General features: G+C 41.0%; 10 protein-coding genes across 13 annotated transcripts in view; 3 read left to right on the top strand and 7 right to left on the bottom strand.

Moving 5' to 3' along the window:
• The window catches only part of dlx1a (distal-less homeobox 1a), a gene marked incomplete at both ends in the record, with an annotated part of 1,340 nt that extends 515 nt beyond the window's left edge, over positions 1-825 (bottom strand). The window contains 2 exon segments of the mRNA XM_083996703.1: positions 58-249; positions 511-825. Of these exon segments, the coding sequence (XP_083852829.1) occupies positions 58-249; positions 511-825 (507 nt within the window).
• A 24,434-nt stretch (positions 826-25,259) lies between these two features.
• Positions 25,260-38,627, bottom strand: hat1 (histone acetyltransferase 1). Its single transcript, XM_083997465.1, has 11 exons — positions 38,561-38,627; positions 37,387-37,458; positions 37,205-37,280; positions 35,483-35,603; positions 31,002-31,178; positions 30,716-30,837; positions 30,022-30,126; positions 29,537-29,643; positions 28,784-28,935; positions 27,803-27,919; positions 25,260-25,961 (listed from the first exon to the last, which is right to left on the bottom strand). Exons 1-11 carry the CDS (start codon positions 38,565-38,567, stop codon positions 25,791-25,793), a joined length of 1,227 nt encoding a protein of 408 aa, XP_083853591.1. The 5' UTR covers positions 38,568-38,627; the 3' UTR covers positions 25,260-25,790.
• Positions 38,628-41,006: 2,379 nt separating this feature from the next.
• On the top strand, positions 41,007-60,458 carry LOC311004846 (electrogenic aspartate/glutamate antiporter SLC25A12, mitochondrial-like). 2 transcript variants are annotated; one of them, XM_083997025.1, is made up of 18 exons: positions 41,007-41,175; positions 41,720-41,773; positions 43,694-43,836; positions 45,393-45,508; positions 46,294-46,433; positions 47,702-47,848; positions 48,076-48,214; positions 49,131-49,224; positions 50,895-50,979; positions 52,251-52,332; positions 53,423-53,581; positions 54,590-54,642; positions 54,859-54,939; positions 57,140-57,280; positions 58,924-59,062; positions 59,381-59,539; positions 59,677-59,767; positions 59,867-60,458. In XM_083997025.1, the coding sequence occupies exons 1-18, from the start codon at positions 41,164-41,166 to the stop codon at positions 60,072-60,074; spliced, it is 2,043 nt and encodes a 680-aa protein (XP_083853151.1). In that variant the 5' UTR covers positions 41,007-41,163; the 3' UTR covers positions 60,075-60,458. The 2 variants fall into 2 exon arrangements, with proteins under 2 accessions (XP_083853151.1, XP_083853152.1); XM_083997026.1 differs by having other exon boundaries at positions 41,151-41,279.
• A 53-nt stretch (positions 60,459-60,511) lies between these two features.
• Positions 60,512-81,831, bottom strand: dync1i2a (dynein, cytoplasmic 1, intermediate chain 2a). Of its 2 annotated transcripts, XM_083997027.1 has the most exons (17): positions 81,759-81,831; positions 80,544-80,661; positions 77,117-77,234; positions 75,680-75,767; positions 74,537-74,596; positions 74,056-74,171; positions 69,379-69,465; positions 68,995-69,157; positions 68,788-68,887; positions 67,845-67,970; positions 65,032-65,178; positions 64,820-64,933; positions 64,106-64,239; positions 62,889-63,033; positions 61,875-62,015; positions 61,586-61,711; positions 60,512-61,353 (listed from the first exon to the last, which is right to left on the bottom strand). In XM_083997027.1, the coding sequence occupies exons 2-17, from the start codon at positions 80,649-80,651 to the stop codon at positions 61,240-61,242; spliced, it is 1,887 nt and encodes a 628-aa protein (XP_083853153.1). In that variant the 5' UTR covers positions 80,652-80,661; positions 81,759-81,831; the 3' UTR covers positions 60,512-61,239. The 2 variants fall into 2 exon arrangements, with proteins under 2 accessions (XP_083853153.1, XP_083853154.1); XM_083997028.1 differs by lacking the exon at positions 74,537-74,596 and having other exon boundaries at positions 60,516-61,353.
• A 302-nt stretch (positions 81,832-82,133) lies between these two features.
• Positions 82,134-84,243, bottom strand: cybrd1 (cytochrome b reductase 1). Of its 2 annotated transcripts, none has more exons than XM_083996501.1 (4): positions 84,008-84,243; positions 83,058-83,266; positions 82,750-82,904; positions 82,134-82,643 (listed from the first exon to the last, which is right to left on the bottom strand). In XM_083996501.1, the coding sequence occupies exons 1-4, from the start codon at positions 84,192-84,194 to the stop codon at positions 82,373-82,375; spliced, it is 822 nt and encodes a 273-aa protein (XP_083852627.1). In that variant the 5' UTR covers positions 84,195-84,243; the 3' UTR covers positions 82,134-82,372. The 2 variants fall into 2 exon arrangements, with proteins under 2 accessions (XP_083852627.1, XP_083852628.1); XM_083996502.1 differs by having other exon boundaries at positions 84,012-84,232.
• Positions 84,244-85,485: 1,242 nt separating this feature from the next.
• Positions 85,486-92,063, bottom strand: dcaf17 (ddb1 and cul4 associated factor 17). Its single transcript, XM_083997314.1, has 14 exons — positions 91,912-92,063; positions 91,696-91,799; positions 91,110-91,200; positions 90,889-91,025; positions 90,726-90,804; positions 90,384-90,473; positions 90,189-90,296; positions 89,882-89,984; positions 89,388-89,530; positions 88,286-88,395; positions 88,062-88,149; positions 87,753-87,836; positions 85,842-85,997; positions 85,486-85,754 (listed from the first exon to the last, which is right to left on the bottom strand). Exons 1-14 carry the CDS (start codon positions 92,041-92,043, stop codon positions 85,647-85,649), a joined length of 1,533 nt encoding a protein of 510 aa, XP_083853440.1. The 5' UTR covers positions 92,044-92,063; the 3' UTR covers positions 85,486-85,646.
• Positions 92,035-99,256, top strand: mettl8 (methyltransferase 8, methylcytidine). Its single transcript, XM_083997315.1, has 10 exons — positions 92,035-92,154; positions 94,305-94,452; positions 94,760-94,851; positions 94,949-95,286; positions 95,447-95,496; positions 96,449-96,509; positions 98,172-98,311; positions 98,658-98,764; positions 98,862-98,927; positions 99,031-99,256. The coding sequence occupies exons 2-10, from the start codon at positions 94,310-94,312 to the stop codon at positions 99,183-99,185; spliced, it is 1,152 nt and encodes a 383-aa protein (XP_083853441.1). The 5' UTR covers positions 92,035-92,154; positions 94,305-94,309; the 3' UTR covers positions 99,186-99,256.
• Positions 99,257-100,277: 1,021 nt separating this feature from the next.
• tlk1a (tousled-like kinase 1a) lies at positions 100,278-113,910 on the top strand. The gene is given in 24 exon segments (XM_083997313.1): positions 100,278-100,462; positions 100,464-100,499; positions 100,501-100,540; positions 105,273-105,394; positions 105,509-105,580; positions 106,751-106,789; positions 107,346-107,421; positions 107,523-107,566; positions 107,773-107,868; positions 107,960-108,046; positions 108,165-108,257; positions 108,439-108,549; positions 108,637-108,773; positions 109,413-109,601; positions 109,749-109,815; positions 110,312-110,409; positions 110,634-110,715; positions 110,827-110,918; positions 111,060-111,149; positions 111,257-111,426; positions 111,511-111,646; positions 112,100-112,211; positions 112,298-112,405; positions 112,837-113,910. Coding segments are annotated over 24 exon segments (2,310 nt in total). The 5' UTR covers positions 100,278-100,420; the 3' UTR covers positions 113,008-113,910.
• Positions 113,911-114,118: 208 nt separating this feature from the next.
• On the bottom strand, positions 114,119-119,643 carry LOC311004311 (Golgi reassembly-stacking protein 2-like). The gene is made up of 10 exons (XM_083996308.1): positions 119,501-119,643; positions 117,826-117,906; positions 117,527-117,730; positions 117,191-117,277; positions 116,967-117,097; positions 116,383-116,515; positions 116,138-116,270; positions 115,901-115,984; positions 115,673-115,786; positions 114,119-114,943 (listed from the first exon to the last, which is right to left on the bottom strand). The coding sequence occupies exons 1-10, from the start codon at positions 119,561-119,563 to the stop codon at positions 114,711-114,713; spliced, it is 1,263 nt and encodes a 420-aa protein (XP_083852434.1). The 5' UTR covers positions 119,564-119,643; the 3' UTR covers positions 114,119-114,710.
• A 7,823-nt stretch (positions 119,644-127,466) lies between these two features.
• LOC311004283 (glutamate decarboxylase 1) lies at positions 127,467-139,891 on the bottom strand (the record flags this gene model as incomplete). The annotated part of the gene is made up of 16 exons (XM_083996271.1): positions 127,467-127,640; positions 127,811-127,900; positions 128,229-128,336; positions 128,437-128,586; positions 128,723-128,801; positions 130,123-130,187; positions 130,340-130,456; positions 130,890-130,944; positions 131,031-131,110; positions 131,221-131,336; positions 131,915-132,027; positions 135,761-135,851; positions 136,011-136,253; positions 136,671-136,826; positions 137,983-138,045; positions 139,774-139,891. The coding sequence occupies 16 exons, from the start codon at positions 139,889-139,891 to the stop codon at positions 127,467-127,469; spliced, it is 1,818 nt and encodes a 605-aa protein (XP_083852397.1).
• Between the last annotated feature and the right edge of the window lie 3,138 nt (positions 139,892-143,029).

The following is a 143,029-nucleotide window of genomic DNA, read 5'->3' as shown; positions in this document are numbered from 1 at the left end:
TGTTTCTGGACGTTGCTGCAGAGTGAAGCTATTTGTGAGTCTGTTTCATGGACTTGCCTGTGTCTGAGTGAGACCCAACGACGCTGCCAGTTCAGCCCTCTCCGGTAATGCCAAATACTGAGTTTGTTGAAATCTTCTGTTCAACGCTTGTAGCTGTAAACTGGAATAGATAGTCCTTGGTTTTCTGATCTTTTTCCCTTTCCCGTTGAATCGCACCTCTCCGCCTTCGACCACTGTGTTTTTTTCTGTTTCTGGCGCTGAGGGAGACAGAGGAGAGCAAAGAAGGGGAAAAATGAGGAGGCAGTTGTGGCCAACAGCGTCGCGCAGCAATGAATACTCCAGTGCTGTACTTTAGGTATAATTATCCTTAATTGCATACATTGTTTATAGCGTTACGCAATAAATAATTACCAAGCCTAATTCCAACGTCTGGGTCCTCTTTTTCAAAGCAGCGAGGTTTCTATTAAGCAGACAGTCGTGCCTACAGAGAAAGTTAATATTTGTTGCACACTTACCTGTATCCTCTAACCGCGTCTGTGCGAGTGCCGAGCTGTTTTGGTAGGTCTGTACTGTGCTGAGATATGGACTGGTGGAATGGCTGCCGACAGAGTTTACGTATGGATAACCCAAAGATCTGGGGAACGATGAGCCTGGACTGTAGCTGTCGTGCTGGGTATGACCTGCAGAATGTAAACAGTGCATGGGATAGTGTCCGTGAGACATGGAGGAAGGCGACATTTGTTGACTCGGGGGTCCAAACTCCATGAAAACGGTTTTTCCTGAGGCAGGGCTATTAAGACTTTCTGGAATTGTAGTCATTGTCATCTCTTCTGGCGGTTCCGCTTGTCTTGCTTTTGTTGTTTTCCTTCTATGATCTCAGTGAAGGATGGGTCCCAATTTAAGCCGAACTGATTTTTTCTCTTTCCATTCATAAGAAAATGTAGTTTGTGCCTGTGAAAAGTCCTAGGTATGATGCTGTGGACGAAGACAAACTCGCTCAAAGGTTTGAATCTCGGACTCATGAATATTCATCAAAGACTGTCGCTGATTGGTCCACCCTCTCCAAGAGGGAAGCCGATTGGCGACGCTGGGGCTGGGTCCGAAGAAGCTGATAAAGTCAAGGAAAAACCACAAAACCTCAGTTTTCCTCTTGACATGTCAAGATTCACCATTATTATTATTATTATTATTATTATTATTATTATTATTATTATTATTATTCACCATGGGAAACAAATAATAATAATATTTGATGTTATATTATGTTTATGCATCTAAACTTTGTAATGTTAAATCAAATGTTGTCATTTGCATCAGTGCAGCTCATTAAAATCAAGTCAGTCATATTTTGTGTGCCGCTTGTCTTATATCCGTCTAAATGTCATTTAATAAAGTTAAATAATATTTCCAGCCTCGTTAGAGCTGCTCTGTCTGCTGGCCAGTTCAGTTTGATTAAAGCTTTTTTGATTAAAGCTCCTAATGCCCTATCAGGAGGAAGGTGTATTTGCATAACACTGGCGTTCAATTTTCATAAGTAGGTCTGTAATTAGTCATGTATTTAACACTTACAGTGGCTTGAGGTCTCAGTTACACCTGGCAGCAGTGGGATATTAAAACACTTTGGTCTGATGTCAAATGAGAAGCATTATTGGTTCAGGTAGAGATGTAATGATAACAGCTGAAAACGTAGAGCATCATACCAAAGTAAGAAATACATTCTTTAATTACTGGACATTTAGCTGTGGCGTGTATTAGATTTTTTTTTTAAATTATATAAATCGTGTTAATATTTCAACGGACCTGCCTTCGTATTAAGTTGGAATCATTTAGAAGATGACAGAGCTACGGTATAATCATGGGAAAATAGTTTATTTCCTTGGTCGGATAGATTTTTCCCTCCCAAGCTCTCGCCTGTTTTACAACACAGCCATGCATGGATGCACACAGGCCCATTTTCTTATCACTTTGAAATTATGTCCTAGCGACTTTACGCGCCTTCTATCTCAATCAATTAATGTTCAGAGTTTTGTTAAACACTGGCACCTTTGATTAGCGTGAATCTAAGTGAGGTTGGGGGGGATGCGGCCAGCCTCCCTCAGCCTCACAAGAACAATTATCCATGGACATTTGATTTAATTGAACTGACGACTGACAAAACAGGAGACATTTTTCTTGAGCTGCATTGCTCAGTCAGACCTCCACACCTCAGAGCTCCAACAGGATCACTGCTGCAGCAGTTTAACCAGGCCACATTAAAAACAACAACAACAATATCTTATTGTCAACCAGCAGCTTAAAAAATAGAGAGAGCAATGTTTGTCTACTTACTTAAAAAAAAAAAAATCACGTGATGGAAAAGGAGCAGATAAATCCGGGGTCAGAGAGCGTCCATGGGATGCACACGGTGAAAGAAAAAGAAGAAGGAGCGGAAAAAGAAAGTATCCAGCAGCTCTTCTTCATATTATTAGGATTCATTTGCAGGCTGCAGCTCTTCTTCTGGTGTCTGTGCAGAGCAGGAACACAGCCTCGCTGCTCCATCCGCAATCCCTCCAACTCCACCTGAATAACAAATTAAAGGCAGTTAAATTCCGTCACTGTGATTATCAGTGTAATTACATAATTGATCTCAAAACAGAACTAGCAAGTTGCAAAATGTGTTATCAAAATGCAGGCTCTGACATCACGGCGCGTGTGCCACAGTGTGCCAGGCGGCTGTGGATGCCTGAATTTAAAGATTTCTGTGAAATATTAGGCTATAACGAAAAGCTGGTCCCTTGTCCCCTAAAATAGGCCAATTTGAAGTGATTTCTCTGGAATTACTTTCGAAAAATGCTTCAAGATTTCCTCTATCAACAACGACAGTGATAATGGTAGTACAACCAATAATTATCATCTTCCAGAACAGAGGACAGATTTTTATGGGTACTTGGTGGGTGCGACTGATAACTGTCATTATTTTCCCACGATTATAGTATCTGCAAACTGAAACGCGCCTGCGAGCAAAACCATTAACAGAATAGAGGCAGAATTTGCAGAAAAATGTAAAATAATACCACGAGAACACTGCTAATAATAGCAATAATAATTAGAGCCTTTTTTTTTTTTTTTTTTTTTTTTTGAAGTGAATATAATTTAGGGCTGAAGTGGCACGTGGGATATAGTGCTGCATATATTAGCTATAGTCATTTTTATTGATTTGCAGAACCAATCCATGTGTAAAGTTCCTATTTGCTTGAGGATGAACTCTTTACTTTAAGGGGTTTTCTCAGGGCCATCCTCGGTGTCATTAGGATGAGCATGGCGTGTGGTAATATTAGCACTTTAATTTATAATTTGACTCCTGCGCTGGTTGGCAGGGGGGGCAGCACAGGCCACAGCAGCCCCTTCCTGTGCCATGGCAGCAGCAGCAGCAGCAGCATGGACTCTAACTAGCCACACTAAAAATAAAGTCCTCCATGCATGGATGGAGCACGGAGGCAGGACTCATTAGGAGTGAGTAGCTCTGTGGCTGAGGGTGTTTTAACACCTGCTGCTCTTCACCTGAGGGTTAGTAGTGTAGAGGTGGAGAGACAGAGGGGTGGGAATGGGGGGGTGGGGGTGGTGGTGGGGGGGTAAACGGGCCAAGATGTCACAGACTTCATTTCAGTCCGGTGATAGAAAGCCCTCCTCAACTACCGTGCCAACCCACATTTTAACAGCCACCAAATATTATCCCGACCGCGGTGCATTGGTAAAGTGTGTGTCCATGCTGTGTGGAGGCTCAGCTCCCTGTGCTCCCTGCAGACTCTGCATGTGAGCACTGATTAATTATTGTCATTGGAGGTGCAGACAACTGTGAGCTTTTTTTTCTTTCTTTCTTCTTCTTCTTATTTCCCTTTCTCGCGAAGGAGACTTGAGCGTGTATTTATGTTTTCATATTTGTGTGATCTGTTTTTGTTTTTCCTGGTTCAGTTTAATCATGTCTGAAGGTATTTGGTCATTTCAACCAGTTCCAGTTCAAATAGGCCTACTGTATCTGCAAATTATTATTATATTTTAATAATAACATTGTGATCAATTTGCACACCCTGTATTTGTTGTCACACCTAGTCAATCTCAAATGTACTAATTCATAACCCCAAATAAATTGTTCCCTCACCTGTGTTGCTTTAAAAACATTAATACAGTAGCTCAACCTATCTCCAACTGCCCATTATAGACGTTATTACTACACCACCTCAGCCACAAATGCAAATATAATGCGGTGAGTGACTGGCAGCAGAAATGTCACACTATATGAAGGTTGAATTTCTCATTTTAAAGGCAGTGGATCAAACAAGTGAAATTGCCTTTTGTTCTGCTTCCTGTCTGGTTTTTGCTGCTCGCTGCCATCCTGTAATTTGCGGCATCAATGAACGCAAACTAGATGCACTACAATTAACTCGATTCAGTGTCTATTTTCATGTTCACTGTGGCATCAAAATGTGAATTGATTTTGTTTACTGAGTTATATGTAAACAAAAAATGAATCATAATATCTGAGAAACAAGATTGTTATACCAGTTAATTGATTACATTATCATAAGGGCCAGGGGAGACACAGGGAGAAAATGTAAAGTTTTTTATGTATTGTTTTTTAGAAAAAAAAACAGCTTAGACCAAATTTACTGCCTCGTAATAATTTTATGCATTTTAAAAAACCTTAGCTGCAAGTTTATTTCTGTGTGATTTTCTCTCTTTCTGGTCTCTGAAATTAAATTACTGTTAGAAACAGGTGCATTATTTATTTCTTAGGAGCCCAGTGTGTCTTTTTTCTCCCATATAAATTAAAGTTTATTAGGATAATTAGAATTTTTGAAAGAAAAAAACAACAACAACAAACAATTAAAACATCACCAACCTGTGATTCATTTAATTAGACGACCTGCCAGTTTGGGGGTGAGAAGCAGCTACAAATCTTGTTTTAAATATTTGTATTGAGGCTAATATTTACATTAGATTATGATTATGATGTTTATGAATATTAAAAAGTAGATCAAGTCCTGGTTCAAACAGCCAAATTATGTTTTTCTATAGCTAATAAATAATGAAAAAGAAAAAATCAAATATGCTGATTTGTGCTATGAAGTAATGTCTGTTCTGTTTGTTTGTTTTTAGACGCTGATGACCCGACTGCATCACATCCGTTGAAGATGTAAACGCTCCTGGGACTCCAAACAGGACTTGTTGCTCAGAAGACTCCTCTTTTCTTTCTTTCTTTTTTTTTAAACATTGCCTTTTTCTTCGTGGAGAAACAGAACATTTATGAAAAATCACGATACCTGCAGAAGTACACCTCTCTCATTCTCAGCTGGATCAAAAGAAGGAAACTATAATTAACATGTGTCTAATAGGACTTAAAGCTGGTCATTGCAGAGTTGAAAAGTCACATTTCAACTCCTTTCCCCCTTTCAGTCTTTAGAGCAGCTCTCTCCTCAGAAAGCTGGGGTCACAGTGTGGAAAAGCCCCCAGCGAACTGGTAGAAATGCTGTCCCCATTACAGCAGCAGCAGGGGTCAGGCCATGGCAGCAAGCATCCAACCTGCCCAAAATTGGCTGCAAAATGACCAATTACCTGAGTGAAGGCTGGGGAGAAAGGACTTGGAAAAATATGGCTTTTACTTAATTCAGCTAAACTGTAAAAGAAACTAGTGTCACATTGACGTTTCATACCTGCCACATGTAACAGGATGAAATCGTCAACTTATCAGAAAATCAATTTTAAAGAAAATCTAAATTTAATGAACTCTCGGTTCGATGTGAGATAGCAGGATTTTGGAGGATAAAATCAATATATCGTTGCTATAAGATGGGGGATTATTTCACCAACACTAACAACGATTGATTAAACTTGGGTATAATTGAATTTATTTCCCTGCAAATGGAAAACATGCTAATTTGGAGAGCCGGGCTGCTTGACGTTCAGCTGCCACCGCGCCTTTAGTCTGAAACCCCTTTTTAGTTTTTGTTAAGAGTTAAGTCTCCAACAAAGACAGGAAGGAGGTCAGCACTCAGCCAACACCTGAATGCGCCTCTTTTTTTGTGCTCCCCTTGATCCCCACAGTCTGTGCCTGTCATTAGTCTTAATGATGGAAAATTGTCATGTTGATACAAGTCTTGCTCTCCCCCTCTCTTCTTTGTATAAGTAGAAGGTGGAAGCTCCATTTGTAACAAAGTTCTTTGTGACTAAAAGCCGTGGACATTGCATTTGTGCCGGGGGAGAAAAAAGGCTGTAGATGCTCTTTCCATAGCTGGGATAATTATTCCTACTGTGACCTTAATGATTCGCTCTGCTCATCCTGCATCTCATCCACGCGCCAGGCCCTCAGCAGAGCCCTGTGTCAGGGAATATGAAAAACCCATATAATGAAACCATTTTGGCTGATGGAAAAAAAGGGCTACTGAAGCTGCACTTGCTACAAAGACGGCTCAATTATATGAGTAATTGTGATAATTTTCCCTCCATTCACTGCTTTCTCTGAAAGGTAAAAAACACAGATGCTGAAAGGGAAATTACTTGGACAATATATAATCTGTGAAATGGTCACAACAGAAAAAAAGGTGACTGTAAGAAAGTGTAGGACTATAAATAGGTATGTTAATGCAGGGCACATAAATACACCCTCAGAGGCTCAGAGACATAAACAAACAGCGCTACCCTGTGCAAGCTCATGTGAAAAGAAAGAAAACATGGAACAAATGACCATTGAAAAAAAAACATGATAAAAGTAGATATGCAGCTGCCAGAAAATTAAACCTCCTTCTCTTTCCTATTGACAAAATTCAGCTCCTAAAAATGCACCCCCATAGTTGGCTATCATTTGTTGTTCTCTGACAGGAAAAGGATAATTACCTCTCTCAGAGGCAGGAGGACTGACATGCCCTTTAGACTTTGCCATGAATGCAGAAGCTTGATAGAAAGCTTGAGGAATAATTTTGTTCTTTGCCTTCCCTTTATGTTCAAGAGCATGTTTTGTTCCAAAGAACTTGGAGATGGCAGTATTGTAGAGTGCATTAAACCATGGGTGTTCATACTGTAAATATGACATCCCCGTGTCTATCAGCTTCTCCATTCGAGGGAAAAACTCTGAAATGCATTAAAATTTCAATTTCATCTCGCTGGGAGACAGACGAGATAGTGAGATATGCATTACTTTTTCCTTTCACAGTGGGTGTTGGATTAAACATTTCTTCCCTCTCACTGGGGAAAAAAAAAGAAGCTCCTTTCTGTCAGGCAGGGCCGGTGCCGTAAATTCAAGTTTTGCGGGGGCAGAAATTCATTGTATTTTGGTAGGAGTCCAAAAATATACACATCATGCATGAAAGCAAATACTAAATCAACTCTTAAACATGACCTGCAAGAGAGATATGTGCTCTGATTTCCTGTGTTTTAGCAGAAATATCAGTATCACTTCAACGCTGGTGTATAAACACAGATAGTTAGGATATATACACTGATTGTTCTTTTACATGTTGCTTCTTAATGTCCACAACCTCTTCTGCTAAAAAAAAAAAAAAAGTGCATAAGTGCTCAAACCTCCCACAAGTATGGCCGCTGACCCCTCAGGCGCTGCAATCTGGAATAAATCTTTCCAGACAAGCCGAGCAACATTACAGCCTTGCAGCTCAAATACTTGTATCACACTCAAATGATGAGTCTCTGTCACACACCATGTCATCAGTTTCGCCCCAACCCCCCAATAACGTCCGTCCCATTGAGCAGCCTCGTGTGTTACGGGGGCCAAGGCAGCCGGAGACCCCCTGGTCCTACCTGATTGTGCCTCCTGAAACATGGAGAAGCAGCTTGGTCCCACCAAGCCGTGCCTATACTCACTCAGCATCGCTTTTGTGTAGCACGCAAACACAAATGCACACACACATACACACGCGCGGCGCGCCCACAAACCACCAATCTCAATTCAGTGCACCCCACTGTGCACTTCCTGACAGCCTCAGAAATGTTTTCAAGTTGTCAAGACCCTACAGTAATAGTCCGGGAGCAGGAAATACAACAAAACAATAATCATGTGATCACAAATTTAGGTTATGTAAGCACTGTAAGAACAAAATTGTTTGGGTTGCTTCATACAAGACATTTCATTTACTGTTTTCATTTTGTTTCACGTTGAAATCTGGCACAATATTTAAGCTGTTTGCTCCTTTTGACACAGAACCAAAATAAAAGACTTTCCAGATCTGTCTCTAAGAAGTTGCAGCTGTTTGGATATTTGTGCATGACTTCATTTAATAAACAGGTTTTTGAAATGATTGTATTGCATTTATTCTTATATGTATTGGTGACAATTTAGAGACTTTTGTTTTGAAAGATGATGATGTTCAAGTAACAGGTGACAAAGTCCACCTGACTTGTCAGTGCTGAGAAAGTTGCTGCTCCAGGTTTACACAGAACTAGAGCATCGTTCATTATTTACCTGCTTTTAATTACTAATGGAGAAACAAGTACCAGTTAAATTACGTATTACTTCAAGTTGTTAGAGGGCTGGTGTTGCAAAGTCAAGGTGGAAATACAAAGTAGTGAATCATGCACTGAAGTGCAAAAACAGCGTGTTGATGTGAAAACCCTAAAAGTGTAGCTATGATCATTTATCACAGGCGTTTACCTTTATATGATCCCCTGTTTTGGCTCTAACATTTGAGAAATTCTCTCGCTGGCCCCATGAAACTCATTTAAATCCTTTGGTTAAAGCCAAAATATACAGAGGTCTGTTTTACTTCAGGACATTATGAAAATTATTGGGGGGTAGAAGGGCGGCTGTATAACAAAGAACCACCCAAGCATCATTAAAAATTTTTTTTGACTCAGAACATCTTCCCCTCAATATCTCAAAAACCACCATTACAACTCCCTCTGCCAATAATAACTAAAACTGGACAAAGAGTTTGAGATGGTGTTCTTGAGTTTACACCTAATAATTTTCACACATCAAGCAAATCAAACACTACGAGTGGAATTAGCACTTTGCAGAAATGTTGGCAAACATAACAAAGTGATGGGCCCTGTTTATCGGATATTCTGAGTATTATTCATTTGTGAACCAAGAGTTGTCATTGCCACTTAATAGTGAACATGTTTGACTTTGCCATTGTTCTGTTTTCTGTGATAGATTAAAGTGAAGGTAGTGCCTCCTGTAACATTTCTGTCTCATACTCATTAGAATAGATTCCTGCTTTTGATGAGGCGAGTAAATACACAATATCACAGCTATAGACATAGCTGTACACAAACATCACAAAGATCTAAATATTATCTTTTGCATTTTTATAGAACAAAATTAAATTTAACTTACGCTCCCCTGCTCTCTAGAAACCTAGGAAACATAAACTCTCTGTCTTTTTCAGCTCCCCTGTTCCTTAATTTTCATACAGTCCCTTACCTCACATTCTGAAAAATATGGCAGTGCAAAGACTCAGATGATCATACACATGTGATTTACAGATGCGGGTATAAATGTAGGGTCTATACCATTGCCCCTAGGAGCACACACTACACTGACCCTCAGACAGAGGTGGTCTGACTTTGTTCTTCATAGCCAGCAGTCTGATATAAACCAGTCTGACCTACAGCTGTACCTCACAGATATTACTAGCCGGGGACGGAGAGCCTCATGTTCCAATTACACTGCTGCACCGCTGCCTGAAGCGCAGCCATCTATGGAGAAAGCTAAGACAAGGCTGTCACAGATTTTAATAAATGTAGGGAACGCTGCATGGGAAAAGTGTTGCTGTCTCAATAGAGTGACACAGACAGGCCAAGGCTGTCAATGGAGCCCCTAATGACAGAGTAAGATAATGACAGACCCCAGTTAGAATCAGCAGGAAGAGGAAGATCAATCTGCAGCCAGAGAGGGAGGGATGAAAGGAGGGGGACAAAACTGTGGGCTCTTTCTTTTCTATTTTCTCAGTTTTAGCTCATCTCATACATATATCTTTCTGCTGCAGCTGGCTCGCATTGTGGCGGGGCAGCTCTGCATTAAGCGCACAGTGGATCAATAGCCATTACAACTCCCTCACAGCCTGACACATCGCAGGGCCACAGTTGACATTTCACTCAGGGCCGCATTGATCCCGAGTGCACTATATTCCAGCCCCCAGTTAGTAGCCAAGCCTGGGGTCTGGCTGGAATTGAAAAGCAAGGGAGGGGGGTGTAAAATGGCAGAGGGATGGCTAACCAGCTGCCCGTGCTACAAGTAAACAGCACACCCCTTGATGCATTCCTCGTTTTCAATCTACTGGTTTTCCTGCCACTACTGGCAATCCAAGAGGCTCTATCAGAGGATCAAAGCTTGACCTATGTGAATTATTTATACATGCACCACATCCTTGTATATGTCTGTGTGAGTGTGTGTATAAGAAGGCAGAAATAGCCACAGTGAAATCACTGTTGATTGTATCTGTAGGATTGTGCAGGCCAGTGCAGACTGGTAAAAAATAAATAAATAAATATTTAAAAAAAAGAAAGAATCTAAAATAAGCATTTGGTGCAATTAAAAAGAGGGAGTTTCCAAGAGAGCTTGTTCAAAATAAACACGGAAAAATAGTAGACAACACAAAATTAGCCACAATTTGAGTTAATTTCTTTTTAATTGCCTTCTGAGACCTGAGATGTTATCTCTGCGGTCAGTTTGACTTTGCAGCGTGATCACTAAAGCTGGTACAAAGTGCTGAATTCATACTCAAACAGAAGCTGCAAATGGGTGTAAGCTAAATATGATTTTTTTCCCCTTCAAAATATATAGGCTAACTAACAATAAATAGTGAAGACATTTTGACAGAGTCCTCTTGGATAACATGTATTTCTCATTAGGACACTTTGTATGTAATATAAACCCACATATAACCTGCCTGTCTGTAATTTGTATTGTTTTTCATCGCAGTGTATGAGACACCAATCACCTTTCTTGAAGAGAAAACATCTTCCCTGTGTGTGTGGAAGTGTTCCAGGACTTATCTTGTCGTGCACAGTGTGCTGTGTGTTCACTGTGTGAGTTCTCAAAGCATTTTAGTTAAATGAAGAAAAAGAAAAAGGGAGGGGGAAAAAAAGGATCTTCTTATAACTCCTCTGCCAGCGATCACTGCAGCTGGGTTTGATTTCTAAATTGCTCTTCATATTTGGAAAATAAGGGGGATTCCCAGATAAAATGACTACAAGAGATTAAATACCTGCCAGGTGTCGTGTGACCGCATTGTTCGCTGCAAAGACTGATGGAGGGGAAATTGTGTGGAGGGAAAAGAAGAAAAATGTTTAAATGGAATTTTTTTTTACTGAACATCTCATGTGAAACATCTGAGACTTGAAATAAAGGATGCAGGCTGCTTCCTCCCTGCTGTCTCTAGTGTCTTTAATGTATGAGTAACCATGCACCTGTTGAGAAAATGCATATTGAAACCACATTAGACATTTAATATTGTAATGCCTTCACATGCATTAGAAATGCAGCAACACCTAACATGTCAGAAATGATATAAATAAGTTAAATTACTAGGTAGGTACTCAAATTATGGATATACTTTCATAATGACAATTTCCAGAGTTCCTCTGAACAAAGGAATGCATCAGATTACAGGTCTAATGTCATAATTGAATTCTTGCTCTGGGCAGAAATTTGATTTAATCAATTGTTACCACTTGGCCTGACACAGTGAGTGAGGACATGAAAGGTGATTTGATAAATATTACAACAGACACACACATGCACACACCTCTACCCACACACCTTAAATATCTCTGGAGCCGGTGACACCACGCAGCAGAAAAAAAAAGAAAAAAAAAAGACCCGCAGCTGCCTCTGAATCTTTAATTTCTATGTGGTCGCCCACTCGGATACAATGCCTGTCGTCACATAGTCTGGGGTCATTATGTACTGCGAAAAGGAGAAGAAAAAAGAAAGTGTACATGAAGATGAGAGCAGGTCTGCAGTCACAATGCTCCCATTTAACATGGAGGGGCTGGGGGGGTGGGTTGGGGGACTGGGATTGAGGCACAGCGTCTTGCCCTCTCTGTCCAATTGTGCGACCCAGGACAGCCCAGCGCAGAGACACCAGAGCCCCCGCGGGCTGACAGAGGACTCTCCCCATCAACACTCATATAATGCTGCTCTGGCAGAGACTCACAAGTAAGACAAGACTTTTACTGCAAGAGCTGCTGGCATGGGTCCAAGTGTCTTATGGATGTATGCCAGGGCATGGGATAGATCTAATGTTTATGGTGAGCATATTGTTTGAATTGTTGACTGTCATATAGAATTAAATCCAAATAATAAACCCTAATATTTCCCATGAAAAGCATGTATTTTTAGATTGAAAATCTATCTGCAGTTTCATTGTAAAGGAACATTTTCTACCAGATACACGTTTCAAATCCCCTTTGTTATTGTTTTTTTTCTTTTTTAATTTGCTAAACCTTAAGGCAAGTCCTCATTCTGATTACTGTCTCCTTCACAATCCACCTCTCATCCTGCTGCTAAGTCACTTGTTCCACTAGTCAATAACTATGTTTTCCTCCCTCACAGCCTCACAAAGTCAAATAGATGTTTTGGGAGCTCTATTTTTCGATATTTGTGAAGATAATTCAACTTTTATCAAATAACAATGCCTCAAAATTCCCTAAATGCAGAAATAGCAGGTCAGGGAAATACACAAACTACACACAAAAGACATAAATATATAAAAAAAACTCAAATCAAGCCATTCCCCTTGGTTACTCTTGGTGGATGGAAACACACAAAGCTTTGATATACAGTAGCTCTTGATACTGTAGGTATGTTTTACATTAACAGCTTATGGATTGAGTTTCACATTGAGGATGACGGTCAAGAGTCACCCCTCGGACGGCGATGGCAGAACTCGGCCCTGGGTTAGCTCACAGGAAACACCTGCAGAGCGCAACACATGCTGGTCGGCAGAGAAATCTCTTGCTGTCTGTTTTGCACTGATTAACTTTTTCCAAGTACAGAGGACTGTGACCTTCTTCTGAGCATTTGTAGCTCTGGATATTGTTTAAACAGTCCACTGGGAGGAAAACCTGATGGAAAGGCATGTAGTGTTAGCAGCGTGGCTCTTTTTGTAGTGAGTGGCAGCAGTGGTTGATGGAGGTTTCTGCAGAGGGCAACAAGCTGAAGCCTGGGAGGAGCTTTGCTGTGCAACAGCTCGGCTTCTCCGGGTCTGTGTGAATACGTTTTCTCCCTCCATGCAGCCTGGTTAAATTAGCCCCAGAGCCACAGTGTGGACAGCAGCTGGAGTGCAAGAGTCAGCTCTGGCAGTGGTGATAATCAGCAGGGAGGATGTGGAGAGAGAAACCCTCAGGGAGGAGGGGGTTGGCAGAGATCTTACAGGCCCAATCAGAATCCAAGTGGAGCCGAGGCCTCATGCAGTGTAACAGCACACCATCGCTCTGCGGCACTCAACATCCTGGACACAGAGCAGGTCTCCTCCCTAACCGGCAGCTTAACCCTTTCAGAGTGTGTGTGCGTGGCTCCCCTGGCCCTCATTCGCTCATCACCACACTAATCAGCCTCAGAGACAGCAGCTGCAGGGAGCCCCTCTCCTAACCTGGGCTGGAGAGGCTGTTATCCTCAGCAAGAGGAGCGCAAATACAGACCTTAGTGTTCTCAACAGGGACCACCGAGCATCCACATGCCTGACACTGGCTGCTTCTTCTGTGGTGCCACATTCAGCCCAGAGCGTCACATAAACAAAGTCAGCAGATAATGTGGTTCTTCAGCAGAGAGCTGTGCTGGGACAAGGACTCAGATGCCTCACACGAAGAAGAAAAAGTAGAAATATTTCAACAAGAAAAGACTTTGTTAGTAAAAGTTATGAATCAATCTTATTTCAGTAAAAAAAAGAAGAACGAAACAGCACGAAAATGTACTTAAAGTATAAAACACAGACTACTCTTTATCCAGACTGGGTCATCCATCCTAAAACATGAATTGCAATTTATTGGTAAGTTTTCATTTTTGCATCATGACAAATATTAACATGATCAAAAAAAAAGAAAAAGATTAAATGTTTGTTTCTATGTCTCCTAGGTGTTCTTAAAATATTGTTAATGCTAATCATCCAAACTTTACGGCCATACAAAGTCAAGAAAGAAAACTGGTTCAAACTAGGTTAAAGACCAGAGTCACTATTAAAACATCTACCGTAGCTATTAGCAAGGAAGCTAACTGACCAAGAAGTTATGGTGAGTCCTAGATGGTTAAATGCTGACATAAACTGATTTTTCACTCATTGTTATCTACAAGAAAAACATCCGGCAAACTAACTTCTGGCTTTGGCTAATTCACTTATCCTTCACAACTATATGGTTTTACTAAGTCTGTTGTTAAATCAAGTCAAAAAGAAAAAGAAAAATCAAACTAAACTCCTGCTAGCTATAAAAAAAATCTCCTTGTAGCACTGGCCTACAATTATTGTTGCATTGATGTAATTTCACTTTAATAATTGTTTTTTGTTTTTTTATTATAATTTCCCAATTATTCCTATTGGGTTAGGGTAAGGCTAAATGTAGCCTAACTATTTTATAGGCCTACTTCTGTTGAATCGTAGCTACATCTATGTTTTGTGTTATGTTTGATCCAAATTTATATAAAGTGCGAGTAGCTCTCAGATAAATGTAATGGATAATAACTAGTCAATGGCATACGATGTGAAACCCCTCCAAGAGTTGTATTTATGATGATGTCGTTGTCTGTGTTAAGCTTGAGTGGGCAGAAGTCAACAGCGAATCACTGGGAGTTTAAATAAAGACATAATGGATGTGAGGGGAAAAGAATAACGTACTGTATTCACCAGCACTTCCTACACTGCCGGCAGTTGAATATGTTCACTAAATCACACTGCAGGTCGGAGCAGCTGAGAGGTTGCACGCGACCAGCACCGGTTCATCAGTGACTGCGTGACACGTGAACATGATGGAGGATGCGGAGGAACGTCCGGACAGGTAGGGTCAGAGCCAGGTCTGATTACACAGCTGCTGATCCTCCACCACAAAAACCTAGAGAGACAAACCAGCACCCGAGTCCTGCACCAGCCCCTCGAATCCATCCATCCACTGCCCCACACTGCAAAAACTCAAAATCTTTCCAACAATATTTGTCTTATTTCTCGTCAAAATGTCTCATTTCTAGTCAAAACTAATCTCTTTCCACTTAAAATAAGACTCATCACCTAAAAATGAACTTGTTTTTAGATCATTCTCACTTGTTTCAAACAAATTTTCACTTGAAATAAGCAGAAAAATCTGCCAGTGAAAGTAAGTTTTTTGTGCTTGTAATAAGGAGGAAAAACTTGCTCCACCATCAGATTTTTCTACCTATTTCGAGTGAAAATATGCTTGAAAGAAGTAAAAAGTGTCTAAAAACAAGCTACTTTTTATTTGATGAGTCTTATTTTGAGTATAATGAGATTTGTTTTGACTAGAAATGAGACATTTTGACTAGAAATAAGACAAATATTCTTGGTAAGATATTTGAGTTTTTGCAGTGCACTGATGAAACACAACTGTACCACACACTCCCTTGTGGCATTAAGTCACAAAACTAATTTGAGGTTGACTCTCTGTGGAACAGTTTTTTCTTTTTCTGTATGTGTCACTGTGTAAAGGCAACAAACATATTCTGAGCTCACACAAACGCATTACTCACAGTCAACATCGCCTCACGATGCCTTGTCCAAGAAACATTTCTACCAAAGAATTGAGTGATACTGGAAGAGCCGATGCGATCTCCGAGGCCCAGCTTGACATGACATGAAGCAACGATTTTATGTTGTCTGTCAAATATACAGGGGGAAAAAAATCAATGCAACTTGACAGCATTACATAAAGAGCTTTTGTGCCTTGATATTTCTTTTCTGCCTGTGTACTTTTGTCTGGGGTGTACAGAGACTCGTTCTCAAGGCCCAGGGGGAGCAGAGCTGGCGAGAACAATGTGGGAATCCAGGGAGGAAACTACGCATGTTGTCTTTTCTCTAGTTTCTGCTGCGACTCCGAAAGAGGCTGCATCTTTACAGACCATTTCATACAGCTACATCATCCATCACAGCAGACAGGTTAGATTTCACCCTCTGTGCAAAATCCCCAACTTGACCCCTCAGCACCACAGAGACGAAGACATTCAAAACAAATAGTGTCGTGTATGTGAAATCCAACAAAATACAAAATTAATGTGCAGAATTAAGATCAAATCAATTTATCATGACATTATTTTTGGCTGCGTTTGAATACCGAACATTTATTTTCATAATCTCTGTCTCTCTTCATTGTTTTCAGAGCTGACAAATGTATTTTGCAGCTTCGTAATGAGCCTTTTTCTAAAGTAGGATTGATACATTGTATAAATTGGTAAATTGACATTAAAGGGCAATATTGCATCAAACACTCATCCAGTATAACCAAACTAAGTGCATCCATCTGCATATAATTAACGACAGGAGCAGCCCGTGTTTATAGTTTCATGGGAATATGCATTAAAAGGTTTTTGGGGGAGCTGATCATCCATGTACTGGAGCAGCCTTCGTATAATCAGATTATGGTTTGAAAGCAGAGTTTAGTGCTGGTGCTCTCTTGCAGAGGTGACAAAGCTTACGAGTGCTACTGACTGTCCAGGTGCAAGCAGGCAGCCTGGGGTTGGCCTGTCTGTGTGAGTCTGCAGCACTCCAGGCTTCACCCTGCAGAGCTCAGCCCCGGCTGAATGCAGCAGCCTCCCACTCTCCCTCTCTCTCGTCCAGAAGAGGATCGGCAGCGGCTTAGAGCTGCCCAGGCTGCGAGGTGAACAAGTGGGGCTTTGAGGAGCCCTCTGCCAGTCAGACGGAGAGCTTCGGGCCTCAAGCCCTCAGGGGTTAACCTCTCAGACTGCCAAGCAAAATACTGCAAGAGGCTTGCAATTACACAGACAGTCAAAGGCCACACGCAATTTCCAGAGCTATTTACACAGTTAGAAGGCCCCCCTCCAGAACTGCCAAGAATAGGCAGAATTAAGACGGCAGAGAGAGGTAAGGTAGGCTTTTAAACACCCTTTGCCCTCCTGTGGTTGTAATTCTTTCATAAAGCAACTGAAGTCTGCAACATATGCATCATGGGAGAAACACATGCGTTCACAAATATATCTATAAATTCAGCGTGTTCACACATTGACAGGAGCACCTGTTACTACATGAGATGTCATATGGCACATCTTAAATCTGAAGGTAATTTTAGGGGTTTGGGTTCTCTATAGTGCCATAATTTGCAAGTATTGCATTATATTACAAGCCTCCTGACAATGTGCCTGCTCTCTGTACATTAGACAGTCGGTGTATCCTGTAAACGCGCCTCAGTCCTGCTGTGCAGCCGTGTACCAGAGGGTTGTATAAAAAACAGCTGTACCTCCTGGCGGGCTGGTGCAGCGGTGGTCTCAGGGGACAGCGGGGGCCCCCGCAGCCTCTAACCCACACAGCTGTTCTCCAGGTCCAGAGCCTCTCCAGAGCCCGGCAGTTCCTCCTGCTTTTGGGACCGCCTGCCCGGGGCGGGGGGGCATGGAGTGCTAATAATAACAAAATCCAACATGCAGGCCCGAGGTCAGACACAAACCGTGACCCTCCCATCACAGCACCAGAACCTGGACAGGAGCCAGGACACAGAGCCATGTTGCAGCCTGGGAGAGCAAGGTGAACGGGGGGAGGGGGAGGGGGTCTGTGGGTGGCTGGAGCTCCTTTCACTTCCTGCTTTAGTGCACCACCACCAAGGGGTTTTTTGGGGGGGTGGAGGACTGTTGGCAAAGTGGGTGATGATGCAGGAGGGAGGGACAGTCGTGTGGGTACGGTGTGTAGATTATATATCTGGAGGCTTGTAGGTGGCAACATGGAGTCTAGATGATAAACGATGAATATCACACCTGAAGAAGGATCATGTGTCAGTGGTGAACTGGGAGAAAATAGCAACATGGCTCTCAGCACCTGTGTTTCCCCCCCCCACACACACACGACCAGCTCCGACCCACAAGAATCTCAGTATCTTCAATGACAAAGTCAAGACTCGAAGTAAAACCTGTTATTTAACTTGCAGCTTCTGGGAAACCCTCGGCGATACCAGATGTTAATGCCCACATTCACACTATTTGGATTCCTGATTAACAAAGATCTTAGTCAGAAATGAACATCAAAGAAAACTATGTGCACCTCCTTGTGCAAAAACTGAAACAACAAATTTCTGCTTGGGATAACAATCCTGAGTTTGTTATGAGCCGAGCACAAACAGGGAACTCCGCCCCGCTCAGGTCTTACAGGTCGGCCAGCGGTGCACTTATGGTTTCTCACACACTCTGTACGAGGGGGAATACTTGGCCCTAATTAGCACCAAGCATCTGGCAAATGTCAGTGTGTGTCTGCGTGCAGCATTCCTATTTACTTAGTAAGCTTGGGTTCAGCTGGAAAAAAACACTGTGAGAGCTTTTGCAGTGTTTCAGACCGAGGTCCTGGGAGTGTTTTGTTATCCTATTGTGAGTGACATGTGTGTAATGTAATAGCAGTCTTCTCACTATCCCTTGATTCTTGTGTACAGTTAAGGTTTACTGAGCATTTCTCATTCTGCTCTACATTGCATGCGCCCCCACCGACATATCCGTTTACTGTGTTAGTGTAGTAAAAACACACTTCATATGGACTTGTTTAATTCCACTGAGAGAGGACTTTGCTACTGATTGTGTGAGTTTGTCATCAGTGGACTCAAGAACAAAATCGCTCCTCCTTTGAGGTCTTCATACCACTGTTGTCTACATCTATTACTACTTCAATCATTCAGTATTAAAAGGATTGTGTTTCCTGTCTGTTTGCCCCACAGCCAAATAACAGTTTAATAACGTCTTATGATCCCGGTTTACAGTTGAAATGTGTTTAAAACTGCTACATAATCTGCCAGGACTGGTTTTTTCCCTCCACAAACTCAGCCTGTCTTCACATGTTTAGCTTCTACTGGTGTTATTCTACAAAAACCACCGTTCCCTTGTTGCCCTGAGTTCTTATTTTTGACATGAACTTGTCACCGATCCCCTCTGATACTCAATGTATACACTGATCGGAACACTGTGCTCACTTTGTGTACAAAAGTTGAAAAGGATCCAACGTGTAAACACCCAGGTGAGACTGTGGCTCCTGTGCAAACAGCACAGATAAGCTCAGCTCGCTGCAGCTCAGTGCACTCCCTGTGAAGCTACAGTAACAGCAGCAGACAAGCACAGTTCAGTCCAGTCGGCTTGATCGCAGCTCCGATCTCCAACCTGACAAGATTACACAGAGGCTTCCTGTCTCCTCGGCCCCCCGATACCATCTCAGTCTGACTTCTCGCTCCCCCGCCCTCACCCTCCCCCTTACCCGCAACGGCTCCGTCCCGGCCTCAGATAGCACTAATTACGGCCTAATGGGACGGTTTTAATAAGGAAACTACATCGAGAAAAGCACATGTTCATCCAGCTCCACACAGCATGGCTCATTTAAGAGATTAATACACAGGCAGGCCCTGCACTGCAAGAAACGTCAGTCTTGAGAAATAACAGCTTAGTCAAGAAGGTCATTGATGTGCAGATCAAAACGTAAAGCCCACTGTCAATGTTTTCTGTTGATTTATTTTGCAGAAATAACTTCACAATTAAATCCTCCGTGCTGTGCAGAACATTGACGTATGAATGTTTCCCATTCTTTCCACCCGGTAATTACTCACAACTCATTTTTTATTTAAAGCACACACTAAAAAATTAGTCCTCTAACAGATTTCCAACAAACAGCCGTACTCCCCGGTAGATGTTATGTCATATTTCAGCACTGCATGTGGAATAAATGAAAATCAAACGTCACAGCAGGTTCCCGTCATCGATGATTACATGTAGTATGGTGACTCAAGAGGCACGGGGTCATTTGCATTTGTTCAAATCAATTAAAAGAAAGAAACAAAGAAAGAAAGAAAGAAAGAGGAACGTTTTCCAGTGTGAGCTTCATCATCCTAATCGGGGTTGTAGTGAAGGAAAGGATTATTTCTACAAACATGCATCACTTGTGTTGTGACAAAAATAACACATGTCGTCAAGTGGCTGTTCCCTAACTGTCAATCACAGTAACAAAGTCCAGCGCTTTATGTTCACTAGCTGATCTATTTTCATGCCATCTGAATGGAGATCCTTAAAATACACGCACGATATGAAGTGCACCATCATCCCAAATGATTTAGCCAACAGATGTAATCACAACCACAAGCTCTCATCGTACACAGATGGAAATCAATTACCATGAATATTGGAAGAAAAAAAAGAACTTGCACCAGCAGAACTTATTCATTACATGCACATCTGCCATTTGTCCTAAACCAGAATGATCACTTGTGTGTTTATTGAGGGAGACTAAAGGTTTCCTGTGTGAAAACATATTCTGTGGTAACTGAGACCTTTTCCCATTGTTGCTGCTGTTTTTTTTGTATTTTGTATTTTTATTTTTTTTTATTTTTGCTGATTCCAAAGGTGATTTGTCCAAACAAACCCTGTTTAGATTTATGCACTTCTAGGGAAACCATGTCATGTTCAAGGAGGGAGAGGGGAACCAGCAGACTGGACTCCAGGGACTTCTGCTGCTAAACTATCAACACCAGCACTTTCATCACATCCTTCACTTGAGCAAATTACCATATCAGCAGCATGATCTGAAAGCAGTCCAAGAAACCACAATCTCTGCTTTTCTGACGCACAATTAAAAGATGTCAAACTCGGTTTCTTTTACACTGTTTTGGCTCGGCCTGTCAGCGCATCAAACATTATCTTAAAGAGGAGCCATTTAGCGGAGAAAAAGGGACTGGCCAGGTTCACTGACGGTGAAGAAGGGGGCTCACAAGGGCTCAGCCCCAGGGTATGTGGGTATAACCAAGGAGCACAAAAGAAATGGGAACACGATAAGAAAAGCAGCGGCGGTGGGAGGGTGTGGTGTGGTGGGGACGGGGAGGAGAGGAGAGGGGAGGGTGGGGAGTCCAAGTTTCCTCTGCCTGGCTCTCTCCTGGGAACCTGCAGGCTAAGACGCTGCAGCTCCTCCACACAGGTATCATGTTCATCGGGTCCCTCAGTCCGGCTGGGCTCGCGTCCAAAACCCCCTGACTGTCTGCCTCAGCGGGGAGAGAGGTGGAGGCGCCATAAGGTAACAGTAGCAGAAATGCCAACAGGTGAAACCAAATAGTTCAAGACAAGCTTGATACTGTTGTTGTCATTTCACAGGATAATGGCATTAAGCCTTTCTGCCTGCTTTAATGCACGCTCAATTATTTGCATGATTAAACATGTTAAAACGTGAAGAGGGGAAAGTGAGCATTAATGGATGTTCCTCCCTTCTTCTTCTTCTTTTTTTTTTTTTTTACTCCTTTCTTTAAAATATGAAAAGTGAGAGAGGGGAGACTGAAACCCATGAGAGTTTCAGACATAAATCAACCTCCCACATCTCCACTCTGTGACACAACATAATGGACAGACTGTGTCCCCCTCACAAAAGCACAGCGACCGAGGCCCCACTGCTGGATCCACTGTAATAGCCTCGACTCCGAGAGAAAGTGCCCTGCCTTCTTAAGATTTTCAATTCCCTGCACTCGAATGGCTGATCAACTGCAGAGGGCGAATAAGCTATAAGATAGAAATGTTGAATATTGCACTTCACAGTCTTGATGCAGCTTTGTTTTATGTATAGGCCTAAAAACCTGACATCTTACATAGCTCAGAGTCTTTACATGTACTACTGTGACAGCTTAATTGCGAGAAGAAACCAATTTGAACACAGAGATGGACTCTACGTCACAATCAAGGCCCACGATGCAACAGCTTTGTCATCTGTTCTGATCGAAGGGTTGGCAATAAAAAAAAAGACAAGAAACTTTCTTTCTGCAAGTTAGTTAGATGAGAAGGCTGATACCTTTCACGTGTCTGTAGGTTTCATATGAAGCAGCTTCCAGCATTTGGATAGCAAAGTTTAGCTTAGCACAAATACAGGAAACGGGGGGAGGGCGAGTTAGCCTGACTGTCCATAATGAACTCCACCTACCACACCCTCTACAGCTGATTATTTAACATATCTTGTGTGTTTAATCCCTACAAAAACTTAAGGGTAAAAACACAAAATCAACAACTGAACTTCCAATAGCTAGGGCTGGTTGTTTTGAGACTGGTTTACTTCTTGGCAATTGGCATTTTTCCAAAATGTCAAATTTTTCCTTTAAATAAAAAGGATATCCTTTACACTTGGGAGTTTTTTTTTACCCACAGGTGCATTGGGACTCGAGGGCCCAGGATATACTCAGTGTGTGAACTGTTTGGGGGGATAATTAAGCTTCTGTAAACTCCACTGTGTGGTCTGAAGGAGCAAAAGGACTTCCACAACCTCCTGACAACTGCTCAGAGGCCTGCAGATCGTCCACACGAGCCTCATCCATCCAGATATGGGAAGAGAGGAGTAGCTGCGTCAAGGTTGCTGCATGAAAACCCGTCGATGGCTCCATTTAACAGCCACGTACTGCTGGTGGAATTAATGAGGCAGCACATAAACTCGCGAGCCTACCAAACAATAATGCCACTTCCCACTAACGGGTCAGTCGGCTGAGTCTGTGCAGTGCAAACGCGAAATGTGCTCTCACAGCAGCAAAAACTACAGTGAGATGAGGCCCCTTGTGGCCACGAGTGGATTCAATCAATCTGAATTAGAGATGTGAAGGGTTCCAAGGTTTTGTCTTGTTTCGAGTGGAGAGGGAAAAAATTGAAAATTGACCCGGCAGCCTTCATTTAGTGACGATGTGCTAAAGTATCATAAAGTATGATGGGTATTCATCATAGTGATCTGCACAAGCGGGGGCAATACAGTGGCATAAAGGTTTTCAATTGAAAACCATAATACTCATTAGTCTAACACTCAACATCAGTGGCAATCAGAAGTTGCATTAGCTGCGTAAGAGGGAGCCTGGACAGTATTACAGCCCTATAATGGCTAAAATACATACACCACAATGTGGGGAATGCATAAATGAGGTCAACAGGGCCACTTCAAACATTTTAAATTCTACATCACTATCCGTGTATTGTCTCCCTTACATATAGGCTGCATGTACAGGGACATGCAAGTGATGAAATGTTTAGTTCCTACAGTTTTCTCTGCATTTTCTCATCAAGTTTGAGAGTTAGGTTCAGGGAGGAAATCAAAATAGCCAGAAATGCTAAAGGAAATATACCCCAAGCATTTTGTATAGTGCAATAATTCTGATTTATTGATTTGATTCTGGATCAGAGAGAATAATAAACTGATAAACGTTATAACTTTAGAAAATACAGTTCCCATGATGGTCTGATTTTGGACTTGACAGATAAAGACGACAACGTGGTTCAAGTCTTCAATTCTCCTAGTATGTTGATTTCTTTATCAGCGTTTCATCTATTAAACACAACATCTTTTATTCTCAAACTAGATTATAGAGAGGCCTGGGGTTAATCTGGCATCTAGATAGTGTTTATGGAGGATGGGTTCATAATAACATTATACATAGATAGATTTAAGATGGTTTATAATGGGTTTAAGTTAAGATAAGAAATGTTGGAAAATGTATCAAGAACAATTTAATCTCGTAGGAAATGTCCCTCGGTGCTGGAAGAGAACAGATAAAACGACCACGACCAGAGTCTCCACATACGTGTCTGTTGGTGGGTGAACCCGTCATGTCACCAGGAAGTGCAGGAAATGGTCAACAGACATTTTCTATGGCACTTTTCTAGTCTTATGGACCACTCAAAGTGCTTTACACTACAAGCCTCATTCACCCTCTCTGTCACACTGTCGACACACACATCAGCAATTTGAGCTCAGTTATCTTGACTGAGGACACTTTGACTGGACGAGTCAAGAATCAAACCGACAACCTCCCAATTAGTAGTGGGTCAAACATCCAAGTAAAAGTATTCAAGTATTTCCATCAAAAGATACTTAAAGTAACAATATAGATCTAGTTATAATTACAGATGTACTAATACTGCATTCATATATCATTTGAATGTAAGAAATGAAAGCACTAAAAAGCTCATCTTGAGTCAAGCTTAAAAAAAACCTGTACTACATATATTTTTACATACACAAATATACTTCTCTTGAGGTGCAAAATGTTACAACTGAAATTAAAGCACATGTACATGTACTTACCTCTGGTCGGGTTTTCTTCAAGCTGTTGTGTTGCTGAGGTGTATCATGGGTAATCTAGGTGCCAGGTTTTGAGAAAGAAGAACATGTGGAATAAAAAAACAAAAACATTTGTGTCTGTTTTATTTTGCCGCCCTGGGAAAGACTTTGTAATCTGGATTTTGAAAAGTGCTCTATAAAGACAAAATATGATTCGACTTTTTACTATCATCGTAAAAAAACTGACACGCAGAATAACCTCAGGCGATTATCAATTATCTTCATCATCATTATATTAGGGCTGACAATTACATTAGTGTAGTCAGTCCATAAAATGCCATAAAGAAACAGACAATATGTCCATCATTATTCCCAGAAGAGAATAAAGCACTCTTCACATTTACAATCACACTTAAAATGTTGCCTTTCTATTACTCGAGTTGGAATTTTGCCTTAGACAACTATCCACAAATGATCAATCATTAAAACTGTTGCAATTCATTTTGCCAGCCAACTAACTGCTTTATCAGATAACCGATTGAGCTCCAGAGCACTGAACAGGTTCTAGGGGCCTGAGGGACAAATCAAACTACCAAGTAAAAAGTGGATTCATTTGGGCCCTAAAAGCTAAATTTGGCCCTTATGGTTTAGCTGCACAGCTCTGTTGGTCCGTCCTCTGATATACCCTGATATACCGTACTATAAACTAACATCTCAAAAACTGCTAGATTGTTGTGAGATTTGTTCGGGCATTCAGGCTCCCCAGAGGATAATGCTCTTGGTGATCATCTGATGTCTGGCATGGTGGTTGATCTTTGTGATTATTGAGAAATCTCAACAATTGTTGGATGTTATGTGGTACAAACATTCGTGTTTCCCAAAGAATGAAGTGCAAAAAACTGTGAACACTGATTTTGTTTTTTACTGTTATTTTTTTTTTCTGTTGACCTTGTTTGTGTGTCTCATCTTTTCTGTAAAATCTCAGAATTATTGTCAGTACTGTGTCCAAATTAGAAGAAGGTATGATCTCAAAATATTAAAGTGAATGAAAACCTAAATGTGAAAAAACAAGAATTTCTCAGTTTTATTTTCTTCTCTACAATAAGAATCACTCCAATTGAGCAATATACAAAACCAGTTTTTAATTTTCAATATGAAGTGCTTCAAAACACATTGGGAACTGACAAAAAGATCTTTAAAAAATGTCTATGATGGAGAAGAAGCAGGGTTTCTCTGCAGTGGTAGTGGACCTCCTATCACCTGTGAAATATTACATGTCATTTAATCTCACACAATGTGATTTAAACACGTCGAGACAAACAGGAAGTCTCACCCTCCAGCTGCACTATTCTCCTCCTCTACTGTATCAACATCAGCTGGGAAACAGACAGGCATTTTCCGTTGCAACCTATCACTGCTACACCAGTTACTATACATTTGTAACACTCTTGAATTAAAACAGTGACTTTGTCAAATCAGGAGAGTTTCGTCTCGGTTGCAGCTAAAGTCTGTGATGATGTGGGCTTTGTACAGACAGGGTAAGAACACCTGTATGTTGAGAGAGGGGGGGCTCCGGGCCGGCAGTGTCTCCCAGTCTGCTCAGGCCTGCGTGGCCAGCCGCTCAATGATCCTCCTGTAGTCCTCCACCACGACCTGATAGCTCTTCTCCAGCTCCTCGTGCTGCGTCTGAGTGTCCATCTGACCCATGTGGGACACCAGCTCCTCCGGCCGCAGGCACTTCCTCATCTTTGCCAGCTCCCTCTGATTTTTCTGCGCAACATAAAGAAAACCAACACACGGTTTTATCATTTAGGTTCTTAAAAGTCTTTTTCCTCCCTGCAGCAGCACCGTAAGCTAATTAACAATATTAACAATAACTTCAAAAATGGTCAAATGACAATCTACAAAATTTGATCAAGGGTATATGCTAAATCCACTACAAGAAAGAAACGCCATAGTAATTAAAATAAATGTCCTCATTAGATTGGTGTGATTGTGGGAAAAAATAAATTAAACAAACTGGACACTGTTTTTTTTATAAATGTTGCAAATAGATTTTCAAAAGATTTTAACAGACATCTGATGCTCTTCTGGGCGGCAGAAGAATGTGGGATTGACTCAAAATAAACTACAGGGCCCATGTAAATTGTGATGTAGGAATCTGCCAGTCAGTGATGCGTTTCTAAGGTCTACAGCAACCAACATTAAGCTACATGATGTGGGTTTGGCTACACAGGCGATACCACTTAGTATCACTAGACCGTTGGTTATGGGCCAGTCCATTAAGGAGTCTTCATGATGAGTGAAAGAGCAAATTGAAAAAGGCGAAACAAATCCTGTATCCAAGATGAGGGTCTAGACCAGCCAATGAAGTTGACACACTTATGACCTATTAATGACCTTTGAATAAATTAGTAACTTATTTGTTGACAATGAATAATAACTGAATGCATTATGATTGATATACCTTAAGTGCTAACTTCCTACAGTTTGGCATAAACTTCTGTGGTCAAACCAGAGAGCTTAGAAGTTCCACTCATGGAAAGACAAGTACACATTCACATTCAGTCCAATGCAGTCTGCTGTTTGCATGCATATGCATGCAGACGTGGTCAGTGGGGAATTGGGGGAAAGAGCAGAAATGTATAATCTCTCTCACTTTCACAGAGCAGCGGCCTCTGCCATTCAACTAACTACATGCTAAATCTCCTCGGGGAAGGAAAACCGGTCTGCATCTGGCCACCAGATCTTTCCCTGCCACTCTCCCAAAGAATTCCTACTTCCCTCTTCACCACACAGGTCTTTTCCGTGTCAGATTCGGCCTTTTTTGAGACATGTGGTTACCCCGCTGTCAGCAAATTCTCTAATGGCTGGCATGCAAAGTCTCAGCGAGCTGCTAAAATATAAAATGTCACAAGCAAACAGGATGAAGAGTCTTATTCTGGTGCACACAGATATGGATACTATTTCTCACTGTCCACCTGGGTGGAACTGAACCACAGAGGCTCATGATATTCTGTTCACCGGGCTTAAGTTACACTACATCTCGGAAACTTGCCCAGAAAAACATGGGAAAATAACACAAGGCAATTTGATAAAATTGCACAGTTTTTCCGATGAAGTTCAAAAAGCTCTGCTGTAGCAAAAGCTACAGAAGAACTATGAATAGTAGCAGCTTTTTGAAATAATTCTTCACACTTTCATGAAAATTATTTCTCTCAAAGAAATGCAAATCCTGACTAATGACTCGTGCCTGAATGGAAAAAGCTCCAGCAGCAGCAAAAGCACTGCTGCCTGGTGCGCCCTATTGTGGCTGTGACAATATGGCACTAATAATCTATCCATTTTCATGGGACTAAAGATCAATTTTTTTCTCCTGTTTTATAAAAGGTAACATAATAAACAGTGACAATGCAGCGCTGTAAGCCAATCAAAAGTGTGCTCCACCTGAGCCGTCTTGCTTCCGACACTGAATGTTATGCCGATACAAAAGGTACAAGACTGCACCCTGGAATCTTGTCTGAAGGCAGCAAAGACAAGTTGAAATTCAGATCCTTCTCCACACTGGCCCAAACTGTACAAAACCAAAGCTGTGGCGACTGAAATCTCACCCTGTACGGTCCAAACAGCCTCTTCTTCACCTCCAGACGGTACTCTCTCGCTTTGTCTTCGTCACTCATGTCTGTTGCTCTCAGACGTAGGATTTCGTACACTCGCCTCGCATGTTTCTGTGAAAGAAAGGGGGGAAACAAACATACTTCAAATGCAATGGTTTCATGCAATCATTATCAATGTAATATGCAAAAGAATGCAACATGCTTCCCAAGCAAAATGACTTACAGGAAGTCAAACTATTTGGGACATATAATAAATCAGGCCTGTGTCTCCAAGCCAAAAGGAGCAAACTTTGCTGAAGAAAAGTCACCACTCTGTCCATTTACGTCAGAGATTCCACGCTAAATGACCCAACACAGACTCTACAAGTATTAAGCACAAGTAGCAAACAGAGTTGTGACGCACGGGAAAACTCAACGTTCTTATTTTACCAGATAACAAGGGGTGAATTAATCTTGGAGTAAAAGTAAACAGGTGCATAAATCAGGAAAAACTATGCTCCGTTTTAAAATAAGAAAGAATCTGGTCTGGATTGGGGTTGCAGGTGTCATAATACATGAAAAGGCTGCATTATATAGTACAGTGAGTGAGATGGTGAACTATACCAGCTGTTAGAGGCCTTATAAATATGTCAAAACTCCACATTTTCATTTTGTAGCCCTGAAGGCCAGCTACCTTTACATCCATTCACACTGTGACGCTCTAAAGCCTAAATGCTGGGACTGTGACCAACAACAATTAATTAATTAAAGTTATTAACAATTTATTTATCAAGCTAAAATGCTACAGATTAGCTGCTTCCAACTTGTTATATGTAGGGATCTGTTGCTTCTCTGCTCTGGGGGTTTTGGACTGACGGTCAAACAAGACAAAAACAGATTAAGATGCCACCTTCAGCTTTTTTTTTCTCCCTCCCGACATACTCAGAGCAGATTAATTCATGAGAAACAATTATGAGACTCAGCCTCGTGCAGCACCTTGTTGATTTTCAGCTTGTCTTGCGCCTCTTTGATCATGTCCGCTGAGAAGCCGAGGTGCAGCTTGTCGACAGCGAAGGACGGGAGGCCTTGACAGAGTTTGACCAACACGTAGTCTCTCAGCTTCACATAGTTCTCAGAGGGGTCTTCAGCTGGAAACAATCAAAATACAATTACAGTTAGTTTACGGCGTTGCTCGGTGCTACATGACACAATGTAGTGCTGTTATTGTCAGTACTGCGGTCAGACTGTAAACGTGTGTGTGTTGGGGACAGGGAAAAGACTTTTAAACCTACAACAACAACAACAACAACAACAACAACAACAACAAAACATTTTATTTCTTTTCAAAACATTTTTGAGAAGTTAGTTGAGCAGTTGTTGTAGACAACAGTGAACAAAATATCACTCCAGTCGAACCGTGAACCTTCTGCCTATTCAGCTGCTAAATTTTAAAGTTCTTTCTTGAAAAGGATTCCTCTCTGAAAGGAAAAGAGCTGGGATGCCTCTTTGGTATTCATCCTCTGTCTCTGTGAAAGGCAACTGCTTCGATCCAACTAGTTTCAATAGAGCCTCAGCACATTCTGGTATACACGCCAGCCAGCCCTGCAAATTAACTCACCCCCTGGATCCACCAACTTTACAGAAAAATCATTTAATCTGTTCATAGGTGACGCAAGGATTTTAGATTAAATGTTTATCCACGCCTTCTTTAACACAATAAATGTTTTGTTTTTTTAATCATATGCTCACCTGTGATGTCTTGTACTTTGGGCAGACTGCAATAAAATCTGTGAACCGCCTCCAGAAGCTGAGCCCCGTGACCCTCTCCTTGAAACGGAGGCAGGATCAACATTTGGCTGTTTAGTTAAAGGGCAGAAAGACATGCAAACATGAAATCAGTGACGAAACAGGTTTGTTGAACACCACTCACTCAGAAAAAACAAATTTAAGGGAACTCTGTAGTTATTCTGAGCATTAACAGAAAGTCGGATTGAAAGCAGGAAATAATATACTGATCCATCAATGCAACAAATCAAATCACATCAAAAGCTTATCTATAAAGTTGTTTTCACATACAAATCACCCTGGTTTGGTAATGAAACAAAAACTGGTTGAATAGTTGGCTATATAAGCCAGTAATTTGGGCTCTTTGGGAAGAGGATAAAGAAATGTATAATTTTCCACTCCTTTTTCATACAAAAGAATAGGAAGGCACGTGCTGCCCCAGCAATTACCTTACACGTGGTCGGGTTTTGTCTGGGTACACGTAGTAATTATAAACTGTCATGTAACCAACAGTTGCGTAGAGAGTCTCCCCATCTTTATTGTACTTTTCAAATCTGCAGATAAAACACAAAGGCAAACAGGTCAATTACAGGCACACTCCCATCCAGTGACCATTTTAGCCCCTCTGTTCTCGTGCCCACCCTTCGCCCCCCAACGTCAGCATGTTAGAGCAGCCAGGCCCCGATTGGTACACCTGCTACAACCTGAATACATTATGTACTTAATTGGAGTACTACAACTTAGAGGAAGAGAAGGGGTTGGAGGAGGGACTGAGCTCCTCAAAATCACTTCAGTCCATTTTCCCAATTGTCAGTATTAATAGGTGCCAGGGTAAAGAAAACACTGGCAGAGGCTCTTTTTACTGTTAAGACATTGTTCAGTGTTTCAAAAGACAACAGTATTCAATTCAGCTCTTGCCCCTGAAAAATCTGAAAAGGGCTTCTGGCACAAAGGAAGCTCTTGCCTGATCAACAATTCTCCTACGGGGGAAATATAATCAAACTGGCCTGGTAATTGGTCACAAGCGCCTCAAAGGGGGGCTTTGTCTTTCAATGACACAATAAAGGCTTTAGTGTAGGGGTGGGTGCAAGAGGGGTGGCGGTGGTGGTGGGGGGGTTGATGTCAATTAAGAAGGGCACTCACACAAGAAAGAAGTCCCAACGATCGTCATCTGCATCGATGAAACTGGCAGTCTCAATGAACCACATGAGGAAGGTCTGCAGGCGCTCGTGGTACTCTTGGAATCCCGGACAGGTAATATCAGCCTGAGGGGGGAAAATGGAAAAGAAAAATGTTTAATTGGTTTCCAGTTAAATCTATTCCCCTTTAATCTCAAGACCAACGACAACAAGTTTTAAAAAAAAAACTGACGATAAAACCTAAAAGACTTCCTGAATTGCTATGGTGAGGCTGTGTGCCACTTTGGTACCTTGTGGATCTGGTACGTGAGCTCTCCTGCCTCCTCGTTGTGGACCGTGTACGTGTGAAGCAGGGTGCCGAACGGCTTGAAATTGGCCTCCTTCTCCAGCAGTGAGATGAAGTCGTCAGTGTTGCAGGTGAACCCAGCGGGAATGATCTCCCGTATCTTCCCTTCGACATCATCGGGCTGGATGACACGACATGAATGAGTTTAGTAATGGAACAAATGGATCACGTTGATAAAGGACAATCTAGTCTATGATTGAAAGACAAATTTAAATCTCTTTTTTGTTTTTGTTTACATATACATAACATATGTAAAACAGATTTCTTGCTGATAGAAATTTGTGTGTTCTTAAATTAGAACAAGTCAGCAAAAATGCAAAATAACCTGTAAGATAAAACTGGGAGCATACATGTTTTGTCCCAATGAAAGGAAAACCATTAGGCAATTAAAACTGTCAGCTGAGCAGAGACCACGGTAGCACCCTCCCCAGTGAAAAGACCACTTAAATCAGTACATTTACTACTTATGTTAAGCCATGAATATGTGATGAAGTTGCCACAATAAACGCATTTCTGCTTCTCACTGGGAAATAAAATCTTATGAATTGATCTCAACTTAACAAACCTTTGGGCATCCATAATAGAGGCCTCTCCTCTAATCCTGCCAAGTGAACCCAATCAAATGAATTTGCCCCTGCGTTTTCAAAGAGCCCCAGAGACAAAGGGGCCCTACCCTTGGACTTTTTACTCAGTGCAACGTGTGGTTAGTTCAGCTGTAATGTTTGCATTGTATCCATTTCCACAAGGATTGACATGAGAACACTTTGCTAAGCAGCCCTTTCACACCATTTACATGTGTGATGGCCATTATGTCGGCACAGAGACCCTTGCTGCTCAGCATTGAAAACTGGGAAATGAAGAAGGTCTGAGCAAAATGCACTACAAAAGGCTAATACAACATACTGCTAATTCCCCGCTTTCAGACATCAGCTAATATCTAACTGGAAGTAATGCACCTGCAGCTGAATGCCTCTTAACCATTGTAATTGTTCAGCCACATTTCTAAGGAACAAGGAGCATACTTAAAAGGCCATGGACAAACAAATCCCTTTATTCTGGGCACTCTCCTACATACTAGACACTAAATTGCACAGCCTTCCAGAATAGATGCCTTAGTTTGGCATGAATATAACTTAACAATCTACCTTTAGAGCATTTTGTTAATGTCTTTGATTTCTAACAATAAGCACAAAGGGAGTACAAACTATCTAATTTGTTGTGTTGTTGTTTAATCTCTTTAATCTACTCCAAAGAAGACCATACGCCATTCAAGATTCACAGTAGAGTTTCTGTTTATAATTTTTTGTACTGTACTGATCTTACATTTTAAACAAAGAGCATCTTCACACATCAACATACAACACATTTAGCTGCATCATCCAGCTCGTGTGCACAAAGAGTCTGGCGCTAATATGAGGAATTTCTCTGTGAGAAGTCCAGCGCTGCGTGGTTTTTTTTGGCTGATTTAAAGGCGACAAGGTGATTTTTGATGAGAGTCTTGTACCAACGTGGCAGCTGCATAAACTCCATCTTTGCCTCCTCTCGTCTCCTGCTCTCTTCTGTCACCAGCTGCACCGCACCCCGACCATCCACATGCACTCAGAGACAAACACTCTTCAGATGCAGCCTGAACTCTGCTGCTCCCCTCACTCTCTACCTCTACACCAGCTGCACTCAAACCCTTAACAAGGTGAACACTCAGGGGTCAACGCTGAACACTAAGTAGTGGCACACAGAGACAGGAAGCCAGCCATCACGTTTCAGTTTGAATATCAGCTTCAAACTATGTTCCCTAAAAGTCTAATGGCTCCTCTTTACGTTTTAAAAACACCGAATTGGTTGCCGTTTTTTTTTTTCTTTTTTTCTTTTTTTGGACTTGCCAGAGATGAAAGTGATGTGATGCTCATCGCCACTATGTGAAAGAAGAACCATGAGCTTTTCAGACCATCTGCAGAAACACCAAATCCTGTTGGGTTCATAGGTTACCCCATTGCTCCTAGTAGTGCCACCAGTTGAAGGCAACATTGTCCAGTCTGGGCCCCCCTGCTGTCTCCAGACAGGACAGATGTCCCGTAGTTCAATCATCTGACCTCAATAGGGGCCCTGGCTGTCTAATTCTTGTACTCATTCTGCACGTTTGCTGCATTGACGTTCAGGAAATATTCAAAGCTGCCAGTGTCCCTTCGTCTGGTCTTGTTGAAGGAGAAAACAGGACCAGTATTTCGTTTTACTGTCTGTTTTTGTCCAAACACTCACTGTTCATATGTAAATTCTTAGTCCTGGCAATTACTAAAAAGGCAGAAATGTATACATACCAAGGAATGGTTCTCTCAGAGAAAGACTGAAACTAATTATCAAGTAACTGAGTAATTAATAAATGAATCATTATAAACTGGGTGTGTCTGTTACAAAAAAAAGAAAAACCCCTATTTAGAATCAGTTTAGAGATATTCACCTGCAAAGATGTTGATTGTCAATAGCTCAAACAACAATTCCCTCCTGGAAATGTATATACAAGATGTCCAACTGTGTCACATTACTCCTCCTGCTGATTCAATCACACAAAACTCTGAAAATCAATGTCTCATGTTTAGACCCCACGTCCAAAACTGCTTAAAACCCTTGTCTTCCGACGGGGAGGAGTAGGATTAGTGTACGGACACGGGGGGCCATGTTGGGATGGGATTTACTCTAACAAAACTGGAGATTTCTTACAGGAATAATGTCACCACCCAGAGAGGCTCTGAGTAACTTCAGTAGGTGAAGAAAAAAAAGGAACTGCCACAGACCAAACACAAAAAGAGGTCTATCTACTCCACTTAAAAAAAAAATTGATCGCAGTCGCTCGGTCTCACAATAATCTTGGCAGCTACTCAGTAAAGCTTTCTAGTATTTGTCTATCAAAGTTACAGTTTGATACACTAAACTTCAGATTAACAAGGGCATCTATTGTTCTGTATTCTGTATTTTGAAGATTTTCAGCATGTGTGACTAATAAAACTAAATCCTTGCAATTTTCACTTTTGCCATCACCTGCTGTTAGTTTTCAAAAAACACAAATTATGTGTGACTCTGGGCATCAAAAACTAACATTTTCTCAACCACATATCAAAATGCATCAAAAGTATTTTTGTTTTCTTCATGTTGCCGACAATATATACAATTTTTCAATGGAGAATCACTGTGCAGCGACCTACAGGCTGTAGATATTATAATACTTAGGGCAAAATATTAAAAACACCACTCATTTAATGTAATACAATCCAACACCATCACAAACTGCAGGCTCCAAACTGATCATTAAGATGAAGCGAAACATCTTTACAACAGCTTCAACAAAAGCTGAACATAATAACCTTTGTGAAGAAAGGGAAGATTTTATCACAGGGCTGTATTATACCATACTGGTGTCAAGGGTTGGTGTGTTTCTGCCGATGTGTAGTGCATGGATTATGCCCGATTTAATATTTTTAGTATGCTATCCAAAAAGCTAAATTCAGGTCTCAAACCATAGCGTCATCTTCCACTTAGAAAAACTCAGGCAACAACTGTCTAATGCAGTGTCTCTCAGTCATGGCAACTTGTAGCCCCTTTAGAAAGTCCATAGCCCCCATGATGATAACCCCATTCAGCGACTTCTTCCTTTAACAGACAGCAAACTCCAGCTGTGCAATATATTTTTCAACTTTCAACTAATCATTGATCTCATAGTAGATTGAAATTGTCTTTAGTCTTGTGTATTCTCCTTGATTGTTATTCCTCATTTTCTGTTACGCTTGCAGCAAACAAATTACTTTCTACATGCGGCAGACATTGAGCAATATCAGCCTCCCACTGCATTCCTGTTTATCAGTCACCGGATGATGGAAAATCCAACATTCACCCACTGTTATGCTTTAGTTTGCACACACAGCCAACTCCTGAGAAAAATATCTGGGTTTTTAGTCGCTCCGTGCTTCACTTGACTTGTGGGGTCTGTGTGACTTTAACTAGAAATCATCACACAGAGAGGTGATTGTATCAGGGTTGTTTTAAAGATGAACAACCATCGCCCCAAACACTCATTTAGTAGCTGTTTCATTATTTAGTGATTCAGCATCTCTTAAATTGCACCACAACTAGACAATACTTGTTTTCTGAAATCCCCCCACTTCCATGCATGATGGAAAAACCTTTGGAAAATAACGAAACATTTCAGCAGGGGGCAGGGTGTTTTCACAACACCCTGATGTTTGTGCATATTTAAGGGCGTATTTCATGACAATTAACAGTCAGCACAGCATAGTTATCAATCGCTATCACAACAACACTAGAAAATGGCTAACACAAGCTCAGAGGGCAGTGATCTTGCCACAGCACTACTAGTGGCACTAAACAGTGCTACAGCTTCTAAATTAATTAAGAATGAAGAAGGGCATGTCCTACCTCCACACAATCAAACGTCTCGGTAACTTTTGAGTTGTATTTCACTTTGAAGAGGGTGCTCAGGTTTCCAGAGGTGTAGAAGATCTGTATCTGAAGACCTTTGTATCCGAAGGCCACCTCACTGCACACAAAGTGAAATTATGTATTAAGTCTTTGTTATTTATTTACACACATTGTTGAAAACAAGGACAGGGGAAAAACCAGTAGAAGAGTTGTTTCATGCCATGTGCAGTGTACAATGAATTCATTTTAAGAGGGCACGAATCAAATATCTGATTATTCTTATACAATTACATTTATTGAACATACGCCTGGGTGAATGATGAATGTTTATAGGGTCCAACCATTTCACCCTGTTGCATTGTGTCTCTTACCGTCACATCAATGGCAGTTTATAGAAAAATAGATTTCATCATCATTATGCAACTCTGTGATTGAGCTTTACTAGCGATTACACTTGCTGCAATAATTAATGCCCCAATTACTGAGTTCCTTTTGAGCTGATTGCAGCAAGTGCAAAAATAACCAATCCTAGTTTTGACTAATTTGGAAATGCAATTTAGAGCACAACGACACGCTGCTGTAAGCCTACATGCAGACACAGGTGTCACTGTCAACAAGTTAGTCTCGCTCATGATCAATGGCAATATCTCTTTTCTGTACCAAAGTAGGACAATAGAGGGACTCTTCAGCTTTTAGGCCACTGCTCATGTTCACATGCAAAAGCCCCTTGTGTATTGGCTGCAAACTTCACTTCATGTCCTCTATTAGGACAGACTGAGAGAAAGTATTACATAAGTAAAGCATGAAGTTAGATTTGCCATTGAGGCCTCAGATGAAAATACAACATATAAATAAATCATGACTGAAACATGCATATGGCTGAGAAATTAAAGGAAACCCTGAGTGCAATAATAACAGAAGCATCTGCCTCCATACAGAGGATCACATACTCATTTTACTCGCTGACAGATAGCCAACACTCATTTATCAACTAGATTAAAAATGTCTGTAAACAAGAAACATACTGATTCCACTAGTACTGAGTGCCCTGTGTCTAGCTAACATAATAGTCTCTGCCATATAGGAAAGTATAACACAACTTATCAAAATCAAAATAAATAATAGACGACAGCCAGGCTTTCTAATGCAAAAACATAATCTGCATAAACAGATCAGCGAAATGACAACACATATTGAATCTTCCAGTGACAACAGCACCGTTAAAAAAAAACTCCTCCCCCACTGTTTCTGACCAATAATAAGAACACTGGTTAACAAAAGTAGAGGGCTTATCTGCTGGTTTATAAGGTTTACAAAAATGTTTATCTACTACTATGACATCAGAATTATTTTTGAGCCATCCCTTTACAGACTCAAGTTTGAGTCAATAGAAGTGAACACATCAAACTATTGTATGAGCGCTAAATACAGAGGTGAAGTTAGTTAGGGTGTTAGCCTTGTGTGGTGTCCTTGATGTAAGTTAGTTTAAGTGTGATCAGTGCCAAATGACTCTTTTCAGTCAGACTTTTGAAACTTTCAATTCAAACTTTGGCAAATGACACTAGGTGACATTGCTCCTAAAAGGCTGATAATTACACAGGTAACATCCAGCAGCTTTGTATCAATGTTAAGTATGCTATTTTTTGTCATTATAACAAGCAATGTATCCAAATACATAAATACATACATACATAAATAATTAATTAAATAAATACTCACTCATCTCCGAATAATTGGTGGCTGTACTCGGGGTGGAATGTGGTGCCATCATCCTCAACATCCTCTGGAAAGCGAACTGAAATGAAAAGAAGATGAGGTTCATTTAATTGAAGTGAAAAAAATGATGCTACTGTGTGTGTGTGTGTTTGTGTAAGTATATACACACAGGTCATCATACATACCAAGCTTCAAGCATATAGCTTCATTGGTGTCACACTTGTATTCAGCCAGTTTTTTCTCCATGGCATTCACTCCTAAGGAAACAGTTTTTTATAATTATTAATTGAAAGACCCATTCCCCCCCCCCCATTTCATCCTGAGAGCAGAGCTGCAATGACTAGTTGCTAAAGCTATTGGTCAATCAACACACTTATAACTTGTCAGTAGAGATGACTTTGCTAAAACAAAATTAATTCAAAACTTCATCACGTCTGTATGTTATCAGTTATTCTTCTGATCAAATTTTCAATCAGTTCTGCAGACTATCAGAAAACATTGATAGGTAATATAGTTTGCTTTTATCTGAAATGCAATATCCAGTTTAAAGTTATGTAAAACAAAGAAAAATAATCTGATTTCATGGCTGACCTTTTGATGGAAAATACATAAATAAATGTATTTAAAGTAATAAAATAGTAAATAATAACCAGCTGTTGCTTAATTGATTTATTGACCAATCATTGTAGCTATACTGTATGAATAATGCAGGAGAACAACCCAAGCTGATCAAATGCAATGTTTATAGTCTCAAACTAATGTCCCCTCCATCCATAGTAGCATTAGCCCCATCTTTGCTCACCAGGGATCCACAGGGGATGCTGATGTGTTTTGATAAAGTGAACCTCACAGTATAAATGTTAGTTTTTCGGAGGAATACTCGGAAATACTTTTAATTCTGTTTGCCATTCTCTCGTGGACAGCAAGGGAGCCTCCAGTGTGAGGCAGTCAGTGTTTTCTATCAGATGAGGTAACGTCAGCTGTGCTGCACATAGTAAGTTAACAACAAGTCATGGGTGAAAACGCGTTAACATGGAAACACTGTATGCATCTCCACGTTGAAAATACGCATTCAAGTTGGAGTCAAAGCGTTTCATAAACACACACAGACAGACTCTCTGTCATGACAGCCTGGTAGCATGCTCCTGTCGTTAGCAGCCAGGCCCTCGCTGCTGCTGCTGCTGCTGCTGCTGCCGTTGCAATGTAACGCTAGCTATCTTAGCTCGCTGTGTTTTCAACAAAGCACAAGCCGATTCACAACCCCGATGGGCTTGCAGCAGGGGTAACCTCCGTTTGTCGGTGATAACGCATTAAAATAAATGCAAGACGATGAAGGCATGAGAGCATTTAGACACTTACCCGCCATTTCTGCACTGTGTTGTGCCGAGCTGTGTTGTCCCAAAAGACCCGCGGAATCGAAACGACTTCCGGGTCCTTCTGTTTCCGTGGAAACAGGATGTAGTTTTTTTTTTTTTTTCCTAGTGTGGCTCCTGTAGTTCAATTACAACCATGATTACAACACAAACTCTGTAATGTGGGTAAGTTCGACGCTTTTCACCAAAATAATTACTAAATACACAGGGAGGGGAGTTGAATATGTAGAAGATTCACATTTACTCATAGAAAACGGTTTAACTGCAACTAGGATCATTAGTTTGATGCAGCAGAGCACAGTTCTTACAGATAAGTTAGCTTTTTTTGTTTGTTTTATACAGTCTATGGTTTTTGCTTATTAAAAGCATTGATTTTCTGTGCCTATTTTTTAATAATAAAAAAATAGGGTGAACTTAAATGGAACCCATCTGTAATTCCTATTAGTTAAACAAATGTGGGTTAAACAACATAATTCTAAATAATAGGCTAACTCCTGCCTGATTTGGATAGGCCTATATTTGTGAGAGAGCAAAAATAAACGTGTCATTCAAAAAGGGGTAAGGCGAGACTACAGGGATATCACAATAAAATAAACAGAAATCGACTCTCTGGGGGAAAGTGCAATTCTGAACATCCGTCTGAGCCCTGGTAATGCTGTGCTATCATCCCAGCCTCAGCTATTCTGTCCTTCAGGTGCACCAATGAATGACCGACCCAGTCATGTTTAAGCCACTGTAATTTTACCTCTACTACACTGTCAGCACTAGATTATCCCTTTCCTGAACAATACCATACCTTTTATAAATCCTTAGGTAACAAATTGTGTCTGCATGGAGGCAGAACATGCTGCTTGATCTCTGAACTTAAAACTACTGTCATTTAGACTTTTTTTTTCCTTTCTTTTTTTTTTTAGGAAATGCAGGGGACGAGAAGCTCCAACAAAAAAGAGGATGTCACACAGTGTTGAAATACAATGTCATCCTGTTTATTTTTTGTTACAGCCAATCCCAGGTAGATTTTTCTCACAAAAAATCAAGAGTGTGTGTCTGAATTGGCTTGGTCAGTGGGATGGGTGTGTGACATGCAGGTAAGCAGCAGTAGCTCAAGTGGTAGAGCAGCCTAGCCATTAATCATATGGTTGGTGGTTTGATCCCCAGCAGCTCTTTGAGAAGACACTGAACCCTAAATTGCTCTTCATGTGTATATGGCAAAATTGTTAGTCGATTTGGACAAAAGTGTCTGCCAGATAGCCCAAATGTTTTGGTGTCTGTGTTGGCAGCATGGTTAGGTAAGCGATCTAACGGCTTGAAACATATTCACCTTACCACTGTGAAAACACATACTTATACAGCACAGCATGCTTTTTACTCTAGATATAAAAACTTTAACCTTTAACCCAGATGCTGTCCTGAATAACAACCAAAATTTGTGAAATGGAAGATGAGACATTAATATGTGAGCCTTTACCTTTACTAAACAATATACTCCATTAGACTTATCTGATAGCTGTAATACAATAATTGTACTTACATCAATTGCCTCATGAAATATGGTTCAGCCTAGGAGTTTTGCTGAACCTTGTGTGGCTTCAGCTCAATAATGTTAGATTGTGTCTGCAGTCAATTTTCTCTCATCGCTGTAAACTGAATATCTCTGGGTTGTTAAGTTTTGGTTGCATGAGAGAACCAACTGTGGGCTGTGGGAAAAAAAATGCAATGAAAATCTTTTCAGCTCATATATTTTTAATAGTTTATAAATGAAAATGAAAAACAAATGTATTAGCCTATAATAAAATAATATTAGCTGCAGCACTACACATTGGGCCTACGCCATTTGTTTTCTGAAGCTGCAGTTTCAAATGATTAAAAAAAAAAGGTATTGCTGTATTGCAGTACATATTACTGTTATATGTTGTAGGCAGGCTACACATTAAAGGCTACTGCATGTTGCATGATGTAGTATGTTACTGCAATATGTTGGAGTGCATGTTGCTGCATGTGTTACTTACTGTATGGTGCAGCATATTGTTGTGCATGTTCCTGTATGTTTATGCATATGTCAGCCTAAGTTGCTGCATATGTAGCAGATATGTTCCTGTAGGCCTATGTTTATGCATAATAACATTGCTGCGTGTGGTGTGTTACTGTAGCCTAGGTATATGTTTTTGCATATTGCTAGACTATATGTCATGTAGCTGTATATTTGCTGTTAATGTTACTGTAACGTATACATATTAATCTTGCAGCATGTGCAGCTGTAGTATATGTAACAGTGGATGCTACTGCCTCTTGCTGCTGTACTAGTTGACTGTATCTTGTCTGCAGGCTGCATCACAGCAGCCCAGTCCCCCCGTGTCCTCGCCTGAACCCGAGCAGACAGGAAATGCTGTAACACATGTCACACACCAACTTTCTTCGTGCTCTGCCCCGGAGCACCTCTCCGAGCGGCTCCTCAGCTGACACACCGCCCTGCAGACAGAAAAGGACAATACTTGGCTAAATATATTTCAGTGTCCGTCCTGTCGTGTCCGCTGTCGTCCCGATGCCCAGCGCCTGCGCCAGTCCTCTGCAGCTGACGTCACACCCAGCATGGCGGTCAAGGTGACTCCGTCAATATTTCTTATCACATATTAATTTTAAAGGCAGTAAAGTGGCTGTGAAGGAACCGATGTCGGACACGGAGGGCAGCTTGTCCGGGCGGACTCGTGGGTTTAAAGCTTCTGTCTAAAAAAATTGCGGCGGAGTCCCCCTTTATTTTAATCCTGCATCTTGACATAGGCGCATCTCTGCCGGCCTCGCAGACAGCTGTAATTTCTTTCCTCTGTTGCATTTCCAAATCAGAGACTATTTGACTTGAAGCGGTTTTATGTGCACTGAAAAGGATCGCAGCACGGTTATTTGCAAATGCAGGGTGTTGAAGCCTAGTTCCTTTTTCTTTTTTTTCTTTTTTTACAGTCGCCTGGGATCGATCCTGCTGAGCTGACTGCGTAAAAATCAAAGCTGAACAGTGACAGCTTGAAGTTTATTTTTTTTATTGATAAACTGATTGAACCTATAGTAGAGTAGCATGCTGTTGTGTAGATGTAATCATGATATTCTGAATGTGAACTTTTTATTATAGTAAATTCAAACTTGTGTGTTATAGGTCCAAACAACAAAAAGAGCCGACCCCACTGACTTGAAGACTATATTTCTGAAGGTAAGACTGTCACTCACAGGAGTTTAAACATTTGGTGCATTAACTTACATGGCAACATACAGATACAAGCAGAACATGTAAATTACAAGTCCACTACCATGTTGCAGTCAGCGGGTAGTTTCTATGTGGTGTCCACTGGGATACATAGTTTAGGAAAGGTCAGACAAATGCTTCGACTAATTTTGGACCTGCTTCAAGAAAGAATCTCTCCTACTTTGACTTCATATGTGTCTGTAGTGTGTGTTTTGATCATGTCACTGAATATCTCATCATCGTACTCTCTCCATTACCCCTCAAAGATACAAATCCATGTCATTAGTGTATAGGTTTTTATTTATTTTTTTACCCAGGTCTTGGAGTGTAAACTTGTACCTGAAAGTAGAGGCTGTGAGTTCCAGTCGCCTTATGGTCCCCCCACATCTCTTGACTCTGCTATAAGAGGGCTGCGCAATTTGTGATGCATATTCAGGTGGAAGAGTTAATTACTGGAAGCTCATTCTGACTGCCTGTATAATTTGATTAAGAACTACTTGAGGCCTACTGTGAGGGTGAATGGATACACAATCATGTGATGTTGAAATGTGGCAATAAATTGCTTGGAATTAATATTTTCACTTAAAACATTAATTCAGCAGAGTGCAATGAATTGTAGCCTTGAAAACACTTGGCGTGAAGGTCTCCTCCCACACTCCTTCTCTGTTTATCTCATGCTCTCTCTATCTGAGCTTGGCTCAGACCCACAAGTGTGGCCTTTCTCTTGCCAGTTCATGTGGCGCTTGTGCTTCCAGAGCTATCTCTGTTCCAACGTGAAACCCAACCAGGAGCTAAAAATGAACTTACGTCTTAAAGCCCGACTGAGATCTCAGGTTTAGCACACTGCTGCGTTAGCCGTGCTTGTTGTGCTTCAGTCATGTGAAGTTGAAACACAATACTTGCAAGATCATTGATCGTTGATGTATTTTATCAGTTAAGGTTAGGTTTGTGCAAGATGACGATATAACACGACACAACAGAGATTCCCTCGTAGCCTACTGTCCTGCTATACAGGGAGGTACCTCTTTAAGACAGGAGCTGTGGTCTGTGGCTATTTAAGACTATTGCAAATCAATGAGAGGAACTGGTTATATTAGACCTGTAGGATTTTTGAATCGGGTACCTTGATTTTTCAGCCATTATTTCAGTTAATTAGTTGAAATAATGACATTGCTCACCTCGATTGTTGGTATTGGTGACCTTAAAGTTTTATAAGCAGGCTTGTGATTGGAAAGTCTTGTTTCAAACCTCAGACAGACTGTATACATTTGGGTGGAGAAACCCTAAATGCTCCATTGTAGCTGCTCAGTGGCCAAAAGATTGTCCTGGGCAGCTTCCAGGTGTGACTCTGTGTAACTGTGAGCATGGACCAGCTGTATGTTCCTGAATAAATAAAGGACACTGTAGAACATGATGAAAGCAAATGGTACAGTATGCATTATTTACATGGTATGTTATGTTGTGTGTCAGATATTTCACCTTTTATACATAGCTATGTATTCACTTCTTTGGAAGAAAGATCGTTTTCTGCATGAAGTGAAAGGACGACAGTGATTTGAAAGAGACTATAGGCAGTCCATTGCTTTTTGTGCTGATGGGATGAAACAGCACCAGTATTGTATATGTTTAAGTTTACAGTGGAGGGCCACTGAGAACCATATGTGCTAGCACAGAAAAGTGAATATAAACATGGTATAGTCACTCAGAAAAGAGATACCAATTGAGAAAGCCACAGTAACTCAGCCTTGTTCATTCCTCACCTACTGGTTGTTTTGTATTCAGTCTCCACATGAGTTTCTTTCAGTAAACAACACTTTAATATTCTCAGTCTACATTCAACGTCTACATGGTCTACAGTACATCTACATCTGTCTCTCTCCTTTGCAGTATGCCAGTGTTGTGGAGGATGGAGAGCATTATATGACCCCCAGGGACTTTGTACAGAAGTACCTGGGTCTGCATACACAGCCTCAACATAACCCCAAAACTGTGGACCTGATAGCTGGAGTGGCTGACACCACTAAAGACGGGTGAGTTACAGTGATACTGAGGAGGTTGCTGCGGAGGTCCTCTGTTATGCTGGGATATGTTAATATTTGTAGATTACTAGTTTTTCTTACGTATGTCTGAATTTCCTCAACAAATGTTTTGTAGGTTGTGCCTTTTATCCCCAGTGTTAGCTCCAAACCCCTTTGTGGACTCAAATCACCCGTTTGCTTTTATTTGTCTATTGAAAATGATCTTTCTGTGCTGTTTACACTTCCTCAGCTTGTCCTGAGCGCAACGTAAATTACAAGTGAAATTTCAGATTATAGGATGTCAGCACAATACCAGAGTACATGAGTGGCAGTTATGACACAAAGACAACAAGCACGTCAGTGTGAACTGACAGACATACACAACAATTCTTTATTAGCTGCTGCGCGAGGGTTATGTGCAAGTGTGTACTTACATTATATTGCTGCTTCCTCTGTTGATATATTCCTGCGCTAAATATCACAAAAGCAAAACCTGTAAAAAAAAAAATCTTTGAACCAATAAAGTAACCGCTTCTGTCTAAAAATTTTAAATCCTCAAGGCACCCATTATTTAGAAAATAAAATTCAGCTTTAATTTACAACAAAGCAAACCGTGTACTCCTGTTGCAACAGGTTGTTAATAATATAACTTTAATTCCTCAAAGGCAGCACAGGCAGCAATTAACCTAATAGCCACTTTGATTCTGAATTCTCACTACCTGTGTGTTGTTGTTTTTCTTCCAGGTGCCCCACCTGTTTAATTGACTAGATATTCTGTAGATTTAGTTGGGGCAGTGCACCATCAAATAAAACCATGTGTAGGTGCCAGAGGGACTGTTAATGATTGATCCCAATGATGTTTGCGGAGTAAATAACCATCTTTATCAGCTAATTTTAATCCTACCGTTTATTTAATGCCATTGATAAGATGAGCCAAAATATATCTGAACTACCTGATCATTGTTGTACATAAAAGAGCAGCAATTAAACTCATAGATGCTTCATAAATAGCTAAAGAACAGTCACACCAGGGTCCAAGACAGATATTCAAATACACTTTTTCTAAGCATGTTAAAATCTCCTCTTTGTATGTTTTAAAGGTGAAGTCCATAGTTCATATTATCAATGATGTCTGATAAATTAACAATTATGTATTATAAAAACCAATATGAAGAACTTTTGAAGCTGGATGAGAAGTTCTTAAAGGGCCCATGCAGGATGCATTTCCATTTCAACTGGGCAAACTTACTTGAACTTACCAATGATCATATGATATGGTGAAAGCTGAAAGCTCCAGGACGGCTACTAAATGCACTATTTTTTATTTTTTTATCAGCTTGCCAAGGGAAAGAGTGAACTTTGAAGCTTTGCTAAAAAAAAATAGATTTAGTTTTACATCCCTGCTCTTATCCTTAGTCAGTAGCCTTATCAGTATTGTGTGTTTTTCTCTCATCCATTTAACTGGCAGGATGATAGATTGTGATATTTTTGGAGCTTTTGTCATTTGCCAAAGATACTGTATATATGTTCTTTATTCAGATAGCACTTTTTCTTTCTTGTCCAAACAGACTGATCTCGTTCCAGGAGTTTCTGGCCTTTGAATCAGTTCTATGTGCCCCGGATGCCCTGTTCATAGTTGCCTTTCAGTTGTTCGACAAGAGTGGATCAGGGAATATCTCATTTGGTATGTACAAGGTGCTTAACATCAGCATGCTGGTGTGGGTGTGTATGCACGTATTACAGGATACCTTGCATTATGTGATGTATACAGAGTGTGAATGCTGACCTCATAGAGAATGTATGTAAAGTATTCAAGATGCGTCTTGATGTAGTTTCAATAGATTATTCATAGAAATGCTGGAAAGTACCAAAAACCTAATGCAAGACAGGGGGCTTAAGGTGAGTTTGAGTGTAACAGTGAATGTTCAGGGTTGCATGTACTATTATTACCAAAGCATGTGTTGTCAATAAATGCAGCACTAACCACATTTTTTCCATTTCTGGCTCTTCTGGAGCCTACAAAGTATTAGATATGCCAGCAGCTTGTATTTTTAAAGTCTCATCCCAAGGCAGGACAGAAAGCGAGTTGTGTGGAACATCACATTATAACCAGCTCCATCTGACAAGAAGAGAAATGAATCCAGCATGTCATAAACCAAGAGGTGCAGAGTCATACAAAGGGAGCTGCTGCTTTGCTTTTTCTGTGCAATGGGCCTCCATAAAGCTGACTGAAATTGAGAGCAGTGCTTATACAGAAAATTTCCTGGATGGACTCAAAACCGTCAAAATGTAAAAGGAAAGAGACTGTCAAACAGCCCATTCAGCAGCACAGTCCAAATGGACTCTTTCCTCTACTTTAACAAGGTTCTTGACAAATGGAATGAGGATGTGAGATGGACATTATAGTTGCATCTTGCATGTTTTTCCCTCTGTCTCTTGTCACTGCTCACTCATGTTTCGCTCTTCCAGAGAATGTACGTGACATCTTCAGCCAGACCGCAGTTCATCACCACATTCCCTTCAACTGGGACTGTGAGTTCATCAGGCTACACTTCGGCCATGAAAGAAACAAGAACCTCAGCTATACAGAGTTCACACAGTTTCTGCAGGTATGCATTTTTGCATCACAGAAAAGCACAAGTCCAACATTTACAATGAAAGCAAGTGTGACATTTTTAGAAGTCTCACTCCCGTGCCTTTATGCCTATATGAAAGCTGGTTGGATCACTTCAGCATAAAGACTGACTCACATGTTTTGGATGTTTCATCTTCACTGTTTCATCTCTCTGGTTGTTCGTGTGGTTTGCAGTAGCCCAGTGTGTCACTGAGACACTTAATGTTGTTGTTTTGCTTTATTGGTTGTTGCCTGTATCTCATTGAGACTTCAGAGAAGCGGCACGGTCAGGGAGGAACCTGGGTTGGAGTCGAGGACTGTGGTCTTAGGCAGAAGCTGGGTGGTCCGAGAGTTAGACAGGCTGCGTTGTGGCTCCACTGCAGTGTGGGATCCCTCAGACCAGTTTGTGGTTTATCATACTTGACTGGGGCTTCCCACCGCTGCACCAAAGACCCCTTTGTGTGGAGGTTTTAATTTACTTCTGTCACTATTATTGTGTTGTTTTTCTGTCATGTCCAAGCACATTTCATTTCTTTTAACTCGTTATTACTTAAAGCACGAGGACAAGTCTATGTGTAGATTTGAGTGTGTTTTTTTCAAACAGTCTCGGCTCTGCCACCTTGTGGCTGTTGCAGAATGTGGCCTTGACTGCTGACAGCAGATGAGTTTGAAGATTTTTGAGCTTGGCAGAGTACGGTGTTTTGTGAGGCAACAAAGTATCATCACGAGTTTTCAACAATATAATCAGCAAACATTGTGAGAATTAATCTCCAGCAACAATCCACTGATTAGGTTATCAGAGCCAGTGTGTAAAGATGAAGTAACAGCTGAATATTGCAGTGACAGTGCTCTGTGATCCTCTGGTTATATGCGATGAGTCTTGACAGTACATACTGACCCGGGGTCAGCCTCCTCCTGCATCCCTTTCTGATTGCATGGTTGTCATACTGAATCATCTTCCTGCGGACACACCTGCCGACTGTCTCACCAGACTCTTGGCTCGGCTCTGGGATCAGGCTTCTCAGGACATGGTTTCCATTAGTCTCCAGAGAGACAGTGGTGATTAGAAAAGCCAGCGTCTGACACTGTCACATCTGATGACTCTCACGTCTGTCCAACACTGATATTATTATTCTTTCTTCCTCAAAAGTTCAATTTCACCTCTCACTTGTAATGCGATTCTCCCCATCTCAGGCACACGCTCCTTCAGTCCTTTTGTAAGCTGAAGGTTTGTGTATGTTTTTCCTCTGTGTGTTGCTGCAGGAGCTACAGCTGGAGCATGCCCGCCAGGCTTTTGCACAAAAAGATAAGAACAAAAGTGGCACCATCACTGCCTTGGACTTCAGCGACATCATGGCCACCATCAGACACCACATGCTGACCCCATTTGTCGAGGAGAATCTGGTTTCAGTGAGTTGTAGAAAAAGTCCTTCAGCAGTTGTGAACATTTTTTTTTATTAAGAAGCATGAACGGTTTGGATTCAGTGGCTACAATTATCTTCGACATCTGTGTTTGTATTTCATTTTTCAAAGAGCTGCTGTCATTTAGCAGGCTTAGGGACGTTTAAAAGAATACAGTAGAGTCATGTGAAGTCCTCCTGCACAGAGGGAATGACAGACTTTGGATATTTGTCCAGGCTGCAGGAGGGAGCACCTCCCACATGGTGAGCTTCTCCTACTTCAATGCCTTCAACGCCCTCCTCAACAGCATGGAGCTGGTGCGCAAGGTTTACAGCACCGTCGCCGGCACACACAGAGACACACTTGTTACCAAAGGTAAACATGAGACACACTGTCGGGTCTCCTCTTGACACCAATGAAACAGAAATGTGTGTTTCTTATGTAGCTGTTCGATCACATTTTAACTTTCTTGACAGAGTGGTGTGAGTGAACACACAGGGAACATTTACTGTAGCACTAAATTACAAAGGTAAATGAACATTTCTAAACTGGTAATCAGATCATCCTGTACATGTAGACCTGCAACAGATAGTCTTACTGTCAGTCACATCTGCTCCTAATTGTGTTTTCCACCCAAGCTGTAGACTGTTCCTTTTAATTTCTTTCCATAGTGTTTTCTCCTTGTAAAGCAAAAACTATGGACAAATAGTATTTGCAAATCATTCTTGTTATTTGTATTATCAAAAATATGGGTGCAAAAGCCAACACTCATGTCAGCTGTCAGTCACAGAAAAGCATATCATCGCAGTACTCGAGATCAAAGAAGCAGGCTTGTAACTATAGGTTGCAATCCTTGGACCTGACACGAAGGTCTTTGTGGCTGAAGTGAATAACCAACTCTTTTCCTTTCTTCAACAACTACCATTCAGTTTCCTTTGAAAAAGACCACCTGATGGTAATGGGGCTTCTCAGCAGAAGTGAACATAAAGCACATATAAAAGAGTGACATTGGGGGTACTGCAGGGTAAGGAGGTAAAGCACCTTACAGACTTGATTTTGTGTTTCTTTTTTTGTTTGTTTTTTTAAATATCCTGTTTAGCAAAAACTCAAATAAGCAAGGAACAGTATTTGCAAATACTATTTAATACCAGACCACTGTAGATAGTACCTGACATAGCTAACCTCTCCGTTTTATGTTTGACTTTAATGTTTGACTTTAATGTTTTGACGCTACAGTGCCTTGAGTCGTGTTGGCATCATTTAATTTCCTCCTCTCTGTGCTGCTTTGTAGAGGAGTTTGTTCACGGTGCCAATAAGTTTGGTCAAGTCACTCCGATGGAGATTGACATCCTGTACCAGCTCTCTGGTCTTCACTCCCATTCTGGGTAAGATTCTCACTTCTTCTGATTTACCTTGTGCAGTCCGTCTGTGCATCAGTGAATACACTGAACATGTTTTATCTAGAATAAAATAACTTTGGTCTTTCTACACAGTATCTCATATACGTATGTCTCAAAATAGACTTCTTATCAATAAAAATGTATGTAGGCTGTATTGTAGTTATAGTTGTATTTCCTTCTTTTATATATATGTATATAATTACAATAGTGAAGTATTTTTCATAACTTGTTAAAATATTTTGAGCTGTTACTAATTTAATACATTTGAGGTTCCTAGCAAGACTTTGCCAACATGATTAGGTAAGGCAAGGCAAAACAAGTTAATATGTTTTATTTATTTGCTATTGCTTTACATAGCCTTAGACCCTCACAAGAAAACCCTTAACAGGGAAAAAACGGGATAAAAGCCTCAGGGTGAGCAACAGAGGAGGGATCCCTCACCCAGGACGGGCAGACGACGTGCAGTAGATGATGTGTACGGACAAGAAAACAGTTTACAACATGGAATATGGAATAAATGGGGATTGTTCAGTCAAGGAAGAGCTGATGAAAACAGCAGTGGTGGGAAGGCTGGGCCATATACAGGGACAGGAGGGAGAGCAGACCGGCTTAATGGGAGCACTGGTAGGCAGCCTTAACGAAAAACTCTGTCATAGAGGAAGGTTTTAAAGCTGGACTTAAAGGTGGGGAGAGTGTCTGACTCTCTGACCCATGGAGAGAGCTGGTTCCACAGTAGAGGAGCTGGTTACTCAAGGCTCTGGCTCCCAGTCTGTTTTTAGAGATACAAGGAGTCACTAACAGACCTGCTTTCTGGGAGCGCAGTGTACTAGGTCAATAAGGAACAATGAGGTCTTTAAGATTGAGCTTTGTCATTAAGAGCATTTTAAGTCAGTAGAAGGATTTTGAAGTCTATTCTCTATCGTACAATAAGCCAATGAAGTGAGGCTAAAACAGGAGAGATGTGATCTCTGTCTCATCCTGACAAAAGAGAGTTACAATAGTCCAGCCTAGAGGTGACAAATGCATGGACCAGTTTCTCAGCATCACCCTGAAAAAGGATTAGAGGTCAGACTTATAGCTATTATTGCGCTGAAATAAATATGCTGTGGGTGTGGGGTCAGTTTAAAAGACATTTTTAAAGGCGTATTAAAGACATAAATACATTTGTAAACAGACTTTAGTTTTTCCATCGATGCAGTCACCCAGGTAGGTTCTGCTGCTGCTCCTCAAATCCAGAATGTGTATTCAAAACATTTATACAAAACGTCTTTTTTTTTATATGTTACTGGACTGTTTATTGGCTGTAAAGATAAAGTTATTGCTTATTCAGTTTAACAACAGTTGCTCTACTGGCTGATTTACAAGACAAACATAAAGCATGAAGACAAACTTTATGAAGCGTCAGGCCAGTGGGGAATATTTGTGTCTCAAGCACAGAGTTACAAAATGCTTTCATTTACTTGTTGGGGCCACGGGCACGGAGCCAGCTTTGTTTGTCTGTGGTTTATATAAGCTTAAATTAAAGTTGCAGTAACTTCAAGTTAAAGCCAGTAAAAAGGTCTGTGGAAAATCTTACATCACTGGCTGCTGCTCACAGTAGATGCTGGGCTCTCTGCTTTTTCCTGGCCTAACTCCCTCCCTCCCTGTGTGTTAAGGCGGCTGAACCACGCAGACATTGAGAGGATAGCTCCACTGGAGGAAGGAGCCATGCCATACCACCTAGCAGAAGCCCAGAGACAGGTACCCTGATTGACTCCACTAATACACCTCACATCCTAGTCCCTTTTATCAAAGCCTTTTCCCCCTCTCCCTTTGCTTCCTTCTCAGAAAGGAGCGAGAAAAAAAAAGAGAATGCTCAGACACTGAATTAGCAGAGTGCCCATGTTTTTCTTCCCTTGTGAAGTACATTACTTAAACTCGCAGATAAAAGTACACCAATTATAGCTATAGAACACGAATGGATTTTTTGCGTCTCTCCATGAAAGACTCTCCCCCATTTTATTCAGTACGGCTGCACATACGGATCAGCCGCAATCACACATCTGAGAAGCTAATACTTTTATCAGTGTGAGCCTTGAGGAGTTTTAGGAGCCTTTAGCAAAGTCTGCTAATGGCAGAAGGGGAGTGGGAGTCAAGGTGGATGTGGGAGCACAAAATAGTTCCTGCCTCCACCGGATAACACGGCTCTATCTCAGGCTGTGGTCAGAGCTTTCAGGCCACTCGTGCTCCTGGGACTCGTGCTCAGAGGTCTGGAATTTGATTCCTTTGGGGTGGGGGGCTGCAATTCTCAGGCCTGCCCTTTAGTGGAAGTAGGCTAATTGTTTAAACCCTTTGATCAAGACCTCGATCTTGTTAGCATGCAACCCTCGGTGGAAGCATCTGGGAAGTGGAAAAGAGGGATCTGCTCTGCTCCCTTCTCATCTGGTCTGGGAGAAGTTACTCACGGCCTCAACCTACACACACACACACACACACACACACACACACACACACACACACACACACACACACACACACACGCTTTAACAGAGTCTCACTCTGACTGTGCAATATTCATGTAGATACTTATCTGGACATGGAAAAGGCTTGTAGGGCTAATCTGTTCCCCTGCACCACAGTGAAAACAAAGAGGCTCCGTTTTTAACATCAAACACTGATACGGAGATCAAGCAGATAAGAGAGAAATTATACTTTGTTGTAAAAATAAAAGACGACCTTTAGCTCGTAGGCCGCCACATGTTGCATGTGTGGAAAACCCGGCCACAGATTCACACAGTCGTTTACTGTATCAAAGCTGGTCTGTCTGTGACATTTAATACTCTGATGATGAATCAGACGTTATATGACATGTCCACATTCCTTTGCTTTTCGCATTTTTCTTTCCACAATGTATCTAGTTCGTTATAGTTTGATAACCAGTCGATTCATGCTTGGTGTTCTGATCCCCCCCCCCCCCCCGTGGTTTTTCCTCCAGATTCATTTGACCACTGGTGTCTTTTTCTCCTATACAGCACGGTCACGAAACGCATCGGCCCATCTATCTCCAGGTTGCAGAGTCTGCCTACAGGTTTACTCTGGGCTCAATCGCTGGAGGTGAGTGACATGTCTGCCGCAGAGCCCCCGGCCCGCCCGAGGGGTAACCTAAGCCGGGCCAGACTGGCGCGCCGAGGCCCCGGGGCCGGCCATTGTGCTGCAAAGGGAGAGGGGCTGTGATGTGAGGCTCCGGCTTTGTGCTGCCGTGCCATCGGTGGCTCCAGGCTGTCGTTGGAGTCGGAGCTTTGGAATGACACAAATCTTCCGGAACCGCACTCTCTGGAATCTCCGTCTAATTACACTGGAAGGAGCGGATACAACGAACCTCTGACACAACTGCCCCTCACACAGGAACACACTCTGATTCTGTGTGTGTGTGTGTGTGTTTGCGTGTGTGTGCGTGTGTGCTCCCCAGGCACACAGAAACGCATCAATCCTTGCTCACCAGTAGGCAGTTCAGACAGGGGGGGAAGTATAGAAAGAGATGTATATCATAACAGGCATATGGTGAAACTGCCATAGTGTGATGAGCTGTTTATCACCCTCTGTGCTGAATGAGTCTGTATGTTTGAGAGAAGAGTCATTACAGCAGCCTTTTGATGTCAGGCAGGACATGGCAAGTAGAGCTGCGAACAGGAGTTGAGTGCAACTACCTGCAGTCTTGCCTTCCCAAACAGTTTTCCCACAGTTACCAGACTTCCTACTGTAATAACTGCTTTTTATTAGTTTACACACAGACACGGCTCTGTTTATTTTCCAGCAATCATTTAACAACCTGCCCATAAACATATCGGCGTAATGGCATTAAGCATAGGAAGGAATAAGGGTGACAAGGTGCTTTTATGGATCACTGTCTTAGAGCCCTAACCCTAAATCAGTTTTAGAGCAGAGAAATGATTAGTTGATTAATCATTTGGATTAATCAAAGAATGTTTATCAAGTATTTTGTCAATGACAGAGCTGCTTTTCAAACCTAATCCTCAGTGTTAAGTATGTGTCTAAGATAACTGTACTAACTGGTAAAATGTTTCATATTATGTACCGATGTAAATATGTTTTTCAGGTGCTCAGTCACAACTGTTGGTAAGTCATTGTTTGTAGAAATACAGAATAAAGACTTCAATCGGTGAAAAATATGTGTGTTTTGTAGCCACTGGTGCCACGGCTGTGTACCCCATCGACCTGGTGAAGACGCGCATGCAGAACCAGCGCTCCACAGGCTCCTTTGTAGGAGAGCTGATGTACAAGAACAGCTTCGACTGTGCGAAGAAGGTGCTGCGGTACGAGGGCTTCTTTGGATTCTACAGAGGTAAAACCCTTCACAGGTTTCACAGCGCATAAAAGGACCCGAGATCCACGTTGCAGGTCAACATGGGGGGTGTCTTTGCAAAACAAACCATCTGATGGGAAGGCATCAGGATTTGTCAGTGTGCTATTATCAGCAGCATGGTTTGCTAATTGATACCAGAAACCTTTGCCCTCCCTGTTCAGCAGCAGAATAAAGCAACACCCAGGGGTCGCGTTTTCATTATCTCAATACCAGGGAAAGCTCCCCAAGGAAAATGACCAGAAGAATCCATGTAGTAGCAGTGTCTGATCTGCCTCTGTCCAGGCGGTGATCGTGGTGCTGAAGGCTTGTGATATACAACACTTCTACCCTCAGGCTGTTCATATGAGGGAAGTCAAGACTGCCATCTACTGCTACCTCCACAACTGCAGCTCTTTGTTGCTCAGATCTGCCTCCCACCAAACCCCCCCCCCACCCCCCCTCCTCCTCTCTTGCACATGATAAGAGGGTGATTGACTTAGAGACAGACACGCTCGGCTGTTTTCTGGCTGCATACCAGCAGCGTTCACTCAGCAGCTCCTTCAGAAGTTTATCTGGCTTGATGAAGGACAGGCGGTGAAACAGTATGGCGGCTATCGCCACCGTAGCACCCAGTCCCCCCCCGCCTCCCCCTCCTCAATCTTGTCCGTGGCCACACAGCTCTCTCTCTGTTCCCCACCAACAGTGGGATCAAGCCTCAACAATGTTGATCCCATATTCACCAGCAGTGTCATATTTTTTGGACTTTTGTTCAATTTCAATGGGACCTTTGTGTTTTGGTGCATCAGATGTATCAGCCACATCTGTAAATATTTATGGGTTTGTTTTACACACACAAGAACCCTGCAGCTTATATTGTTCTAGCTGTCAGTGGATGTATTCATACAGCAAAGATAAAAAATGTGCATTCATTTCGAGCCAGACTTTGTCTCTCTCTCTCTTTTCTCTCTCTCAGGTATTCTAATGGTATCTATGAATAATATTTTGCAGGTCTCCTCCCGCAGCTCATTGGCGTTGCCCCGGAGAAAGCTATCAAACTCACGGCAAGTCATTCCACTGTGTAGCTTAGAGTGTTCAAAAAGTTGCTCTGAATGATTCACTGTGAATGAAAAACATGCATAGAGCATAGAAGAAACGCAGCCTTCGCAATCAAGATGTGACTGAAACCACAAGTTAACATTAATGCCCCTGCTATCAAGATTGAGATTGTGTCTCATCTGCCTTTTTTTTTCCTGATGTCTTCTTCCCTTTTTTTTCAGATGAATGATTTTGTCAGAGACAAGTTCACCACAGAAGATGACACCATCCCTCTGGCTGCGGAGATTCTGGCTGGTGCATGTGTAAGCATTACTTAAGTGATCCTTTGAATTCAGTCTGTGGGTGATGAACTCAAAACCAAGTGAAATAACACAGAATGTGTATGACTGAAAGTAATCCATGCAGAGTATAGAGATATATAATATATAATATGAACAATTATTTAGTTTGTTTCATTGTGTGACACTGTTCACTTAAGTAGTTTACTAAAATACACACTAGCCAACAGTTGTTACCCGCCAAAGTAACTGTGACATCTTGTAGCAGAAATCTTTGTGTATGACCAATTTGCTTGCTCACTGAGGCATATGTAGCAGTTCACTTATGAAAACATTTTAGATGTAAAGCATATTGCTGCCAACACACACCTATTCACACTCTGTTGATTTGGATGTTCAGTAGCATGATATAATGTTTCAGTACCTGCAGGGTTGGATGTCTGGTGCAGGTAAAAACTAGTGATTATGTACAGCAGTGCAAGTATTCAGACCTGATACTACAGTATAAAAATACACCATTACATCTTTCACTGAGAATGTCACTTCAGTAAAAGTACATTACTTTCTTTTATAGCGAAGTGTGCATAAAGTAAAAGTACTTATAATCCATACTTTTTAATGCACATTTTATTTCTGGATTATAATAATGGATTGATTCATGTGTAAGTAGGACTTTGTTGTTGTAGTTGGTTGAGGTATTTTAATCAAACACAGTACATGATGTTGATATCAAATATATTACTCCCCTGTTTAGGCCAGAGCATGTGGACCGTTGTGTTTTTGGATTGTATTTTGGATTATAATTATGGGGAAATGTCAAATTGTTATTTTGAGTTATAGTGGTCATTTATTTAAAATTTTAGTTTCATTTGAATTTCATCTCACTCAATTTATCAACATATGGTTCTCATTTTTAAAAATTGCACTGTAATTATAACTCATTTATGTGTGTGTGTGGGATGCATTGTTGTTATTCCCGGGTCAGCTCGTGGGTTGCCTGAAATATAAAAGTTAAATTTAGAAGCTGAATTTTTTTTTTTGTATTTTGACTCACAAGATACTTTTAGTGCAGCAGTGGATTAAAGATATAATTCTTCCGCTCTGCCTTTCCACTGGCTGTGGTGAAACGAAACAGGCAGGCCGTGGAGCAGAGCCCGCAGGTTGCTCGCAACGGAGCGGGGTCTGCGGGGTCGTGACCCCTGTCAGGGTGTAATTGGAGGAAGAGGCCCTGGAGGGTCCTGGATGAAGCGGGGCCTAGCTCAGCGTGATTGAGTCTGACAACGCGGTACATATCTGAGGTGTGGTCGCAGCACAGGTCTCCACACGGGACAATAAGGATGTTTCCACTACACATTTGGAACGGCTAAGAATATCTATCTATCTATGGCCGTCGCCAGTTTATTCATGTGCTTTATATCGACTGTCTCACATGTTCATGTTATTTTATGAATGTTTATTGTTAATCTGGTGGCTTGTTAGATTATCGCTGCCATGAGAAGAGAGAACTGAAGAAGATAAAAGAGAGGGGACGAGTGCATCAATCTTCAGAGCGGCGGATATTCCCCGTCTACTTTGAAAATGACTAAATGTGCCAGAGCACTTTGTAGACCTTTTGCTCGGATGTTTACAGATAAGACCCCTGCCCTGAATGTCACCAGCAGCCATCCTGGGGCCTGATTAGATTCGGGAGTGTGATAAATGTGCCTGAGTCAGAGGGTGCTGTGCCTTCGGGGCATTACTCTCCAGGACCCCGAGCCGCCCGGGTGACTCAGCGCTCTCCCCTGGGAATGGGGGTGAATTGGGGAAGTGTGCGGGGCGAGGCCGGGCTGGGGCTGCTTGCCCTGCCACAGGAGATGCCTCGGGGGAAGTGAGGGGGCAGAGGGCTGGTGCCAGGGTCAGGGCTTCCCAACCATGAGCTTTGGCTCCTCTTCACCCCGCGCCTGCTCTGCTCTGACCCCCATTGTTGTTTCATCAATGCCTGCTTTTTCCTCCTCCTGTCAAGGCCATCCTCTGACAAATCAGATCAGACAAAAAAATTTATCTTTTCTGCTGAAGTTTACGGAGATAATTTGAAAATTACGACTATAAAAAAACGCTTACACATCATTACCGTTTTCACCCTGAGTTCATCCCTCAGATGTGTAACCTCACTTATCACAGGGATCTAGATCTCCACATATAAACCGCTCTTCAGCTGTTTCTTTTTCCTTGTTGTGTCCTGCAGGCTGGAGGCTCCCAGGTGATTTTCACCAATCCTCTGGAGATTGTTAAGATCCGTCTGCAGGTGGCTGGAGAGATCACTACGGGGCCCAGGGTCAGTGCTCTGAATGTTGTGAGAGACCTGGGCTTCTTTGGCCTCTACAAGGTAGGTCAGCACCTCTGCATGACGTCTTCCACATCATCAACCTCTGTCATACAAGGGCAGTGAAAGGCGCTCCAAAGTTCCCGAGATATAATATCAACAACATGAGGAGTTTATTTGTTGTTCACTTTAGTTTATGTAACAAAGTTGCTGGAAAATGATTTCATAACAAACTGAGGGGAGACACAAACCCATTGTAATGAGGTGCAGGCTCACAGGCGGATATCAAAAAAAGAGAATGGAAAGCGACACATTCATAACTATGATATGTTTATTTCAACCCGAAAAGATCGACATTTTCAGCAAACAGAATTCTCTAAAAACAGCAGAGTCTGACTGGAGTTTATGGCAACTTGGATGAATACAAGCACAAATTGGAAAATAACACAAAAAACTGAACAAGAAAACAGAATTTACATCTATACAAATGTCATTTGAAATCTATATTAGAGGTCAAGTAAAGAAACAAATTCTCCTTTCTTGGAAGCAAACGAGTGAAAAATAAATCATGATAGACATCAGAATATATTTGCACACTGTCAAAGTAGCCAACAAGATGATGTCTCATTTTGTCCAAACAGCAGCCAAAATATAGAGATCAAAGACCAACTGCAAATAAGGTGCAACCAAATAGTTTTTGTTAAGTTTAGTCGCTGGTTGATCTCCTGTTGCTGCAACAAGAAGAAGTAATTTATGCATCATAGACGATTGTAAATGCTGCATTAACTATAAGAAGCATTTTAATGTGGTCACTGGCAAACATGGAGTTAATCTTTGCTTTACTGTTGACCTGTTTAATTCATAACTGATTTGATTTGTATAATTGATGACATGCATTTTTATGCAAAATAACAAATCACTGTAGCAGTAATTCACACTAAGTACAGGTGAGTACAAACAAGTAATATTTCCCTTTTACATGAAGTGAAACAGGTAACAAGGTTAACAAGGTAACAAATAAAAACACCTGAGCAAAAATAGAAAACTTGAATGAATATACTTTAATTTCCTCTAACGTATATTAAAATTATTTAATCCCCACACCCCATAACAATACAGAGATGAAATACTAATGCATTTGAACAACCAGTTGAATGTGTGCATAGACATAATGGAGATCAGGATCAGAAATGTGAACATCAAACAGTGCTTTTGCTCACTGCTTGCAATTTTCCAAAACAGTGTTCAACATGCAAAAGAAACTGTGGCCAACAACCAGCAGCAAATTAGTGAGGGATTATACTTTGCTACTGCTTATATCCAGATCCTTGTGGGTTTACTTACAGCTGGACTCATGTGTTCATACTCAATATTTTAATGAGTTGCAGACAGTGTGTGGCTTGTTAAAAAAAATGCTGACTTCCTCTTGGTAGAGGCAGCCAGCGCACTGGGGTTCATGTTGGTGATGAGTGTGTCTGTGTGTGTGTGTGTATGTGTGTGTGTGTGTGAGAGAGAGAGATGGATTTCTCTCTGGAGGCTGCAGCGCTGCCCGGGGCTCTTTGGCTCCATCATCAACACTAAAGCCCCCCTGTAGGTTGAACAAGACAACTCCCAGGACTGAGCCACTGCCTCTGCCCATGTAGAAGCCCTGGTATGTTGTATATACTGTATATTTTATAAAATGATATATTTATTTTTTCTGTCAGGGAGCCAAAGCCTGCTTCCTACGCGACATCCCCTTCTCTGCCATCTACTTCCCTGTTTATGCCCACACCAAGGCGAAGCTGGCGGACGAGGATGGGCAGCTGGGGGCACTGCAGCTGCTCACTGCTGGAGCCATTGCAGGTAACGCACATCTGGAACGCTCAGGGTCTCTGGACATCCAAAACAGCAACATGTTGTGTTTTTATTCAGCCATCTGTTACATTATCTGCTCCAACGAATACATTTCGGCTTCCTCACAGTTTGTCGTTTCCTCCATGCGCTGAACCTCACAATAGCCTGCCTGTGTATATATATATTGCTTTTGTCATATTACTCAATACAGCTCGAGCCATTTCAGGGCCTGTGTGTGTGATGGGATGTGATGGGATGTCAGAATGTGACACCATCTGTGCATAGTGAAAGTGCTTCATTACGTTTGTTGTGAAAATCACTCCTAAGGTGTGCCGGCGGCTTCGCTGGTGACCCCTGCTGATGTCATCAAGACCAGGCTCCAGGTGGCGGCCCGAGCAGGCCAGACGTCGTACAACGGAGTCATCGACTGCTTCCAGAAGATCCTCAAGGAGGAAGGTTTCAGGGCGTTTTGGAAGGGCGCAGCAGGTAAACGCGCACACACTCATAGTCCCGAGTGGTTTCATGACTGGGAAATGAGGCTCGCTGTGGTGGCTGTAATTGTCTGGAAGCCACTGGAGAAATATTAAATCCCACATTGTAATTTTCAAACCTTCTCCCATTAGCTCGCGTCTTCAGATCCTCACCACAGTTCGGCGTTACCCTGGTGACCTATGAACTACTGCAGAGATGGCTCTACGTTGACTTTGGAGGACAGTAAGTGCTTTGACCCCGTTTTCAACCAGAATGAATCGCTCATTAATACCATGAAGTGGGTTTCTCCTCTCCAGCCCTAATCTCGACTCTCCTCCTCAGCCGTCCTGCTGGCTCCGAGCCCACTCACAAACCCACCGTCCACGACCTTCCCACTGTGACTGCGGACCACGTGGGGGGCTACCGTCTGGCGGCCGCAACCTTCGCCGGCGTGGAGAGAAAGTTTGGCCTTCACCTGCCCAAGTTCAAGCCTTCTGGAGAGGCGACAATCAAACCAGCGGAGTCCAAAACGGAGCCACAGGCCTCGTAAAGCGCCGCTCACTCCTGTCGTTAACGTTTCCTCCATAATGGTTTTATTGAACCACGATTCAATTCAGCGCATTTGAGCCGGTTGTCTTACTTTGAATGCTGCATGAGTATGGCTTTCTTGTTTTTCTTTGCGTAGCTTGCACAACCCTATTGTACATATTGGACTTCTCTACAGAGGGACATTATGGCATTACGAAAAAAGATTGTTACTGGTGGTTTTTCTGGCGTGCGACAAGCTTTGGTGTGCATGTGTCGGTTACATTTCAGAGACATGAGGATGTACAGATGTTTTCAAAAGTGTTTATTTTGAAATCAAGACCAGGGACTTGGGAAATAATTTAAATGTATTTATTGTATTTTATTGAAATAAATCATTCAAACTGTTTGTTTCTACTGTGTGAAAAGTACATTCTCACTTTTGACACATAGATTTGAGATTCTTCAGGAAACAAACCATCTCTGTTCAGATCCTATCAACACACATGACAGACCTGGAAACCACTGAGCAGTTGACAGCATAGAGGATATCCCAACTATCCCAAGTCTAACCAGCCGCACTGATTAGAGTGGAAACTGGCGTGCTATAGAAGTAGAAAGACATTTGGATTTTTGGACATTTCAGTATTGTACAAACAAGTGAATATTTATGTCATCAAGTCTAAAGGAAGAGAGATGACAACATGGGCTACAGCTGCGAGATGTTTACATTCCCTGGGTGTTTAAAGATGTGATTGCTTCAGTTCAACTTTGTGGAGATGGAGAGCAGCTATGAGTGCGTCTCATGAATATGTGGAGTGGAGCACGTACAGTATTTGGCTTGAGAGACTTAACTCAAAATTAAGGCTGATGTTAACATGCTGTAAATAAAAGACAGCTAAGGATTTTTACAGTCAAAACTAAACTTTAAGGCATCAGGTTGGAGAAAAGGACGACGGCTGTACGTTCATGAGCATGGCTTCATGTTAGTGTCTGAGGTCGATAGCCCTGTCGCTTGTGTTAATCCAAGGAAGACTGGTGACGGTCCAGCTAACTGAGAAAGGCAGAGTTGTCCAACTAAGAAAGAATAAGAAATCAAAAGACGTCCATTTCCCTCCGATCAAAAACGGGGCCGCTATTAATAAGTGCGCCGCTGGTCCCTTGTACGTTGTGTCTGTGGAGAGACTGCATCAGGCGGCCAGGCGCTGAGCTGCCAGCTCCTCCGCATCATCCCTGTTCTCGTTGATCTCTGCCAGCGTGCGGACAAAACGGGTCCACTCGTCGTTGCGCGGAACCGCGATTTGCTGTGGGGCGAAACAGAGGCACGGATTTTAAACAAGATCACAGGATAATGTGGTGATGTCCCTATTTTTCAGTTCAGTCCTCAATATCCTGAACTGCCCATTGTTGTGCAATTAATCACAAAAATAGAAATTACAGCAGGTAAGAGGCTGAATCACGTCTACAACAACACTTAACTGGCAGAACAGAACAATCAGAGACGCAGTGGTGAAAAGCAAAGTCATGTCTGCTCACCTCTCCCACTTCGTACACGCGAACTCGTCCATCAGAGTCTCCCACTGCGATTTCTTTGCCAGAAGGAGCCCATCTGACCCGGTTGAGGGCCGGGTTGCCCTCTACTGTGACGCTGGCGGTGGGGACCTGAAACAACAACACGGTGGAATTACAATCAGAGTGGGAACATGCTCTGCTTCCTCATCTGTAATTAAAATTTGAATGAGGCTCTCTTCACTGGATACACTAAATTCTTGTTTCCTTTGAAAGGGTCAAAGAAAACGCTTGTGTTTTTAGTTGACTACCGTACCTCGGTGTCGTTGTTGAGGTTCCACAGGTCCAGATGTCCAACTCCGTCCACACAAGCAAACAGAGCGGGGTGAGTCGGAGACCACATGACATCGTATACGTAATCAGAGTTATCTTCAAACGAGTACAGGGGCTTATTGTTCTGCAGGGGGAGAGATCAAAAAGACATTTCAAATCATTTTATTTTACAGAAGTTTAGTTTTGGCTACATATGTGCATCAAATGAATACAATGGTACAACTATGTGTTATATACATATATAAAATATTTAAAATTTGAGTTTTACCAACGTTACTCATGTTGGACACTGTGCATATTGTCAGATAGCTTCATGAATAAACACCTGCTATTAGCAGCTGCATTAGTCATAGCTAAACCAAGGTAATAACCACGGCTGGACATTAGAATGGGTGAGTAGACCTGCTTAGATGGTCAACAGGGAGTATAAGCTTGAATCTATTAGCTAATAATCAAACAGCAGCAGGTTACGAGGCTCAAGCTGCGGCTCACAGTTCTTGTCTGTTTGATCTGTTCTTTGGCGAAACCCATCTCCTGTATGTCGTTTTCCTTATGAGCTCCAATTTAAGGTGGAAGGAAAGGATGGCTCACTGGTCAGTGCTCTTTAATCTGTTGTGTAGTAGCAGCAGTGCTGCTTTGGAGTTTTTACTTAATCATATAATGTCACTTATTACAATGTCAATGATGCTCTTATACAATAAAATGGCATTATTAACTCTATACTTAATTTAAAACTACCATTGTTTTTTGCTGCCAAGTATTATCTGTTTTACGAATTTGATTGTAAAACGACTTTAATGAATTAACAGGATTCAGTACAGTGACTCTTCTGGTTGTCAGGACAGTTGTCTCACAGTTTAATCAATACCCTTCGAACTATAAAGTATGTGACAGGCAAATTAACATAAAACATACAACAACAAATTACTGTCCTGAACTTTCCTCACACACAGTTGGATCTTTTCAACCAGACAAAATTAACGCTCAAAGCTCGTACCTTGGTGCTCCACAGCTTGACAGTCCAGTCGAAGGAGGAGGTAACGAAGAGGTGGGAGAAGTCCAGGGGTCCTGCAGCTGTGTGGCAGTGGATCCCAGTGATGGGCCCGTGATGGCCCTCAAACATCTCACTAATGCCCGCTTTGCTGTGGAGCACACACAGATGAAGAGGGAGGGAGGGAGTTAAGTGCAAAACACACTGACAGATTACACCGAGCGTGACAAATTTCATTTTTTAAAGCAGCAGATGTTGAGTAATGACCTTCGTTTGTAATTGTGTTTGAATATGCATTTATGTACAGGGCACGAAGGAAACCTACAATGAAAATTCAAAGGATCAACAGTTTGTTCTCTTAGCTTTTTAATCGTCTGTGCAGTACATTAAGCGTGAAAGAAAGCAACAGGCTCAGACCTCTGCTGGATGTATTCACATTAATCATTTACTTATATCATGTGATTACCAGCAGGGTGGCAAAAGAGCGTGCAACCCCTCAACCACATGTTGCAGAGCTGTTACCAACTGAGGCTCTGATAATTAACGAAGAGAGGTAAATACTCAGCGTGAGTGATGCTTATGCATTATTAACTGCGATGAGAGTATCATACCATTGTAAATGAGGTGGAAAATTATTCCCCCAATTACAGAGGTGATTCTGCTGTGCGAAACGTAGCAGCTATCCCCTCTCTGTGGTCTCCGGGCATACTGCAGGACATTTAGCGAGGAGCTTGCACACTGACTCAGTGGCAGTCTCTGATTTAAGCCCACGTCTCTCTGCCGAGGACTCTCCGCTGTGAGACGAGCTCCGGTCTCTTAAATGAGAACATTGTGGGGATGAACTGCAGTTTTAATTCTCCCCAGGACGACCGACTGTAAACAAACTCTCTCACCCAGAGACGCGCACGACGCACACACACACTCGGACGAAGAAAAAAAAAATAGGACAGGGAAAAAATGATTTGTTTCCCCTGCATGTGTGCCCTGTTTATGTTGAACGACCTTTACAAACACAACTGACAAGTGGAAAAGAAAAACAGGATGACTGGGCAGGAGTGAAACCTCAAACAGCAGGACGTCGAGTGTTGGATTTGCGTTGCACGGGGAAGTGAGTGGGCTATATTTATTTGACACATGGTCCTAGGTGGGCCTAACAAGACGCCTTAGTTTCCTGGCGGTCTTTTGCGAGGGACGCTGGGGACCGCGGTTGCTTATGAACGCACCTTCCATGACGACACGACATGTAGACAGAGCCGTCCTCGCTGCCCACCACGAAATTGTTGACATCTCCGAGAGGGAAAGACATGGAGGTGACAGCTACGGCTTTGGACTGCTTGAACACCAGCTCCATGCTGTCCTGTGGAGGGGAGGGAACATGGAACAACATCCGTAACAAGGTCCCGGCTCAGGCCTTATATTAACACACACTCTGCCAAGCACAACCTATAAAAATCTCTTGACAGTTTATTAATGCATAATCTAAATTCAACTAGCACTTTATAAAAAAACTGACGTCTGACATCAAGGTCTTGGCAGCACGGATGAAATGACACAGCTAGCAAAGTTAATTTCCTTGAAAGTGAAAAATGAGTTGTAGAAGAAATGAGGGTAAAGCCGGGGGAAATACCAAACTGGAATGCTAAAACGTAGGATTCGGCCAAAATGTTTGACATTTAGCACGAACGGGAGGGACAGGAAGTGTGTGGAATGTGAAACTGAAGAGACAGAAAGTACACAAAATGTAAAAACTAAGCCCCAGTCTTTAAAAAAGAGGTGATGAAGAATTAACATAGCAATTAAACTTTATGGTAAAATCTTTGATCCAAAATCGTTTATTACAGTCAGAAAATCCTCCTCTGACCAAACCATGAATAAAAAAAAAATGCCACCCCTACCCACACACACACACAAACACACATGTGCAATAGATGTGTTACCTGTGGCTGTGAAAGCATGTCCAGACTCCATGAGCACATCTTTCCATCGGTGGAGATGCTAATCAGGTTGTGGGCGTTCTGGGTGCCCACCACATTCACACAGTAAACTGGGTGCTGCGAAGAGAAAGGAGGGAGATTTTTTTTAATAATCTTCTGCTGCATTTAAATTAAAAATTAAATACGATTCCAGTTGTGTCGGCGGTTCACTGCACCGTATGCGCTGCTGCAGACAGGGGGGTCCGCTGCACCGGGGTTCGCTTGTTGCTCCTGTTGTCCCACAGTACGATCTGGCCCGAGTACGTGCCCCCCACCACGACGTTGGGGTGGAACTTGGCAAATGCGGCCGACATAACAGCAGACTGTCAGAGAGAGGAGACAGTGGTATGATATTTAGTTTAACCTGGTAATAAAAAGATTCATGTTTGTAGTGACATCACACCAAGTTCAATCAACCAGAATGCACACACACTTTAAGGCTCATCCCTGGATCAATAATATACAATCTAGAAAAAATACGGCCTAAAAAACTCTAAATCTGTTAAATCCTTTAACATTATACACAAGTTGACCGTGACATTTATGCATTTTCTGGACCTTCTGATCTATGTTCATGAGCTCTGTGGTGCCTGAAATAATGAGATTATGATATTAGGAAGTGGCTGAGATGAGATTCCTCTGCAGGCTGTCTGGGCTCAGCCTTACACACAGGGGTAAAGAGCTTTCTGAACATCCCACAAGGAGCCAGCTGCAATGGTTTATGAAATTATACATCTCATCTGGGTCGGGAACACCACAGGATCCCCTGGAAAATGTTGCTAGGGAGCGGGAGGTCTGAGCTGCCTTGGTTAACCCTCCTGCCACCGAAAAATGGATGGATGGATTAATGTGTGATCCCTTTGGTGCATTATAGAGAAACCACATCCACCACCTGCTGGGACGGACTTCAGGGCGAAGTGTGAAACAGACCGGGCTGCAGGAAAAGGCAGCAGCGTCTGAGGCGCACCGACTCCCCGTCTGAGGCCTGGTCCTATAGGGACACGGGATGATGGGATGTCACCTGTGTGGCAGGGAAGGAGCCTGATGGAGCAGCACCACTGAACTCTATGCACAACAGGGAGCATAACTCCTGGAGAAGGGATGGACTCTCTTTACAGAGTCTGTGGGTGGCGTCCTAGAAAAGGCTCCACCTGGAGACGCTCATGTGGGCAACAATGGAGAAACCTAGATGGGCGCCATGGGAACGAACGGCCTCCCTGATCTGCACCCACACTGTTTGGGATGTCTGATGAGCTAAGTCATAGAAACACCATGTCTAAACATCGGGTAGCTCAGACGTGTATTGGTACCACAACACCTTGAGCCAAAGATCAATGATCGATTTGTGGTTGTATCATCAGATATGAGGATGGTAGGTGGACACCAGTAAAAAGAAAAAAAGAGTTCTCGAAGGAGGATTTTCGTTCATTCAGCTGGGGTTAGAGGAGATTAGTAGGAAAACTGCTGCCCCGCAAAAAAAGAAAAGAAAATCAAACTCATAGTAATTGATCTGAATATGCCACAAAGGCTCAAATGTGACTCATATCCAATTTGCTTTTGACAGTGTGAACAGCACAAGTTGCACTGAATCTGACATTTCTGAATCAGATTCAGGCCACTTTCAAATGTGGTACTGGATCAGATTCAGATCCGATTTTTTCCAATGCGACCACAGTGTGAACAGCTAAGGTGGATTTGATGTGACAAAAAAAATCGTATTTGAGCAAAAAAATCCGAATTGAGCATTAAGACCTGCAGTGTGTGAACGTAGCCAAAATCGAGCAAAAACTAGGTGTTCCTCCCTTGCCCCCCCCCCTCACCCCCCTCACCCCAGCCCTCCCTCCAATTTGGGATTAAATCAGTTCAGTCCTTTTTTCTGTTTTCCTGCTGACAAATAAACAGACACAGGTAAAAACATAACCTCCCTGGCAGTGGTAATAATAACTCTATTTTCCACTGAGGTAACTGACCGCAAAGCAGAACTGTATTAAATCACTGTCTGGCGAACTGGCTGCAAAATACTGCAACGCTTTATATCAGCAACACTTGTGATCTTTAAAGTTGCCAGTAATCAGACGATGGTGAGCATCAACACGGATCTACTGTTCTTCTGCTTCGTATCAAAAGCTAAAAAACTGTTCTACGTATGCTCCCAAACACATCTTACTCCCCTCAGGTCTGTTTTCTTACTCTGTAAACAAAACCAAAGTGGTCAAACTAGTCAAGAGAAATATTATTTATTTTGGGATTATGATTTTGATTCTAGCTTTCAGGTGCATACACACTCTCTCTGCTCCACCTACCGCAACTTAAACTCAATATCTTGTCTAGAGGGACTTTTTTTTTTCTTTCCAACTAAAAAATGTGATGCCTTGTTGAGGAAACTTTCATTTCGTGCCGACTTGGAGGCACGAAGAAAATTGCCTTCACACTTCTGTTCAGTTTTATTCATCTGAGCAGCGCGCCTGCATCTACATCCGCTCTGGAGGCAACGACATGTGGTTCTACTCAACTTGTCTTGCTGAAGGAGCCTCGGGGCAGGCATTATAATAAGGCTGGGCAGAAACGGAGGAGGCTCTGCTGCTGCTCTCCCAGCTCGCTCGTCTGAACACAGGGCCCTTGTTTAGATGCACATGATAACCAGCCCTGCCCCACACACTTAATCCTGCAGCACTGCTCGGATTCCATTCAACTCCTGCGCCACAGGTCTTCTCCGGCGCCTCACGAACATGTGTTTGTGGATAGATGTGGTGAAGGTGGATGCCAGCACGGTGAACTCACAATGTGGATGAAGGGGTATGTGTGTGTGTGTGTGTGTGTGTGTGTGTGGAGGGTGGAGGGTGGGCTAGGGAGGAGAAGAGGGAGGGTTGGGTTTTGGCGGCGCTCCATGCTTGTCATGGAAGAAGCCACCCGTGAGGACGATGGGGAGGAGCGGGAGGAGGAGGAGGAAGAAGCAGCAGCAGTGTTAGAGAGACTTTGCTTTGGGTACCTGACAGTGGAAGACGTACTCCGGCGTAGATTTCTTGTACTTCATGTTCCACACTAATGCCACCCCGTCTGGCTCGTGAGGAGCGTCCTCGTTGTTGTTGTATGAGGCAACCAGGAGTTCAGGATACTGGTGACAGAAGAAAGAAAGAAAAAAGGATGTCAGGGGGAGGCAGACGTGCCCCCCAGGCTTGGCTCCATGTGGACGAGCCTTGTTTGCGTCTGAATGCCTTAAAGACTGAGTAAACCTTTCCTCAAGATTTATGGTTTGTTTAAATCGCCCCCCACCCCCTGAAAAACTTTGGTAAAACACGTTTTTATTTCCTTTAATAATCTGAACCGAAAGTTGCATTCCCGAGGGCAGTCATAAGAAAACAACAGCTCAATGAGAATATTTTAAAATCTCAGTCGACCGAAGTGCAGGGAGTGAAGGAACAGAAACAGAGAGATCATCCAGATGTAAATAAATAATTAACCTGTGCTCCTTCTATTACTTGATCTAGAGATTTACAGTCTGTGGGTGGATACATCATTTAAAATCACGTTGGGTGTGGACATGGCTCTAAACAGCAGTGAGCTCTGTGAACAAAGAGCTGGTGTTCAATCACTGTCAGGAGTTGTTGCATGATCATGCATTAAATGACCTTGGACACCAGAGGAAACAAATCATTACGGCCTCTGACTAAGTGACAATTTGTGTGGGACATAACTTACTTTTTCCTGAGGGACTTGTGGCTAAAAGTAAATGCTGTCAAACTCAAGCTATGTAATCATAAAGCATTATGGCTGCTCCGGGTTAAATTGTTTTAACAGGCATTTAGCAACACACAACACCTATTGGTTCCATTTTATCGCATAAACACTGTAAGTCTACTGTTGAGATTCTCATTTTCCGTCTAACCGGTGTCCTGCGTTTAATTATGAGTGAGTTGTAGAAAGAAAATTACCTGGGGGGACCAGTCGAGACAGGTGACGACACGATGTTTGGACCAGCGCTCATCCATGAACTGCCTGTTGAGGGAGAGCTTCGCTCCGGCCTGGATTTCACTGCGGGAAAACAAAGCACCACAAATCAATAAAAAAAACACTTCTTCAAAAAAAAAAAAAAAACCAATTACAAGTTCTTTAACAACACTAGCTTGGCCAATTATTACCCCTCCTTCTCCTCCAGGTCACGGCCACTGTAGTCGAAGAAGAGGTCCACATGCTCTGATAGAGCCCGCTCAATAATGCGAGTGCTGTGGTCAAAGAAATTCACAAACTCCTCCGAGTGCAGGATCTGGAGTTTTTCCTCCTCAGTTAGCTCGTGGGGGGGTGCTGCACACAGAATAAAACACACACACACACACAAAGAGAAACATAGTGAGGATTTCAGCTGCTCGTGGCTATTATAGATATGTGATGCTTTACAGGAACAGAAACCTCTTTGTACTCATCGGCTGTTGTAACGTGAAATTGTAAAAAATTCCTCGAGAAACTGAAGTGGCACAGTTTCCGCCGAGTGTGTCAATTATGCGTGGTCACTGATGGTGAAGTACCTTCCTCCTCCTCCTTCTGGTCTGGTTTCTCGGTCGGCGTCTCGGCCACCAGTTGAGGAGGAGCAATTTCTTCCTCTTCTTCTTCCTCTGTTGATGAAAAAAGTGAAACCTGTTTAACACTGGAGAACTCGCCGCGCTACGCTGTAAATCTCTTTGAATCAGCATATCAGTGTAAAAAAAAAGAAAGAAGGATTTTGTTTATGAGATTGGTTCTGTGGAAAGCTCAGACATAAACGGATTAAAAACGAAATTCGAAGTAACAACTTCCCCAAACCAGACAATCATGCCTCCATACAGACGTTTCATATACTTTTTAGTCACTACGTCTTCCATCTCTATTATTTTCTGCTTTCAATAAAAAAAGCTTCACCCGGTGATTATGGGCACAGCAATTGACTGATTTTGTATGGCTGCCTTGCATTTGTTTGGTTTGTCAGCACAATGTCGCCTTTCAAAAAGAACCTGCTGCTCTAAAGCAGGGAAGTTTGTCGTTTGTGTTAAAGGGACACAGCGCAGCGGGTGTCTTGTTGTCATAGGGACCCCTGTCTTTCCCAACTGTTAATGAGACTCTAGCCATTCAATGGAGAGTTGAGTTGTCAGTGTAGCTGTTTCCTCTGTGTCCCCCCAGTAGCAGGTTTGCCCCCTTCTAGGCCACGGGGCAGCGGGGCAGAGGGTGTGGAGCAGCTGCCCGGGGCCCGTACTATTGGTCTGACCAGATGACGGCATGGTGCAAAAGCAGATGGTGATGCTGGGATTGTCTTGTGCTCTTCAGAGGTGGCATGGGGATGGCACAGAGGTTTTCCGCCTGATTGCCCCGAGACAAGCTTCTCCCTGAACGGCAAGCCTATGCAATTACCATCCTAGCAGGAGGTCCCGCAACTCCTATTCAACCTCAGAGAATGTACAACAAAATACAGGCCCGACCAGCTGGCAAACTGCACACCGGTTCTACCTCAAAGGAGATGAACATGCTTTTTCAAAACACATCTCTTAGAGACAGTATATAGCTTATGCTTTCAATGTAAAAAAAAAAAAAAAAAAAAAAAAGGTAGCAAAAGCAGGACAAAACAGATTCATGAGGAGAGGGGGAAATACTTGTCTGGTTCCTGCCAGCATTTATCTTGATATGAACCTTATATTTAATCTAGGATGACAGCACCACATGCCAGAATTTCCTTCCTACTGAGATAATCTAAATGATAATGTCATCTGTCACTTTGTCCATAAAGTGATTTATCCCCGTTCTCGGATGGAGGTTTGGGGGAAGAAGGTTATTGGGTGCACTGATGAGTTTACAGAACTGGGTTGATGACACAAGCCATTTCAATGTAAGGCCATACTCTGCAACCAACAGGAGAAGGTTAAAATCTTTCCTTTCAAGGGCCTCAATCAGGCTTAAAGGAAAACAGTAATCACTGTCTTTCAGCTAGTCCCGGCCGTGCTCGTCAGCCCTTTCCGTGGCGAGGCAGCCAGAGCAATCAACCTGCCAGGCATTAGGAGCGGATAGACAATCTGAAAATAAAGGGTATAATGCACCTGCCAGCCAAAATGGCCATTTGGAGAAAAGCTAGTGATCCTGGTGACCCCGCTGGGGATGTGTAGAGGGGGGGGCAGTAGCGCCTAGCGAGGGTGGGTGATGGAGGAAAAAGAGAGGGGGAAGGTGGGAGGGGGGGGGGGGGGGGGGGGGGGGTTGGGGTTGCATTTAACAGAATTCACCCGAATCACCAATGTCCCATACACTGACACCTCCTCTCAAAGCAGGCCCAATTATGGCTTTTGTACCACTTAAGAAATAAAAGCTTTTCTGGGGGGGGTGTGAAGCCGGACAGGAGGGGGGAGGGGAGGGGAGGGGGGGTAATCAAAGGTCTTAGTCAATGGACAATATATTAATGCAAACACAGCATGCAGCCAGTGATGTACAACGATAAAAAACTAAAATGACATTTGCAGGTGTCTTCCACTTTCTATATGTCCCAAAAGATCACGTCTGTCTTCTTCATCTGTGTCAGGCCAGATAAAGGCACATGACAAAAAACCCCACAAGACAAAACTCCTACCGGCGTAAACACACCGCAGCACAACCATGTCATTTTTGTTTCCTAAAATAGAGTACTTCAGGCACTAGTTATCAAAATTGCAGGAGTTGTCCTGGGTGAGCATATGTAGCTGTGACACATTTCAAAGCGCTGCAAGGTGAATAAAAACAAAGACACATGAGCCATCAGCTTTTGTCCGTATGATATCACCATGAACCAGGAGTCTATCTGCGGTTACACACACGAGGTCGACTGGTCACAAACATGCCCATGCTAGGGAGAACTCCCAAAACCAGGACCTCACAGATGACACACAAACCTGCACTCGTCCTCTTGTTCAGTGAAAGTAAAAACAAAAGCCAGGTCATAAAGGTGTAAAAACTGAAACCATACAACTGAGGCAGGAAAAAAAAAAGAAAACAGATATATGAATTTTTTCCTTTGAAAATTATTAGCTGCGCAACGACAGTGGGGCACAATAGATATTTCACAGTTCTAATCATCAAGTGCATAAAAGCTGACCACAATTACAAGTGGCACTTGAAACAAGAAGGCCATTAAGGGCTTTTGTGATTAAAAGTTTTAACCCGCTTCTGAATTCAGAGTGATTAAAACAATCACATTCAATTAAATATTAGATTTACTAAACTGCTCCACATACCTATTCCTAACAAGCCTTTTGAAACGACGTAGCGGACCAACCACTCAACACACACACACTCACACACACTCACACACACACACCCCTCAGCTCCCCTCAACCTCCAACAATATCTTACTCCATAATTACAGCCTCTTGTTGAGGAGTGCATACTGATGCTGCATTACCTACTATTGGTGTAGTTGGAAATACTGTAGCGATGCCACACACGTTCAATCTGTGGGTTGTATCAATGAATTATCATTATCAAAAAACTATGTGTTGGTGAATAAAGGTGAACAAATGTCAAAATAAAAGTCATCTTTATAAAGGTGTGGACACCTGGGATGAGATTTCAGGGCACCACACTAGGCCAACAAAGATGGCGCTGTACGACGCACTACTGTCCATAATGTAAAAAAGGAAGATGCACTCTCCTTGACTGTTCAGGGGTCGATAGGGCAGGTGGTGTAAAACTAAAAAAAGAAAAATTAAATCTTAAACTCCTTTCTCGGAGGTGTCTTGCCGACACTGTGGGAACCCTCGGTTTGCAGCAGCCGGGGCACGGCCGCCGCTCCCTCTAATGCCACCGCCCGCTGACCTTGAGAGTGCTGCGCCGTTGCCTCCTTTTGACAACATGATAAATCGCTCAATCACAGAACAGGCCCCGACGCCACCCCACACATCAAAAAAAAAAAAAAAGTGCCGAGGGGGAGCAAGCTGGGAAAGGGGATGCCGTCTCATTGAGTGCCAGAAGTGATGGTGTGAAAATGCACAATGTCACTGAGTGTGTTTTGTTATGTGCCTGTTCGGTGAAGAGAGAAGACAGGGAAGCGAGGGAGTTGATGAAATGATTACATAGTGGCAGAGAGGGGAAGGGGGGCCTCGCGTTGAACAGCTGGCAGAAACCATCGTTGTTTAACACAGTTTTACAATGCCCGGTAGAGTCCAGAGTAAAGAGCGACAAGGAACAGAGGGATGCTCTTCATCCTTCACTAGTTCTGCTCATAGTTTTCCACAAAATCACACAATTTCGTCTTCCTTCGCGCCGCACGCCACCTCAGAATTTTCTACACATCACCTGATCGGAGGCAACTGACAATCAGTACACTGTTTAAAATCCTAACCAGGCTTTCAAGGATGTTTTAAAGAGATGTGTTAGCTGATGCAAGTAAATTGTGAAAAGAGCTAAAAAGACAAGACTTGTTCCCGTAGCTCTAATTTGAGGTTTTGTCATTTCCGTGACTGGCTCTCTGATATGTGATAAAAATAGAATAAAATAAGAAAAAGGAAGAAAAAGAAAATCCTAATCAGGATTTCAGTGGAGCGCGTCATTCACCATCTGTCATTACATAAATCGACCCCGAACGAGCAGCACACCCACAAATATTGCATATTTTATGGAACATGTGTTCAACATGTGGATGTTAGTAGTAGCCCCCCGATATTCTCTTTGTCCAACCACATGAAAGCTTCGGCGCAGCAATTACATACATATCGACATGCTTCAGAGGCAGTCAGCAGTCGTATGCACGGCGCTTCATATCTTCCCCCTCGATCGCAATTCTCCTTCCTGTCACTGGTTTTCTCATCTTGCTCATTAATTATACCGAAGCAGGGTTTGGTTGTAGAGCTGCGTACGAGGCTCAGGGGAGCAGAGTTTGTCTGAATGTAATCTCTGCTCTGACTTCTTATGTTTCCTGGGCCCCCCATTTTTCCCCCCTTTACTTTCATCTCAGAGCTTGGTAAAATCAAATCTCTCCCACTTGTTGTTCATTTCCGGTAGCCACTTGTGCATTCATACACCCCGCAATACCCCTGTGAAGAAATGGTGCACTCCTCATGCAGCACAACACAACATCTGTTAGCCAAGGAGCCAAGGAGCCAAGAAGCCATACATTTTAATGGACCAAAAAGCATCTCTGTGTATTCAGATATTCAAGCGCAGAGCAGTTTGTGTTTTTCCAAGGTTAACCTGTAACGACTTTATGTGAGAGTCACCTTCTTTTTGCTGGGTCGTGGCAGGTGTCTGGGTCTCTTTTGTGTAGGTCACAGTTTCACGTGGAGGGAAGTCCACTTGTGTGACTTTGGCCATTCCCAGCTTGGGCGTCCCTCGCCTACAAGTACAAAACAACTCACACTTTGCACAACATCACTATGAAACAATAAATGGTTTACCAAGAAGAAGAAAAAAAACATACAAATCGATGCTATCGCTACAAGTTTTCTCATCTGTTTTTGATTGATTGATTCTCACCTCCTCAAGGGCAAATAAATGAGTGTATCATGAGATGGCAAAGGTTTCAGATTAGTTTAACAACCAGTGTGAATTCATTAAAAAAAGGTTTCATCTGATCACTCTTGCATGCATGACTTGACTTTTTTTTTTTTTTTTACTGCATAATGACTCTCAAACACAATCATGCCATAGATTGAGAGAAGGGAAAATGACCAGGAAAGGAGAGAAGAGAGTGTCCAGTACCCCAGCTCAGAATCAGAGTGAAGTTGAAGAGTGGACGGGTCAGAGTCCCAGTGCAGAGTCCTGGTTAGTGTCACGGCAACAAGGCGGCATTAGTGAGAGAAACAGGCAAGCACAAATGAGGAGAGGAAATATAGTTAGCTGTATGGCAACACAACATGCTGATCGGATCTAAGGCCTCAAATCAGACACACTTGCATGTTATCAAAACACACTTAAAGCTGGATTTTCCAGGTCAAATCAAGCATTGAATCTGTCTTCACAACACAACAAAGGATGTAAGAGTGTATCTGCTAAAAATGAATGGACACAGGCCCTCTGAGTGGGATGACACAGGGTGTAATGTGCAGCCTGCAGGGCTGATACAGCCTGAACTGTGTCACCGACAAGGCTCTGAGTGTTGTATGGACAGAGAGGCAAGGAGGGAGAGAGAACCCTCAGGGAGAAAACATGACCTCCATGTGTGTAGGAAATGGCCATGCTGGTGAGGGAAATGAGTCAACACGTAGGGGGAACAGCTCCCTGGGCCTGATGGGACACTGGGGGAGCTTGGATTTCAGCCCAGGGAAGGGGCTCTAATTAGGGGTTAAGAAGTCCCCCAGGCATCACAGCAGCCCGCTGTTTTATTGTTAATTTAGGATCGTCCTAATTCAATGGCACACAAATTAAATAAACATGCACTCAGTTGGCATAAACTCCTCATCATTCACTGTAATGGTATGAGACTTTGTGAAAAGTTTCAGCTCGGTTTGTATAATCAGCCTCTACATACGTTCATTACCTTTACGCAGAGTTTAAGGCGATGCGAAGCTTACCAAGCAAAAACAGATCTAAACCTCATTAAGGCATTTTTTAAAAACACTTCTTAACTAAATTGCTGTGCAACATTTGCATTTTAAGTGGCTTCGAGAAGCTGTGGCGAGGACACTGGAAACATTTGCTTGATGGCATGAGCATAAATGAGCACAAAAAGAGCACAAACAAAGCTGTTTGAGGAGATTTAAGATGAGTGAGGTTCAGTAAAACACCTTTTAACATCTTGCCCTTAAGAAATAAGCCTTATTTATTACAAATAAAGATCAAGTTGTTTTTTGACTCGGTGTTAATGTGCCTTGTGCCTGTGTATTAGTGTGTGCGTGTGTGTACCTGGGTCCCACGGCTCCATCAGAGTCCTGGCTCCCTGCCTCACTTGGCGTGCCTGCCGATTTGGCAGTCGGAGACGTGGGAGGAGGGACTACATAACGAGACAGACAATAATAATTTGTTACAATGTAAAGATGCTGAGCTTTACACAATACACAGTACAAATACAATCACGCAGCAGTGGCAGCTTTGTTACTGCGAATGTTGGACAAATGTTATCAACTGTTGGAGGCAGATTTCCTGATGGGAACAATATTTCTGAGCATATTTTTTAAAGTTTGAATCTAGTAGCAAAACAAGGTAAGAACAAAAAAACAAACATAAAGCTGCAGAAAGATAAACACACATTCAGGAACAAGGCATTAAAAAACACAATTATGCGTCTTTATTGCAAAAAATACTTGATTTAATCTCAAGAACTGCATAAATAAGCAGAACAGACAGACTATTACATAAATGCAAAAAACATGATGGTTTTTGTCACAACTGTTACTAATTTGTCTTCATGCTTGAGGCCTTGAAGATTTTTTGTGTGGATCTCTTCTGCCACCTACTGGTTAAAACATGAAAATGCTCCAAAAAGCCAGCTCTGCAGAGACTGTATTACTGTAGGGTTGTCCTGGGGGATACGAGTATTATTTTACAAATATTTGCTTCCTTTATCAGGGTTTCCACTTGTATTGTTCTAGTGTTTACAGACATTTTTGTGGAATATTATCAAAAGTGAGACTGATTTACAGCTTATTCACAAGCTTTATTCAAAAGCTCCTGTGGGGAAACTGTGCTGTGAAAACCTGCAAGAATAAAATGAAAACATGTTTTTCCTCTTTCTACTTGGCCTCAGTGTTTTAATTTTTTCCTTTGTGACATTTACTTAGTGAAGTGTCTGCTAATAAATCTGCAGGTGGCGACCCCTAAAAACAGTGAAATGGACAATAGACTCAAGAACAGACAGATTTTGAATTTCGCTGTGTACTTGGGCGCTATTAATCTGACAGGGACACACTAATTTGACTAATTACACCAAAAATTTGGTTGAATAGACATTGTAGTTAAACTTTACCTCTCATTGTTTACCTGCTTCTGAACTGTCTGAGCTCTGGCCTTTAACATGATCACATAATCTCTCATATTGGCGTCACAAGGCAGAGTTGGCCGATAAAGAACATTGCACATAACAAATCTGTACGTTTTAGGTCATTTTCCTACGGCTTTGTTCGACTTTGGGGGGCTTTGTATTAAGATGGCAACACTTCCTAAGCTGGTTACCAAGTTTCAATACAGTATATACTTAAAATGAACCTTTGCATTTTTCTAAATAACACATACATAGATACAAACATCATATACTGTAGGCAAATAAAGAGTATGTTTATATGGTTTAAGAGCAGAGACCTGGGTAGCTATGTAAGTACAATCAACAGGTAAAATGAAACATACCAACAATGGGACCCTCTGAGGTTATGCCCATACTCTGTAGCAGCGCATCAGCTTCACGCCTCTTCTTCTCCAGGTCAGAGTCATCCTGGTGCTGCGCTGTTTCTTTCAACTGGTCTGCCTGGAAACGTAAGAATGCATCATCCATCAATACGATCTCTAAATATCCACATTACATCGCTATGATCACAGGCAATACAGAACATCACAGTCAACATCTGTTCTATACTTTTAGTATAGTTTTTTGAGAAAAGGACAAATTCAATGATAAAACAAAGATGATGAATCCCAATTTAATTATGAAAAAAATAAAATAATCCACAACTGTGGACTGTTGTATAGTTTCAATCAACTAATTTCCAATAAGGCTCTCAGAAATTAACATCAGTGAATAAGAAGACAACTTAAAAACTACAAGATAAAATTGTTTCAGTAACTAACATCTTGCTAAAAATGTTTTTTTTCATGACATCAGATTCCTGATTACTGCACTGAGAGACTTCAGCACATCCTCAAATTCTGACTTATTACCTGACTAATTTGCATTCGCTGCAGAGCCAGATTGTATGTCAACTATAGCTCCATAGAGCAGAAGATGCAGAGTGAAAGATGACGGAGTCAGCAGCAAGGAAAAATATGTGAACTCTGCTTTCTGCATTGATTGATCCGAGTTTCATCTGAGGCACAAATGTAGACGGCGTCTCAACGTTAATCTCATACATATAAGTATAATAATCATTGGTCTTTATTGAACAAAACCGTAAAATGTTCATTCTGGTGTCGGAACAAGTAAGTGAACACTTTGGATTTTATAACTGGTCAAACATCTTCAGGCACCAATGACCAGCTCTTCCAGCAGCTGCTGATCAGAGCTGCACAATGTTCAAGGGGAATTTTGGACCATTTTTCCAAGAGCAGATATTCTCAGGATGTCTCTTCACAGCATCTCTACTGGGCTATGGTCTGACTGGTTCAACCTGGAAGGTGGATTTTCTCTGAAGTCGTTCTGTTTACTTGAACGCTCGGGGTCACTGGCTCGCTGCATCCACCAGTTAGTACTGAGCAGCCGCAGGTGGACAGTCACCCTGACATCATCCTGTAAGACATCTTGATAAACTTAGGAATTCATTTTCTCCTTGATTACGGCAAAACTGTCCAGGCCCAGATGCAACAAAGCAGCCTCACATCATGATGCTCCCTCTGTTAGAGAAGAATGACACTTTTCTATATAGTTTGTGTAGTTAATGGTCAATCCCTCTATCATTATGGTGGAGAGCTATGAATTAGAGGATTTTTCTGTTAGATTACTGTTGGAGACAGTTATCTGCCTTACTTTCTCTCTGAGGAACATGCCACGGCCACGATCCCTCTCTGCCGTCGAAAATCTCACTTTCCGGCGGTTTGCAGACACAACTAGAGCAGTCATCGTCACTGGATAACACTATTGCGTGGGGGGAAGAGAAACTATTGTTGCTCTCCCATCTCCTGGCTGGTGTGAATCTTTATCTTAATGTTTATGCCCAGGCCAGCAGCCAATAGGATGTTAGTGCATCTCCCCTCGCCTTTGCAGGCTCTGTCCACCTTTCTAGTATAAAAGAATCTGAGCTTTGCTGTTTGACCCTCAGATCTGAGGTGGCATCACACATTTATGTTGTGTTGACAACCCTTCTGTTCTCCTTGATCAAGTAAATAAACTCCTTCAGCATAAGACATCCAGGACTCTGGTTCTTCTTCTCTGGCATCACCTCAGATTCCTCCCTATCCCCCTCCACCGTACTTGAGAATAATGTTTTTGTGTTGAGAGTGATTGTGCTCCATCGTCTCACCAAATGATTCAAGCTTAGGTTCATCAGTTCATAAAACATCTACCATGTAGTGTTGTGGAGCGGCATGGTGCTCTTTGGTAAATGTCAGCGCTGCAGCGAGCAACAGCCGTCTTCTGTGGTGTCCACACACGGACGGACACCATGCTTTATTCAATATGGTAGACTCAGAAGAAAATAGAGATGATTCCTTAAAACCCTTAGCCGTTACTCTGAACTTCTTTGTCTCATTACTGATCGTTCTGCCTCTTAGCTCGACACTGTAACTGAGATGACTTTGTAACTCTTGCAGCTTTATGCAAATCACCTATTCTTGATCTTACGTCTTCCAAGATCTCTTGTTTTGTTGGCCTGGTTCACAAACGCAGACAATTCTTGGAATACACAACCCCCTCAAAAAAACGTTTGAGTACTTTTTAAATCGCTTTCAAAGAAGCTCTAACACATCTCAAATTTTCACTCTCTCGACTCCGGGTTGACGACTCCCCCAGACTTTAATAAGCTTTTGTTAATGCTATTAGCCAAGGGGTTCACATACTTTCTTGCAACCCACACTGTGAGTGTTTGAATAATATTTTACGCACAAGAATATATGGTGATTTGCATGATATTAGTAGATTGTGTTTGTTCATACAGTAACTGTCACTTGGATGAGGATCTGACCATATTTGAGGTATTATCCTATCGGTTTCACCTAGTTATTCTTGCCAATGTATACAAAACACCATATAGAAAATGTATATAGAAGACAAATCTATAGAAAAAGAATATATCCAAAATCTGGACTATATAATGCCTTTGAACATCAAGTTGCCTGCTGGAGGTGTGAATGTCTCGACCAGCTCCAGACCAAATTGTGGCACATTGGAGGCACTAACAGAGAGTGTGTGAAAGTGTGTGCTACCTGGCATTGTGGCACGTTATAGAAAACAACTCATGGACACTTGATAACTGACCCAGGTGGATAATACACGATAGTAGCATTGTGCTGTTGTCAACACATCATACCAAAATTAAGAATTTTCATTCACTCAACTTACTGTCAATCAACGCACACAAAAAAAACGTTTTCCCTTGTTGACTTTGTTTTGACAGCCTAGATCATCAATATGAAACGCACTGTCTACACAGCACACAGACATACAGTGCAGTGTGTGTAAATAGCACCAGTGTGAAACCCTTGAGACAATCGTGATATAAAACAATGTAAGTTCACATCTAATTATGCTAATTCAATTATCTAAATGTATGTCTATATCTCATTCAAGGTGGTTTCACAAACACAGATCGATATACCAAGTCTTTTTGTAAGGCCTTGGTACATTCTGTATATATCTGTCAACATGACCATAATTTTCAAGTTTTCTTGAGCTCTAAACTGCATTTGATACATATGCAAATAGTGGCTATGAGTGATTTCTTTCTGCATCTGGACTCCAGAAACTCACTAGAATTAAGTGCAGGGACAGAATTTGCATTTGAATTGAGTAACGGCTTTCACTCACACTGAGCCATTAATGGTTTTGAATGCGTTTCTTCTCCATATTCCTTTTTTCCCCCTTCAATATCAGTGAATATTCAAAACATTTACAAAGACTTACACATACCTCTTTCTTCTTGCGCTCCTCCTCCTTCCTTTTCTTCTCCTCTCTGATTTGTGCCAAGCGTTGCTTCTTCCTTTCAAGCTCTGCTTTCAGCTCACTCTTGTCCGACATAATGCCACAGCTGTGAACAAAACAACATATTTCTTGTTTATCTTCGCCTTATACAAAGAATACATTGAAAAATATTGTATTTTTGAAGCTGAATCCTCTCTAGGTTATAAGTCTAAAGTGTGTTTAATAAAAGCCCCCTGTCATCAAGTTGCCTCCCTGCATTTATTTGTACAGTGCACTGGCGACAAAAATAAAGGCAGTGCGTTGAAAGCAGGTTTCTATATGAAAAAAAAACACAAACACCCATCCATCCCCTGATGATGCTCTCAGCTTCAGCACCACCACCACCTTGCACAGCAGCTGAGCTGAGGCGGATATTATGTACCAGCTTCAGGATGCAGCGATGAGACAGTCCTGACTGAGTATCCAATTGAATTGAGCTTTCCGTCCTCCTCTCTGCAGCTGAGATAAAGTTATCCGTGTTAGCTGTCCGGGTGGCTCAGACAGACGGACAGCCTCACCTCTCTGCTACATGCCGTGACAAACCACACCAGTGTTGACCAGTCATTGTCAGAGAGCCAACACACAGACGGACGGACAGACATACAGGGAGCCGCACCCTGCAGCGGTGTCGACAGTTCACCGGGTTAGCTTAGCATAGTGGATTGGTCTATCCCCTCTCATTTACTCCCATCCATCAAGAAGATGTTATACGCTCTTTAAACTACAAACATGGTTCACATTCACACGATGTTTTTAATTGTTTTTATACCAATCACGACGGAGCTTCATTGAAAAATCTCGCTCGCACCCAATCGGCCTCGGTCGCCGCTAGCGTTAGCCTTACATGTTATGAATGCCACCGTTGTTGTAAAAAAAAACCACATAATTATTAATACAGCATGGAGTTTGATGTAGTCTACCTTGTTACAAAGCGTTTCACATCGAAAAGAAAACGTCATTTTTAACCATTCAACACGTTACCTATAAGTGGAAGTAACGTTAGTGTAGCATTAGCTTTTATTTGTTAGCGGTTAGCTTTCGGTTGCACTGATCGCACACATAATAAAAACAAGTCGGGCAGCAACTACAGCAACAGATGCAAATTAAGTCCTACAGATGTGTATATTTGTAGTTAAAGTGACTCTTAATGTGCAAATAACCAACCTTGAAGCAGGTTTTCGACCTGACACCACACACACAGCCAAAACAACTTGCCAACCCAACTACAGGAGCCGGGAAGTGTCAAAATTTGACATTTGGCTTTTGCGTGGCTGTGCTGCTGCTGCCATCTGAGGTCAAGCATGAGCACTTGAGAGCTTTCTAAAACCTCACAATAGCCAATTAAACCTGGAAAGCCAGTAATTAGATTATAATCGTATTAACTGAGTAAACAACATTAGTTAGAACTTGCAAAAAATATTTATTGTAAAATGTGGGTAGGCTCTGAACATGATCCAAAAACCATTATGCCAGAATACAAATGAATTATAAAATCTGTAAAGATAATTTTTACATTATATGTCAGTAAGAATATTTCTACTTAATTATCTGAAAATCTTTATAAAGCAGCTCATTATTTACATGCACTTACAAGAATATATTTGAGAGAAAGCAATAATAGGTTCAAAATAAACAAAATTATATAGTGCAAGAAAGACAATTATGTATGCAGGGATCAGCACATTTTTAACTTTCTCTGACCAGTGTAGACTGTGAACATACATTCAAGCATTGTAGGCCGGGCCACCTTTAATTCAGTTGTTCTGTAATCAGTCGGACTAATCATCTAATTTGTTGCTCCTCCTCCTCACATCCCCAGAGATGTCAGCATCAGCTTCATCAGACAGCTGAGACAAGGCTGGACCAACTTTGCTGTTGTCCTCACCTCCCCCATTGGAATGTAGAGTATGCATGGTTGGGTCACTTGGGCGTTTCCAAGAGGTTCGAGTGGCAATCCAGAGAATCAGAGCTCCAAAAACCACCAGGAGGACTCCCAGGACATTTACAAACACTGCCTCTGGGGGGGAGTCCTTATACGCTGGGTTGGTCCTTTTTCATAAAGCACAAAAAAGAAAATAATATTCAGAAATTAACATTGCACATATGTTTTATAGAGCATTGTGAGTCTTTTTTTCTTTCTTTTTTTAATACTTACAGGCCAAAAATGAGTTTCTCAGTGATGCCCATCAGTGCTACAGCTATCACACTGGTAAAGAGAAAAAGGCCACTGTAGATGTGGAGGGGCATGAACGCTGCTCTCCAGGATACAGGTGTTACTGGTATCAAGTACATGCCAACTCCAAGAACAAGCTGCTCATTGAAGGAGAGAAAAATGCACTTGTCAGATACTGCGCTAATCAAGAGTCTTATTCACTGAGCACTTTAGATAACAACAGAGAGAGAGAGGGGAATGTGTGCTTTGGTTTCCTCTCAGTCTCAGTATACAAAAAATAATCTATTTACCTGTAGACAGTACAGGATCACAGCTATCAGACCAAGCCAGCTGTGCAAACTGTACATGTTGGGGATTTTGGCACCATTGTGGAAATCAAAAACTGCCACCAGAGATATAACAGCAAACACGAAGGCGACCAGGTTCAAGCCTGCGTGGATGAACTTCATCGTTAGTTTGCTCCACTGCCAGGTCCAGGGGAGTCTGTAGACGATGATGGCTGCAAGAGAGTCATTCATTGTAAATAAACCAGATCTTAATGCAAGGGTGATTCATATTTCAAGATAAGATCCCTTTTATAGTTAAGACACATTTTAATACATGGCAGGCACATGTTGATGTCCAGTTCTCAGGTCTTTTAAACAATGTGAAGTCTACATAGCCTACATGGGTCATAACAAAGTAGCCTACTATGTCACAAGAAAAACTCCTTTTTTAAGTTGACTATTGCTGGCAAAATATGTTAATAAAATGCACAACAACAACAAAATTATAAATGTGGTTTTTGTGCAGGACAGCCCATTTGTTAAATCATGAGGTCTGTACAGTATCATCCACATGACAAACACCTATAGGTACAAGCAGTCATCTCTTATCTCACAATGTATCATGTCCATGTGCAAAATCTAAAAAAGTAACATAATGTAGTGCAGTAAAAATAGACTGGCCTATTTCCTTAGTATTCTGCTCCTGGTAATAGGCTACTAAAGAAGAAGTAGCATAAAAGTAGAAACCTTAAACTCAAATCAAAGTGAAAGTTCAGCTGGTGGACAACATTGTAATCCTCCCCAGTGATCAGCAGCAGCGTCCTTCAAGTCTTGTGTAACTTGGCCCTGAGCAATAACTTCCTCTGGTTGTTTACATTTTTTCCATTTTTTCCTTTTTTTACACAACACCCCCACAGACCGTCTGCCTGTCCTGTCCCACCATATTTGAAGAAAGAAAAAGAAAGTCTTCTCACCCACTCCTTGCAAGAAAATAAACCCGGTGACAATAAGGACCGGGTGCCAGTTGAACTCGGCCGATCCTCCATCCCAGGCTAAACCTCCCTTGAAATGAAGGACCCATCTTAGCACGAATGTGACGGAGACGAGGCCGACGGCTCCGGCTGCAGAGAGAGCGACCAGGAAATGTCTGTAACTCTCCATTGGGAACCAATGTGTGGACCAGGAGGACGAGGAGGACGAGGAGGAGACTTCACCGCTCAGTCACTACTGCACTCACAACAACTTCAAGTGGCAGCTGCTGAGGAGTAGCACGGACCACGGTCACATGACCCAGAGCGAGGCTGATGTTTGGAGGAAACACGTTTTGTAACTTCACTAGGTAGGAGGTAAAAAAAAAAGATGTTTGAATTGTTTTGTGCTGAGTCAGTGACAGTTAACAGCTGTGTGACTGACTTTTCCTGTCTACAGTTTGAGCCCGTGGTTTTATAAATATTGACAGATGTTTCTATTATGTTATCACTCATCATTTATATCAACGTGGACACAAACTGCATCTGATGATTATAAAGTTAAATCAGCAGGTTCAACAATTCACTCCCGAGCAATTCAAAATGTTTAATGTGCAAAATGTCCTGAAAACTGAAAATATCGATATTTAATAATCAAAGTCAAAACTAAAGCAACTTTCTAAGTATTAGATTAGAGGATACACTTTACATAAGTTGCACATGTTTTTGCAACAACAGTAGCTACACATTGATGAGGAACTCTTCATTCATATTTTTACTTGCTTTATTTTTGCTTCTTTTAAAAAATATTATACATACAAGCTTGAGTTTGGTTGGAAACATTAATTCTATGTTATTTAACAGTAGCTCAACATTTAAAATCATCACTTATCATGCAACCTGCAATTTGCAGAGACAAAACACTGTGACGTATGCACGAGGAAGCAAAAGCCTCAAAGGAGTCATTTTAATCCGGAAATCTGCAAGCAACAGTTGTTTGTGAAATGTGACACAGCAAACATTTGCAATGTGGATGAATGTCCTGCTGGGAAACCATTTCAGCGAGAAAGGCCCCTGCTTCATCCAAACTGTGTGGGTGTCGTTTCACCAGACTTGACCAACAGTATAGCCTGGGAACAATGACATACAGCCACAGACTATAAGTCTTCACATAGGATCCATTGCTCACAATAAGAATCTGATTGAAAATTGAACATACTGCCATTTGGTTCAACTGTAGCTTTGTGCAAAATCCCGTATTTTCAAATGAATAGCTAGTCACAATGTTGACTATATGCTGTATGTATGATGGTCGCACTCGTAGCTCATATGTATTATATTAGGATGTGAATGATGCAAAAACAGAATGAAGCAGAAACAGAGAGCGAGTAGTAAAAAATCAACATTTTAATTTCAGGTTATCAGTGGAAAAAATGTGACACAGTCAAGTCTTCCAAACAATAATACAGTGATTTCAATAACCAACTTGATTTTCAAGTTTGATTTACACAGAAGAAATAATGACACACTGATCCAGAGATAAAATATAACATAATTATACAAAACTGTATGAAGACACAAATTGACAAATATTTACAAAACATAAAAAACTATCAATGTTTTACTCCAGCTTTAATTGCACTGCTCATTTTCTGGTGACCTTGAGTTTATACACATGGCAGCAGAAGTTGGCGTTCTTCTGTTCAATATGAACAATCGTATCTCTGTCAAAGAACAGCTCATGTCGATAGGTCTACAAACAAACAATATGAGCACAAATTAATTCCCCATACACAGATACTTGAGCCCAACACTGATTTATTCATGAGACGTTACTCACCTCGTCCCACGGTTCAACCAGATTGATTGTCCGCTGTAACTTCCCACTCTGGTTGTCATGCAGTTGGATGTAAGCCCGCCCTTCTCCCTCCTCACCGTTCGTTAGCACCACGGCCAAGAGGTCCAGCTCATCTTCATATTCCACCAAACGGAAAGTCTGTAAGACCACATTACTGTCACCATAAAGTCTTTGTTGAGGTCTTTTTTCGCTGACCTCCAGTGGTTGAGCTTGTTTATATGAGCTTACTGGGGTTTTCAGGGTGCAATCAGTGCATCACTGTGTGACATTATGTTACAGGTGAAACAGTGACGTTTGATTTTCTCATGAGTCCTCAGTTTAAACTTTTACCTACTAACAGTAACTGTGGTTCTCTGTATCGTAGGTGGTGGTTTTAGTCACCAATGGCTTGATGTTTTTCCTTGTAACGAGGATGCTCCAGGTAACTTGTCCTCATGTGTAAAAATACATAGAGTGGCCCAAGGACTTAGCAGACTGATGGATGTTGTGGTGGCATTTTTTTTATGAGAAATTACATATAAGCCTGACAACAACAAGACCAATGAAAAGAAAGTTATGCCACCTTTAAAGACTGAGTGTGAACTGTGTTATTATGTCATTAATAATCACCATTTATGTTATTATGTGTTGATTTAAATAGTTTGAATATACTTATTTCTTGTGTTTTATGTTGTTTCACTCCACCGTGGCTTTATCATCACTGATTATCTGCCTACAAACATCATAACATGCCCTTTTGGAGTACAAGGCAAAAGTGCAAAGTCATGAGACAAGAGTAAACTATGTGTGACCCTTGTAACACCTGGTGTTATGCTGAAAGTTGTTATGCTAGTGCAAATCCGTGAAAATGCTAACATGCTAGGCTAAAAAACGGGATCACAAAATCCCATGTATGTCTATGGGAAGCCTCTCCGAATACATTGGGAGAAGGGCTTCATTTGGATAGCATGTTAGCTAAAATCACGGATTTAGCTGAAGATAAGGTCAAGCCATGGGAAAGTACCCAAAGTCACACACACACACCAGTATATAAGCCACACTCAGATGATGTGAAAGTCAGTCACTTCTACGCTCCTGTCGACACTTTTTCTTTTTCATATACTTTGTATCTTGTAGAGTGACTCGGGACGTTAACGTGTGTCTACTTTGTCTGAGAGTGAATAAAGGACGACCCTGCTTCAGATCCATCCCTTTCCAGCGTTTTATTGGAGTCTTCAAAGTTATTATATTAAAGTGATGCTAAGTACGTTTAAGGCCCAAAAGAGATAAGCTTATTTACTTCATTAATGTCTGTCCAAGACAAATGGAACATTTCCATTTCCGACTGGAAGACGATAAATAAGCACCACAGAAAGACACACAAAGACATTTGCTAATGGAATACAATTCACCTCCTCTTATCAAAGAGATTATGCGTTATTCCGGTATTTTAAAAAGATGTTTTTTATTATCATGTACACTGCTGCCTTGTGGCACAGTGCAAGTCAGCTGTTTGTAAATTGCAGTTTGCCCACCCTCGGAGCTCTACTAAGACAGTTGATGTACAAATTCATGTTTCATTTGGACAAGTCCAAGAACGACATTATAACGGCATTAATTAAGCTGCTATCGGTATACAGCTGGTCTTATACCACTAAACACTGGCACACTGGTCTCTGTAGGATCTTTTACAATTGTTAAATTGTTTTACTGTTTGTTTGTTTTTTTTGTTTAATTGTCTCGTCTCTATGGACCTAACATGTGTCTGGTATAAAGTAAATATATATGTTGCTTGCTAACATCCATTGGGAGAGAACATACAATATATTAACTTATAACAATTTATTTATCTGAGAACTTGTTGTGTGGATGTCCATTTTTTTAAATGTTTTTCAAGTCCGTGTATGTTGGTACCTCTTGATCCGGGTCATCATCCAGCTGATTAAATCTTTTCTTCACTGTGCGGCCTGATGACGTGACAGTGACTTGTGAGGAACGCTGTAGAGGTTGGGAAAACAGAAACGTTCAGTTTTCTGTGATTATGGAAATAAATGTGCAGTCCATCTCTACACTGTGCCTTTGTGCTTCTGTTCTAGACAGACTGGGTTACTGCTTTAGATTTACCTCCAACGTCAGAGTGACAAAGCAGTAAATACACAAGGATGAATCATGATGAGGGTAAAGTAAGTCTGCCAAGCACATGGTGAGAAGCAACATACTCACATTACTGTCCCGATGAGTCACCATTGAGAAATCCTCAACCACCTTTGACGGCAAACTACAGTTCAGCTCACCAAGGATTTTAAGCACACTTCAAAGAGAAAAAACAACAAAGTAAAAACACTTTCCTTATGAAACATAACACATAGAGAAGCCTTTAAACCTTTGTTGACTACGTATTATTGGATTGGTATTTGTGATCATTTTTGCCTGACCCTAGTTCTCACTTTATGGTGGTCGGTCCAACATGGATGATTCTTCCCGAGTCGTCAGGGTGGAAAAAAATCCCATCACTCTCCAGAGAGTCGCAGTTCATGTTTTGTATTCCATTTGTTGCCTAAGGTCATAAAATTAAAATGTAACAATTACACAGGCAATTAACTACATCCTAAAGGGATAGTCTCGTAACGTTCCATTATTATCTCGTAGCGTGGTGAATGTGCAGTTCACAACTTGTCCACGAGAGCGTTTTGGAGTTTTTGGATTGTGTATTCGATGAGTTTGATGAGGGAAACCAAGAAATCCCTTTAGCCTCTGTAGCGTAGCTCTGAGCAGCTCGCAGCTCTGCTCCGCCGTTCTAAAAATAGCTTGAACTATCCCTTTAACAATTGTGTTGACTCGAAGGTGGTTATGTAAAATGATGCTTCTGTTGGAGCTTTTAAACTTTGAGGTGGGGATTTAATAAGATGACTGCTCACGGTGTCATTTGCATACCATTTCAAAATAACACTACCACTGTATTTAATTATTATACTATTATGCTCATGCAGTATTTTGGTGTATCCCACGTACATCAGTATAATCAGAGCAAATAAAACTGTGTTCTTGTGTTTTGGAAAATGTGGCAGCTCAAGTGTGGTTTAATGTCTTTCCACACAATTTATTATGCAACCTTGGTTGCAGAAATTGAAATTGTTTCAGGTAAAATACATCCGAGTAACATTGTCAAAAATTAAACAAAAAAAGCAAAAGAAAACCTTGAACAATCTGAATAGAAAAGAAAACAAGAATTGTTTGTGACACAGATACAACAAAGATCTGCAACAAAACATACTTGGACCATTTCGAGGGTCTTTGAGTGGCTTGAACAGATTTGGTCACATCCTGCTCTGTTCAGCAGCTGAATACAGCGACTGTCAGAAACATCTGTGGCCCTTCTTATCCTGACACTTTCAATTAGTCTCTGACGAATTTGGTGGCTGTTAAGACAATCCCACTACAAGACTGAGGGAAACTACTACAGCCAAGCATGCATTTCCTTTTATACTGAAATTACCAGTTAGTGAAATGTGTTATATTATATGCTGAAAGAGAATTCTTTAAATGTACCATAGTGCTATCGTTGAGCGAACAGATGTGGTAGGTCCCCTTGTGTCTTTTATATGGTGGGGTGTAGATGTAGTGCCATGGGTAGCCTCCGATCTGGACACCGTTACTTGAGCACGACACCTCGAAAAGTACAGGAGGGCAATCTGTGCAGTAAGATAAACAAAGACAACTCGTGCTTATTTTGTTACAGGGACAAAAGCATTCATCCTCACAGTGGACAAATCAGTTGGTTGGTTCTTTCTTTTTCTTTAGCATTTGTGCCTTTATTAGATAGAACAGTGGCGGTATGACAGGAAATGGGGGGGGGGGGGGGGGGGGGGGGGATGGGGCAACAGGCACACAGTAAATAATCATTAATGTAAACGAAATGATCTCCTGCACAAGGACCAGAATAGTGGTGAGGGCTTTCTAACCACCCAACTACAGCACCGCAAATTAGTTTTACTGTGTAACTTTGACACAAAGATACAGTTTAAACCATCAAACACACCAACCTGTGATCTGGATATTTACGGGGATACCAAACGGAGCATCTCCCACTGGTTTGCCTCCAAGAAGAGAACTCTGCTCTCCAAGCACCAACTTCTCTGTCATGTACTGAAACAGAACAATCACAGGATTTTCTAATTTTCATGAGATAAACAGATGGGTAAACAGCTATATAATGCAAAAATAATGAGAAAATATCGAATATTCACAAGTATAATTTCTTCAAAGAATATTTCTAACAGTAATTTATACATTCTGATTGCATGCAGTAGTATACAACAATGCGGTGCTTTCAGGACAGACAATACATACCCTGTCCACAATGTGTTTAAAACTGTACAGCTTCACAGACTTGTTGCTGTAGGACACAGCAAGGACACCTTGAGACAGAACAACGTCAGTAACACCATTTCCAAATACCTGAAAGAGTAAGATTTACATATATAAGTAATAACATATCACTCCTGTGGAAACATCTGATCAACTACAACAAATGAATCTACATGCCTTTTTGTTGATCTCCATTGAGCCCACAATTTGCAAGGGGAAGACTTGAAAGATGGCCAAGTGCATCACTGTATTCTGAGTGATACCAGCCTGTGCAATAAAAGAGATACAGGAACATTTCTGTAAGAGTTGACAGCTCATGATGGAAATCATTAGTTGGAGCCCCTGACTACTGAGTTTTATCATGTTTTTGCAAATTGCCATGTTTGTTTTCCTTGGCTTAGGCAAACACCCCAAAAAAATCATTAAAGAAATTCAATTTACATAAAAAAATGTTTAAAAAGTGTGCTGTCACTCTAAAACAAGGTATTAACCTGAATAAAAAACAATTGTTTATCTTACCTGTCGTGCTAATGGTGTTTCCTTGTTTTGAACAGATTTAACATACAGCATCTCTTGAGTAACCTCCCAGCCAAGATACCTTTGAAAACATAAAGGTTTTTCAACTAAAATGAAAATGAAAACCTCCACTCAAAGATCACAGAAGTCAAAGCCTTGACAGTACTTGAACTTATGGTTTGAAGAGAGGTAAACTCGTTGCAGCTCTTCTCCCGTATCAGCTGAAAGGCGATACAGCCAGTTATTGGCTGTCAGAGCCACGAGGCTGGGTTTATGATCAGAGGGAGAGGCCAGTGTTTTATCCTGTCAAAAAGAAAGTTGAGTTGTTAAAATGTGTTCATTCATCGCAAGTTCAATGCTCAGATATCAACTAATGCTTTCACTTACAAGTGGGCTCTGACACAGCAAGGCATCTTCAAATTTTTCCAGTTTAGACCTTTTAGGCAGTTTGTACAAAATGTGAGGCTCTGAATGGACACTGAAAGCAAAAAAAAAAAAAAAGACTTATTTCTATGTCAACATAAACTGTATCTGTATGGGATAAAACTGGTGCACGTAGGCCTAATAAACAATATAATTCATCTCTCAATTGTTTCAAAAAAGAATTCCAACTCATCTCCTCCTTTTGCACCATATTATAATACTACAATTAGCATCAACTCATAAAGATCAATGAACATGGGATAACAACTTGTGTCTATATGCAATGTGTCCAAGTATAATATCTTAGGTCCAGTGACTCGGCTGAATCATCATGCCATATTGGTTTACAATAATAATCTTCTCTGTCACAGTGCTAATGGAATAAAAAGGTAAATTAATATGCTCTAATGGATTATACAGGTGGAAAACTAATACAGTTTTCTTTAAATGTGTAGCCTAAACTTCACAATGAACATCGAGAGTGTGCAGCAATTGACTCATGTTATTAAAGATGTTGTAGTTTATGTGTTGCTTTAAAATGTATACTCACCAACTGTAGCAGTTCTGGTAATTTTCAAAGTAGATTTTACCATTTTCATACATGATAGTTGATTTTGAGGTCTTGCTCCATACTTTCCTAAAATTCCTGTTTTCCTACAGTGCAAAAAACATAACAAACAATCACAAAAAAAAAAAGTTGAGATGTATGGGGAAAACATTAACTTTGGCTTGTTAGCTCCTGGAGAGTCTTCTTCTCTTATTATACCTGGAGGAGGATGTGTCTCAGGACTTTCATGTTGTGTCTGATCAGAGTCCCAGCATCTGTGACACCTCTGCTCCTCCGGATCAGCAGCTCGGCGGAGTTCAGGCTCCTCTTCCTCCGCAGCGGCGCCATCATCAGGCGGCACTACTGTCTTCTTCCAGAGGTCGGTCCGGTAGCATGCCTGGAGGCAGCAACAGCCTGAGTGGAGCCGCCGGAAACCACAGCCACAGCCACAGCCAGAGCCAGGTGAGAGCTGCTTGCTTTCCCCGGTTCTTCTGACAGCGTTAGCACCGTTTTAAGCCGCATGTGTTCGGCGGGGCCAGTCCGTTAGCATTAGCATCGACATGTCGCTAATAACTTCACTCTAAAACACGCAACTAACCCGCTGTGACTGACCGAGTGAAACAGCAAAGTTGTTCAGAAGTGACAAACAACTAAGGGACACCGGCGACTTCAAGCAGGAGGACGATAACTTCCTACTTTGACCAGTGTTGACGTTAGTTAGCGGCTAATGTTGCTCCGTATTTGTAGTCCTCACGAGCGCCTTCTTCTATGAAGAAAATAAAACAAGCGCACGCGGGATTCATCTTGATGCTCGAGCGCCCCCCTCCTCTCCTGGCGCGTGGATGCATTAACATTTACACTGTAAACGTAAACGCATAGCCTACCTACACTGTGCTGTTTCATCCCATCAGGACAAAAAGTATTGAACTGCCTTAGTCTCTTCACTTCATGCAGGGCAGAAAACACAAAGAAGTGAATAGATATAAAATTATAGCTATGTTTAAAAAGTGAAATATCAGACACACAACATAACATAGGCCTACCATGTAAATAATGCATAGCCTAGGCCTACTGTGCCATTCACTGTTATAGCTTGTTCCAGCTCTCAAATCAACATAACTCAGTGGATAATTGTATTTATACCGATTTATACATGTTAGCTTCCAATAAAAAGTAGGCTACAAAACAAAACATGGACTTGTGGCATTAACAAAAACCCAGAAGAAGTCTCATCCAGGTGCTGGGACAGCACTTCTCCCCCTTCGGCTGACATCACAGCTGATAAATGTTCTTTGTTGTATCCAGTTTGAGTTTTTTCTTACCACTTATCTATACATTCTTCCTCGCATCACTCCACTTTTATGTCTTTGCTGTCTTGCACACACACCACATGTTGGAGATTTACCTACAGATTGGAAGTGGAGTTTAAACCTGGCTAAAATTGTGCCTTTCATCTAATGTTTCCTGCAGTTGTTCATTCATGGTGGATTTTTGAGGTCTGCCCAACCTCTTTTTATATAGTTTCATTGCCATCACTCCTTTCCTCTTCTCACAATGATGAATTTCAATTTCAACAGATTTCTCCAAAATTCAGTCTTATTTGGTATTTGGTATCTTTGGTAACTTTGAGGTTTCACAACACTTTAAAATAAGGATCAGTTGAGTTTGGCTTCACTGAATGAGTTTATGATAACTGTCTCAGCTGTGAATCAGTATGATAAAGAGGTTTCTAAGAATAAGACTCCGTTTTCTTACGTACACTTATAAAAAAGATGTTGTCTTCCATCTGCATAACAATAATTTACACTTAAATTAGACTATAAGATATTTATTTAGCCTTGTCCATATTTTCCTTTTCCATTAATTTCATTATACCCCCAAGATTTTTGTTATAACATGCCTTTCATTTTTATATTGATCATCACTGCATTCTTAATTCACAAAAACAACCATTCAGTTTTCTGAAAGAAGGTTAGTTATATAACAATTTTGTACAGTTGCATAATTTCAGAGAAGAAAAAAATAAAAAGTTCCAATTTACAGTAAATAGCAAGGACACAAGGAATCAGTCTTACCGCGCTATTAATCTTGCCAACACAAAAGCCTCCATGTTAAAATGCCTCTTTCAATGTATAATCTTTGGATAACCAAAACAAATCAGGATTCCTCAACTTCATCATTTAAAATAGCAACTCCTCGGGTCACTGTACATGGAGTAATTAAACTCTAAATGAAACTTGTTCTCCACAAAACCAAGATTATAAAAACCATTAATGCTGATCTTAACCCTTGGCTGAGCACACTGGGACCTCTGTCTTCTTATGAAAATATATTTAGTATAGTTCTGTGTAGCAGTCTTTTGTTATTTTAATGTAATTTCTGGACTTTTTTTGAAAATCATTTATGAATAGTATTTTTATGGAAATGTATTAATATTAAACTGAACATTGATTTTTTAAAGTAAAATACACATGGAAAAGGAAATAACATACAGACACAGCAAAGTATTGACAAAAGATTACAACAGCTGCAGCTTTCATGAATCTTAATAGCCGTAGGTGCTCAGTCAAAGCATTATAAAAGGTATTTAAACTCTTGCTGCCCTTTTACAGAGTAAATGCATAAACTGCGGAGCTTCTGTGTAGCCAACGTGGCTAAAGTTTTCAGCACAAGACTGAAAGGCACTGGGGGAAGACCTTCAGCTCCACTGGGTTCACGGACTCTGACCAATCCTGATGACGTCTTTAAGCACAACATGTGGTTCGTGCTGTACTATTATTATATAATAATAACTCATATTGGTTTATTATTGCTGAACATCTCATTAAGGATAATTTTATTTGTCAGTCATCTGAATATTGTGTGCAAGAGATTTAAAATTTGGGCTTCATACAGGAGCCTTTTCATTAACTTTGATAAACAGTGCGGATTTGTATGTTGTAGTTTTTATATAATTGAATATATGAAGCATATGTTTAGAGACACTGAAAAATATTTGGTAAGGGAGAAAATGAGATAGTTCCCTAATCGGATAGTTTGTGATTCACTACTTTGTTTTACGTTGTAGGGATCATGTACAGTGGACAGAAGAGGACAAAGAAAATGCACAGCAGAAAGCACAAGAAAATTCCTGTGTACAGATTCCTTTAAATGAACAAGGCAAGCATATATTACTGCAAAATATCTTCCAAGCTAGATTTGATTAGGTTTAATGACAATACAGTGGTTAAACTGCTCCTCAATTCCCTCCTCACAGGTACTTTTGACACAGATGCTCATCAGTACTGGGACAAGTTTTATGAGATGCACCAGAATAAGTTCTTCAAAGATCGCAGGTGGCTGTTTTTAGAATTTCCAGAGCTACTTCCCTCTGGAACAAACCTCCACGCCGGGCATCAAGGTGATCAGCAGCGAGAAATTCTGCCACGCAGTGGATCCACCATGGACTCTGAGACCATACAGCATCAACACAGTGGCACCTCTCCCTATCACAGACATGCTGCTAATTGTCAAGGACCATCACTCCAAAAAAATGAGGATGCCACACAGACTTCTTCTTTCCCTGGACAACATGCATCTTTTAGGATCTTTGAGGTTTTCAGAGATCTGATTTTTAATTGTTTTAATATAGACAATTGTGTGCAAGAAAAATATATAATTTACTTTACTTAGTGTTAAATAACCACATTGACAACTTTGCTTTGCCATGTTCCTATAGGCAGAATTAAAAACAAAATATATTTTCCTTTCACAGGTTGGATGTGGGGTTGGTAACAGTGTATTCCCCATTGTGAATTCTATAAAGTAAGTACATATTTTACATATTCCACACATTCCACATACAAAAAGATTACAATTTTAAAGCTTGTTTGAATGTGCATGCCATGATATTCAGCTACATATCCCAATCTAGCACAATGATTTATAGTATTTCCAAAATACCCATCAAACAAACAATGTTTGTCTTTGTGCTGTTAGTTTAAACAGCTGACATCCTTACGCTACATCAGAACCACCACCTTAATGATCAATAGACGTTGTTTAGTTGGTGTGGGAAAATTTGGTTTGTCAGTATATTTTATGTCAGAGAAGCAGCAGTGAACCACTCTGGTCTCCCAGTTCACTCTGTTCGCTTGAAAGGTTCACACACTTGAAGCATTAGAAAATCAAATATTAGAAGGGCTTAAAACTGATATTGTGATTTATATGTAAAAAATATATATAACTCTTCACTCTTTGTATCCGAATTTGGAACACAAGCTACAGCAGATATGAGAAATGGGTTGACTAGTATAGACAGGGTTGTTAAAAGAGGTGCGATTATGAAATACTTCTAAATGGGTCTTTTTCACGGCAGCTATTTTGGCTTGTTATGGTGGGTGTCATGTCAAAATGTCTGCAGAGGAAAAGGTCTGTATGGTGCCATTGTGCCTCTTTAGACAAGGATTCCTGGAGACCTTGAAGCAAGGGCTGGCAAGACACCAGCTCTAAAATCAGTTTCTGGGTCAAGACTACATTAGAATAATGATGAGAGTTTACTTTAAAATTGCCAGAGTTGCCTTAAACTCTTCTCACTTCCAGTGTCTGCAATATGCCCTCCATTTGTTTTTCCTAGGCAGACAGACTTTGAATTTGTTTTTTTTGCTCTGTATATAGTGTAAATTGTTTTTTAGAGCCACAAATTGCTTCATCAAATATGTATTATCTGCACATATGATGATTTAGGGGTTGTTAAAGTGGCTTTTCTATTTCACAGAGAAACAGATGCATTTCTATACTGCTGTGACTTCTCCCCACGTGCCATTCAGCTGGTCAAGGTAAACATTTCTAATATTGCTTGGCCTGAATATACACAGTATTCAAAAGCCTGAATATTGGTCACTACATTTTTACATTGCAATACTGATTTATATAACCCATATGCTGTATGAAAATTTATGAAATATCACCTTAGCTTCGTCCTTATAGTAGCCTATACCTGTAAAATATGCTGTGTTAACAGTCATATTAGATTATGTTGCCCTATATCATAGACTGGTGAAATATTCAGAAAGAAAACATTGATGAAGGAATACCCTCAGTTTATGCATAGTAAATCTGTGGTTAATATAAAATTTTCTGCTTTTACAGAATTATGTTTTCAATTACATTTCATTGTCATTATCATATTTCCCTAATAAAATGTGCACGTACATGAAAGTATAATAATTCAAAACTCGGCACAGTAGCTGAAGTTCAATCAATGAAGAATATAACACAAGATAATGGTAGATTATATGTCTGCACAGCTTTAAATGTGAATTAAATGTGAATTATCTTTTGGTTTTGGTCTCGACAAAGACCTCATTGAAACTATGTTAATCTTACTGAACATCTTTGTATCCCGCAGTAATCGCATGTATTTCTTTTCATTTTCTGCTGCTGAATGCCCACAGCTGCCAGTAGAAATAACTCATTAGAGTGAGAGCATAAAACTGAAATGTCAAAGAGTGATCACAGTAGGTGTGTCTTATAAGAGCAAATGGATTCCAGTCAAGGCTGTTTAAATTCATCTGTGGGAAATTTTGTTTCCAAATATGAGACATTATCGAGAGGAAAATCATGAATAAAAAATTTCAGAAGGAGTATAGCTTAGCAAAGTAAGAAGAAAGATTCACATGATGAATGCAAGTTTAGTTATAGGCCTACACAAGAGATGACATCATCATTTAAGCACATGATAACCAACATGGAAATCATCACATGGTACCATTTAATTAGTAGAAGTAGAAACAACCCAAAAACATCTTTAATGTATTTGTTCTTTATCAAGCCACAGTTGACAATGAACCATTCATAAGGAAGAGATGGATTTAATACATTTAAAGTAATTGCATAAGACAGATTAATAACTTGAGGGTAAGAGGCCTGACAATTCAAACTACAAATAAACCATTATGAAATAGCCTAATTAGGCTGTATTTATACAGTTGTATTTATTTATTTATTTATGTCCACGCACCACTACAGTTTTTGTGTACAGACTGCACACCTTACCCTATCTGTGCAATTGCTTTTTTTTCTGCCTCACAACAACCAACACTGTTGTAAATATAATTTTTATTCAATTTTTGTACATAACTGTAAATACTCTTGAAATAATTTGGTACATAACTTTACAAAATGTCTCTCTCTCTTTTGTTTTATGTGTTCATTTTATATATTTATATTTGCCTATTTCTCCCCTTTTTTCTTTAAAAAAAACCCCAAAAACAAACCTTGTCTAACAGCCAAGTGGATGAATAAAAAGTCTTATGGCTTTATGTAGACAGAAATACATCTGTTACTCAACTCTGCAGATCATCCCCCATAATATTTGATGATAAAAAAAAATAGATTTTTAACTTGTATTTTTCTTGAATGATTAATATTATGCTATTTACGAACTTTTATACTATATGTACACTGTACTTACAGCCTACTTTATGTTCCTCACACAGGACCATCCAGACTACGATGACTCTGTCTGTCATGCCTTTGTCCATGACCTTTGTGAGGAGATGGCCTCGTTTCCCTTTCCTCCACAGAGCCTGGATGTTATTCTAGCAGTCTTTGTGCTCTCCTCCATTCATCCAGAGCGGTAGGTGAAGGTTACAACACAAAGACAGCGGAGCCTGATGTCATTTATCACCTGCCATTCCCCGCCCCCAACCCACATAACCTCACTAACCCACCTTCACTTTCCCCTGGCTTTGTCTGAATGTCATTACAAAACCCAAACTTAAACCAAATGCAGACTGTATTGTTCCACAGAGTGTAATCTAATTATCTATCTGTCTACTTTGCTTGTTTAGCTGTTTATTATATTTTTTGAGGCTAAAATGAATGCATTCCCATACATCCTGCATTATGTCTGGGTAGTGAATCTTCAGTAGTAATCAAATTATACAACATTATTGTTCCATTAATTGATATTTCATTGACAGAGTGCAGAGAGTCGTGAAGGGACTATCTACATATTTGAAACATGGAGGGATATTCCTCTTCCGTGATTATGGGAGATATGACTTCTCACAACTCAGGTTTAAGAAGGGTGAGCCTTCAAATAGTAAAATACATTTAATTTGTTGTTTATTCTGTGTAAAACTTTTAATCTTTAATCTTTTAATCTAATCTTTGTTTTCAATCAGGACGCTGCTTATCTGATAATTTCTACACACGTGGAGATGGAACCTGTGTTTATTTTTTCACAAAAGGTATTACTGAGATTAATTTGAGGATTTAGGAATATATATGTTACAAATATAGTCCAGGAATCCTGACACCATCCTTACTGTGTTTTTGGATATTTCTTCACAGAAGAGGTTCATGATTTATTCTCCAGTGCTGGACTGGAAGAAATTCAGAACCTCGAGGACAGGCGACTACAAGTGAACAGGGGGAAGAAAGTTGTAATGCATCGGGTTTGGATGCAGAGCAAGTACAGGAAATCATACCCACCTCCACCATCTTAGCACCTCATCACGCACAGCCTTATTCAGAGCTATGAGCCTTTATACTTGTGTGTGTGTGTGTGTGTTAAATTATTTATTTTTTTCTACCAAAATGTATGTGAACAAAACAGTTTGAAATAAACTTTAAAAACATACTGTTAAACAGAGCCTGAGTGTCCTCTGTTTTTCATACTATAGAAAGGAAATAAGGAAGGAATACATGCGTCAGACTGAAAACAGTGTTATTAAAAAAAATAATAAGTTGTTTTTGTTGTTTAAGTTAGGCTACATACCATGCCAGTCAAGGAAGATAATCTCTCAGTACTCAGACTCACAATATAAAACATAACACTATGATTATCTGAATTGTTGTTATGCCTCTAGAATAATTCCTGTCTATTCATTTTGGACATTTAAGTCAAAATTTTATAAAAGTATTGAAAATCTGACTTGTAGTCACAGTTATTACCATGAGTATTATCATCATTACCAAATGTTCACTAATTGTGTAAATCAAAATGTTGGTATCATTTAAAATTTTTGTCAAAAATCAAATTTTCTGGACTATGTTTATTTATATTATGCTTAACTCATTAGATAATAGGTGTCTTATTATTTTTTGTCTGACAATTTTAAAACTTTTACTCAGTTTCTAAAATTTAGACTCAAATAAAAATTATTACCATGAATACTTAACATGCCCAACTGTTGAGATAATTTGTTTTGATGATTCTGTTGATCATAAATCAACTTATTGTAGGCTACTTTTATTTTATTTTTGCAGAAAATGTAAAATATATAACTTTCTAAACTAAATTTCATTTATTTGAGCTTTGAACATCATAATTTCCAGTGCTTGTACTTTACGTAAACCGATGAATGGTTTATGTGTTATTTATTATTCACAAGTTTATTTTTCCACATTTTTCATCTTCATGTTGCCACAGAAAAACATGCATCGCCCTCGCGATAAGAATTTTGCACACGATGCGTGACGTTTCATAGACAACCACCGCTTGAAGACGGAGAGGAGAGAAAGAGAGAGAGAGAGGTGGCCCCGGAGCCAGGACGCTCTGCTGAGGTGCGAAGAGGTTTGTGTCCTGAAAAAAACCCTGATAATTATTAAGCATTTCACTCAGCGGCGGTGGCTGTGCCCATGTGAAAACAGCTGTGGCAACGCCAGTCGGTTAATTTCACAGTCTGTGTGACAGATTAACCTTGTGCGCTGCCGTACCTACACAACGAAAAGTAGCTTGATGAGTGTCCAAAGTAGTGGAAGTTTGGAGGGGACGCCATCTTTGGTCCCAGCTCTCCACGTCCCCAACACGGACTGTGTTTTCAGCAACATACCGCGGCAGTGGTGAAGGCCCGGGAAGGTATCGTTACACGTTTTAAGACGTTTATGTCTCTTCTGTTCGCTCGTTCGGGTCATTTTGCGAAGAACGAAAGAAAATCGTGTTAAAAATGACCGAGCAAAAATCTTGGTGGCGAAACCTGCTCCTCGCTAGCTAAACGTTACAGTAACGCGTCAGCTCCAAAGTCCATTGAGCCTGTTTGGCTAGCTCGTAGCACTGAAGACACAGGACCGTCTCTCTGTGCTCAGGCCAGTGCAGTAACCTGAGGGGCAAATGCGTGCATAATGGCGATAAACCTTAACCAGAGCAGAAAGGCTACCGCTGTGGTCGGTGCATCTTTCGGTAGGCATGCTGCCGTAAGAGGAGCAAACACGAGTCAAGTTACCGAAAAATGTTGAAATGGATCAGTGAATGCAAGCAGAGAAATGTCTGATGATGGTTAACGATATATCACGGGATTAGTAGCGAGCAGTGTGTTAGGTGTGCATCGCACTACGAGCTGTAATTTCTGTATTGATTGTGTTGTTTCCCCCACCACCCTGATGTTCATAGTATCCGTGCATGTGTGACTGATCCCCCTCAATATATCGGCTTCAAACATGACAGTGTGCATCTAACATGAAGTGTAGGTATTGTCTTTAACATGGCCTTTTGCTATAGATGCTACAGCATTGGGTGGTAGAAAGCCTTGTCTGACCTTTTTAGTATCACTTATTTAAAGATCTAAGTGTTGATGTAAACGCTAGATGCCCCAACAAAAAATGAAGGGACCATGCAGCATGCTAGCACATACACACACTGTCTCTCTCACTCTTTCTCTCTCTCTAACACACACACACACACACACACACACACACTTAAATAACTGATCTGTATTTGGTAAATGTAGGTGACCTTATGTATTTGTCAGATATAATAGCTAAAAAGCTTTCTTGCACCCACAGCGGTTTTAACAGGATGTTGTAATGATGGTGAACTTTTTACTTTGTTTGGTGTATTCATTGTAGCCCATACATTTCTATTGTGTTATCAGTGTAACATGCAATGATCGAGATAAACCAGTCATGACTGCCCTCATCAGTATGACACTTGAATATTTTTAAAATAGTGAGGCTAATACATTGTGTTTTTTAGGCTCAAATTGGCCTTGAATGGAAGTAATCCAACCCATCATATGCCAGAGATTTTTAAGACTTCCCAGAGACTTGTCTGCCATTAACAGGTGGTCACTCTGCTGCATGGAGTTAAAATGACATCCACAGCAAGAGTTGTAAGGGTTCACCCACTTGTTCCTGCAGGGGCTTGAATATAGATAATAGTTATGCACCAAAGCCATGTTTTAAAACAAAGGGAAATCCTTGAGTGGGGCCAGACCGCAGCTGATAAGCCTTTATGACGTGAAAATGGTATCAACATTCAGGGTGAACGCTGAGATATGTTTGTGCACAAGCAAACTTTAAATTGCACCTAAGAACGGCAGCAGGAAAGCCACAGCTTTTCGTAACAATTTATGGTTTTCTATTGGTACAATGTTTTAAAATTTGACAGTGGTTGTTTAACTGCTACAACTACAGCTTCTGGTTAATGTTGCAGTGCTTATGTTGAAGTTTTGACGAAACAACTCTTAAAACACTGGTTGTTTATTCACCACTTCAGTCATACTCAACAGGATTGCAAGGCGAAATATTTTGTACTGCTGTATATGTACTGCAAAATAGTCTTAGTAGTTATTAAGACGACATTAGCTTTGCTCTTTGCTCTCCAAGTTGGGCACACTACACATGCAGCATCTAGGCTATATACTGTAGCTGAAAAGATAGATACCGGTAACTGCGGTAGATAACTTATTCAGCAAAATAGATGAGATTAGAAGTCATAGACCCATCATGGGAAATGTGACAAGAATATTTTGTTTTCTCTGAGTAAGGGGAAATGGACCTGGCTGCCTCATTATTGATATGGGTCCTGTCAACATTTGTTTAACCTAAACAACAGTCTCTAAGCACAGGAGGGCAGTAACTGAGATGAGATTTCAGGTGTTAGGCTACCATAGAAAGAGCAAAAGCAAAGATTAGTTTACACTGTCAAGCTCCTGAAACAGGGCAGTTTTAACAGTTGTTTTTTTTTGTTTTGTTTCCTGCTGTGGTTGAAATGTATATTAGTGCCGCTAATGACTGAAGACGCAAACGGTAAAGCATTTAGTTTGGCAGTGGAACGATACATCTTAATCCAGGGGAACTGTTGTTCGATAAACCACATCATTGTTATTCGTCTAGTCATGACTTGCATGTAGATCACAGATTTTCATGCATTGTTTGTATGTGTATGAAAGACTTGAGCAAGTACTGAATGTGGCGCACATTTCCCTTCCTTGTCTGTTGCTAGACTTCCCACTTCATTGTTTTTTAGTGCTTGGCTTCATATCATGTGCCAACTGTAATTGGTAATGATTATAATATCATGAAATGTGGTTTTAGAAAACCACATTCATCAGGGGCCTGTTTACAGGGCAACACCAATTCTAATCATGCTAAAACAGAGATGTGACAAACAAGTTGGTCTGTCACACATTTTACTTTTTTTGTAACCTTTGTTCTCATTAATCATAGTTACTGTTCATCAGTATCTTAATAGTTTCATTGCTGGAGCAAGATACAAGTTGATACTTTTTTTTACTGTGACATACCAACACGTTTTATAACTAGTTTGTGGATGGCATTGATGAGCTGGACATTTCATACTTTTTCATACTTTTTGTTTTGGTCAGTCAGCTACTGAATCATGTTAGGTATTACTGTATTACAGGAGTCCTGCCTGTCGGACAACATTACTGAAGTTTCATGTTGCACATTTAAAAGTGTCCCTTACTGGCTAGGACCTTTGACTTCAAATCAATATCACAATTGCTTTGGTTCTTGTGGGTCTTTCTCTCTTTCGAACCATCCTTACTTGGCGTTGCGGTTGCTTAATTTAAACAGTTGTGTTACCTCTGGTAGCTGAAATTATTTTTCTGCTGTGTCTGCATTTGACTTTTTCTTCAGTGTCATCTTACTGAGGCCAAAATGTGCTCAAACAGCAGACACTGCATTCTCTCAAGGCATTAAATGCTTGGGTCGAGGCTCGTTGTTTGTGCTCATGTCATCTCTTCTGTCTGCATCACTTGAGTGAACGTGGACCAATGTCAGTTGGACGGTGCTTAATCATGTGATTGATTATATATGTATGTATGGGGATGTGTTCACTAACGAGAGCAAGGTGAGGTCTGAGAGGTTGTGCTGGTTTCATACATATTTGTGTAACAGCCCAGCTCTAATCCTAACCGCTGCATTGTAGGATGTAACTGTACAGAAGCTTTTGTATCAATTGATATAATGAGCTTTTTTGCGTCAGTCAGATATGACGAATCGCATTTTGATTTGGTTATTCTTTCTGCTTGTTTTGTATTATTCACAGTCAATTGAACAGTACAACTGCGGTCCCAAATTAAATCCAAAATCACTGTATCTCCGAGATGGTTGAAGATTGCTTTGAGATGTGAAACTTGCTGTGTGTATGAGAGGTTGTATTCATTTATTTGCATAGGTTGAAAAAGGAAGTTGAAGTCATTTAAGTCTCCATATGTGATTCAGTTTCACACAAATACACAACTTGGGCAACTTTGTTTTATTGTTTTTTCTGTTCCCTCATATCTTAACAAGATCTTTATCTCTGCCACTATCTTGTTTTTGTGTCCGTTCCCTGCAGCACTACTGAAATGCACTAATGTTCCCCCCGCCTCAAAATTAGTTGAAGTCACATTTATCTTCGAAGGGCACTGGGTGATTTGATAGCGTACCGTCTTCCACATGTTAGATTTTGCCTTCCCGGCTTCTCATTCACCTACACATATGTTGCTGTTAGTTTTTCTAGATGACTAATGCAAATGCTGCATGATGAATGTGCATTATTTTATTAAATGTCTCTTAATTCAGTGTCATCCACAAAACAAGCAGCAAAATCCCTTTGTACGTCAGTCTAAAAAATATTAGATATTTAATAATGTAACTGTATGTGTGGATTTGTGGGGTAAAAGTGTTTCTCGGGTTTTTCTCCTTCGCTGAGATGTATTTAAAATCCCTACCCACTCTATGCTCCATAGTGCCGTATAAATTCAAAATGGTTGTCTCATTAAAGCACAGGTTTAGTGGGCAGACCCCTCTGAGTCTGCAGCAACACTGGAGCCTAGGGAGCTCACATAACAGTCCCACAGGAGCACCGTATTCATCATTGCCTAGCAGTCGAAACATTGGTCTTGGACTCTCTTGGTAATGGAGCTGTGGCACAGAAATGCCTCTTAATACTGTTAGGAAGGACTGTTTGTTCTCTGCATTTTGAGCTATAAGATTATTTTTTATCTTTGTTGTTGTTGGTGATGATAGTAGTATTGAGTTGCGGGTAGCACGTCTGGTAATGCCGACATTTAGTAAACAAAATAAATCTTGCTTATCTGCCCAGTTCTATACAAATGTAGAGTGAAGTCTGTCTTGGGAATGCCACTAGGGAATGGGCATACATTTGCTATTGGCCTATATTTCTGGTCTAGACTAAAATATTATCACCTGTCAGGGTTTCAGACCAGAAGTCAGTCACAGTCGGTTATCATGGCTCTCAAGCTCATTGCTGTTGTGCTCTTGAGTGGGCACTCAAAAAGCTTCAGTGTAGCTGCTCTTTGAATAACTCACATATAACTGTGATTTGTTTCTAATCCTCCCAGGCACTATGGAGGAGCTGCACAGCCTGGACCCCAGGAGACAGGAGTTACTGGAGGCGCGCTTTATGGGCGGGGTCAGTGGCAGCACAGGGGGCAGCACCGGCAGCACAAGCGGGGGAACCAAAGTGAGTGAATATTTAGCAGTGTGTTGGTTATCATAATGTTGGCACAGCAAAATTGATGAAAATACAAATTTTTGAATTCTGACACTTGATCCTATCCCCCTTTTTTCCCCCCAGGGTTTGACCAATAATGAATGTTCAAATCACAGTTTTGGAAGCCTGGGATCTTCAAGTGACAAGGAGTCAGAGGTACAGATCCACATGTTTTGTGATATTTAGAAGCCTATTTGCAGCTATCAGCATAATTACCCCTGGCTTCCTTGAGTAAGATGGTACGTGTGTGTGTGTATACAGTATAGTTTGCTTTTAGATCAGCTCTGCCACATTCTTGCCTACCTCTACAGAGCACAGACCAATTAGTGAGTTTTCCTCAGCTGAAACACAGATCGTCTCACTACACAGCTGGGTTGCTGTGTCTGATAGAAACTCAGTCATAGAATGAGAGTATACATGTTAATCTGTGCCTTTTTTAAGATACCATGATTAGAAAATAACCCACTGGTTGTGACAATAACATTGTTCATATAAACACAGAACCATAAACTATTTGGGGTTCTTAATATACATGTAATGAGCTAAACAGTCATTGTGCTGATCTAGTGTGATGGCTCATGCAAATTAGTTCCTGTTATGACAGCTATAGTTTAAAAAATGGCTATCCTGTTATACAGTCCTCATTTTTTGTGGTAAGGGCATAAGTGTTGGTTTGCATTTATAAAACCCCATCATCTGCTGTATAAGTCGCCGATAGATTTCCTAAATCAACTACTTGGCCATTTGGCTCCATGAGTCATGACTAAGGGATCCTCCATCTGTGGTGTTAACTGGAACAGACCTCAATCTCAGGACCGCATTCATTTTTCCTGCATCTCATTCATTTCAGTGAGATTGCTGCATTGGCAAAGCATTGAATGGCAGCCACCATGCTGCATCCTGGCATTTACTAAGCCTCCAGACAGGATTCCCATGTTCGTGCTTAATTTTCACTGTAGCAGGCAGCACACCCACACCACTGCAGCCCCCTGCCATGTTCTCTAGCACTGCCATTGTCTCTGTAAATGTCCTTTTTTTTTTTTTTAAGGCTGCAGCACCGCACGTTTGCAGCATTTCTAGCATAATTGGGATTTTGATTTACCAATTCCTATTCATACATTGAATTTGATTTTTAAAATACAGACTGTAATTGCTCAGGACATTATCTGCATCCCTGTTTTATGCTTCCCATTGTTATTACACATTCATATTTAAGTACTGATGTAATAAAGGGACTTTCACTGTCTGACTGTGTCAACAGAATCTACTGGTTACTCGAGTGTGATTTGTCATAATTTACCTAAAACTCTCCTTTTTCATTCATAGAGTTCAGATGTGAAAAGGGGCAGTTCTCCTGCTTATTCGGTAGGTATTTGATCATCTCTGAAAATGTTGTTGCCAATATAAACCAACCCTAACCCTTTTCTGAGTTAGCTGATGATGTCAAATACACACAGAGGAGAAAAAGAAAACTAAAAATATTGTCGGGTGAAATATTCCAATATTTCCAATAGTCTTTTAAGAAATAAAATACAGTCAAATTAATCAAAATGATGTACATCATTTTGATTATTCACAATGGACCAAAACCAACTGTACATCTACTGTTAGTGGCTCTGACTTGATAGAAATTGCACAGGATTACAATCAAAATGTGATTATTGCTACAAGAACAAACCTGAAACAGCAATTAGAGCAACCACAGAAGTCAAAATGAACGTGGTAATTGTTACAGCTCAACTCATCAGGGGCAGTTTTGCTCATATAGAGATCATGATTATTTATCAGGATTATCCAATGGGAATGAGTCACTTCCCACTTTGTAAATGACACAGAAGCAGCCCCCAGCCGCGATGAAGGCGCAAAGAAGCTTTGTTGGGTCGTTATAATTTTGTAAAACTTGTGAAAATTTATTTTTCAGACCCCTGAGAAGAAACAGTCAGAAACAACCAGAGGCAGAAAAAGGAAACCTGAGATCCAATCAGAGAGCAGCCAAGGCGAGTGTCTTTTGAGCTGAACACATGTAGTAAGTTGGCAATTACTATTTTTCTTTTGAAACATTTGAATAAATCCAAACTTTCTTCTTTTTGCTTTGCAGGAAAATCAATTGTGCGAGGACCCAAAATAAGTGATTATTTTGATGTAAGTTGTCAGCTCGGTGTCAGATATTTCACACTGAAATGAAGTGTGGTGAGAATAATGTGTGCTTTATCAGCCTTTGTTCAACATCTGTGGCATAATCTATTTCCTGTCTCTAAAATAACAACCGTGCGATTATAAAAGGAGCCTCTGGCAGGTCTGCTGTTACCAAACGCAATGATGTCACTTGTCCTCTCTTTACCTTTTAGTTCCAGGGAGGAAATGGGTCCAGTCCTGTGAGAGGTCTCCCACCAATGATTCGCTCTCCCCAGAACTCACATTCCTACTCCACTCAGGGCACTGCTGTTAGTACAACACTTGTACTCAAAAAATCTCCTTTGCTGCTCTATTTGGCATTGCCCTGTCATAAAAGAAATTCTGTGTCCTCTGTTGCAGGTTAGACAAAATAGCTCATCTCCGACTAGTCTGTCTTTTGGGGACCATGTCACACATCCAAAGCAACTAGCAGTCAAATTTGTTCAGGTATGTTAAATGACTGTCGATAGGCAAGTCACCAAAGCATTTTTGTAGTCACTCCTAAATGTGTTTTAAATTGCTGAGCAAGTTTTTAAACAATTTATTTTGTTGTTTTTCACTCTAGACTGACCTTACAGTGTTGAAATTGGCTGCCCTTGAAAGCACTAAGAATTTAGACCTTGAGAAGAAGGAGGGAAGAATAGATGATTTACTAAGGGTAAGTTTTTCTCACTATACTACCTTGCAGAAAGGCCAGCCTTGTTTGTGATGTTAATTTAATGTTTAATCATAAAAAATACCTTTTTTTCTCTGTCAAAAACAATTTTTTAAAAAGATTCGTAAATATATAGTGGATGGGGAGTATGATATAATTTCCCTGACTGTTTTCTTCCTCATAGGCAAACTGTGATCTCAGGAGACAGATAGACGAACAACAGAAATTACTTGAAAAGTACAAAGAACGCTTGAATAAATGCATCACCATGAGCAAGAAGTTGCTTATAGAAAAGGTAAATTGTATTGTTTTTCCTAACCACTCAATATTTACTAGTCTCTTAAACCTGCTTGCAAACTGAATATTTCTGATGGTTCTGCAGAGCACCCAAGAGAAGCAGGCCTGTCGGGAGAAGAGCATGCAGGACAGACTACGTTTAGGCCATTTCACTACAGTGAGACATGGAGCCTCGTTCACAGAACAATGGACAGACGGCTATGCCTTCCAAAACCTTGTGAAGTAAGAATCTTTCATTGGTATTTTTCATTTTATAGTTGTTAGTGGTGGTGGTAGTGGCTTTATTACTATTATTGTAACTAGTTTTGCCTTGTACAGTCAATCTGATCTCAACCAACGATCCCCATGTTGTCAGTTTAATTATCATCAGAGATTTCTTTTGCTGTTTTCATTGAAAAACGAAAAGCACTTTTGATCATAGCACATTTCTTTGACTGTGAGAATATTTTTCTCTCTTCTTCCTGGATGAACAAGATAGATGACAGGAAAGTTGGTTCAGCAGTGGCCATGGGTTCAAATCTCATCCCTCTCTCTTCCTCTGCCTGTCCTCTCTCACCCCAATGTCCCACAATGTTAACGGTTGTACATGAGCAGGACTGTGGAGTAATTTGGTTGAAGACCTATGAACACAGCAAAGCCTCACATTGAGGATATTTTCAGCATCGGCCCAAACTGGTGGATCTGATTCAACTTAAAACACAGTCCTAAGAGCAACGATGTAGCTTTTATCATTTCAAACCACCTTTGCTTCAGTCTGAAATTCAGGCTTTTGTTGCAGTGGTGCAGATGACGATTTTTTGTCATGACTGTGGATGGAAGACGAGTATAGAAATGAAAAATAATTTGTGTTTCCATCAACAGGCAACAAGAATCGATAAACCAACAGAGAGAGGACATCGAGAGGCAAAGGAAACTTCTAGCCAAGAGGAAACCTCCATCCTCCAGCAACTCCCAAGCACCAACCACAAACTCAGAGCCAAAGCAACGCAAAACCAAGGCAGTGAATGGAGCAGAAAGTGATCCCTTTCTAAAACCCAGCCTACCTCAGCTGTAAGTCCCACCCTCATGTTAATCATAGATATTATAGTAGCCGTGTCCCAGGTAGTGACACTGTATGACATTTAGTATAGTTTGTCTAAATTGTTCAGCAGCAACTGTTTAACATGACTGTTCCCATATTTCTCTCACCGTGCGAAGGCTGACACTAGCAGAGTACCATGAACAGGAAGAGATCTTCAAACTGCGACTTGGACATCTCAAGAAGGTTTGTATTGCTGAACCTGGCAAACATTTTAAAAATAGACAATTGGACAGACGAGTGTATGACTATTTCTTGAGTTGCTCAGTTTTGTTAGGACCCATCGTACAGGCTGCATAGAGGGCGTATTCGCACACGAGAATTTAAAATCAAATCTGAGTCAGTAAATAATTAACTGTAGCAAATCTTTGTCTTCAGTATAAAAATAATTGAACACATTCAAGCCGATTTTCCTGCTTCCTGAGCTGAACCACTGTTACTATTGTGTGAATCACCCCAAGGATTGAGTGAGCCTGTAGTTTGTCGATGTACTCATTGTTTTCCCGATGAATAAGCATCACCGACAGCTCCTGACAGACTCCGTACCCAGTCAACCGTTAATATTTAATACAGAACTAGTCAGCTGTCTGCAAGTGGGTTTTGATGAGCTCCTCTCCTTGTAGTCAGTACTCTGAAGTTCCTTCTGTGCATTTGTGTATTTGTGTGCTTGAATCATTTATAGGAAGAAGCCGAGATCCAGGCGGAGCTGGAGCGTCTGGAGAGAGTGCGCAACCTTCACATTCGGGAGCTGAAAAGAATAAATAACGAAGACAGCTCACAGTGAGTCTGAATCGATATCTCTGACAGCTACTGCATCGACACTGGAACATGATGTACACACAAGGCCAGCACTGACATCGATGATATTAAGTAACACTGTGGCCCTTGACTTGTCTCCTAACACATGGGTTGTAACACAGCAAAGGTGAAGGTGAAGCTTTTCTTTTATTGATATTTGGGACTACATTTGTAATTTTCTTTTCTTTTCTTTTCTCCATTAAAAGATTTAAAGATCACCCAACGTTAAATGAACGCTATCTGCTCCTGCACCTTCTAGGGAGAGGTGGCTTTAGTGAAGTTTACAAGGTAAGTCGTGACATAAACATAAATGTTGATGCCATAGGTGTTAAAATAAAGAGATCTTTGCAGTTGTTTCTTTCCAGGTTTAAGCCAATGTTTTGTTTGTGTGTCGTTCAGGCTTTTGACTTGATTGAGCAACGATATGCTGCTGTGAAAATCCACCAACTTAATAAGAACTGGAGAGAAGAGAAAAAGGAGAATTATCACAAGTACGTAGCCCCATGTGAAAATCTGTAACCTCGCCCTCATTATGCTGTGATTAGTGCTGCCTGTGCAAAATAGAGAACACGCATCTACCTGCTTTGGTTTGTAATGGACGCATTAAGACTTAATCCATCCTCTCTCTGCAGGCACGCATGTCGAGAGTACCGAATACACAAGGAGCTGGACCATCCCCGAATCGTGAAACTCTACGACTACTTCTCACTGGACACAGACACGTTAGTCTCTAGATGGATTCGGTTTCATGCATTTACAGCACTCCTCGGTTGATTCCTTGGATAGATTTGGGCAGTGACTCTCAGTAACTCTGTTTTCCACTCGATAGGTTTTGCACCGTTATGGAGTACTGCGAAGGCAACGACTTGGATTTCTACTTGAAGCAGCATAAGCTAATGTCTGAGAAGGAGGCACGGTCCATCGTCATGCAGATAGTGAATGCACTAAAATACCTGAATGATATCAAACCCCCCATCATTCACTACGACCTTAAGCCAGGTAAACACGCCTCTCTGGGGAAACTTATGACACTTACCACATCACTAACGTACAATCCTCACTAATTGTCTTTTGGTTTTCCAGGCAACATCTTGTTGGTGGATGGCACGGCCTGTGGGGAAATCAAAATCACTGACTTTGGTTTGTCCAAGATCATGGACGATGACAACTACGGCGTGGACGGGATGGACCTGACATCACAGGGTGCAGGGACCTATTGGTGAAAAACTAATCCGCATTTACATTAATCTCATATCAGAGCGTGTTCATTGTTAGAGGAAGTATTCACGTCATTCCCTTCATGAAAAGCATCAAACGCACACTATAGAAAGTCGTCTATTGCAAGGAAATGGTACAAATGAGAAGCTCAGTAAATAAAGAGGGAAATGCAGATGGACATTAGCAACAGTCTAACATTGCAGTTTGTAGGTTGAGTCGGGTTGAGATATTTATTTAGCACTGGGCAATTAATGAACTGATCATACAGTGTTTTTATATATAAATCTAGTATGGTGTCAGATCAATGTAATGGACTAAAAGTACAAAGGAGCATAAAAAGAGATGCTAGGGTAACACAAACCACACAATACAGTACTTGGGTAAATGTGATCAAATGAAAACAGGCAGCCAGCACGGACAGTCAGACACTAAACTGTGTGTTTATCTGGACCAGGTATCTGCCTCCTGAATGCTTCGTGGTGGGTAAAGAACCTCCAAAGATCTCCAACAAGGTGGATGTGTGGTCTGTGGGTGTCATCTTTTTCCAGTGTCTGTATGGACGGAAGGTAAGGAGGGACATACTGTACAGAATCTTCCCTTTTTTGTTTGTTGTTGTTGTAATTTAACATACAACTGCTTCTCCTCCTTTTAGCCTTTTGGCCACAATCAGTCACAACAGGACATCCTGCAGGAGAACACCATTCTCAAAGCTACAGATGTCCAGTTTCCTGTCAAGCCTGTTGCTAGTAATGAAGCAAAAGTAAGTGAAGTTGAATATTATATCGCCCTGTTTTCAAAACAAGACTCAAAACCCACCTGTTTAAAATTGCTCACCCACTCCACCACCCCTAAACTCAAACATTCCCTTCATTTTGCACAGTTTTATTCATTATTGTACATTTAATATTTGCTCTTTTTATTTAATTGTTTTTTACTGATGATTTGAATGTTGTTTATTGTATGTTTCTTGTGTTTGGATGTTGTTTATTGATGATTTGATCTGATGCACACCTCTGTAAAGTGTCCTTGAGTGGCTTAAAAGGCGCTTTCTAAATAAAATGTATTAATTTATTATTTTTTTAAAAAGAAAGAAAGAAAAGTCTTGTATTATAAAGGGAATCTGTCCTAAAATAACCAAACAGTGCTGACCGACTTGGAAATTTTACTGATACTGTTCCTCCCCCCCTACAGGCCTTCATTAGGCGGTGCCTGGCGTACAGGAAGGAGGACCGGATCGATGTTCACCAGCTGGGAAGCGACCCCTACCTGCTCCCTCACATGCGGAGGTCAAGCTCCTCTGGAAATCTACAGATGAGTGCCGCTGGCTCAGGACCAGCCTCCTCCAGTATCATCTCATATTGACGGCCTTGAACTTTTGACAGAAAGGCAAACTGACCAAGTTGCTCTACGCCTGCAGCGCTCCTCGTGAAGCTGATGGCACAAGCAGCAGCCTGAAGGAGGAGGAGCAGGACACAGGTGGGGAGATCTCGGCCGATATCCTCTGACCTGTGCCAGGCTTTTTCTTGTTTACCAGGGCTAGATCAATGGAGGGACAGTGAAGGGATGTTTCCAAAAGGACATGGGTAAAAGGATCTTTTGAGGGTCCGACAAAAAGCACTGAAACTGAAGACGAACCTTGAAGAAAATGTGACTGCTCACTCTGTTCAGAAGTTGCAGATGGATTAAGCCTTAAAGGGCCAACGGGAGACTTGGCAGCCCACTGTTTAGATTAAATAATATGGTCCTGCCAGGGTGCAAATGATTCAGCTGCTAGAAGTTAATATACTGTGAGGAGGGGGACAGTCATTGTTCAGTAGAACTACAAAGATTTCACTATTCATTTGGCTAAATGTTTTTGTTTTTCACAAATGTTAGGCTTTAATTTGAGTTTCTTAGCCAAGAGAATGTAATGTGTAGCATACAAGTGGCATCTAGTGACATGTAGGTTGGGGCAGCATACTTACGTTTAATGCACAAGCTAACCAAATGTAGAAAAATGACAATGTATAAAATCCTATGCAGGAATATTAATTAACAGATAAATTGGAAACTGTATATGCTGTACAGGTGAATTTTCAAATTTTGAGCTGCAGCAGTAACATGTACAAAGAGTTAAAATTTTCCCCAATGTAAAACTAGTTTCCTGGAGTGGTTTCATTTTGCTGCTTTGTTGCTCTTACTTTTTACAAGGGCTGTATGTTCCACTTCGGGTACAAAATTGTACAGTTCTGCTAAGAGTGAATAATAAATGCCAGGAAACCTTTTCTCCCAGTGAATGGTATTGTAGAATATCTTCAGTAACCATACATGCTCATTGCCTGATCATGACACTCTTCTAAATTTTAGGCAACAGTCAATCAGCAATAACCTCCATTTTCTGAGATTATACTGACCCTTTGTGGCTTTGTGTGGTACTGCATCAGCATGCATGGAAATAAAAACAGAGGCTGAGATATGGGGGGGGGGACCTTAGTTTAATCAAGGTTACAATGTCTTAATAAACAAATTATTTGTACAAAACCAAAACCGTTAAATATTTAAATCACTACAGCAGTAAGCAAACCTGCTTATCTCAAGGAGCCTCAGTAGTACACTACAGGGGATTAAGCAGTTTGACCCCCAAATAAAATGCAAAGATACTTTTCTTTACATTTGAGAAACACCCTGTTTCCCACATATTGCACACTTGTTCAAAAAGTCCACATAGTTTGTTAAATAACATTTTACTACGACTGAGTTATGAATTATTTTTAAAAACTTGCCCTGCTGTTGTGTCTCTGCTGAAATGATTGTGTTTTTTATTCCACTGTCTATCAACAATCTTCTTTTGAGGTTGAATATCTGCCACTGCCTGGATCATTTTCTTTTGACACCAGGAAAACTTGAGTTTTGCAGCACGTGGGAAAACCAGCAGCGTAATTCCAGTGTCCTTAAAATACAGGAGCATCCGTACATCAATCCGTACACTGTAGGAGCGACTTGTCAACTGAGCAGTGCAGCTAACAGACTGTCTATATCGTGTAAAGACTTGAGAGCAGGCTGACAACCTTAAATGGTGCTCTCTGCTAAGATGGGTCTGCAGACATAGTGATATTTATTGATTCAGAGGTAGCCATTGATGTTGGGGTTGGGGTTTTGGTCAGTGACCTGTTCATTTGGATGGTGGAAGTGGGAGTTGTGGTATTTTGTGTAACAGCTGAAGCTGATTTAGTGGTGATGGGGGGAAGAATAAGGTCGGATGGAGGCAGAGTGACACCAGGCACCACACCGGGGAGGTTGAGAGGAGGAAGTGGTAGAGCTGTGGAGCACAACACAAACAGCTGTCACCTACATTTTTTTTTTGTTTTTAATGAAACTCTTTTAGTGATTTCTTTTCCATTTAATTTTTTGAAGAAGACCAACAGTGGAGGATTGGTTGCCACATTTTCAATTCTAACTTGTTTATCTTAAATTAATCAGGCCTCAGCAGTTATATAGATATGATCCTAACAACAAAGTTCCCTTGTTACTATCCCTCCATTGCTGTTGAACAAAGGAATTTTATACTGTTCATTGAACAATAGCTAACTCTAGCTGTATGGATGCTGAACTACATAAAACAATAACTTATTATTTTTGCATGTGGCCCAGTATGTGCAGTATAAAGAAGCGATTGGACATTCATAACACAGACTTGGAAAAATTGTAAAACCTATCCTTTTAAAATCTCATCTAAACCCAAACCCAACAATGAGTCAGTGTCTCATAATACATCCTGAATGAAGTCTATGGCTCTTTGCCCAAAACTCGAACCTTTTTCCAATGAAAGACACATTTTTAAAAACATGTCCAGGTCCACTGATATGTTTTAATAGTTTCTGGACAACAATGGACTACACATGCAGTTGTTAGTAAAAATCAATTCATCCATGATTTCAGTGTGTTCATAGGATTTGTTTATAGCAAGACAAGTAGAGACTTATACCAGACTTAAAGTTTAAGATTATTTACAACTAGCCCAAGCACCCTCCAAAGAACAAGACAATACCTGCATGTTGTAATCCAACTCCATGTGCAAACACTTGGCCCATGTTTGGCATGGGGATGTTGAGGTTTGGTAAATTAGGCAATGGTGGAAGACCTCCATGTAGGGGCATTAGGCCTGTGCAACATGTATTAGATGATGTTAGGTTTGCAGTTTGTCTGTCAAATAACAAGTTTGGCTTTGGGTATCAGCCCTGTAGAGCTATAAGTCTCACAAATAATGCTGACTTACCTGGTATTGTTGGAGCAGAGCTGACGGAGAGGGGAGGGCTTTGTGAGGGGGACAAATGGCTGGGAACTGGCACTGTAGTGACTCCTGAAACAAAACTTGAGTTACTTTATCCTGACAGCTGTAAAGGGGGTATTTGATCGGCAAAATTTTGAAATTTCCTCGTGTGTTTCACTTTATCTACCCATATTACAGTTCAGTCAGCCTCATCAATTCAAACAGCCAGAAGTGATGGCGTACCTGTCTGCAGACTGTTTAATGCAGCGGTTGGATCAGAGCTGACCGACAGACCGGTGAGAGACTGCTCTAATCCAGTCGATGCAGAGGAAGACACAGCAACCGGAACGGTTGGAACGACAGCAGAGAGATGGACCTGGTGACCAAAATCACTTCATCTCAGTAAAATGTTCACTAGGTGTGAGCGCCAGATGACGTCAAAGTAATGATTTTCCCTTTGGATGCAAATACTGTAAACGCTGAGCTACCTCTGTGAATCCGTCTTTAAGTGAAGGATTGAGTTCATTAGGACTTTGTGGAGGGAAACTTATCTTCTTGCCCTCTGTGAATGGCAGCGTAGGTATCCTGTGCAGGTAGCCATAGCCAATCCCACATCCTAGACTGAAGAGAGAGAAGAACAGCAATGCAGTGAGGGCAATCAATGTAGATGTAACGAAAAAGACTGATTTTTGGCTATCTTCATTCAGAAGGCTAGAGGCGACGGAATATGTTTACTGTTTATATTGTATTTTGTTTCTCACATAGCACACAGCCTCCTTTTGGGATCCACAGTAGTTTCAACCACTGTATTTCCTCAGAAAAGTGAGTGGAGCCTTGATTAACAACTGCAGAAGTTGACAGGGCAGGTACTTAATTCAGATGGCCTCTTTTTGATATAAACTATTGATCCTACTGGTTAGGTTAGTTAAGTCTTATTGGGGAAAAAAAGCCTCCAATGTGCCAAGTTGGTAACAACAATAGTCCCCATAATAGAAACTGTCTGTACTCATTCATTTCGAAAGAGTAACAACCAATACGGAAACAGAGATCTCCTTGTTGCCTGTCATATTACCTGCCCTCTCCGCCCCAGTCACAGTTCGGAGTGATGAGCACCTCGCGGCAGTTGTCCGTGCCCGTGTTGTAGACGTACAGCTTCAGCTCCTTCCCTTCATGGCTTTCAATGAGCGAGAACAGATCCTCGCTCTGTTCACAGAGCAGAAAAGCACAGCAAAGCACTTAAAGCACTTTGCCACTTTTTTTATATCAACATTACGACCCGCCTGCAAAGCAAAGTACCTCATTCATGACGCTGTCGGCCCCTATGATGTAGTCATCGTAGGCCCTCAAACCAGCCAGAGCTGCAGGTGAGTTTGGTTCTACTTCCTGTAAAAAAACATTTACAGACATATAAGTCCACAGCAATAACTGTTAAATACTGAATTCATAATTTATAACACATGAATATTAATTTGTTTGTAGTTTATAAACACAGTTGAAAATGTTTTACTCATCATTGATAAGCACTAACTGTATTCATAAACTACATACAAATGAGTATTCATGCGTTTTAATTAATAATTCAGTATATTTACAATGAAGTGTTACCCATTATTTTATTCCTCCATCACTCACCAAGACATGCCAAACATTTTCATTGGTTCCTTCAAAGCTGCAGAAGCGAATGCTGACGCCCAGAAGCCCCTGGCCGCCCCACATGTTGCTAGGCGTGACGGTTGTTTCCCTCACCGCCATCGTCTTGCTGCTGTATAACAGCATCTTAACGGGCCTCTCCACGCTCATCTTCAGCAGCTCTTTTAGGGTGTCGTTGTCTTTGTTCTACGATAGATAACATTCAAATCATCTGTCACTCATACTTGTAGCCAGCAGCTCCAGGAAGTTATTTTTTAAATTTTTATTTACAGTAAACTTACCAGTCTTGTGTCACAAATGGAAATGATAAAATCAAAGAATGGCTCCAGTCCCGCCCGATGACCAGGGGAATTCTCTTGCACCTGTGCAAAAGAGCATCATAGAAATGGGATAAAATGATGAGACGCTTAGTGAAATGTGTGTGAAGAAGAATTCAAATCTTATCTTAAGTAATAATACCAGTGGAACAAAGCTAAGATGCTCCATTACAGGTAAAATGCCCATATAAAAAAGTGTACTCGTACAGCAAAATGAATTTAAAGTAAACATCCCTATGACTGATAACATATTTTAGTAAATTCTTAATTTTCTTAAATATTTCTTAAAAGTGCAGATATAAATGGAAACAGGAAGGTACCAAAAAATGTGCTTTGATAGTAGCACTGAAGTAGATGTGTTTTGCAGTTTCATATAAGAAGATGACATGCAGCAGCTTGTGGCCCAAACGTCCAACTCAGTGACAACCCTGAACCCTGAACCATGAACCCTGAACCCCAAATTCATCTGACTGTAGCTTATATTATACTCCCGTGCTTTTATCTACTATAAAGCCACAGTGGCCATCAGGTTCTTGGTCACCTTCATACTAAAATAATGTTTGTTTGTGGCAAATGTAGATAACAATCTTGAAATCATCAGGGATGTGTGAGAGAGAAAGACCAGACTCTCCTACTGAGACCGAAGCATGATTTAGACACTTGCAAGATGGACAAAATGGATCATATATTTGTTGGAATAAGGGACGTGGCTGGTGATTTGCATCAATCATCCTCACTGCTTAAAATCCCATTTACTTTCCTATTGCTGTATGCTATCTATATGCAAATTATGTAGAGCTCCATAAAGACCTGCTGACCCTTATCTATCTGTAATATATGGTATAGTGTTTTCAGATGTAGAAGATGGCATGTTGTCTTTTTGGATTAAGAAAATAAAACATAACAGATGTTTTCAGATGTCAAAATCAACAAAATATGTAATTTCCCCACACCTTTTGCCTACAACTGTGCAGAAGAAAAGAGGTTAACACCCTGTTTTTAGTGGTCACACAGCGGCTACACCGGTTTTACCAGACAGCCATGGATCCTGGAAGAGGAGGAGGTGATGATGATCAGCAGCATGGATGTAGAAATCCAGCTTTCGGTTGTTACTGCGCATGCGCGAACACTAATGCGCCATACAAGAAGTCATTCATATGAATTCAGATTAAATACGAAAACAGGATCCTTCCTTCCTGTCACGACGTGAAATGCCAACTAGAGTTTAATAAAGTCCAGACGGCTTAGCTAGTAATAACAGACCCACTGTAAATGATAAAACATTAAATTAAACGAGTGAAGAGACGCAAACAGCAACTACAGCGGCTCCGCTTCACAGAGACGAGCGTTATTTCAAATATTTCGGCAGTTATTAGGCGTTGACAGCGGCTAACGTTAGCGAGCTAACCGAGCTGCTGTTGGTGACGTCACCCGGTAACATGACAACCGTCAGTGAGTTCATGTTAACATTATAAACATCACAGCTGCAGAGTTAAAACACTGGAGAGCTGACGAGGTCCTCTCCGGTCCTCCCCCTCCTCTCCGCGTCTCCGCACCGACACACAGCAGAGGAGAGAGGATCACCACCGATACACTGCTGCTGCGTTTCAGCCGGACATGAGAAGTTGTTGTGTCTCACCCTGAGGACGTGGTAGCCCTCCGTCCCTCCGCCGGGTATCTCGACGCTCTGAGAGCCGCCCATGTCCCCCTGACTGCGGGTGTGAGGGCTGGGCTGGGCTGGATGATGTGTCTGCTGCTGGTTCAGCGGCACACGACTCTCCTCCAGATCATGTCAGCGACAGTTCCGTGTTTCCTGCTGTTCCTCCGGGCTCTCAGCATTTCCGCTGTAGTGCGGTGCTGCTGATGCTGCTGCTGCTGCTGCTGCAGACCTCTGTCTGTCTATCCACTGCAACACCTTGACTCGCTTTAAAACCAACACCTAGGTAAATGTTCATGCAGGTTTAGAGATTGTTCAAGAATTTAAGTCCACAGTTGTTGTTTTTCTTCTTCTGCTGCTGTTATTAACTGCCTCGAGGAGTTAAAATTTCAACTAAGATGAGTCAAAATGAAGTGTTGGGCCTCACATGGTGCATAGTCTTGAATAAATTTGTGTTGATGAGGTATCACCATAACTCAGGGGTGTCAAACTAATTTTTGTTCAGAGGCCACATCAGCCTATTACAGTGCAATTTGATCTCAAGTGGGCCGGACTAGTAAAATAACAGTAGCCTAGGCCTATAATGACCTATGAGAACTCTAAATTTTGCTTTGTTTGTTGTATCTAGTGCAAAGAAGAATAACTAGGCTACATGTTAAGAGTTAGTGAACTATCCTTTTACAAAACGTTATGAACATCATGAAATTTCATGAGAAAAGTCTGTGCAATTTCAACAATATTATGCCTCTTCTGTCGTCTAGTTTTCACACTTGGCAAATTCATCCCAGGGGCCAGATTGGACCTTCTGATGGGCTGGGTTTGGCCCACGGACCACACGTTTGACAACCCTGCCATAACTAGAAGGACATGTCATTCTACATACCTGATCCAGATGCACCACATTTTACTTGTTTCTTCCCTGACCCATACCCCAGCACCAAGTTTAGTGATATCAGATCGTTATTTTGGTGACCCTTCTGACAAATAAACAGACACAGGTCAAATGATACAAATTTCTCATTGTTAGCAGACTCACAGAGAACCTAATGTAAATTAATCCACCAGCACGTGGGTTATTTGCTGGCAAGTTGATGTTAAACTAGAGGTGAAGAACACAATGCACTATTTTAGTTTTAGTTTCACTGAACACTAAAACCTGTTACCTGCATCGCCTGTTATAAGAAGCTCAGTCTCCTTAATCTTTCGAAGACCTGCAAATCAGTCACTGGACCTTATTAATTCAAATTGAAGGTTTATGGACACTCGGGTACTTTTTTTTATTGCTAAGTCAAATTTCAAGTTACATCCTCTAGTCGAAGTCAATCCCAGTGTGAAGTTTCTCGTCAGTGGTATAGGCATTTTACACATGCATTTTACAATTTTGATTTGCTGGTATCTCCTCTCAACACTGTCACGCCACAACAATTTGGTACAAAATATGGTCCTTTTTTACAACTGAATCTTAAGCTAATTGACGATTAAATTCTGCAATATATTGTATTATATACATTAATGATACAGTCTGAGTGAACCCTACCTGGCTGCACTAAGGCAAATCAATCATTCAAGTGAATGTTCTTTATAATGAGGACTTTTTAAGTGCAAGTAATTTGCTGCAAGTACTTCTTGGGTAAAACTGAATTGGACTTTGGAAGTCACCTTGTAATGTTCATACTTTTTATGCAAAAGAGAACAGATCCTTCCAATGAATAATCCCTAATGCCGCAGTGCTGTGAGTATGTTGTGTGTAGCCATGAGTTGTGTACTGTTTACAGGCTAAACTTTGTACACAGTTCTGAAAAATGAATGATGACCATCTTAGCCAGTAACATCTTGTCCCCATGACTATTAACTCAACAATACTTGTGAAAATCTCAGCTTTACTTTAAAACCTGTTTAGTTTTCATTCAGAGACCAGCTGCTTTGGATTCGATCGTACAATCAGAGCAGAGACAAGAGCCAGGGAAGATGCGAGAGAATAAAATAGTCTCTGTGATCAAACAGTGATAATAAGGATAATGCTATACAGAACATTGTGCTGGAGGAGTAGATTAATGTATATGTAATTGGATATCTCTGTAGTGCAGCAGCTCTTATCAAATAATTTGAAATAAACTTGCTCAGCATCATGATTCTCCTCATCAATCATCAGTTATCCTGTCAGTCTGTGCGTCCACTGACATAGAGCTCACCTTCTTTGTCTCGCTCTGCACGATCCACTGAAAGACGGTGGCACTAACAGAGCCAACGCTATAATCCATATTTCTCTGCAATTATTATTTTACACTTTGTCTCTTGCTTAAAATGTGTGAAATGATGAGAAATGTTATCTGAAACCACTTCTGACAGTCAACAAACGTCTATGACCTTTAACATTTTTTTTTTTTTTACAGAAATGAAATAAGAAGTGTGTTCTTTAAATGCCAAATGATTTGATATGAGTCCCCAAAAATCACATTCATAATACTGATATAGCACATCTTTATGTGTATACTATACAATTTACAATGTTTATGAGCACAGAAGCTGTGAAAATGTTCACAAATTGTCATATATTGCCAGATTGTTAATGAGATAGTTGGTACTCATTGATTGCTTACTACCCCGATCAGTCAATATATTAGTTGATATTATTTCAATCTAACATACTTTTTTGAAAATATAAAAATATATAAGGATCTGTATCCTTGTTTAGCATTATTTATCACAGATAGTAATATCAGTGTTTACATACACAGTTGAGGTGATTAATAAATAGTTTAATGATTAGTCACATGTCATTTTCAAGCCAACTGAGCTGCAGTTTTCTCCTGTCTTTATTGTAAACTGAATATCTTTGGTTGTTGTGAGTGCACATTACATATTTCATGATGTTCTTTGGACAATAACACTTTTCCACTATTTTCTGCTATTCTATGTTTTATGGGCAGAATTTTTGAGAAAATAATAATCAGAAGTAGTCAATAATAGAAACAGTCCTTAGTTGTGGCCCTTTCATCATTGTCCCACTGTAACAGATCTTTATATCCATTATTTACTACAAGTGAGAAATATATGTTACATGGTGACACTTGCTCTCTCAAGGAGCAGATAAATAAACTCTGTATTTCAGCAGAAGCCTGCTGACGCTTTAAAACTCTACGATCACTGTTCTGGATAGGTCTCTCTGATTTATACTTCTTCAGTTTTACAAGGAATTTACAGCTTAAGCTGCAAAGAAGTGCATTGGATGCTTGTTCGGGCGTTTGTACCACATATACCAAGACTGAGGAGACGAGGGAGACATTAACAAAGAAGTGGAATTAAAATGTCCATAATTTGATGAATATCTGCAAGTCTGCGCACATTTCCACAGAGTAAGCAAAGCCACAACTACAAACATCATAAGCTGTTGTTGTCAGGGTTAGTTGCTTAATGTCGTGTGTCTGCGAGGGGTCATTTTTTTGTGGGATGAAAGGGTTGTGTAATAAATACCTGACATTATGTAGTCTGTTATGCTGGGAGGCAGAGATAGAACACTAAGTGAATTAGAAAAGCCTGTGTTAAGATGACGAAGCAGCAGAGTCAAACACCGGTACAGGCAGTTATCACATCATTATTGTTGTTGTTTATCATTTTAATTTCAGCAGCATCAGACACATGTTCCCTGTCCCGCCCTGACCTATGGTTTCTATTCAGGCAGGAAAAAACATCTAAGTGTGGAGAACAGCAGAGCATAATACTCAAACACTTTACAGCACAGGATCCTATGTGCTACGGGTTGTTTCATTCATTTAGCATGCATGATATCTATCAGCACACAGATACTTGTTTAGCTGCAGTGTAATTGCTCCTGGGCTCATGCTTATTCCTTTAGAAAATGTCCAACAGAGACATTTACTAGCAGCCTTTCAACTTTAACAAGCACCACATTAGGTTTACACTCCCCAGCCATGGAGATGGGCACATTACAGTCTGTGGACTATTTATCTCCTGCTTAAAATTTACTTTCTGCCAAGATTAATCAAGATGTGGACACGCAGTCAATAAGAGGAGGCTATTTAGATAAGTGTAACCCATTATAATTACTTTAGAAGAGAGAGGCTTTAAGGTGCTACAATTGATTCTGTTATCACAGTTTTTTAATGTCAAGCATGCCTGCTCTTTGGCTTGAATTTGAGAGCAAAACAAACAAATTGTGGAGGCAAATTCACACGTTTTAAATAACAAGAACACATAATTATATTTAAGTAGAATAAAACTAAAGGCAATTTTTATTTTTAAAGATTGTTTTCAGGCTGAATTAGCAGCACATGTGCACGAATGGTGTCTGGAGAGAAGGAGGGGGGGAAGGGCTGGCAAGCAGCCCGCAGTCAATATCATCATCATCATCATCATCATTTCATTAAACTTGCCTTACACAATGGGAATGTCAGTATCTATCAGGAAGCTAATGTGGCAGTGATTCCCAGAGGCGGGAGATATATTTGGCACCACTGACAAGATTCATAGATGTATAAGAGAGAGAGAGGGGAGTAACACCACTAAGAAGGGATAGATGGCTGAGCGACCTATTGTGTGTAAAAGGAAACTTTGCCTCGGCCTCACAAATTTTCACAAATAAAACAAAAATGAAAATATGAATTGACTTAAGTGAAATAGATTCAACACTTGGGTGCAAAGGTAGTGCACCTAATGAGTCTTTGTTTCATTTGCAGCATTAAAATGAGTGCTGAATCCAAATGTGTCTGAGTTTGTGTGTGCCAGGTGTGAAATGGAGGGTGAACAGACCATAGTGCAGAGACAGACATTAAGTGTTTTACAGTCTGGTGTTCAGAGCCAGCCCACTCACCCTCCAGAGACAGAGGCTACTGCAAAAACAGAGCAGCTCCAGCTCCCCATCATTTTATTGACCTGATCTCTTCTTGATCAAAGTTTAATTATGCTCCTAAGTAAAATTGATGGCGCCACTGATTGTTGATGAAATACTGCTAAATATTGATTCTATAGCCTTAAACCAGCTACAGCCTTGTGTTTCCCAGCTGAATTTACCATTGTAATCTAATGATGAACCCTTTTTGTTCATTGTCTTTAATAGACTGGTATTTGTATGAACTTACTTTGGGTGGCCATTCATTCATGTCCAGAGTCACTAGACTGTGACAAACTACAGGACCTGGAGGCCTGATTTTATTTGCATTTTAATCATCGTGAGATTCTCCCACACCTGCTACTAAATTGGCCATGTCATTACGCTTTGGCACGTTTAACCCCCAGTTATACTGACAAAAATGAATAAATAAATATATAGATATAGGACAGAGAAAAAACACCCTCTCTTATAGCTATAAGTCAATGGTTGTCTTCTCTCTTACCCCATTATGTGTGGTTATTCCTTTAATCCTCTGTTCCATGTAACTTTACAAAGCAGCCAGTGACACTGGAGTCTGTAATGATCGCTGCACTCAACCATGAAACAAAGAAACAGCGTCTGCCTGGTGGAGGATGGGAGGTGAGCCTCTGAAACAGCCAGTCCCTCTACAGCTGTGTCGAAAATAAAACGCAGCCAGGCAGAGCCTCGAAATAGCCTCCTCAGGAAAAAAAATGTTAAGAGAGCACAGTCTAATGCATTTTATGATAAATACCTTAAAAGTGTGAGTAATGAGAGGAGTGGAGTGAAATCTCAGCTGTGTGATGATCAGCCAATAAAAAGTCCCTTCAGGGTGATTAATCTGACCAGTGGTTGGTGACAGCCAGGTGGATTGAAAGGTTGTATGGGAAAAAAGAAAGATAAAAAAAATTCTATATGGAAAACATGCACATTTACCATTTACTACGGGATTTTATAGAGACTTATTTTGCAGGTACTGAATTTAATTTGCATATATCTGTCTATATGTTGAATATAAGTACAGAGAAAGTCTGTGGCTGTCACCACCTTGATGCTCTTTGTCAGTTTTTTCCATTCATAATCATTCATAATTCGAGTTTCAAAAAAGCTAGGGAAAAATATTTTTTATGCTCTGTAATCTGTTGACAGCACTTTTTCACACGGCACAATACAAAATACCAACTCATGTGCGTAGTCTATATAGATACATATATATATATATATATATACACTCATGCATTGCCCATATAATATATCAAACATGAAACATTTGTTTGGTGTATTAACAGTGTTTTATAGTCATCTTTGTGTTTTCAATTCCAGTGTGCAAGCCCAGTTTTTGACAAAAGAAAGCATTTATTATTATCATCATAATTATCATTAGTAGCAGCAGTGAAGGAGTAAAGGCAGTGTCAGATGAAAGCAAAGACTGAAAGGTTTCCAAGATGCTCTCACATCAGTGTCGTTCACCACATATATTTATTTTGTTAAGTTTAAAGGTCCTTTTTTCTTTTTTACAAACTGCAAAAATTGTGCCCATAGATGTTGGAGAGCTCATGTCTTTATTAGCGCTGTGAATACAACAGTAATACTCTGAAAAAGATGGGAAGTTAAAGTGCCTACATTGAATTCAACATGGGAGGACATTTCCCTGCTAATCCAGGAATGTACAGTTGTTCAATAAATCCCATTGTGCATTTCATTGTTCAAGCAAAAATTATTAGTAATAATAAATAGTTCCAGTTTCTCACATTGTTTTTCTCAACATAAACGTGTGCCTACAGCGAGCATGTTAAGACAAAACAAAAATTGCATATTATAGTTTTACTCCACTGAACACATTATACAGACAATCATATGTCCCTAAATAAGCTGCCCCATGATCATGGTTTAGCATTGTGCTTTTTATCCAGCAGGAGCTGCACTGCCGGTCAAGCCTCCCACATCTAGTAGCCAAGTGTCTGGACAATATTGAGCCAGTGAATCACAATGACTTTGCACAGTTTCACAACATAGATTGCACTAAAGTTAAGGGTGATAAGTTAAATATTCTTATTATAAACATCTGAATTCATCCATAAGGGAGAAATAAGGGCTGTGTATGTGTTCATAAATGTAACTCAACCCTTCTTTGGTTCACAAATACACTAAAAGACTTTGTGATTGTGACACATTATGATAAAATACAGCATTTTTCAAATATGAAGGAGGATACATTACAAATGGAACAGAATAGCAGATAACCTATTCACAATTATAATCTCTCAATATAAATAAAGTCATTATTCTATTTCATATTATACTGTATGGTTGATTTACATATAGGATTTTCTCACTGTAAAACGTGGACACATTTGGCACAAAGGCAATGTAACAATACTATACACAATCTACACAAAAATCTCTAAAAACACAGCACTCAAGTACAGTGACTGTTACAATGACTGTGTTATATATTCCCACTTATATAATACCAAAGGAAAGTAACAGCTAGGTTACAATATGGCGGTGCATCTGGCTTGATAATTACATAGGTGACACAGGAGCACCAGTAGTCAAATTGGTATATGTGTGTGTGCTGTAAGTTTCCTACTTTGTGCTCTGTTAGTTGTGAAAAAATATTGTGATCACATTTTGTTTTTAATATTGATCTCTATATTGACGGTATTTAACGGTAAAATGACATTTTTATCGTTGCTGTATGACAGAATCACTCCAAGTGCTCAGGACTTCTTGCTTTCTCATATTTACATGAAAAGAAACATCTGTTATACTCATCACATTGACAATATATGTTTGTTCCACACTTCACATCTGGTTTACCAAGAACACAAGTGCGCTTGTGTGATTCTCTCAAGCTTAGACTTGTGTCATCACTCGGATAATTTGTTGTGTACATTTTTTAAATATACGTCATTGCTAAAGACAGAAGAGACAGAGAAGAGACACACAGGGCGTATTATTATTTGTTGTGCATTGTGTCTGTATGAGACGAACGGAAAGCCAAGCTCTGGGCTCCTCAGAGTCAGAAAAGACAGATATTTTAGGGTGGGTGGGTTTACGATACAGCTGTGGCTCTTATAAGTCATGGCCCAGTCGCTCGATCTCCTCAATCAGGAAGTCGATGTCTGACCTGGTAGCAGCAGGGTTTGAGATGACCATGCGGAAGAAGTTGACCTTGTCTCCTTGCGGCTGGTAGCCCACCATCGTGGTCCCAGACTCCATCATCATGGCCTTGATCTTTGGGGCCACCTGTTGTGGGTAGACATAGATTGTTACCATCCAAACTCTGCAAACCACAAATATATACAAACACTCAGTTGTGTTTTATTTTCCTTAATGAATCCCTGAATCTGAGCAGTTACTAAAGAGGGCAAGGTAGGAAGAAACAAAGCTTAAAAAGCAGATTAATGAGTCAATACCTTGTGCAACCTCTCCCGCCTCTCCTCACCATCAGGCAGGCCTCGCAGGCTCAGTGGAATGTACCAGAAGCAGACGTTGGTGTGCTGCGGCTGATAAGGGGAAATGGGAACAACATTTGTAATGAGCGTCGATATCAAGCGCCTTCTGAAATTTCAGCTTTTCTTGTCAACGCGTCAGCGATGCATAATGACCCAATCAATCCTAAAACCAAGTTAAGATACTAAATGCACTGTTGCAGCTGTTCATCAATGAGCAAAAGCCGGGAGTTGTGCAGAGCAGAAAAGCTCAGATAAGTAAACTAAAGACTTAAGTATCCAGTGAAATCTGATTCATGTTTATTTACAGTAATAGCTTTAGTACAGTGAATATGCGTTCATTTGAAATATATTTGCAATCTGTTTGCCATAACAATCTCACCTCTCCATTGAACACCATCTCGAAGCCCTCCCTGCTTTTTATCTTATTGTAGAGGTATGCTGACAGATCCAGGCATTTGTCGATATGCTGCTCAAATCCTACTGTTCCCTTTTAGGTAGATTGAATTGAAATAAAGAAAAAGTGAGAGTTATTATCATCACATTCTGGATATTGCAGCATTATTGGTAGAGGTGAGGAGTGTAAGTACCTTTGCCTTCCACATGAGCCAGAATTTAAAGATATCAACGTGGCGGCCACACTGAATGGCCTTGTCGCCTGTGTCGTATGTGACGTCGTACTGTTTGTCTGGCTGGAAGAGGTAGCCAGCACACATGGAGTTGCAGCCTTGTAGTAATCCCTGCAATGGAAACAACGGTGATGAGAGATAAAGCAGAAAATTGTTTGTGCGTGCATGGATTTGTGATCATTTGTGTACACGCCACGGCACGTGCTGTGGCCGAATGTGCAGCAGTGAAAGTGAAAAGCTTTCTCACCCTCTCCCTGACCAGAATGGCAGAACACTGCAGCGGCACTCCCATCATCTTATGAGGGTTCCAGGTGACTGAGTTGGCTCTGTACAGATATTGAAACAGTAAAGGCAGCTGCGTAATGCGTGTGTGTGTGTGTGTGTGTGTAAAGTCAGGGAACAGAAGTGGTAATCTGAGAAATACATTGACATTTGCAATTTCATTCCAATATCCATGTGTGAGGCTTTTGAAAGGCACAGTTTGAAATACCTGTGGTCATTTGAGCTGACTACAGATTTCAGATTTTACAATTTACTGGCCATGATTTTAAAGCGGCATTTATTTTCTCACGTAGATTCAGCACCAAAGGTTAGCAGGACTTTACCAGTTAAATATCTTCTCAAGTATATTTTGGGGGGATATTTGCGTTTAATTGATAGGATAGTTGAGAGAGACAAAATGGGGAGCCAGAGAGAGGAGGAATGACATGCAGCAAAGGGCCAACAGATTCGGGATTCCAACCGAGGCCGGTTGCAGCGAGGACTAGTCTGTAGCCTCTGCATATGGGGCACCTGCTCAACCCACTGAGCTATACGGCATCCCAGTTAAAGTTAAATATGACATCAATCAGAACAACATTTAAGTGAGAGCGATATCTCTCTTTACATCTCAGAACTGCTTCGTTTGTGTTTGCGTTTGAATCGTTTGTGTTCATCTTGTCATTCACTGCCCTCTTATGGCTGCAGCAGGCTGATGTGTTTGTAAGCTAGCAGTTGCATCTATTATTGTTGTTATCGTGGGTTTGGTTGTGTCCCATTGACAAAGGCTTTTGTTGGACCGGTGCATTGTGAGTAATCCAGGTATTTTTGCAAAGTAACTTGTTTGAGCTAGCTACAGACAAGTGTGGTTGTCAAGCTGTCCCTTGAGTCAGCTTCCATCGTTTTGAGGTAAGCTACAATATTGCGAGCATTTGTGTTTGCTGATAAGTGAATCACACACTGTGACTGTAGTTTATGGGTGGGAATAAAACATTTAAAAATCACAATAAGAGAGTACAAATTGGCCTTATTTCCAATTTGAGGTGTGTTGTTAATGGTTTTATAGCCATCATTTAAACAATGGTGGCCTTCAAGGAAAAAATGCTGTTTGGGCGACAGGATGTTTTTGTTCTTTTTATGCATTTGCAGTGACTGAGAAAAATAACAGTGATCTCCTATACCAAGATTCAAACCACCAGATTCTACATTTCTTATGATGCAACTCAAACGGCATTTATGAAAATGTCTTTTCAAACCTTCCATCATCCAGTTGATAATTATTTTCAGACTTTAAGAAGCTACACGACAAAAGACAACCATTTTTACTGTCTGTGACAATTAAACTCAACTTGATGTGCTTAAAAAAAAACAGTAGTGCTTTTCTCTTACCTCTCCACTCCATTCAGCTTGTGTCTGTGTTTTCTGGACATCAGCAAACCTCCTCCCCAAGCACCCTGCACAGGACACAACATATTTATTACAGCAGTACTTTATTAACTCCTTGTAGTAATTACCATTGGCCAGTACTTATTACACTGGCTTAACAATAGCTTCACAGGGGATATCACATGTTTTTTTAAATATAAGATCAGCAATGTTCTCTTACATCCACATGGAGCCACATATTGTACTTTTCACAGATGTCTGCAATTTCATTGATGGGATCAAAGGCTCCGTAGACCGTGGTACCAGCGGTAGCGTTCACAAACATCGGAACATACCCCTGCAAACAAAAAACACTGGAGGTTAAAGAAAAGGAGACGTTGGCTGGGCTGAATTCAAGTTGTTACGCTGCTTCTTTCCCAGCGATTGTTGACATCAAAGAGATGGGCTAAAACACATTTCTCAAATAATGCACTCTTCCTGTCTGTGCCTATTGTTGGGGCGTAATTGCTTTCCAATTTCTTCTAGTCTACACATCACTTTGCCTTTGAAGCATTACTTCCAGGAGAGGTACTTAAGACCAGGACAGCGTCACATGTGAGGACACAGAAGCATTAACCTCATTGAAATAACTTTCCTGTTCTGGCAAAATAAAGTGTTTCATTCCTTACATCTAAAATCCAGTGAGTGTTTTTCAGTGTATGGAGCCACTGACAGAAGCAAATAAATAAATTAATGGGGAAGATGTCTGAGTCACTGTTGCTGACATTCACCTTTCGCTTGGCCTCTATTACTTTGGCTTCCAAATCGGCAGGAATGACTCTCCCTCTGGAAAAGAAGAAAGCATGTACTATTCCAGATATTTGCCGCTGTACAAGGATGCGTGCATGTTGCGGGTTAAGTATCAAACAAACCTCTCGTCTGTCTTCAGAAGGATCAGGTTTTCTGTCCCAAAGCCCAGAGCTGCACTGGCTTTCTTGATCGAATAGTGGCTCTGCAGGAACAGACGTAGATCAGTCGCATGCTCAAAGGGAAATTAAACATTTGCCGATGATACTGTGATTCTTGTTAAACTCTGTGTAACTGCTACGGTGTAGGACTGACATGCTCTGAGGTGAAGAGGACCAGTCTGGGAGCAGCTGCCATGCCTTTGGTTTTGACCTCAGGGAAGTACTTGTATCTGGCAATCATCACACTGTACATGTTGGAGATTGCTCCTCCTGCAAAGAAAGTGGAAAGAAACTGAGTACATTTAGTGTTTTCATTAAATACATTACATAAGTTTACTTGAAGGTGCAGTTTTTATTCTTAGTACCTCCCAGTTACACATGTACAACTATGACTTTTATGCTGTTAGATTTATTTCACAGCTTTAGTCACCTTCGGATGATGCAATAATACAATACAAATAATAAAATAATGTATATCAATAAAAGATATAAATTAGTTTAAACAAGCCTCGCCTTTACCAACTGCACCATTAAAAGTATGTGGGCTACATGTTTAATGTGTAAATAATTGCAGTGGGGTAATGTACTGTATTCTGAAAACCATTCTGCATAATGTGGCCGTTGTGATATTTTGATGCCAGCACCTAGGAACTTCTATACATAACTTTAGCCTGTAAAACTGAAGTGGAAGTCTTGATACTTTTCCTCAAGTAGTAGTAGTAGTGGTCTTAGTAGTAGTAAAAGTTCATCCTCCACGGCTCGAACCAAGATAAGATCTTTGAGCTGTGAAATCTACAAATTCAGAGCCGTGGCGCCTCGACAAATTGGCTCAGAGATTTGGCTCTTACCTGGAGAAAATATTCCATCACCCTCTCTATCAGGCCAGCCAATGATTTCTTTCATCTTTTTCAGTGTCAACTGCTCCATTAGTACAAAGACAGGGGCGATCTCATAGGTAAACCTGGAACAAACCAGAAAAACAAAAGGTAGAAAAAAGCCAAGTGAATCCTTCTGCCAATGGCATATGTGAAATCTTTACCAGTTGCATGTTAATTGAACAATTGTATATGAGTAATACAATTTTCTCACTGCAAACTAAACTCAATTACACCTAAAGGCAGTTGGGGAGACTGATGGGATCAATATGAAATACAATGATATTTAACAACAGGCATTTGTATGCTGTAATGCTACAGCACGGTCTCTGAGCATGTTGCCGTCTCTATATGGATGGAGCAGATACAGCCTTCTGCACAGTTCAGTGACAACATCATCTTGTTGTTGCTGCAGGGAAATGACACAGAAAACAGAGACCACGCAGTCTCAGGCTCATGGGTATCACACGAGGAGCACGTTTTTGCGGAAAGTGAGATTAACCCAATGAATATTCCAACTTTAACAATTGATGTATATTGTATACATTACAGAAAGAGAAAAATAACCTGCTGAAGCTCACAATACAAAGTTGTCCTTCAATCTTCCCATTGCAGGACTGTTCTTCACATTTTCTCCTCTTGAAGTACAGTATATAATTTTTATTCCATATCATCAAAGTACATTAAAGTCCCCTCGAGTCGATTTGGAATTACAGCACAGACAGGCTCATCCATCTTCTCCAGACCAATATGCTTCTAATTACATAAGTATCTGTCTATTCATGCAAAGAAAGTAAATGAATCAGTGGAACATAACAGAATGCCGCATTGTGCCCCACAGCATCTTTAGCATATAGACACAAGGTGCTTATATAGAGGGAAAAAATAAACAAGTCAGATGACACTTTGCCGATGTTGCACATTAATTTCGCTGCATTCATTCATGCAGACAACGTTCACTCATTCTGATTATGTAAGACCTGGATGTGACTGTCAGTCTATTAGTGTCAGTCAATATCTGCCAGGCGTAATTAGGATGATGGAGTTATTAATAAAGGTAAATTACAAGTATGTAAGCAGCCTCCACCCTGTGGTTCAAGTCATTCCCTGTGATGTTGCCAACAACAGAAAACCCCTTTGTGGATCACAAACTGATGGCTGAACCGGCAAGAAGGAAAAAGTCCATGACAAACAGGACTGTTGATATTAGGTTTAAGAATTTCAACACAGACTTGTAATAAAGGTTTAAAATTGTGTGAAACTTGAATTGTGTTTTAAGCTTTTACACATTTTATCAGTGGTTAGAAAATTATTTGCCAATGGTTCTTAGATCAGTTTTAAGACATTGAGAAGATAAATTGGGGTTGCAAGGTGGTCAGAAATACTTTTACTTTTTGTTGGTCTAAATTATTTCTATTTGTTAATAATGTTCTTATAATTTCTTATTAATAAGTTTAAAATGAAATAAGTTTCAAATAAATCAAATTAAGTCCATATCCTTTGCACAACTTTTTCTCGAAGATTGGTCATAAACAACATGTTGGAATCTGTTGCTATTATGTTTTTTGATTTTTCAAGCACATTTAATACCATCCAACCCACCATATTCAAAAACAAGCTTATAGAGATGGGAGTGGATTCTTCCTTTGTCTCCTGGATCACAGACTACCTGACAGACAGGACAGACTGTTTTTCTGGGACATTAATGAGCAGCACAGGGGCTCCACAGGGGACTGTCCTGGCTCCATTCCTGTTCACACTGTACACAGCAGACTTTAAATATAACTCTGAGTCCTGCCACATCCAGAAATACTAGGATGACACTGCTATTGTGGCATGTATTAGGAATGGACAGGAATCCGAATACAGGGATTTGATAAAAGCCTTCAGTGACTGGAGTCACAACAACGGCCTCATCCTGAACACCCCAAAGACAAAGGAAATGATCATGGATTTCGGTAGGTCCAAGCCCCTGAAAATAAATACACCTGGATAACAAGGTGGACCGGTCCCTCAACACAGATGCACTCTACAAAAAGGGGCAGAGAAAAGAGCTCAGATCCCTAAACATCTGTAGTAAGATGCTACAGATGTTTTATCAGTCTGTGGTGGCAAGTGTTTTATTCTATGCTGCAGTCTGCTGGGGAGGAAGTTTGGGGGAAAAGCGGGCACGGAGCCTGGATAAGCTTGTCAAGAAGGCTGGCTCTGTGATCGGAGTAAGGATGGACTCTCTGGGGGAAGTGGTGGAGAGATACACAATGAAGATGGTGGAGGCCATCCTGAACAACACGGATCATCCACTTTATAACACCTTGATGGACAAAAGAAGTAACGATGGTGGACGGCGCCTCTCTCTTTGTTGCAGGACAGAGAGATACAGAAGATCTTTCATACTGTACCCACAGCCATCAGACTTTTTAATTCTTCTGCAAATGGTAGATGAGCTGACAGAAAAATGTATTTCCCTTTGGGGATTAATAAAGAAATTCATATTCGTAAAGACTACACAACATTTTTTTCTGAATGGCTTATAACTGATTCATAAAGCATTAGTTACAGATTTATTAAACACTGATGAATTTGATGGTTACTTACAACCCTTTTACAAGAGCGCACTGGAACAGAGCCTGTTTGACGATGTCTTCCAACCATTTACACATAGATTCATGAGCATAATAGAAATGTTTCCATCTGCATTATAATATTGTCCACATTGTTCAACTGTGTTGTTGTGTGTTGCATTTATAAGGCCTGTAATAATAGAATAATTGCGGACACGTGACCGGTTTAATGACGAAGAATTTTTCAGCAATTTACACTTATATGATTGTTTATGGTAATAGGAATGGGTATAGGAAACATGGTGCAAATGAGCCTCTGTTATAAATGCACCTTTGACTACATGGTCACCAGGAGGCCCCAGTTCTCCTGCAAGTTTCACCTCCTTATTTCATCACCATTGTTCAGTAGCTTCATGAGATACACATGTGCAATCGTATGCAACAGCCCTGCAGTAAGTTTTACTCAACCATCTGTTTAAATCGGGAGCAGCATATGGCAAATAGTAGTAGTAGTAGTAGTAGTAGTAGTAGTAGTAGTAGTAGTAGTAGTATAGTAATAGTTATTTGTTATAATAAGTATAACTTTGTAAATAGTATTAAGAAAAGCTATGTATTGAGTTTAAGAAAGATGTGATGTATTGCAGAGCTCTTGTACAGGTCTGAAGTATAAAGAAGATATATCTTCAGTGTACATTCAAGTCATAGCTGGGTCGCAGTTGGTTGGTCATATGTGTACAGATGGTCTGAGAGGAAGAGGCTTTTTTTTCTCTCTCCCCTCCTGGCATTGTTATGTCACAGGAACTAGCATTACATGAAACAAAGACACCATGTAAACTGTGAATGCGAATCAATATGCAATTTAGTTTGCCTGCAGGGCTGAATTATGTGACCACAGTCTGTGCCGAGGCCAACATCGACAATACTGCGGGGGAGTAGCTTCACAAATGTCTTCTTTTTGTGCCTTTTTATTTTCTCGCCTGATTGACAGTCTATTAGAACATGAAGGGTATTCTTCAGCCAAAGACAGTAATTACTGCACGTCACTTGAAGCGTTCATCTAACTGAAAGCCTCTCCTCCTCTAGTCCATTGAAAAATGAAGAGTACAAATAAGCTTTTAAAGAGTAAAATCAAATGACCCTAATCACCCCCCAGTCTGGATCTAATGCTTATTACTTTCATCTCAGTCATTATCTGCATGACTGTATTTATGGAGGACAAAGATTATTTAAAGAACTGCCTCTGTGTCATGGTACTCACATGTTAGTGTTGGCTGTAGAGGTGAGCCACTCTCCTGCCAACCCAACGATGTCTAATCCAGTGGACAGCTGGTTAAAGAACCTGGGGTGACCTGCCATTGATAGAGAGACAACAAAGCAACATAATCCCCAGAAAACAATTCATCATCAGTGAGCGAGAAAAGCCTTATCTGTAATCATTACACTGGCATGTAAGCTAATGAGAGTTATTGATTGGTGGAGGCTTATGCGGCCCCTCTGTGGCCTCTCACCTGTCCTCACTCCATATTTCAGGGTGTCCCTACAGTCCACCAGGATCTGCTCCAGGGACTCGGGCTGGTCCGAGAGCTCCAGGTTGAAGCCCTCCATGCCCTCCAGCAGCTGATGGGGGTGGTGGAAGTCCAGCACCTTGGTGGATCGGTCAAAGGTCTTCCGGACGTAGCTGGTGAGGATTTCCACCACCTCCAGGAGGAACTGCATGGTTTGCTCCTCTCCATTTTTGGCAGGCAACAGATCTACAAAATAAAAAGGTGTTAACTTAAAAGAGTCCTTTCATGCTGTGGGAGTTTTTACAGGTCTTTCTCACATATTGCTGCTGAATTCCATGGTGACCTCTGGGTTTCTCAGCAGGCTGATAATTACTTTTACTAATTTATTTTGTGCAACTTCCAACAGTTTTTTTTTTTTTAAGCCTGAAGGAATTAATAGGCCTGTCCATGCACAACCAAATGCATTAGTCTTAAAAGAATATGATTCATTATAAGCACTGATTTATTTATTTTGTTCACAATTTGCACGTTTAGTTATTAGAATCCAGATAAAAATCTTTACACATTTTTACATTTTATTTCATACCTGATGTTAAATGCATCATATGTTATCTGAAATGGAGACTGTCATTAATGTGCATCCATCCTCCCCGTCTCACTCACCTCTGGCGAACAGATTGGAGAAATCCGTCTCCGTGCGTCTGAAACGCGCCTCTCCGCCGCTGTTGTCGCAGGACAGCAGGTTCTTGGCCGCGCGCTCCTTGAAGGAGCTCACCACCCTGCTCCTCTCCTCCAAACTGTTGTTCTTCTGCAAAAATCCTAAACGGTTACAAGAAGAAGAGGAGTCCATGGAGTGGTTAAACTTCCCATACATGTTAAGAGCTTTTTTTTTCCTTCTAGCCTACTGTTTCCACTAATAGTTCTACACTCCCATTTCTGACTTTTATCTCCTGTGTCCCCGAAGATCTACACCGCACGTTATCTTTATCCCTGTGTGTGTGTGTGTGTGTGTGTGTATGTGTGTAGCCTGTGTGTGTGTGTCTATGAGGAAAAGGTCCCGTCCTTGCACTGGGAGTCCTATTTATGGGCGGAGGGCTCCGTGGGAGGTTGTACACTCGGTGACATCAGCACCAAACTCCAGCCAAGCAAAAAAAAAAAAAAAAAAAAAAAAAAAAAAAACACACATCGCTGTCATGTAGCGGCTGTAAATTCTTATTAAAGCTCCTCCGATGCGCAGGAAACATCACAAGTAGTGCGATATCAACACAGCCCACAGACACAGTGGAGTGAGCCGCCGAGGAAGCCTAAGAGATGAACATTGATCAATAAAAAACCTGCAAGGGAGAATATAGTAAAAAATAAAAATAAAAATTGAGAAATCCCACCTGGAAAATGTGCAACAAGCGTCTTGTAAGAAAAAAAAAACATTATTTTCTTTCTATATATGTATGGTATTTTGCATATTTATTTATAATCCTGTGTAATTAATGAAATGGCCTTAATGGAACCAGCAGAACGTGTCGGTCAAAAATAGAAAAAACTGCTGCGCGCTGATGCATGACATTCACCATTATGGAGGATGTCAGTCCGCCCTTGGTTTACTATTATTGTCTGACACTGAAACAATGTCTCAAAGTGGGAAAATCCACCCTCTATAATTTGTTCTTTTATTCCATCACCACCCCAGCTGCAGAGCTGCATTGATGCTTTTGGGGCCTTTTTTTGTTCAGATTAATTACCGAGATCAGTAATCAGCTATGATAATGGGATTAATATCTAAATGGTTCCTTTTTGTTTGGATGGTATTTTAAATCATATTCGTCCAGAAATTCGCGTTGTTTTCCACTGAGCCGCGGGTAAAGTGATGCGGGCCATCAGTGCGTCTGGACACTGAAACCAACAGATTATATCTCTCCCTGTCAATTCATGCTTTTGTGTAATTTACTGCAAAATAAACGAAAAATTTAGAACTTACCACATATCTTCATTCCCAATTTTCTAGTACATCCGTGAGCAACTCCACACCAAGCATCATAGCCTGGAAATAATTTTTATTGAACATAATAATAATCATTAGATGGCCTTAGAGATGCGTAAAAATCCTGCAGTGCATATTATTTATCTTGCACTAATGAATGCTGAAAATAAATGACAAGCATGGGGTCGAGTGATGTGGCATGGTGAAACAAAAATAGCTACCGAGGGTGTTTTGGTGTCTGGGGATTATTTGAACATTTAGTCGCACTCCCCCGGACTCTTGGATCTGGATTAGCCTATATTTCCTCTCTATGTAGGGCCTAACCGTTCATGACCTCGGCGGGGACTTAAAATTAATTAGCCGTTTGGGGATGCACGCCAGCCTTAAAAGATCTAAAGTGAGTGGAAAAGATGCTGGTTAAAATGGGAGCATCAGTAGACATGAGCCGGCTGCCCGGTGACAGATAGAGAATTACTGCGTTATCAAGGGCTTCCAGCCAGAGAGGGGATGGGGCACCTTGGATGGAGAAGCATAGACCAAATCCTCAAAAGCAGTAATTTAGGGGAGGAGGGGAGGGCAGGAGAGTGGGCGTGGGAGGAGGAGGAGGGTGAGGATGAGGGTGGGGGACGGGTGCGTGTTGGGGGGGCAATCCCATTCCCCACATCCCAATTTAACCCTTGCTTTGGATCATTAGAGAAATCATTGCCCTGCTCAGCTCAGTGGACGCACTTTAACTCAGTCCTCCCAATGATTTTCTCTTTTCTTCCTTTCTTTTTTCTCTCTGTTCAGGTCAGAGGAAATTAGATGGGTAAGAAAAGGGGAAAACTATAGAAGAGAAAATGGAAAACAAAGGAAGAAAAAGGAGCAGATGTGCACAGATTATACTATGGCTACATTCTGCAGCTCGAGGGCTAATATTTCTGCATGGGGCCCGACAGCACTATAAATCAGTGCTTTTCATCACATCATGGTGAGAAGCAATATTCACTCAATAGAAATAGAAATACATGCAGATTTTAATTTTTTCAAGCTGATGGCTGCTACACCTGTGACATCAATTCAAATGTGTATTCGCTGACAGAACCAGGCTTGTTGTTGTGGCACCATCAGCTGACAATTGAAAGGACTCTGGTCTCCACTACAGGGCCCCTTCTCCAGGGCTTCAATACTTAAGTGTGCCATTAGGGGCAATTTAATGTATGGGTGAATTAACAGGCACTTGAGGGGCAATTTTCATTTTTTTTCCTTCTTTTTTCTCCATGCAGGCACTTTATTCTGCCAGAGCACATTTTAGCCAAACCATGGGAAAAGAAGAAGAAAAAGAAAAATATGAATGCACAGCAATTAACACAGCATTATTATGATTATTTTTATTGGCCTATTATAATTAATACATACAATAATAATAATAATAATAATCACATATAAATATAATGCATTTTCGTAGCATTTTGTCACAATTATGGTAAGATGGTGGTGCAGCCTCAGGCTAATTGCCCTCACTGTGATGTTAGTGGAGCACATCAGTTTTGACAACAGCTTCCGTCTGTCTGACGCCCGGAGGTCCGTAGCTACCGGGGGGGATGAAATGCAGCGGTGATTTGTGGCGAAGGAAGCTTTTGTCAAATCTCTCTCTCTCTCTCTCTCTCTCTCTCTCTCTCTCTCTCTCTCTCTCTCTCTCTCTCTCTCTCTCTCTCTCTCTCATCCTCGATGGAGATGATTAATGGCGTTGCCCACAAAGTAAATAGCACACGTGAAGCAGCATTTTTATCCGTGATGGAACCTTACTTGAGCCCGGTGGTCGTAAATTTGTCGAGTTAGGATCCGGTTCGCCGCCGCCGCCGCCGCCGCCGGTGGTGGTGGTGTTGGAGGAGGAGGAGGAGGAGGAGGGTGCAGACGCCGCCATGGCTCCTAGAGACCCTGTGCCAAAGTCCTCACCTCAAAAAGCCTGCTCACTTTTCTCTCTCTCTTTTACTCACCCCGATTTTTTTTTTTTTTTGGACTATCCGAGATGGGAAAGTGAGGCTCACTGGGGAGACAGAAACCCCACAGGAATGTGCAGTATTTCAAAATAAATGTCCCTCCCTGCGCTTTAACCCTGAAAGAGATGCTCAACTTGGCGACACACAGACCTGTAGACAAGGACACTATATCTGTCTCACAAGTTGAGATCCATGTGGTCGCCTCAAGATATAAAGACTATTTATTATTATTTTTAAAGAAAAAAAAATCTAGTGGATGACAAGTTCAATCGCATCTATTGATTCACAAAGAAGAAAACCATCAGTGCTCCTAATTTAACCATTTAACACCCACTGACAGGAGCGCATTACTTAACCATGTCTTGATCCTGCTCTGGATGGATGATGGTGATCACAGAGCTGCTTATGTGTCATGATCATCCTCATGATAAATGGCAAGTACCTAATTGTTCTATAGCTTATGGCTGTGTAAAAAACAAAAAGAAAAAAGACGATAACGGACCAGCGCCTGGGAATTGGTTTATAGGCCTATTTTGAATTTGAAAAAAGTGCACAGACAGCAGATTAATTTAGCCTAAATGATCACCACCGTCCCTCACAAACTTGCCAGTCAAATATGAGCTCAAGGTGAATATATTGCGTTGTTGACAGTGATGCAGGTTAAAGTCACAAAGAAGACGTGCCTCCCTCTATAAACACCAGACACGAGCACAAACAGCATCCAACAGTTTCCACGCACATTTCAATTCACAGATTCAATCCCCTGACCTCTTCTGTTACAGGGAGTAAACCGTCTAAAACACCTGTTAGAGCTTCTCCAATGACAATAAAGGAGTTCATTCTTTTTTCCCCTTTCTGATTTGGTAGAAATGAATAAAAGCCACTTACCGGGTTAATGAGTATGCAGGTGAACAGGTGCAGTCCAAGGCGGAAAAAGAAAACGAACAAAGTGAATTTAGCACGAAAATTAAGTCCTGGAGGAGAGAGGAGGATGCTGCTGCTGCGCTTTTTTGGTCCACTCCAAAAAGAAGAAGAAAAACCAGAGCTCTCCACTAGATCCAAATCAAGGTGACCTTGTTTTAGTTGAAGTGCCTATGGTTTGCTGACATTCAGAGCGATAAGCCTTGTCTGTTTATTGTCATTGCGCACGAATGAGTCACGGGAGACGGGAGCCTCTACCTCCACCGGTGCTGCTGCATGTTGGTGGAGCAGACCCGTCTGCAGCCAGTCTGCAGGCTGGACACTGAACGGCGCCGCTCTCAGCCCCTCAAGTGTGACTTTCTTTCTTTCTTTTTTTTTTTTTGTAGAAGTGATGATTGTGTCCGGTGTCCGGTGTCTACACAGCTCTGGTTTGAATCCTGGTCACGAAGGTGGACTTGGAAGTTTGATGATATGAGCAACACATTACGTGAGGAGGGATTGGGGATCGAAGAGGGGAGGGGGTGGTGGAGGTGGTGGAGGTGGAGGTGTTGGGCCACTGGTTTTGTTCTAGTGGAAAAAAACAAGATGACAACAGTGGGGAATCATGAACCTAAACACTCATGTAATTGTTTTTATTTATTTAATTATTTCTCCCTTCTCCAATCACGTGGATGGTTTTGTCATCCTGGCATTACACAGACAGATCACTGACAAACACTGGAAGATCTTAATGCTATCATGATATTAAAATCTAGTATATTCACCTGTCACTGTAGCATCTTATGTTCCTACTTTTCTTTGCTGACACACTGGTGTTTGCTGCTAAAAATGGAGCTTGTTGCGACATCAGGACACAGTGAGAGGAGAGAGGGGGAAAAAATCACCTCAAATCCACAAGGTGGCAGTGAGAAACCAAGAATGACTCCTGCAGGAGCGTTGCACAAATGGGCCATTCCAGAAATAGCCTACTTCATGAAACTAATTATACACCGACCCATTAATCTGGAACATGCCACCATCATGCATGAACACGGGGACATGCGTGGACGTGGACAGGAATCAACCACTCAGGAGATTTGTTCCACTCTGGTGATGGATCAGTGTGAATCTGATCAAAGGTGATATCCCCTCAATAACAAACACACACAGTGGGATTTACTCATCAGGAGACTGCAGTGTTTTTTCAGCACTGGACAGCTCCAGTGTTTCTGCTGTCTGGTCCTGACTCCTCTGAGCTGCAGTATAGGGGCCAAAACTGTAGGGCCCCGTTGACCCCCTAATTCAGTCAGTCATTTTGCATTAGGCACCATATAAGTATAAAATTAGATGCCAAAATGGATCATTAAGGCTACACCGGGCCCCTCTACAGCACAGGACAAGGTCAATCCATCTCAATGCACAGACCCATCTGCTCATATGGACTGAAGGAGAACTGGATGGTTTGACTAATTGATCCTCCTCTTCGTAATTGGTCTTGAAGAGATCCCTCCCTGATGTACAGTAAGCAATTAGAGAAAATCAACAGTCGTGTTTCTGTGAAAAAATTATTTAATGTCCAGGAAAAGCTAATATGAGGCCTCACCAGTTTGTGTCACTTAAATCAAATGCATCATCCAAAGTTACTGTGGCTCTGGTTTCCCTGAGTAGAAACACAAAGAGAGAGTTTTGTCCTAGAAATGTGGGAATTCATGGGAAACAGCTGATATAGACCTCAGGAATGATTAGTGACCAGGAAATCATTATACATTAATTTATATCAATGAACAAAGGGGTTGGTGAGTGTTTGTATTAAGACCAGAAAATGTGTGGATCTATTCTCTAAATCTCTATGATATCTGTTTATATTGTGCCTTTGAAAAATGAACTACCAAAGAGAAAACTCCAGGACTTCTCACATTTATTCGGTAATCCAACCCTTTGTACAATCAATAGTCAATGCAACAAATGCATTTCTCCTCATCACACGTATATTGTACACATATTCACTCCCATGAGGACACTGACACATAAGCAGATTTTATGATTTTTGTCTCTCAGTTGCAAAATAGGGGAGTAAAAAAAAAAAGATACAACAAAAGACATAAAAACAAAAGGGAGAGGGGGTGGGGTTGATTTTTCAACAGTGGCTTCATGAAACTGTC

The sequence above is a fragment of the Trachurus trachurus genome, assembly GCF_905171665.1.
Source record: "Trachurus trachurus genome assembly, chromosome: 21".
In the NCBI taxonomy this organism is placed as follows: Eukaryota; Metazoa; Chordata; class Actinopteri; order Carangiformes; family Carangidae; genus Trachurus; species Trachurus trachurus.
This window is presented reverse-complemented; position numbering and strand designations above follow the sequence as displayed.

Coding starts and splice junctions, on each gene's coding strand:
- cybrd1 (XM_083996501.1), bottom strand. CDS start 84,194: ATGGAGAGTTACAGACATTTCCTGGTCGCTCTCTCTGCAGCCGGAGCC. Junction 82,905..83,057: donor TGATCCTGTACTGTCTACAG/GTAAATAGATTA, acceptor TTCAATGAGCAG/CTTGTTCTTGGAGTTGGCAT. Junction 82,644..82,749: donor GAGAAACTCATTTTTGGCCT/GTAAGTATTAAA, acceptor TTTATGAAAAAG/GACCAACCCAGCGTATAAGG.
- mettl8 (XM_083997315.1), top strand. CDS start 94,310: ATGCATAAACTGCGGAGCTTCTGTGTAGCCAACGTGGCTAAAGTTTTC. Junction 94,453..94,759: donor GTCTTTAAGCACAACATGTG/GTTCGTGCTGTA, acceptor TTTACGTTGTAG/GGATCATGTACAGTGGACAG. Junction 94,852..94,948: donor GATTCCTTTAAATGAACAAG/GCAAGCATATAT, acceptor CCCTCCTCACAG/GTACTTTTGACACAGATGCT.
- hat1 (XM_083997465.1), bottom strand. Junction 29,644..30,021: donor AAAACCCGACCACGTGTAAG/GTAATTGCTGGG, acceptor TTAACTAAACAG/CCAAATGTTGATCCTGCCTC. Junction 28,936..29,536: donor CAAAGTACAAGACATCACAG/GTGAGCATATGA, acceptor GATTGTTTCCAG/CTGAAGACCCCTCTGAGAAC.
- dcaf17 (XM_083997314.1), bottom strand. CDS start 92,043: ATGATGGCGCCGCTGCGGAGGAAGAGGAGCCTGAACTCCGCCGAGCTG. Junction 91,026..91,109: donor TGCTGTGTCAGAGCCCACTT/GTAAGTGAAAGC, acceptor TCTTTTTGACAG/GATAAAACACTGGCCTCTCC. Junction 90,805..90,888: donor TCTTCAAACCATAAGTTCAA/GTACTGTCAAGG, acceptor ATGTTTTCAAAG/GTATCTTGGCTGGGAGGTTA.
- LOC311004311 (XM_083996308.1), bottom strand. CDS start 119,563: ATGGGCGGCTCTCAGAGCGTCGAGATACCCGGCGGAGGGACGGAGGGC. Junction 117,278..117,526: donor AAAATGTTTGGCATGTCTTG/GTGAGTGATGGA, acceptor GTTTTTTTACAG/GAAGTAGAACCAAACTCACC. Junction 116,271..116,382: donor TTAAAGACGGATTCACAGAG/GTAGCTCAGCGT, acceptor TTTGGTCACCAG/GTCCATCTCTCTGCTGTCGT.
- dync1i2a (XM_083997027.1), bottom strand. CDS start 80,651: ATGTCGGACAAGAGTGAGCTGAAAGCAGAGCTTGAAAGGAAGAAGCAA. Junction 65,179..67,844: donor AGTACGTCTTCCACTGTCAG/GTACCCAAAGCA, acceptor TCTCTCTGACAG/TCTGCTGTTATGTCGGCCGC. Junction 64,934..65,031: donor TGTCTGCAGCAGCGCATACG/GTGCAGTGAACC, acceptor TTCTCTTCGCAG/CACCCAGTTTACTGTGTGAA.
- LOC311004846 (XM_083997025.1), top strand. Junction 54,940..57,139: donor AGATTCTGGCTGGTGCATGT/GTAAGCATTACT, acceptor TGTGTCCTGCAG/GCTGGAGGCTCCCAGGTGAT. Junction 59,768..59,866: donor TACGTTGACTTTGGAGGACA/GTAAGTGCTTTG, acceptor TCTCCTCCTCAG/CCGTCCTGCTGGCTCCGAGC.